Genomic DNA, 143,510 nt, shown 5'->3' with positions numbered 1-143,510 from the left:
CCCAGAGAGGAAAGGAATTCCTGGAAGAATGGGGGTGCAGATTCCAGAAGGAAATGGGAATAATGCCAAGCATGGAACCTCAGAATCCTTCTCAACACAGCACTCTAGATCACCACTACCCCGGGGTCATACTTATTACATGAGATAAAACCATTAATCTAAACTTTAGACCCCACATCAATAGAAGATAGGGAGAGATCTTTTAGGTCCATCCTATTCGGAATCCACCAAAATAACCAAAACTTTATAAAGGAACTTGTAGGTCAACGACCAAATGATTTGTGACAAAGATTCCAGGATTTCACCAAGTCCCTGAAGTTTTCCTCCCAGCCCACAGAAATAGCTGGTACCCATCAGATGTCCTCTGTCGATAGCTAGTTAATGATCACTTAACACATTAGATGGTTGCCATCCCTAACGATGGCAGTTGAGCCCCACCATGCAGTCTGAGTATTTTTATTTTGCTCTGTTCCTAACTAAGACTGGCACTGGGGAATTTGAATGGCTGCTTGATGTGTCGAGACAGTTAAACAAGCAAAGCCATTTGCTCACACACCTATCCTTGGCTGGGCTCTGGCAGAGCCGGAAGGCACCCTGTTCATTTTTCTTAAGAGGCAGAGTACTTCTCTGAATGTCTTTGTTATTATTATTGATCTCCCTAGGTCTCCTTATGGCCAGAAATAAGGAATCCAATTTGATTAGGGGCTGATTTGGCCTCCAAGGCAAGATGTGTCAATACAACAGCTGAGAATCGTGCAGGCACCAATTTGGTTAGAGTTGATCCAGCACATTCAGAGGGGTAGCAAGGCCACCAGTGCCCTTCAGGTGCCTCTTCCAGCTGTCAGCCTCCTCCATCCCTTCTCTGATGACCCCTAACTCAGATGGGGGTTTATAACGTAACAAACGGAAGATGCTGCCAAGGCTTACACATTCCACAGCTCCATATCTGAGCCTCCATCCCCTCAACCTCTCTCGGAAGTGTGAAGAGGTGATTCATGTCAGCTTTGGAGTCAAACCAACTTGGATTCAAGTCCAAGCTCTACGACATACAGTGGGACCTTGGGCAAGTCATTGCTCTGAGCCTCAACTCCCTCATCTGTAAAATGAGTATATTACATTGACATCCCTTTGGGTTGCGATGGCAGAAACGCTCCCTCGTCTTTTGCCTTTCAAACATTCACTCTCTCAATTCAGCCTTAGCAAGCCTCTTGTAGGTCCCTCCAAAGTGCCACCCACATCTCTTGCCAATGGCCTTCCAGCCCAAGGTATTCTCATGGCTGAACTCTCTTTCCTTTATTTTTCACTTTTCAGGTCTCAGTGTAGGAGTCGCTTCCTCCAGGAAGCTTTCTCTTGCCCTCCGTCCCTTCCCCCAGCTGTGTCAAGGGCCCTGGATCTGCTCCCCACTGTCCCTCATCTCTACACCCAGGAGCTGTCTGCCTCCCCATCAGCCCAGGAGCCCTGGGAGGGCTGGGACGGGGTGTCTCCTGTGTCTCTGCCTCCTCAGTATCAGGCCCAAGGCAGGCACCCAGTGGCTGAATCAAGCCTGTGACGATGAGTTACTGTCCTGGTTACATTGCTGTGCAACAAATTACCCCAAAACGTATTGGTACAACCGTTTATGAGGCTCACAGATTCTGTGGGTCAGGACTCCAAACAGGGCATGGAGGGCATGGCTTTTCTTCGCTCCATGATGTCCGTGGCCTCTGCCTGCAAGATGGGAGGCTGGGAACTGGAGGTGTCACCAGCCACACCTCTGGAGGTTATCTTAGCCGCTAGACGAACCTCTAGCTGAAACTTTCAACTGGAACACTTCCCAGTAGCCTGTCCCCATGGCCTGGGCTTCCTTGCGGCCTAGTGATCTTGGGGTAATTGAGCTGCCGTTCAGAACTCCAATGCAAGCATTCCGGTGAGCAAAGTGGAAGAAGCCGTGTTGCCTTTTTTTTTTTTTTTTTTAAGATTTTATTTATTCATTTGAGACAAAGAGACACAGAGAGAGACAGAGAGAGAGACAGAGAGAGAGACAGAGAGAGAGACAGAGAGAGAACATGAGCAGGGAGAAAGGGAGAGGGAGAAGCAAGCTCCCCGCTGAGCCAGGAGCCCGATGTGGGGCTTGATCCCAGGACCCCGGGATCATGACGTGGGCCGAAGACAGACGCTTAACCATCTGAGCCACCCAGGCGCCCCGCCGTGTTGCCTTTTAAGACACAGCCTCGGGGTACCTGAGTGGCTCAGTTGCTAAGCATCTGCCTTCAGCTCAGGTCGTGGTCCCAGGGTCCTGGGATCGAGCCCCACATCAGGCTCCCTGCTCAGTGGGAAGCCTGCTTCCCCCTCTCCCACGCCCCCTGCTTGTGTTCCTGCTCTCGCGCTCTCTCTCTCTCTCTCTCTGTCAAATAAATAAATAAAATCTTAAAAAAAAAAAAAAAAGACACAGCCTCAGAAGCTATGCAGAGTTATTCCTGTTGCCTTCAGAGAAGGTATGGACACGTTTAAAACTGTTCAGTTTTCTTCCAGGTTCCTCCTAGGATGTAGAAAGCTGGAAAGAGTATCACTTCCACCTTTGCCACAAGAAAAACCCAGATAATCTGTGACTTTTTAACTTTTCTTGTACCTATCAGAGAGCTGAGATCACAGGGCAAACAACTGGCCTGAAATCTAAAGAGACACAGGCATCACGCCCCGGGATGGTTAAGTGTCCAACTCTTGGATTCGGCTGCGGTCATGATCTCAGGGTGGAGACATAGAGCCCAGCTGGGGCTCCGCGCTCAGCATGGAGTCTGCTTGAGATTCTTTCTCCCTCCCCCTCTGCTCCTCCCCCTGGTCGTGCTCTCTCTGTGTCTCTCTCTCAAATAAATAAACAAGTAAATCTAAAGAGACACAGGCACCTGCAAGGAAGATGGGACAAGAGCCTTTGCTTACTCAGGGCTGATACCAATAAACCGGTAAGAATTGAAATAAATTTTTAAAAAGCTGCCAAGGCTGAGTGTGGGCTGGTATGGGGGTGTGGATCCCCTGAAAGCAGCCAACTAAGGGGAAATTTGTACCCCCAACAGGCTCTTCTCTGTAGACTGCACTGGGTCTGGGGGAGGGAGACTGGGGGTGAGAGAGAAAGCCCACCTTGGGGTGCAGGCCTAGCGGAGGAAACAGCGGCCACTGCTGGAAGGAAGGCCATAGACTCTGGGGAAGGGACAGCAAGACTCCTGGCCCTCAGTGCCCATTGCAGCTGGGGGAAAAGCATAGAAAAATCCCTTTATCAGTGAGAGAGGGCTGGATCCCTAAGTCCCCCGGTCTCAGAGCACCTGCCTAAGACTTTAACAGAACCTTCACAACAGAGAGCAACTCCGACACCTTCTACCCCCAGACTAGCAAATACCCAGGAATAGGTAACAGCTGTCTACTGCTGGAGGAGGGCAGGAGAACACAGGAGGAACCTCTTTATGGTGCAGGATCATAGGCAAAATCTACAGCTTGGGGTGAAACAGGACCACTGGGGAAAATACCCTCCAGCGACCCAGCTCCCACCCTGAACACAAAGCAGTGCTAGAGGAATTTGAAGAGTGTGATGCACTGACAGGAATCCTTGGAACAACAAAACCCAAACCCAGCTCAACTCCTGTCCATATCAATCCAACCCCATGCTAAAGCCTGGCAAAGGAAAAGGCATGACCATTTTCAGGCATAAGTACTATTTACTTCAATCTCTACTGCCCTACACAAGACATCCAGCTTTCAACAAAAAATTAGAAGACACACAAGAAGCAAGAGAAATAACATAGTATCAAGAGACGAATTATAGTGGACTTCTCATCAGAAACTATGCAAAGCAGGGGTGCTGTGTCTGACTCTTGATTTTCGTTTGGGTCATGATCTCAGTGTCATGAGATCGAGCCCCGTGCGGAGCCCCACGTGGGACCCACGTCAGGCCCCATGCTCAGCACAGAGCCTGCTTGAGATTCTCTCCCCTCTCCCTCTGCTCCTCCCCTGCTCACATGCTCACCCACTCTCTCTCTCTAAATAAAATCTTAAAAAAACCAATTATGCAAAGCAGAAGATATCTTTAAAGTGCTGAAAGAGGAGGCACCTGGGTGGCTCAGTCAGTTAAGTGTCTGACTCTTGGTTTCAGCTCGGGTCATGACCTCAGTGTCCTGGGATCAAGCACGCGTCCGGCTTCGCACTCATTGTACAATCTCCTTGTCCTCTCCCTCTACTCCTCCACCTGCTCTCTCGTGCTCTCTCTCTCTCTCATAAATAAATAAAATCTTTGGGCGCCTGGGTGGCTCAGTTGGTTAAGCGACTGCCTTCGGCTCAGGTCATGATCCTGGAGTCCTGGGATCGAGTCCCGCATCGGGCTCCCTGCTCTGCAGGGAGCCTGCTTCTCCCTCTGACCCTCCCCCCTCTCATGTGCTCTCTCTCATTCTCTCTCTCTCAAATAAATAAATAAAATCTTTAAAAATAAATAAATAAAATAAATAAATAAATAAAATCTTTTTAAAAAAATAAAGTGGTGAAAGAAGCTTCCAACTTTAAAGTTTGGAATGGAGTGACATATTTAAAGTGCCAACAGCAACAAACAAACAAACAAACAAAAAAAACCCCACAAAAAAACCCTGTCAATCCAAAGTTGTATGCCCAGAGGAAATGTCTTTCAAAAGTAAGCAATAAATATAAGACCTCTTCAGTTAAACAACATCAGAGAATTAATTACCAGTAGACCTGCACTATAAGATGTATTAAAGGAAGTTCTTCAGGAAGAAGAAATATGATACCACAAAGAAACTTACACTGATGCAAAGAAACAAGAAATGCTAGAAATGGCATAAATGAAGGCAAATGTAAAATTGATTGTTTTAAGTACAGCATGGGGAATATAGTCAATAAGATTGTAGTAAGTTTGAATGGTGACAGATGGTAACTACACTTACCATGATGAACATCTTGTAATGGACGTAATTTGTTGAATCACTGTATTGTACAGCTGGAACTAATATGTCAACTGTACTTCCATTAAAAATAAAAATAAGACAATAAAAAAATTGTCTCATATTTTTAATTACTCTACAAGATATTTTTGACTGTCTAAAGCAAAACAGTAGAAATACATTGTGTGTTTGCAGTACTTGTAAAAATAAAATGCATGGGGGAGCCTGGATGGCTCAGTCGTTAAGCATCTGCCTTCGGCTCAGGTCATGATCCCAGGGTCCTGGGATCGAGCCCTGCATCGGGCTCCCTGCTCCGCGGGAAGCCTGCTTCTCCCTCTCCCACTGCCCCTGCTTGTGTTCCTGCTCTCACTATCTCTCTGTCAAATAAATAAATAAATAAAATCTTTAAAATAAAATAAAATGCATGACAGTATACCACAAAGGATGGCAGGGAAGAGTTCAGAGCACAGTGCTCTTGGGCCCTTATACATGTAAAGAAGTATAACATTAACAGAAGGCAGACTCTGACAAATTGAAGAGGCATAAGGTAAGCTCCCAGACAGCCATGAAAGCCACTGCAGTCACCCTCCCAGCAGGTATTTATTCCGCATCTACCATGTGCCAGATCCCAGGCCAGTCCTGTGGATACAAGACACTCATGGAGCTCACAGGGGGAGGATCCTGGGGGTCTGTAGTGACCCCCAGCAGCACAGAGGACACATCAAGGAATGTGGATTTCTCAGTAGTTTGTCCCACACTCTTAGCCCTTCATCTGGTCTTGGGTCTTCAAGTTATATCGGATGGACAGAGGGACAGATGTCTTGGGTTGTAAAGTGTGAATTTTCCCTGTTGCTTCAGAATCAGCAATGGGACCCAGGACAGAAGATGAATAGGTACCAAACTCCTTTTTCAAGATCCCACCAAGCTAGAGAAGGGGACACCTTTGGATCTACTAAGGGGCAGCCAGACTGGCTCTTTTGCTCCCCAAGTGTCCTTCTCTGAATACACAGGTGAGGGGGGAGTGGTCTTTGGAGTTGGGTGTTTTATCTAAGGAGGAGGGGGCAGATGGTATTATGGCTTTCCCTCCCCTGGAAAAGGAGGGGGACTCCCAGTCCACCAGTTCAAGCCAAATGAAGGGGACTCCAAGAGAAATCTCAGAAGTTGGGGGTGCCACTTAGAAGGACAGACCAGCACCTTATTCTTATTAGATGTCTGCTTAGGCTCACCCATTCCTGGTGACTCTCAGTGGGAGAAGAACTGGGGAGGGATGACCAGGCAGAGAGAGGAGACACGTGGAGCAACCTGCACCCCAGCGTCTGAGTAGCAAGGTTGTGGGAGGTTTCCGGCCCTAGAAGATGTACCTAGAAAATGCTTACACTTACATAAAGAAACTCTGTAAGGAGACACAAGGAACTAAGAAATGTGGTGGGTGATGAGAAGTGAACAGTTGAGAGAAACGTGGAGGTGAGACTGTGTGACTAGTGTTTTTTTTTTCCACTGTGTGACTAGTTTGATTTTTGAAACCAGTGATCATGTGACTCTGGAGGGTTTTGCCCAGTACCACCTAGGAATTCTCCAATCTCAGTGGACACTGAATGGGTGTCTGACAATTTAGCTCAACTCTGACACCACCTGCCTGGAGATAGCATCAGATCCCACAGGTTGAGGGCTCAGTCCCACAAGACTGCTCCCTCTTCAGCTATAATAGGAAGTTTCCACAACTCCTTCCCTGGGTCCAGTGGATTTGCTAGAGCGGCTCAGAGAAACATTTGCTCACATTTACCAGCTTATTGTGAAGGATATTATGAAGGATAGAGATGAAGAGCCTGATGAGGAAATACAAAGAGTGAGGTCCAGAAGGGTCCTGAGTGCAGGAACTTCTGTCCCCATGGAAGTGGGATGTGTCCCCTTTCTGATGGATACGTTCACCAACTTGGAAGCTCATCAAATCGAGTTGTTCAAGAATTTTCATAGAGGGGGCACCTGGGTGGCTCAGTCGTTAAGTGTCTGCCTTTGGCTCAGATCATGATCTCAGGGTCCTGGGATGGAGCCCCACATTGGGCTCCCTGCTTGGAGGGAAGCCTGCTTCTCCCTCTCCCACTCCCCCTGCTTGTGTTCCCTCTCTTGCTGTGTCTCTCTCTGTCAAATAAATAAATAAAATCTTAAAAAAAAAAAAAAGAATTTTCATAGAGCCTAGCTTCCAGCCCCAACCCCTTCCCAGAGGTCGATGTGTGGAACTGAACGTTCTAACCCTCTAATCACTTGGTCTTTCTGGTGGGCAGCCCCATCCTGCAGAACTTTCCAAAGAGTGACCTCATTAATACAATAAACTCAGGTGTTGCTGAAAGGGGTTTGAATAATAGAAGACACCTTTATCCCTCTTATAATTTCAGAAATTCCAAGAGTTTTAGGAGCTCTGTGCCAGCAATGGGATGAGGATCAAATATATATTTCTTATTATAAGTCATAATATCACAATAATCCATTCTAAAAAATTAAATAGCAAACACAGCAAGAGACAGAGGATGAGGAATGGGAGCTAAGGTTGGCAAGGCTGAGTCTGCTATTTATTTTGCAGATAGTAGGGAGCCATAGAAGGATATAAAAGCAGAGGATAGAGACATGTGTGACATGACCAGACTTGTAAGCAGCCAGTGTGGAGCGTGGTTTAGAGGGGGCAAGGCTAGAGCTAGGAGAGCAGCACCAAGGAGGCAGGTGTGGTCGTCCAAGCAGAGCACATGGCCACTGATCCAGGGCCGAGATCTCGGTCGGTTGGGGAGAGTTGGTGGGGTGGAGGGACAGTGAGAGAGGGGTATGTTGAGGAGAGGAAAACCAGAAGGCAGAGCTAAGGAGGCCTCCACTGTGGGGCAGGGAGTTGTCAGCCAGCTCCTTTCCCTTCAGAAGAGATGTGGATGTCAGACCCTGAGCTTCACCTAGCCATGCTGGCCCCTGATAAGCCCCCACTCCCTCTTCAGGGGCCAGTCATTATTCTGCCTGTGTGCAGCCCCCTAACTGCTGAAAGAAGTGATTGAGGCTGCCCTCTTGCAGTGGCTGACAAATGCCTGCCTGAACAAGAGCTGGGGGAGGACAGATGGGGTTCTGTTCAGCTTCCCTGCACCCAGCTCCCCGGGCCCTGCTGCTCCTGTAAGGTTTGGGAACCAACAAAACTCGGTGCTTTAGGAGGCCGCCGGGTCATCCATCATGCAAGGTCAGTGCACTGAGACTGAGACTGAGGGAAAGTCCAGCAGCTGAGATCCGGGCCAGAGTCCCTGAGTCAGAGCAGGGAGATGGTGGTGGGGCTGAGCAGGAAGAACATGGGCTCAGTGTAGTGGAGTCTGTAAATCACCACCCCTCTCTGAGCTATCACTTCTTCCCCTAAACGAGGATAACATTCTGTGTGGCAGATGTTACAAGTTACTAGCTCCAGACCTACTTGCTCTACTACCTTACTAAGAGAACCACAACTGTTGCATGGTGGGAAGGAAAGGTACCACCAAAAAACCCACTCTTCAGCTTTTCTTTGCAGCTTGTGGTCGCCATGTGACCAGGTTCTGGACAAACGACAGAAGCTATGGGGGTATTTCAAAGATGAGATGCCTGCAAGTACAACAAGGAGGGTGAACGCCATACCCTGAGGGTGATGGAGTGGGAAAATCAAAGGTGTCTTAGCCTCTGGCAGCTTCATGGAGCCATCACACCAGCTTGGGGCTGCCATATCTGAACTTCTGGTTGGAAAGAGTTGGGGTTTTAATGCCTCTAGGAGCACAGAAGATGAGGTTCGAGACCCTGTGAGAGACTGGAGCTAGAGCTAGGCTGCCTCCATAAAGAAGAAGTTGGAAATGAGCTATTTCTTCTTTGAATGAAAACTGGATAAAAACTGCCCAATAACTCTGGATGGCAGTGTAGAAGTGAGTCTCCTACCCTGGGCCATGGAAGGAAAAAAGTCATCCAAGATAAACTGAAATTAAAATAAACTCAATAGATGGGTTTGACATAGCTGTTGCCTAGAAGATCTAGATATTCCAAGGCTATCACCTGGAATATAACACGCAGAGAGACAAAGATGTGAAATATAAAACAAAAGTTAAGATGGAGGATGAAATGAGATGATCCATCATACATCTAATAGGAATTCCAATAAAAGACAATAAAGAAAGCATGGGAGGGGCACCTGGGTGGCTTAGACGGTTAAGCATCTGCCTTCGGCTCAGGTCATGATCCCAGGGTCCTGGGATAGAGCCCCACTTCAGGCTCCCTGCTCAGTGGAGAGCCTGCTTTTCTCTCTCCCTCTACCTGCTGCTCTGCCTACTTGTGCTCTCTATCTCTCTGTCAAATAAATAAATAAAATCTTAAAAAAAATAAAAGGAAAGCATGAGAAAGGCAATATATGAAAGTCTAAGAATTTTCCAGAACTGAAGAAAGATCTGAGTCCTCATAGAGTTCAAAGTGGGATAAATACAAACAAATCCACACTTTTGCAGTGAACAACAATAAGAATAAAAACAAAGTCTTTAAAGTTGCGGGGGCGGGGGGGCGGAAATTCCGTTCAAAAAAACAATTAGACAAATAAGCAGACTTCCAATTGGCAACAATAGGAGCCAGAAAAAAAGTGGAATAATATCTCTAAACACAGTGAAACAATACTTGTCAGCCTAGAATTCTTTACTTAACTAAACTGTCATTACAGAGTGAGACCAAAGTAAAGATCCTTCCAGACACCAAGATTACTAGGGCTCAGGGGTGCCTGGCTGGGTCAGTCAGAAGAATGTGTGAATCTTGATCTCTCAAGTGACCTCTCACATCGGGGTCAAGGGTTTGAGCCCCACGTTGCATGTAGAGATTACTAAAAAAATAAACTTAAAAAAAAGATTCATAGAGTTTACTACTCACAGGCTGTCACTGAAAGAACTATTAAAGAGTGCAAATCAACAAGAAAAAAAATGAACTCACAAGGGAGAAATGGAATGCAAGGTGCAGTGGTCATCAAAGCTTTTGGTAAAAAAGGTAAAAAACTAATACTAAGGAGGAACCTCAGGGCGCCTGGGTGGCTCAGTTGGTTGGGCGACTGCCTTCGGCTCAGGTCATGATCCTGGAGTCCCGGGATCGAGTCCTGCATCGGGCTCCCTGCTCTGCAGGGAGTCTGCTCCTCCCTCTGACCCTCCCCCCTCTCATGTGCTCTCTCTCTCATTCTCTCTCTCTCAAATAAATAAATAAAATCTTTAAAAAAAAAAAAAAAAAAAGGAGGAACCTAGCTGACTCAGGCAGAAGAGCATCCGACTTTTGATCTTGGTGTCTTGAGTTCAAGCCGCACGTTGGGTGTAGAGATTACTTAAAAAAAATACTGAAAAAGTCAGGTTTTATAAATAACATGGAACTAAAATCCTAAACAACAATAACAAAAGAGTTGGCAAAAAGGCATTGAGAAGGAAGGCAATGCATTTTGAGATTTTCTTTTTAACAACTTTAGATTTTGTTAGCATCCATGTAGTTAAATACAAGTAGGAAATTCAAGTGCAGCTTCTATGATGTTTAGATTGATCAAAATTAAAGATGGCCACAAATCCTTTGTCACTCGTCCCATCATACCCCTTGGATCTGTTTTTTTTTTTTATCTGAAAAAATGAAATGATGCTGTGTAATATTGAAGGCTGGGCTTTAAGATGCCTACAGCTTATGACTCCAGCTATTGGAACGCTCCTTCTTGAAATCCAGTCGCCACACTATGCAGAGGTTCAAGCAGCCATGTGGAAAGGCTGAAGAGGAGAACCAAGGTCCCCAACCAACAGCTCCAACTAAGCTCCCAGCTAGCGGCCAGCACGAATTGCCAGTTGTATTAAGAAGGCTTTTTTTAGACCCTTTTGCTCTCTCAATGCCCCAGTCACATGAAGTAGAATTGATAAAAAAATTTTTGTTTTAAGCCATTCAGGTGGAATGGTTTGTCATGCTGCAAAAAATACCTGAAACAAAATAAAAATAATATTTATACCTTCCAAACAAATAGATGAAATTAGCTAAAGAAAACCTGATCAGTCCAATAGCACCTGGATGGCTCAGGAAGCTAGCTGTTGGAAGAACATGCTACTCTTGATCTCAGGGTGGTAAGTTCAACCCCACTTTGGGTGTAGAGATTACTAAAAAAAAGAAAAGAAAACTTGATCAATCCAAAAGGAAGCTCTAAAGAAGAAAAATTAATAAGCAAAGAAGAGAAGCTTCTCACAGCCCCATGTTACCTCTCACAAATGGCCTTTCTGGAAAAGCAATGAAGCTTTGGGTTTTACTCTGATTCGAGCAGGACCTTGACCCTCCTGGTCTTCAGAGAGGCAAGGCCTGGCCATGGAGATGGCATGTGAGCAGTGACAATGTTTGTGTCCTTTCTTTGCTACTTTCTGGGCTCCCAGCTGCTGGCAATAGCTCTGACTGAGCCACAAAAACCCTTTGGTCTAATTAAAAAATAAAATCAAAGAAAGAAAGGAAACTTTTTATCACACTATTCTAATGGTGGAAAATAGTTTCAGGCATAAAAAAAGCATTCAGCAGGCTACTTCCCAGGTGTCAAAAATTAACAGCCACTACATTTTATTCTGAGGAATTAATGGAAAATTTTACATGGTGGCGTAAAATGTAGGGAACAAGATGAAGGACACTATTCTTCATTGAAAGCTCACTCCCTCACTTGCAGCAAAGACACAGGGTTGGCCACCTGCTCTGAGCGGGAGCTGTAGGCTCACAGAAGACCAAGTGGGTTATGCAGGGCCTGAAGGGGCAGATGGGGGAAATCAGGTACTTAGTAGCTTCATGGCCTTAGCCAAGTGACCTCTCACATCCCTAGTCTCTACCTCTGTAAAATGGCGCACCCCTCCCAACTTGTCCCATCTTCCCTGGCTCGAGGGGCCTCCCAGGTGCACTCCCAGGGACATGGGCCCAAGCTCTTCCTGTTTTCACAAGAGTTCATTCTAAAGCGCAGCAGTGAGCTAACCCTCCACGGAGGTGGGGAGGACCGGGTTTATATCACTCATTCTACAGCAAACTGAACATCCCGTTTGGAGCAAGCACCAGTCACTGTCTGGGGAGTGGGATGAAGGTGGCAGGGGGAGTACGGGGAGGTGGTTGGTTGTTGTTGTTGTTTTTAATGTAATTTAAGTGGGAAAAAGAGCCCATAATTGACTGCTATATAATGTCCATCCTTTTTTTTTTTTTTAAAGATTTTATTTATTTATTTGACAGAGAGAGAGACACAGCGAGAGAGGGAACACAAGCAGGGCGAGTGGGAGAGGGAGAAGCAGGCTTCCCGCTGAGCAGAGAGCCCGACGTGGGGCTCGATCCCAGGACCCTGGGATCATGACCTGAGCCGAAGGCAGACGCTTAACGACTGAGCCACCCAGGCGCCCCCCGACCTTGTTTTTTATTTGAAATATTTCTGAATCCAAATCTGTGGCCTCTTGAATATCTCCTCTCACGTCCCATCCCCCACTCAGGGAACTCAACATTGGCCACAGCTGCTCCCCACCCCCTGCCCCCAAATCCCAGTCTGGGTGCCGTGCTGGCCTCTCCTCCGATTCCAACATCCAACACCCCTGATCCTACCTCTGGAACCTCCTTCAGGTCTGTCCCCTGTTCTCCACATCTGCTGCCCCTACCCCAGTAGAGGGCCCACCATCACTCACCTCCCCTCTGGTCTTTGCACAACTGAAGTGAGCTTTCCAAACACAATGTGCAATCTGGTCCCTCCCACTGCTCCAAGCCTTCAGGGGCTCCACGGGTTTCAGGACAACATCCACACTCCTCACCTGGCATCAACACCCTCCAGGACCTTTCCAATCTCATCACTCATCACTCCCTACTTGGGAGCTTAGAGCTACACAAGAGCCATGCATCTCCCAGCTAGTGCCTGCCACCGTGCCTTTGCCCATGCTGTGCCCTCTCCCTGGCATGCCCTTCCCTCTCTCCCTTTCTCTACCTTGTGTCCGCATCCCCAACACCCACACCCACTACATCTCCAGATCCTTTGTATATCCCCTCTGTAACACCTTCGAGCCTGGTCCGACCAATCAGCAACTCTGTTCAAAAACATGTGTGCTGGGAACACGGCACTGAGTCAGACTGCGATCCTGCCCTCAGCACCCGATCTGGTGAAAAAGACACAGATACAGATGATTAAATCCTGTTTTGATGACACGGGGATGAAGGACACTTACCGGCTTGCGTTCCAGAAGAAACCCTACCATAGCCAGAGAGGCTGAAGAAGTCTTCCTGGAGAGACAGGCCTAGAAGGGGAGAAGGTACTCAGCAGCAGGGAAGGAAGAGTCAGCAGGACAGAGAGCACAGCATTCGCAAAGGCCGGGGGTGCCCCTTCCAACAGGGGCCCAGCCTAGCCTCAAGAAGTCTCCTCCCGGTGGCTCGTAGGCTGGGAGCATTTCCAGTTCTTAGAGCACTGCCCAGAGGAAATCTCTCCATGAAGACGAAGATTTATTTATTTGGTGGTAAAGTGAAAGCCAGGCTGGAGTTGGGCAGGAAAAGGACAGAAAGGATAATAAAGAGGCAGGGAGAGGACAGGTCCCTCCAGCCCTGGGGTCCCTGAGCCAGCAGCTGCCCTCAACTCAATGCTCCTCCAAAAAGGTGCCTCCCACAAGCACACAGTGAGCGCCTGCTGTTTCCCACTTTGTGCCGGATGCTGTGGCAAAGACGACAAAAGCCTTGCTGGCGCCAGAGACAGACGCACCCTAGACAGGGACAGGCCAGAGGGGCTGGTGCTGCGGTGGTAGGAACCCTGGGGGCCAGGAGAGCCCAGAGGAAGGCCCTGACCCAGCCTGGTTGGTGTGGGGGGCAGGGAAAGGGGGCAGGCAGAGACAGCCTCCAGGGGAAGTGGGCCAGGAAGAGGAAAGTGTGTAAAGATGCTCCCCAGCCATGCCTTGCTCCCCTGGGTGGGTACAGGTCTGCAGTCCTCAGGGGCCCCATCATAGGACAACCTCTGTGGCTCTGCCCCTTCCATCCCTCAGCTCCCACCCCGGCAGCCCACCTCAGACCTCCTGCTGCCTCTGAGTCCTTGTCCTCGCAGACAGCTCTGGCCAGCCTCCTCCTCTGTGCAGCCCCTCCCTGGCCACCCACATCTGGTCCAGGGCGGAGAGGCCAGGTGACTGCATAAGCAGAGCCCCCCAGGTGGCAGAGATGCTCATCTGCCCTTCGGGTGGTCCCCATCTCTGCAAATGCTCCCTTTGGAGGTCCCCCATCCTCCCCCATAGGGAGGAGACAATCACCCCCCACCCCCACCTCCGGGGCTGACAACTGGCAGTCCAGTACCTCTCTCCTCTGTCTCTCATGGTTTTCTGCTTCTGGAGACAGGACAAGGGGATAGGGGCTGGCGGTGGGGCTGGGGGTTACAGTTGGAATAACAGAAATTGCTGGACTGTCTTTTATAAGCCCTGAGGGTGTTTCTGGCCCGAATTCTAACTGAGCTCTTTAGAATGTGGGATACCTGGGGTACCTGGCTGCTTCAGTCAGTGGAGCATGGGTTGTGAGTTCAAGCCCCACGTTGGGAGTAGAACCCTGGAAAGATGTTCCCCAGCCATGCCTTGCACCCCTGGGTGGGTACAGGTCTGCAGTCCTCGGGGGCCCCATCATGGGACAACCTCTGTGGGATTTAAAAAAAAAAGAATGTGGGGTATTTGATGCTTTTGCCTATAGCTTTGGCCTTGGTCATCGTTGCTGGGGCAACAGGAAATTGTTCCATGCGTCCTCTGGTATGTGTGCGAAATGTATAAACTCCAGAAGAGCAGGGACACCATCTGCCTTATTCACTGTTATATCCCCAGTGACTCACGCAGTACCTGACATAGTAGGTGCTCAGGAAACATTCATGGGGAAAAAGGGAGGGACAGAGGGAAAGAAAAGAAGAAAGAAGTAACTTTGAAAGAGTCTTCCAGAATCCCAGAAAGCAAACCTCTCTTCTTCAGCCGGGTAGAGAAGATGCACTTTTGGGGGGCTGTTACTGTTCATTTTTAAAACTTCCATCAAGTGACTCCAAAATTCAATTCCCTCTTGAATGTTTTTCTTTTTTCATTTTCATCATCCCCCCTCTTTTTAACACTCACTGTTGAGTTTCCCGTTTGGCGCGGTTGATTGACTTGTGGCTCTGGGGACTTAGCAACAGTCATTTCAGACACTTAGAGCTCCAATCACGCCGCCGCCACGCCAGCCCCCCTTTAGCGCCAGAGAAACCGTCTCCTATCAGAGCCGATTATATCTTTACAGCCCAGACCGCCACGCTCTAAAACATGGGCTGTAAAAATTCTCCGTAACTAATGTATGTCCAATGAAAATATAAAAATGCCTATTTAACGGGAGAAGGGCTGATTGGAAAGATCCACGTGTTGGTGACGTTCCGTGGCTGACATCATACAGGGCCCGGGGCCTGGAAAAGGCTGGGAGCTCCACCGCCCAAGAAGCCAGACTGTCCATTCCCTCAGGCCTCACGGTGGCTCCGCGGTCCTCCTGCGGCAGGGAGTGGCAGCCTGGGGAGGCAGGCAGAGGGAGGCACGGCAAGAGAGCACCTCGCGTGCCAGGCACTGTGCAAGGTACAGTCCCATGGAATCCGGAGAACGACTTCACGAGGTGAGATTTATTTTCACCCTTTTTGCAGAAGGGGCTTCCTGTGGGATCTCAAAGGATGAAGAGGAGTTAGCTGGGGGAAGAGGGCAGTCCTAGAAAGGAATTACATGAAGAGGGAACAGCATGTGCACAGGCAGGAGGCAATAAATAGAATAAAAGCAGTTTGGTATTGCTGAAGCAGGAAGAGAGGAAGGATGAGGCTGGAAGAGCAAGCAGGAGTCAAGTCACACAGAGTTCAGTGCACTTTGCCGAGTGGGGAAGGGACGGGGAGGCGCTAGCCAGGAGCTGAAGCCTGGAGGGATGTGTCATGGAGACAAAGTGAGCAGGAATGGGTGACTGATTGGATGCCCAGGGAGGCTGAGGGGAGGAGCGGACCCAAGGATGGCACCCAGATTCCAGTCTCCAGGGCTGATGGTGGGGCTGCCTCTGACTCGGGGCTGCACGGGAGGCACAGGTCAATGGAAAGATGCTGCACTTGCACCATGGACCTCTGGGTTCATAGTGCTTACAAGGCGTGAGCCCAGGAGGAGAGGGTCTGCCTCAGAAGTGGCCTGGCCCAACTCAGAGGCACAGCTGCCAGTTGTCAGTTTGGTCCTTAAAGCCACGGAGCACAGGGGCTCACCTAGGACAGTGTGGGTGGGAGGCTGCAAATGGGCAGCCACAGGCTTCATCTGTCCCGCACACAAGTTCAGTTTGGCCTGCACGGTATTTTAAAAAGCTTTGGAGCCAACGTTTAAAAATTATGCTCACTCGGGGCACCTGGGTGGCTCAGTTGGTTAAGCGACTGCCTTCAGCTCAGGTCACGATCCTGGAGTCCCTGGATCGAGTCCCGCATCGGGCTCCCTGCTCGGCAGGGAGTCTGCTTCTCCCTCTGACCCTCCCCCCTCTCATGTGCTTTCTCTCTCTCAAATAAATAAATAAAATCTTAAAAAAAAAAAAAATTATGCTCACTTAGGACGCCTGGGTGGCTTAGTTGGTTAAGCGTCTGCCTTCGGCTCAGGTCATGATCCCAGGGTCCTCGGATCGAGTCCCGCATCGGGCTCCCTGCTCGGTGGGAGGCCTAATCTACTGAGCCACCAGGCACCCCAGGGTTGCTGTTTATCAAGCAAAACAGGAAAGTATATATCTTTGTAGATGCCAAGACTATTTCTTTGCGTTTAATATGCAAAACAAGTCTGTGTCAAAAGCTTAGCCCAGGTCGGGCCTCTCCTCTCATTCACAAGACCTACTGGCAGTCCCTGATCTAGAGAGACATAGCAGACAGAGAAAAAGAGAGAGACATCAGACATGCAGGTGACACAGGATGTGCCAGGGGAGAGACTTTTAAGGAGAGAGTGATCGGCATCATTTAAGTTGGAGCTGAGTCAGCTAAGGCACGAGGCATCTGTGACAGGCAAGTGCATATAAGGCCACACGTGCATCCACACACAAAGGACACACATAGACACACGTGTGCGTACATACGTGCAGGCACACGGACACATGCACTGAGGCACAAAGACGCGTGTGTCCGCACAAAGGCACGCAGGCACCTGTGTGTTCACAGAGCCTCCCGAATCTGTGCACCCTCCCAGGGATCCGTGCTCACACCTAATGAAGCCCTGCCAGTTCCAAACCAGCAACTCATAACTAAATAAATATGATAAACACTTCCCCTCCAGATGGCTCTGCATGCACACCCACTCCTCCCGCTCAGAGGGATGGCACATTCTATGCCAATAAATCCTTCTGTTTGAAAACATTTGCCTTCTTAATTGGCCTGTTTACGGGTAAAATACGTTTCTGGGTAGTGCTTTGCCAGAATGGGACGCTGAGATGCCCACTCGCCCTGGGCTCAGCCCAGAATCAGGACTTAGGGCTGCTGGTGCCAGAGAGGTCCCGCTTCACCCATCCACGGAGACAAGACCCAAAGGGGAAGGGTCTCAGGACTGCCAGGGAGGCTCCCTCAGTGGTTTTTTCCTCCCTGTGCCTCAGTTTTTTTTCTCTGGGTACACACTTCTTGAGCTTAGCACATGCAGCGCTATCTAAGGTCTTTGCAGGAATCCTGCTTCACACTTCCCTTTCTTGGGCAGCAGAAGTGAGGTGTAATAACTATGCTAAACGCCCTAGTGGGTTGAATGGCAGCCCCCCAAAAGATCTGTCCACATCCAAATCCCTGGAACCTTTGAATGGGACCTTATTTCGAAAAAAAGATCTTTGCAGGTGTAATTAAATTAAGAATCTAACATGATATCATTCTGGATTACCCAGGTGGGCCCTAAATCCAATGACAAGTGCCCTTATAAGAAACAGGAGAAGACACACGCAGAGGAGGAGGTAATATGAAGGCAGAGCAGAAATTGGAGGCTACATACCACGGAATGCCAAGGCTTGCTGGCAAACTAGGCCAAGAAGCACTCTCCCCAAGAGGCCCTGCTGACATCTTGAGTTCGGACTTCTGGTCTGAACTGTGAAAAAAATAAATTCTTATTGTCTGAAGTCACTCAATTCGTGGTGATTGCTGCATCAGCCCCAGAAAATTAATATGCCCCCTCTTTTATGTGGGGTATGACAACACAGAGCTGCGACTCAAATTTTCATTTGCTCTTTACTCTGACACTTCAGAGTTTCCAAAGGAGACTCACAGTAGAGATGGGGAAACTGAGGCCCAGAAAGGGACCGGGTGTCATGTGGCGGCAAAGCAAGGACCAGAACCCAGGATGCTGCCCCTCCTCGTGTGGCAGCCCCAGTCGTTTCTTCATCAGGAGCCGAGTGGGCAGATGCACAATGGAGGACAGCCCTGAGGTGAGGTTTACCCTCAGTACGTCCCATTCTGGGACCCACTGAGGAAGGACAGGGAAGAGAGCCCCTGAAGGGTCCCGTTTTCCTCTGCTCTAAGATGAGCCCAGATGAGTAAATCATGAAAATCCCTCATAGCCACTTCCCACCGAGCACTCGAGATATTCCAAGTGTCTTGGCCACCTCTCCTTCCACGTGCCCACCCCCACCTGGGGAGATGGGTGAGGACATCTGTTCCCCCCTTGCTCAGGTGGGAGAGTGAGACCACACACCGGGTCACACGGCTCGTCACCAGTAGAGCTGGGATTTGAATTCAGGTCTGTCTGCTTCAAATGCCACTTGGCCATGTCACTTCACAGGGAAGAGAGCAAGGGCACCTTCCAGGGGCTGGGGAGCGACCAGGCCACCAGAAGCAGAGGGAGGCCCTGAGTCCTCTTTCCTCTCTCACCCATAACGAGCTGGTATATGGCTCAGTGGCCCCAATGTGTCCAGGTCACCCACTGTGTGACCTTAGCCAAGCCACTTCCCGCTCGGAGCCTCCCTTTCCTGTCTGTAAAATGGGGTGCATGATAACAGCTACTCCTAAGGGCTTTTGTGAGGACTGATGGAAGGAAAACCCAAAAAGCCCTTATTAGCATGCTGAGCTTCCAGTAAGTGCTTAATAACTGCTGGCTGGCATTATAGTCAGCTTAGACGCCAGTGAGAGAGAATATATAGCCTCTGGCCACGGAGAGTCACTTGATGACCAAAGTGAGGCCAAGATGTCAGGCTATGGCCCTGCCTCTGTGCTCACCACTAGGGACACATACCCTCTGCTTGTGACTCAGCCCAACTGCCCTTCTGAGTTTGAGAGGTGCCCGAGAGAAATGTGCATGGCCAGGGAAGGGGAGAAAGCAGAGAAGGGGATGCTGGTAGGGCAGGCTGCCCCAACCAACACCAAGCCCACCTTTCCTGGAGGTCTGCAGTAGGAGCTCAGAATAGGCAGCCGCAGTAACATCCTCTCCTCTCTTTTTTTTTTTTTTTAAAGATTTTATTCATTTATTTGAGAGAGAATGAGATAGAGAGAGCATGAGAGGGGGGAGGGTCAGCGGGAGAAGCAGACTCCCTGCCGAGCAGGGAGCCCGATGCGGGACTCGATCCCGGGACTCCAGGATCATGACCTGAGCCGAAGGCAGTCGCTTAACCAACTGAGCCACCCAGGCGCCCATCCTCTCCCCTCTTTACGGGAACATCATCTGGATTTATAACCAGTGTGACAGCTGAGGGTTCAGTCTGGCTAATGGGAACAGAAACTAGATCATTAACATTAGCCAAGAGGGGCTGGCTAAAATTCAATGTAGGAAGAAAAAAGGTGGCAATATTGTCACCAAACCAGGTCCATTGAAGTCTCCCTGTTGTGCGGAGACAATCAATGATCATGTGGGGTCCCATGCAGACCAAACATCTACTCTTTTTTTTTAAGTTCTCTCTACACCCAGTGTGGGGCTTGAACTTACAACCCCAAGATCAAGAGTCACACACTGCACAGACTGAGCCAGCCAGGTGCCCCTAAACTTTTTTTTTTTAAGAATTTATTTATTTAGGGCGCCTGGGTGGCTCAGTTGGTTAAGCGACTGCCTTCGGCTCAGGTCATGATCCTGGAGTCCCAGGATCGAGTCCCGGGATCTAGTCCCGCATCGGGCTCCCTGCTCGGCAGGGAGTCTGCTTCTCCCTCTGACCCTCCTCCCTCTCATGCTCTCTGTCTCTCATTCTCTCTCTCTCAAATAAATAAATAAAATCTTAAAAAAAAAAAAAAGAGGGGCTTCCCCTCTTTCCTATAAAAAAAAGCATTTATTTATTTGAGAGAGAGAGAACACGAATTGTGGGCAGAGGCAGAGGCAGAGGGAGAAGCGGACTCCCCACTGAACAGGGAGCCCGATGCAGGGCTTGATCCTAGGACCCTGAGATCATGACCTGAGCCCAAGGGAGACGCTTAAATAACTGAACCACCCAGGCGCCCCCAAAACTATTTATTTTATCATGTAATGAGCTTCCCTATAAGATCTCATTTGACTAAATGATTGTTACTAAAAAAAATTGAAAACCCCTATCCTGGTCCAACTATCCTTTTCATCAATTAATTCATTTATTCAACCACCAAGTACTGAGCCTACCACGTGCAGGCACACAGTGGTGCTGAGCACAGGACTACAACAGCTGTTGCCCTCCTGGAACTTCAGGTGTGGAGGGAGAGACGGACACTGTACCAGTAAATGTAAAGTCTCTCCAGTGATCAGAGTGAGGCAGGGCAGCGATGAGGATATATAACTGAGGAGCCACGCGTGCAGGAAGCCAGCCAGGCAGAAGGGCTTTGTGCTTGCTCCTAAAGACAACAGGCAAGCAGCGGAGTGAGAATGTCTAACCTAGATATTAAAAGGTCCCCCTGTCTGCTGAGTGGAGAATGGTTTGTACGGAGTCAGGGAGACAGCAGGGAGGCCGATGAGGAGGTTGTGACAAGTGAGTGTTGTTGATGGCCTGGATCAGCGATACAGCAAGCTTCATGGGTGTGTGACCTGTGACTCAGAAGGGCCCCACTTGGTTTAATACCCTGTTGTCACTGTCTTGAAATTCTTAATAATTTTTTAACAAGGGGCCCTGCATTTTCATTTTGCACTGGCCCCCACAAATTACATAGCAGGCCCTGACCAGAACAGAGACAGGATTTTCCTTAAACACTCCAAGTCATAAACAGATCTTTTCCCACTGGAAGCAGCTTGTAACAGTTCCCAAGAGCCAATTGTTCAATTTTGAGGAATTATGTTGTCTTATTGGTATCTGAAATTGGCCATGCTGTATTTACACCATGGAAATCAGCAAATGTCAGGGTCTTTTTTTTCTAAAGATGGTTCTTCGTCTGTCTTTCCCAGAGTGGGTCCACTGCCCGCTTTGGCAGTTAAAAATATAGTTTCTAGGCACCCCTCCCCAGACTTGCTGGGTCACCTGCTGGGTGATTCTGGGAGCCCCATGAGCCTGGAGGGCCAGGGCAGGAAGGCCCTACACAGTGGGCCCTCAAGCTTCACAAAAGGAAAAACCGGTTTGGGGGGATTAGAAGAGGAAACTGGCAGAGGTGTGGGGGTGGCGGGTCGCAAAGAGAGCAGAAGGACAGCCTTTGGGGATCTGTACCCTTGGGGGCCCAGCTCCAGGTCAACAACTGAAGTCCCCAGACTGGGACCCACCCTCACCTTTCCATGTGGGATGCAAACCCAAGGGGGAGATATCACCCACAGTGCTGCCCTCCTTTGTCAGAGTTTGGGGGAAGAGACCTCCCCAGAGGATGAGGGAGGAGCGCACACCCCCAGCACCTCTCCCTTCCGCAGCCCCAAGCAAATAAGGTGCTCAGGAAATAAGGACATTATTACCATTGTTGTCCTAATGGCCCCACCTCAAGCCTGGCTTCTCCCTTCCTCCTGCACCTCTCCTCTCACCCCCCAGGCCCCGGAAGGAGCTGGGACACACCACCCATCCCTCTCCCATCTAGTCAGATGGCCTCCTGCAGCCTCTCATCGAAGGACCCCCTCAAGGCAGGGCGGGGAGGGGATACTAAGCACACACATTCCGCGTCCCCGCCCGGGCTCCCGTTTCCTCTCACCTCTCGCTCCAGGGGTGCAGACCACCCGGGAAGAGCCTATCCGCCCCGGGCGGTTCGAGCGAAGCGCGGGGTCTCACTCCCTGGGAGATGGCGCCACCTATAGGCTCTCAGGAGCGTTGCGGCGTCCGCCCCTCAAATCCGGGAGGAGCGGGCAGAGAGGGTCCCATACTCTTTAGGGGCTTGAGGTGCGCTCCATCACGGGACGACAGCATCACATTGCCTCCCATTGTCCCCGCACCTGGAAGGAGCCCTGGCAGCGTTCCCCAAAATGTTCTGCAGAACCCACACCCTGGTCAAGAAGTTTGGAAAATGTCCCTTGGGGATTCCACAAGCACATTTGCCCCTGATGTCTAACTTAACTCTTCAGTTCCCTCAATGAGCATTGAGGCCATGGGAAAGTTATTCTTTCTAGGCCTTGGTTTCCTCATCTGCAGAATGGAGATGAGGGTGTTGAACTAGAAGAGATGATCTCAAAGGCTAGCTGGGATTCACAGACTTTAATGAGAAAGAGAATCCCGTGGAAGCATGTTTAAAATGCAAGTTCCAGGGCCCCATCTCCCAAGCAATTCTGATTGATGCAGGAATCTGCATGTTGAATCAGTCCCCAGGAAATTCTGATGCAGATGTTCTGCCAACCGCAGGATGAGAACAGGCCTTCAAGGAGGCTGGAAAAGCAGGCAGGGGCCTGCCAGATCCTGCTGGGAGGGTGGAAGCTGTGATTCTGTTTAGAGGGCAGTAGAAGCCACTGAGCTTTTATTTTTTATCTTTTTTTTTTTTAAAGATTTTTTATTTGGGGTGCCTGGATGGCTCAGTGGGTTAAGCATCTGCCCTCAGTCCAGGTCATGATCCCAGGGTCCTGGGATCGAGCCCCACATTGGGCTCCCTGCTCAATGAGGAGCCTTCTACTCCCTCTCCTTCTGTTGCTCCCCCTGCTTGTGCTCTCTTAGTCTGGGTCTCTCATAAATAAATAAATAAATAAATAAATAAATAAATAAATAAATAAATAAATAAATATCTTACTTATTTTGAGAGCACAAGAGAGTACGAGTGGGGCAGGGAGTAGCAAAAGGAAAGGGAGAAGACTCTCTGCTGAGCAGGGATCCTGATGCGGGGCTCGATCCCAGGACTCTGGGATCATGACCTGAGCTGAAGGCAGATGCTTAACCGACTGAGCCACCCAGGCACCCCAAAGCCACTGAGCTTTTAAATGAGAGTGACAGCTCTTTAGAAAGATTACTCTAGCTCTGGCTACTATGAAGGATTGGGGCAGAGAGACCATGGAAGTTACTGCTGAAGTTGCTCAGTTGAGATTTAATGGTGTCCTGGACCAGGTGGTGGCAATGGATGGGAAGGAGAGGGGACAGATTTCAAAGGTAAATCCTTTAACTCCTTTGAAATATAGGAAGACAACACTGAAATTTCTGATTATCTTTATTTCTCATCCCAGCCTTTTAAAACCTCAAGGGGTTGTATATGTACTACATATACAATATATTAGTACAGTACATATATTAGTACATATAATTTATTCATGTATATATTTGTATTATATATAATATATAGAGAAAAGGAAAGATGATAGAGATAGATAGATAGATAGATAGATAGACAGACAGACAGAGATAGATATAACATATACTCAAAAGAATTCTCTGGATGGGGTGGGGTTTGGAGACAAGATGAGTGAATTCAATTCCTGGCACATAGTAAATACTCTGTTAGCTATCATGGCCAATTATATCTTCCAGAGAAAGGCCCAATGATACCTTCTGTCCTCCATGGTCTTTTAGAACTAGCCATGCCCTCATCAAGAAGTGGAATGTAGGAGCGCCCGGCTAGCTCAGTTGGAAGAGCCTGTGACTCTTGATCCCCAGGCTGTGCGTTTGAGCCTCATGTGGGGTGTAGAGATTACTTAAATAAATAAAACTTTAAAAAAAAGAGAGAGAGGGGGGCACCTGGGTGGCTCGGTCGTTAAGCATCTGCCTTCGGCTCAGGTCATGATCCCAGGGTCCTGGGATCAAGCCCCACATCAGGCTCCCTGCTTGGCGGGAAGCCTGTTTCTCCCTTCCCCCCACCTCCACCCCCACCCCACCCCCCCGCTTGTGTTCCCTCTCTTGCTGTCTCTCTCTCTGTCAAAATAAATAAATAAAATCTTTAAAAAATAATAAAAAAATAAAAATTAAAAATTAAAAAAGAGAGAGAGATGGAGTCTGATTCCCCTCCCCTTGAACCTGGGTGGGTCTATAACTCACTCATAACCAGTAAAATGCATTGAAGTGGCTCTGCATGACTTCTAAAGCAAGGTCATAAAAGTAATGCACCTTCCTCACCCTGGCTGGGGCAATCCCTTTTAGAGCCCTAAGCTTGGACTACATTGAGGCTCCCATGCTGTGAGGAAGCCCAAGCCACAAGGAGAGGGCACGTGCTCCTGCTGACAGTCCCAGTGGAAGTCCCAGCCAATAACTAGCATCAACTACCACAAATACTGAAGAACTGAAGAGGCCCCTGGATGATTCCAGCCGTTGAAGTAATCACCAGCCTTCAGGTCTTTGCAGGTGAGGCCCCAGTTATCAGGGAACAGAGACAAGTGGTTCCCACTGGGCCCTTTCCAAATTTCTGACCACAGAATCTGTGAGCATAATGAAATAGTTGCTTTTCACAACTAAGTTTCAGGGTGGTTTATTGTGTAACAATAGATAAGCAGAACTGCCATCCTTACGTACCGTGGTATCTTTGTCCACACTTTCTGTGAGGGAACCGCTTGTCCCCCACATAGCTACCCAAGCTGAGGAGGGAGAGAAGGAAACAGAGGTAGTATCAGTGAGATGGTCTGGGGGGGCGGGGAATAGGTAGGGCCTCAGGGTGGGGAGGGCAAACCCGCCCCAGAGGGGTCCCACCTTCCAAAGCCCCTTGGGGAAGGAGCCTGACTCCACTGCATGGTTCTGACACCACTGCTCCAGTCCAGTCACATTGGATGATTCTAGATCCTGTTGCCTGTGGTCTTTTTGCTCTTAGCAGGAAGATTCCTAAGAGAGTTGGCCTCCTCTTTGGACCGGAGCATTTGGTCACATTCAGAGTTGGTACCTTCTGAGGGAGACAGGGAAGAGACTCTGTGAGCCTGCCCCTCCCCCACCACTGTGGCAAAGAAGGGCTGGGGGGGGCGAAGGTGGGGGTTGGATTCTTGTGGCTTTACTGCTCCCCAGCTCTGTGACCTTGAGCAAGTCACTTTATCCCACTGAGCCTGGGTTTTCTTAGCTGTAAAATAGGGCAATGTGTGGTCCTACCCTGAAATAGTTCTTGGGTGGATAAAGTAAGATGAAGGAGATTAAGTGCTTGTTAGTAAATACCTCAATACTTGCCATTCTTTTTGGCTATTGTTCTTACTGAAAACCAACAAGTCCAGGCAAGTAACATTAGTGGGCAAGAGAACATATTTCTGCTCTAAACAGGGGGACCTTTCCCCTCCGTTTCAGCCCGGGAGTTGCCCTGTGGGAATGTGGGCCCAGTTTAGCTAGAGCCTCACGGGAAGTCCAGCTCACAATCGGTGCAGTCTCGGCTGTGGAACCCAAAGGTCTGTGCTTCTATCCCAGCTCCACCTGACTCCTCTGTTGTCTGACCAAGGCCAGGATGCAGCTTAGCATGGAGGAAGGAAGCTGTTTCTGCAGCACCCAGTACCTGGGGCAGACAGGAAGAGACCTAGATAGGGAGATAGGGGAGTTGAGTTCATGTCTTAGCTCTGCCAGTATTTGCTATGGGACTTGAAGTACCTTGGTGCCTTTGTTTCCCCATCTGTAATTCATTTCATAAATACTTTTTTAAAAGATTTTATTTATTGGGGCACCTGGGTGGCTCAGTTGTTGAGTGTCTGCCTTCCGCTTAGGTCATGATCCCAGGGTCCTGGGATCGAGGCCTGCATCAGGCTCCCTGCTCTGTAGGAGGCCTGCTTCTCCCTCTCCCACTCCCCCTGCTTGTGTTCCTGCTCTCCCTCTCTCTCTGTCAAATAAATAAATAAAATCTTTAAATATTTATTTATTTGAGAGAGAGCGAGCGAGTGTGAGCAGGGGAAGGGACAGAGGGAGAGGGAGATAATCTCAAGCAGACTCTGCTTTAAGTGCAGAGCCCCACATGGGGCTCCATCCCACAACCCTGAGATCATGACCTGAGCTAAAATCAAGAGTCGGATGCTTAACTGACTGAGCCACCCAGGTGCCCCTCATTTCATAAATACATAGCTGAAGGTCTACTGACTCTGTGTCGTTGACCAGCCCAGGCCCACACAGAAGCCCAGGGTGGCCTCCAGGCCTTTGCGCATGCCATTGAAAACTATCCTAACTCCTGTCTTTCACAGTTTCCCTTGCTGATTCCTCAGTACCCCTCTATTTTGGCTAAGACAGTACTTCCTCTCACAAGCCCTCCTGGGGCAGGTACCCTCCCTCTTCTCAAAGGGTTTCACTACATTGACTGCCCAGCCTGTCATGGCAATGATGATGAAGAGGATGATGAACTAATTTTTCCACCAAACCATGAGCTGGCATAAAGACGCCCAAAATACAGATGTTGAATGGCCTTCATAGAATAAGCAATTCCTCTGCTTCTTCTGCCACTTACTAGCAGTGGGACCCAAAGTTTCCCTAAAGCCTCAGTTTTCACATCTAGCAAGTGGGGCTCATAATAGCTGGGCTTCCCACCTCTACCTCACAGCGCTCTCTAAACCTTGCTGTGTGCTTTGCAGGCTGTGACCTCAGAGCTCTATGAGGTAGCACACTGGGTTGACTAGTGTCCCCCCCAATTCATGTCCACCTGGAACCTCACAATGTGACCTTATTTGGAAATAGGGTCTATGCAGATATAATTAAAGTAAGGATCAAGATGAGATCATATTGAATTAGGGTGGGCCCTAACAATGACAAGTGTCCTTATAAGAGACAGGAAAGGACACACAGACACACAGGAAAGCCATGAGAAGGCGAGGCACAGACTGGAATGACAGAGCTACAAGCCAAAGAATGCTACGAGCTACCTGAAACTAGAAAAGGTGAGGAAGGATCCTCCCTAGGGCCTCTGAGGGCAGCATGGCCCTGCTGATTTTGGACTTCAGACCTCTTAAGCTGTGAGAGAATAGATTTCTATTGTGTTAAGGCCCCTGGTTTGTGGTCATTTGTTATGGAGGCACTAGAAAACGAAACAGACAGGTGTTTAGGACCTGCACATTACAGATGAGAAACCAGGCTTAGGCAATGAAGCCACCTCCCGAGGCTCACACAGTCCCTGCACTACAGAGGCAGGATCTGAACCTTACATGCCAGGCTCCAGAGCCTTGTGCTCTTAGCATCTACATCCTGGCCTGCTGTTGCCCACACACCAGCCCATTGTCCAGCCTCCACTTGGAAGATGCAGGAATTTACCCCATGGTACTGCTGCTTCTAAAATTGCCAGCCCTCACTTCACTGAGGGAAATGGGAGGCAACCTAAAAAGCTTCATCTCTACCCCTCCTCTGGCCCCAAAACTATTGCCTGAGCAACTGATTTTCTTTCCTTCTTTCCCCTACCATCCCTGTCTCCCTTCCTTCCCTGCTTCTTTTTTTTTTTTATTCTTATGTTAATCCCCATACATTACAACATTAGTTTTAGATGAAGTGTTCCATGATTCATTGTTTGTGCATAACACCCAGTGCTCCATGCAGAACGTGCCCTCCTCAATACCCACCACCAGGCTAACCCGTCCTCCCACCCCCCTCCCCTCTAGAACCCTGCCTGCCCTTCAGAGTCCATCATCTCTCATGGTTCGTCTACCCCTCCGATTTCCCCCGCTTCATTCTTCCCCTCCCGCTACCTTCTTCTTCTTCTTCTTTTTTTTTTTTCTTAACATATATTGCATTATTTGTTTCAGAGGTACAGATCTGAGATTCAACAGTCTTGCACAATTCACAGCGCTTATCAGAGCACATACCCTCCCCAGTGTCTATCGCCCAGTCCCCCCATCCCTCCACCCCACCCCCCACTCCAACAACACTCAGTTTGTTTCCTGCGATTAAGAATTCCTCATATCAGTGAGATCATATGATACATGTCTTTCTCTTTTTGACTTATTTCACTCAACATAATACCCTCCAGTCCCTGCTTGATTCTTGACTATGTAGACCCCTCAGTCTCATGCTCGAGATCCCAGTCTAGCCCCAACCTACCTTTCCACTTCTACCTCAACCTCTTCTCAAGCAAGCCCGTCCCCCAGTTAAATCCTCCTGAGGCAGCCCTCACCTCCCTGCCTTCTTGTCTCCTCTCACAAGCTTCCCTTGGTCTAGAATGTCCCATTCATCGCAGGCACACATCAAGAATCCACTCCTTCAAGCCCAGGCTCAAATTCCACCTCCTCCTGGCACACCCAATCAACAGCACACTCCCCTCTGACCATATACATGCTTTCACGCAAACATCGTTGAGTAGCTGATCTGTGCTGGGCAGATCTAGGGGGTGAGGAAATGCAGTGATCTGTCTGGGAAGAAAGTAAGGAATCCTAACAAGAGTGTGGGAAGTGGGAAGCAGAGAAGGACGCAGCAAATCCCTGCAGGAATGAGGCAGGCTGTACTCAGGAGAGGAAGGCTAGGGAACTAGAGCCCACGTAACAGCTGGGAGGCAGAGAACACATGTTGTAGGAGACAGGAGATTCTGCATAACAGTATGGGGGAGACAAGGGGAGAGGTTCCAGCTTATGGAGGATTCATGTAAACATTCTGAGGTCTTGATCCTGTCCACCTTAGTGTTCCAAAGTGTAGCCCCAGGACCCCTACATCAGAATCACCCAAGGAGTTTGTTAAAATGCAAATTCTTGGATCCCCACCCAGCTCAGGGGATGGGGCCCAGGACACCGAACTTTTAACAAGCTCCCTGGGTAATTCCAACGCACCTTAGTTTTCCAACCACAGAAGAGGAGAGGGTGGAGGCAGATTGAAGGATTTGAAAGGAATACATCATGGGCTGATCCGTATCTGTCTGTTTCAGTGTCTGCCTCTGTGCCACCTAACTCAGCAACCATCCCCTCTTCTTCCTTCTTAAAAATAGTAATGGGCTCAGAGAAGGGAGGTCCATCCCCAGCTCAAGGGGAGAATCCTGATTGGACCCTTTATTGTACAGTCCCCACTTTCCCAGACTCCTTCACAGCAAGAAATGACCATGCAACAGTTGTGGTCCAAGAGATATAGGGATAGTTTGTGTGGAGCCTCCTGTTAACATGGGCAGAGGTGAAAGAAACTCTGGCTATTCTGATCCTCCTGCTTCTAGATCCTGGATGTGTGATGAAAGGCCATCTAATGACCAAGAGGGACCAAGCCCAATAAGGAAAAGCTAATGTATGGAGAGTGGCAGAGCAGAAGGATGCAAAGATCCTAGTTCTTGAGGACATGGTTGAGCCACTGCCTCAAACCCAGACTCCCCCCATGCCCTCACCACTCCCATTCAACCCTCTACCAACCTAAGATTTCTAGTCCTGAGACTTATTAGAATGTAACACCTCGAGGGCAGGGACTTTGTCTGTTGCATGCACTCACAGTGCCTTGAACAATGCCTGGCACACATTAGGTGCTCAGTAAATATTTGTTGAGTAAGCTTTGAATGGATAAGTCGATGACTTTACTGTTTATACTAGTCAATTGAGTCATCTGTAGCTTGTAGCCAAGGAATCCTGACACAGTAACTTTTCTCTCCAGCCTGAGAACCTCCTAAGAGCAGGAAAGAGACTGAGCATTATTCAACACTGCAACCCACAGCCTGGCACAGGGCCCACATTTAAGAGGAATAAGCAGCTATTTCTCAGAGGAGCCCCAGACACTGCCCTGAACCTGGTTTCAGACCTGCCAGAGCTGGATGGTTGGACCTGTGAGTTACCCTCATTCAGACATTGGGTGAGAAGCCCCTGAGACAACTGATGAGAAGAGCTTAAGAATGTTCACTCTGGGGCGCCTGGGTGGCTCAGTTGGTTAAGCGACTGCCTTCGGCTCAGGTCATGATCCTGGAGTCCCGGGATCGAGTCCCGCATCGGGCTCCCTGCTCGGCAGGGAGTCTGCTTCTCCCTCTGACCCTCCCCCCTTTCATGTACTTGCTCTCTCTCATTCTCTCTCTCTCAAATAAATAAATAAAATCTTTAAAAAAAAAAAAAAAAGAATGTTCACTCTGGATCCCCCACACCAAATGATGCCCAGGGGCTACACCAACTGCTCCAAGAGGGTGGGAAGCTGGCAGCAAGTGTTGCCACTAGATTCTTCTTGAGGTGGAAAGAAAAGAACTTCTGAGAATAGCCAGACCCAACCTCCACACAAGTCATGAATTTCCAAGCCATGGTGCTCAAGTCTAATCCTAAGTGTGGCAGCCAGGGAAGATGAGAAACGAGAAGTGAGGCACAGGGCATCAGCAACTTCACAGACAGGACCTCCGATGATCCGGTCCCACCCCCTTATTTCACAGATGGGAAAATGAGATCCAGGGAAAGTGGGCAACTAGCCCCAAGGTACCCAGTGAGCGATGGCAGTGTTTTAATTGTGAACTCAGGGTCATTTTAATCTTTTTTGGGGGAGGGGGGCAAAGGGAGAATCCCAAGCAGGCTCCACACCCAGTGCGGAGCTAGACATGGGGCTCAATCTCACAACCCTGAGATCATGACTGGAGCCAAAATCCAGAGTCAGAAGCTTAACTGACTGAGCCACCCAGGAGCCCCAAGGTGATTTTAATCTTAAGAGGTTTAGGGATAGGCATTAGAGAAGGGATCCTCTCAAATTCTGCCACCTGGCATGCAGAATTAAGAACACATGTTCATAGATCCACTTTTCTAAAGAAGGTCCCCATATAGTGGTCATCAGATTCTCCAGGGGGGATAAGACTAAAGAAAAGTAGAGAGAGTGGAAGAGCCTGGGCCAAGGTCACATTGTGAGTCACAGCAGACCTGAGACTACCACTTGTGTCCTAGATTCTTAGTCACTGCCCTACACTTTCTCTCCATGAGAAAGGCCATTTTCTTCAGTGCACCAATGTACCAGATTGGTTCACTAAACCAATGCACCAGATGGGCCCAGTCAGTAGGAATACCATGTTTCCAACAGGGGGAGGCTCTGCCCATGGACACTGACAGAGAAAAACGAGGGAAGACCACGGAACTGCACAAGAACCAGTCACTCCTAAACTGTACCCAAGGGTCCCCAAGGAAGATGAAGGCCACAGACCCATGATCTCCAGAACTTAAAAACATTTCTAGTAAGACGCACTCTGTTCTTTGGTACAGACTGTTGATGCAGGTCATGCTCAAGTCTTGTGTAGGTTTCCACAGACTCCACTGGACACCACGCTAGTCGGAAGAGTCAGCTCCCGAAGCAAATGACAGATCGAACACAACAGCAAAGTATGAAAATTAATTGAGATATTTAATAGACAGTGCAAACCATAATTTCATCTGAATATAAATGTATGCACATGTTTCCAATGAGTTATCTATCAGTTATCACAAACAGCAACAAGGACCTTAGAGCTATGTTAGAAAAATGTATAGCTGGGGTTTAACTCTACAATCTCACTTGCTCTCAAGAGAACACCATCCATTTCAAATCAGTGTCACAAACTCCAAAAGACCAGGGGAACAGGAGTGAGGGGTAGGCAGAGTGGTAAACACAGGGGCCAGTACACAGGAGATGGACAGAAATACAGTTCTCAAGGAAACCAAAGTCAGATGCATTATTACAGCTAAGGACAAGGAAAAGCCTATGGCTTTTAAAAAACTTTTCTGCCAGTACCATACAAGTCTTACAAAGAAAGGTGCGACAAGTCAACTGACTTAAAAGGACAGAGGCTACATTTTCAGATCATTTCAACTGCAAACGGTCGACCCTTTCCATTGAGGTTCAGCAGTGGAGTTAGCGTAGTCCAGAAGCTCAATGTTGGATTTGCAAATACAGTTTATTTTACAGAAATTCAACATTATAAACAGCAGGCACCTCCCACCCCACCCGCCAGCCCCCCTCCCCCCTCCCTGTCCCGCTGGGTGCAGACCATGCTATGCAGAGAGTGAGCAGTGATGCGGCCCTAAGGCTTTGGAGGGAGACTCAGGAGCGATGGAACCTGCCTGCACCATGTCCTGCCTGCCCCGCACGCGCACACGCCTGCCCGCTGCACAGGCCACCAGAGTCTGTCTGGGCCCAGCCCGCACTGGACCAGTTACATGGATCCAGCCCAATTCTCCAATTCCTTCATATCATCCTCTTCCTCTTCCTTCTTCTTGGCTGTGTGAAGAGAGAAAAGGCTATTTAGGAGGGCTGGTTACAATGCTCTCAACACATTCTGGCTGGGTGCAAGGGCAGGGCTGTTTTAGAGACATGATGTAGCACAACCCTGGCACCCAGCCTCATCGCCAGGCTATCAGCAGACATTTTCTGTGCCTGAAAGCTGCAACATAAAACTCCAGATAACAGGCACACGTTCCTGGCACCGCCCCCCCCCCTCCACCAGCATTGGGGCCAGGCAAAACAAGGATTCTACACTGAGAGTCCATCAGAATTCATCCCAGAGCATTCAAGAAGGGGGAAATCAGGAAGAACCCCAGAGGAGATCTAATCCTTGCCAGCAATCCCCCTCCACCTCAGGTGGCTTGAACCACCTCTCCACACCCACAGGTGCCCCTTAAACAGTTTGGACCCCCTTTGCCTGAACCCACCACCATGCTGCTGACTCAACTTAAGGGGCCATTTCTTCTGGATACATGGGAGGGTAAGAGGACTATAGCCTCGTTACACTGCTCCCCAGGCTCTCTCCATGCCAAGTCAAACTTCTGTACCTTTTCTAGAAGTCTGATGTGGAATACTTCTACCCACCCAAGGTGAAATAATGGAAGAGGGAGGGGGAAGAAGGAGCAGGCAGAAAGAAATGAAGGTTTTACAGAACCATGTCTCTAAAAGCCAAAGATATTTCCTTCCCACAGTGGCTGCCTCTGAGGCCCCAAGTTTTTGCAGATGTGCACAGCAGAGGATATTAGACAGGAACCAACAGCTGTCCTGGAATTAAACTCTCACACCTTCTCCCAGTGCCTAGAACTTTCTTTTGTTTCGTGACATAGGAAAAATCATTCTGGAAGAGTGGTTCTCAACTGGGGGTGATCCCCCCACACCCTGCAGGGGACATCTGCCAGTATTTGGAGACATTTTTGGTTGTCACAACCTGGCGATGACAGAGCCCAGGGGTGCTGTGTAAACATCTGTAATACATAAAACCCCCCTCCCCCAACTCAAAGAATTACCTGGCTGTGTCAACAGTGCCGAGGTTAAGAAACCCTGTTCTATAGAGAAACTAGGAAAAGACCGGCGATGATGTCTCCGTGGCCATCACAACAGATCTTCTGTGATTCTCAATCCTAGGCAAACTCAGGACCCAAACTGAGGCCAACTAACCTCAAGATTACCCACCACAGGGCACTAGGGGGATGTCATGACTGGGTAAGAAGTACTCACTGGGTTTTGATGGTAAGGTTATAGAGGGAACATTTGGTAGAGGGACTGTTTCGGGTCCACTGATTTCCAGCAAATTCTTGTCTAGTTCCTCCTGTTCTAGTTCTTCTAATTCTGCCATGAGCTCATCCTGGCAAAGGAAACACAACAGTGAGAGAGATGTCCCTGGGACTCCTACCCCCTGCAGCAGTCCCTCTTTCTTGATGACCCAGAGGACACACACCCCTTCTAGGAAGGTCAGAAGGGAGATGATCTCCAGGTCCATACTCTGACTCAAACCTTAAACATGGTTCTACTGGTGAACATAATACCCTATCAAGCAGTTACAGAATCTATATCCAGTGTCCTGCACTAGCTGTCAGCATTTTGAGAGAAGGGACTGCATCTTTTCATTCCTCTTTATCTCAGAACTGGGTACACTCAGTGAATGTTCAGGAATATTTGCTGAATTGAAATTAACTTGACTAGTCCATCAAATTTCAGTCTGAAAACATGAAGACCCTGGTGCTGGGAGTCAAGTCTAAGAGCCACAGGCTGTTTTTTCAGCTATAATGGGAATCAGATAGCACAAAGAATTAGGTTCAGGCGGGAGGACCTGACCTTCAGCAGACTCAAATCTAACACAGAATGAAATCTCTTCAACAGGGCCTGCTGTATTTTTAAATCCTAAGAGACTGAAGATCCCAATTGCTACAGCAGAAACTGGTAGGTGGCCAAGTTCCAGATGGATCCCTCAGGGGTCAGATATAAATGCTCCTTCCTTGGCTTCACCTTTACCTCAAATCAGAGTTGCCCAAGGGAAAATCCTGTAACCTTCTACAAGGAACAGTCATCTCAGCTGCCCCAGCTCTGAACCCAGGGTCCCCCATGAAATGTGCAAGGTAATTACTGAAACCAATTATTGACCTGAAGCCTGCTGAGGGGTCCCTATGAAGGTCCCTTTACTCAACCTAAACTTTTATCCCAAAGAGTGAATTGAAAGCCATTTCTCAAAATCCAGAATTAGGGAGAGTTAATACCATCATCTATTTATGTCCAAGAATCTGGAGGAATGAGAACTGGTGATTTCCAAACCACATACACCATGCTGGAGAGACTTCAACAGCACATCAAAGGGCGGCCTGGGTGACATTTGTGAAGCTTATGTGAACTGCATGAAACCACTCACCTCATCAAACTCTTCTCCAAATCCTACAGGTTTTGAAATAGCTGTTGAAATCTCCTCTGCAAGTTCTTGCTGGTCAGCAATGTCCTGCATTAATTCATCAACTTTATCGATGTCCCTTTAAATGAAATGGACAGATGCCATATTGGACAGTCTTTGTAAAGAGGGTCTATGAGGCAGGAACAGAAACCCCACTGCACACAATCTGCTTCCCATTCTATCCCCTGTAATTATTCCCTTTGAGGAATTACTTGTTTGTCTTTATTATCTTTCTCCCCCTTTTAAAAGAGAATCACAGAATCAAGAGGATGGAAGTGTTCTTAGACATCATCTAGTCCAACACCCTAAAGAAATAAGGCTTAGCAAAGTTAGATGCCACATTCATGATCTCTCATGTAAGCTAGTAATAAACATGTCAAATGAGACTACAGGACTTTAACTCCTGGGCCAATAGCTCTTCTTCAGGTCAAGGACAACTCTGTAACTCTATACAGGGAGAGATAAAATCACAAATCACAAAATACAGCTGTGCCAGTTGATAGGTCCTTCCCTTCTACTCAAATCCACTTATGGCTCCTCCAGTAGGCCCCAAAAGAAAGGCAAACATGCAGTATTACTTTCTATGCACTGTCAATCTTACAAACATACAATTAATCAGTATAATACACACACATATATTTCAAAGCATGCACAGTGGTTTATTGAGATGTGCCCTGTGCTAGGCATCTTGGAGAACACAGAAATGGAGCAGACGTGGACCTAACTTAGGAAGCTCAGCCCAATGAACACCTACCCTCAGGTAATACCTCACTTATTTAAAGGCTACTTTTCCTGCAACCCCACATTTCCAGAGCAGATATCAGCGAACTTTTCCTCTAAAGGACCAAATAGGAAATATCTTAGAAATTGTGGGCCATACAAACTGTCATGAACACTTCACCCTGCTATGTAGCACAAAAGCAGCCATTGACAATATGTAAATTAATGGGCATGACTGTGTATCCATAAAACTTTACTTACTAAATAGGTGGTAGGCCCACAGGCAACATTCTGCCAATCCCTGACATGGCTGAGTACCCCCCAAGGAAGTAAAAAAAGGACTTTATTTATTTATTTATTTTTAAAGATTTTATTTATTTATTTGACAGAGAGATAGACAGAAGAGCACAAGCAGAGGGAGTGGCAGAGGGAGAGGGAGAAGCAGGCTCTGCACTGAGCAGGGAACCCGATGCGGGACTCGATCCCAGGACCCTGAGATCATGACCTGAGCCAAAGGCAGACGCTTAACCATCTGAGCCACCCAGGCGCCCAAAAAAAGGACTTTAAACACTCCCCAAATATATGCGGCCAAGTCCAAGCACTACAACAAATGCAGAATTTGTTCATGGGAGAGGCCCTCATTTGGCACTTAGTGTTACCCTGGCCTTTAATTACAACCATAACAAGTTTGGTTATCTAGTTTCCTAGGCCACTGTACATGAGAAGTAGCCACATAAGGGAAGGATCGCTGAGGTCAGAAACACTGTTTTGAAAGGTTTTTTTTGTTTGTTTGTTTTTTAAGTAATCTACACCCAACTTAGGGCTCAAACTCACAACCCCGAGATCAAGAGTCACATGCTCTACTGATTGAGCCAGCCAGGCACCCCAAGAACATTGTTAATATGACAGCCAAAGACTGAGAGCAAGAGGGGAGCCAGAAAATTCCATCAAAAGCAGATTTAAGAACAGAGAGATCCGAAGCCCTTTCAGGACCCTGACAGCATCAGGAAGAAGACATGAACACTGACTCTAACCCCAGTTCCATCCAAGCTCATCCATAACCCAGAGCAAGTCACCTCTCCTCTTTGGGACACAGCTTCCCCACCCTGATAATCAGAGGCCTGGGTGAAAGAACTTTCTAAGGACCTTTCTAGCTAGAAACTCTGCTCATCACTCAGAAATACTGTTTCATTCCATGAAATCTTCTTTTTTTTTAAGTGATCTGAGATCAAGACCTGAGCTGAGATCAAGACCTGAGCTGAGATCAAGACCTGAGCTGAGATCAAGAGTTGGACGTTTAACCAACGGAGCCACCCAGGCACCCTGAGATCTGTTTCTTTAGGCAATAGGGTATAAAATCCATTCTAAAAGGAGTTCCCAGAGGTGCCTGGGTGGCTCAGTTGTTGGGCGTCTGCCTTCGGCTCAGGTCATGATCCCAAAGTCCTGGGATCGAGCCCCCGCATCGGGCTCCCTGCTCCGCGGGAAGCCTGTTTCTCCCTCTCCCACCAGCCCCCCGCTTGTGTTCTCTCTCTTGCTGTGTCTCTCTCTGTCAAATAAATAAAATATTTTTAAAAAATAAAATAAATAAAAGGAGTTCCAAAAAAGAACGCAAATTAAAACGAACTCAGGTTTTGAATGTCAAAGGGTCGCCCAAGGCCATGTCCTGGGACTGAGGCCCTGCCACACAGGTGCCCCCCCCCCGCCCAGTGGGTATCCACATACATGTTGTCGTGGGCAGCCTTCATGGCCTTAGCAGCATAGCCCATGTTCTTGAGCACCTCAGTGTTGGTATTGGCGTTCTCCAGGGCCTCCCGCTGAAACTCGATGGTTGACAGTGTGCCGTCGATCTGCGCTAACTGTTTTTCATACCTCTTCTTGCGCTTCAGGGCCTGGAGGGCCGCTGCATGGGGGAGAAAACAGTTTCAGAGAGCCTGACACCAGAATATCCTAGAGTTCACTTGAGTCTTCGCCCTAATTGTAATAAATGTACCTCAGTTGTTGCTTCCATTATAACACAGGGTTAATAATCTCTTCTATGCAAAGAACACATTCAATTTTCTAAGAAAACTATACAAAATTCGCATAGTTCAAAGTGCAGCAAAGCACACAAGCTGAAGTTCATACTGTGTAACCACACCCCCACAAATCAAAGCATGGAGAGGCACCGAGACAGAGAATGTGTTTTGAGACCATGCTGCTTTAGGTTCAAATCCCAGCTCACAGATTTAGGTGAGCTACTTAGCTTCCCTGATAGATTCATTGTGAGGAATAAGTGAGAGAATATAAACACCTAACACAACTTAAACATAGTGGACACCAAAAAACAGCACCTCTAATTATTATAAAGCAGCTTTAAAGTATCATTTTATGCCAACTAAATTATAAAAACAATAAATAATAATGATACTAAATACTGGATAAGTTAGGGTTAAAATGCTCTCTCACACATAGCTGACAACTGTAAGTTGATACACTGATTCTGAAAAGCAACATGGCAACACACAGCAACAGCTATAATGATGTCCCTGCCCTATGACCCAGTAATTTCCTTCTGGAAATGTATTCAACAAAAGCAAAAATCCTCATTTCTAAAGATGGTTACTGTAGCATTCTCTATCATAGAAAACACAACACAACTAAAATAAAGACAGAATTCCCTGCCAGGGACAAATCTAGAGTCCGACCATTTGGTCAAGTCAATGTCATCATCCATCTATGCTTCCTGGATCATCTTGTTCTTAGATCCAGTCAGGACAAGCAATTTGACCAAGGTGAATCTGTGGCAGAGCAGGAGCCAAAAGCACATCTCCCTACTCACAACCCAAGGTGCCTTCCCCTTACCATCTCAACTCCCCTCTTTGCACCTGAAGGTATCTTTAGTACACACCTTAGATGGGCATCAAAGCCAGAACGAATGGGCCCCTACCTTGGCCTGGATAGCACTAGTCTTAGCACCCTTCTTAGCAGATGAGGAAACAGGTTCAGAGAGGTTACATAATTCAGGTCATCAGGTGGTAAATGGCAGAAGGGATTAAGCCAAGGGTGGAACCCCAGAGCATGGGCTCTGCCATTAGTAACTGTTATGTCTTCCACTTAATGAAAAAGGCAGGATCCTGCCCTGGAGGGGTCATCCAGTCCAGTGAGGAGTGTCAAGGAGACTGTGGGAACACGGAAGATGGAGTGCAAATCCATGTCATTCCTTTGCTTAAAAACCCTCAACAGCTCCCTGTACCCACACGACACAGCCTCCACGTGGTTTGATATGGCCTGTAAGATCCTGCAAGGGACTGGGGTTGTCCCCACAGGCTGGGTTCTGGGATACCTTTGCCACTGACTATCATGGCAGAGGGAAGTTACCTGGTATATAAGTGCTCAGGGCCTGGCGTTGCTTCCTTGTGCCTTCCTTGGTGCTGTGTTGCCTTTCCACAGAAACGAACTCAGATTTTTTTTTTTTTTTAAAGATTTTATTTGACACAGAGAGAGAGAGCACAAGCAGGCAGAGCAGCAGGCAGAGGGAGAAGCAGGTTCCCCACTGAGCAGGGAGCCCGATGCGGGGCTCGATCCCAGGACCCCGGGATCATGACCTGAGCCGAATGCAGACGCTTAACAACTTAGGCACCCAGGCGCCCCAAACTCGGACATATCCTAATCAACAAATGAGTCTCAAGTTTTCTCAGGCCAATGTCCCACAGATGCCTCTTTCCCAGGTCCACCTCAGCCATCCCCACCACCCATGGCATAGCCCAGCCTATAAAAACTTGTCTGCCATGTTCATGAGTAAAGTGAACAAGGGGTCTTGACTGCCTACTGTGTAGTAAGCAAGCTGTGGCAGTCCCATCCACTTTCTCATTTAATCTTCCTTACCCAGTCGTGGGGCAGAGATCCCAGATCTATTACTAACAAAGAGACTGGTGATCAGAAAGGGGAAGTGGCCCACCCAAGTCATACTGCTGTATGTGGAGAGGGGAGGGCTCAACCACTGGTCTGTGTAAACCCTCAAGTCTCTGCTCTTCCCACACAGGCTCAGAATGATGGCAAGTGACACTGGAACAGTTCTCAAGAATGAACAAGGAGATGACACACCTGCCTTGCTTTTCAGTGTCCTGAGTGTAGCATGAGCTTTGATTTTATATAGTCAGCTACATTCTGATTTTTGTCTTTTTCTTCTTTTTCTTCAAATTTTGTTCTTGGTTTGTTTGTTTTTCCTCCCAAACCCTTGCGTAGAGGGCTGACTTTCAATAAATCACAGAGAGGGAGCTGCTCTGCTTTGTATGAAACCCCAACCCAGAAGCAGGGTGTTCATGAATGGTTTAGCACCAGTTTCCCCATACAATCTGATTTTTTTTTAAAGAGTTTATTTATTTATTTGACAGACACAACCAGAGAAGGAACACAAGCCGGGTAGGGAGTGGGAGAGGGAGAAGCAGGCTCCCCGTGGAGCAGTGAGCCCGATACGGGGCTCGATCCCAGGAGCTTGATCCCAGGACCCTAAGATCATGACCTGAACCGAAGGCAGACGCTTAACGACTGCGCCCCTCCATTCTGATTTTTTTTTTTTTAATTTTTATTTATTTATTTGACAGAGAGAGAGAGACAGTGAGAGCAGGAACACAAGCAGGGGGAGGGGAGAGGGAGAAGCAGGCTTCCCGCCGAGCAGGGAGCCCGATGTGGGACTCGATCCCAGGACCCTGGGATCATGACCTGAGCCCAAGGCAGACGCTTAACGACTGAGCCACCCAGGCACCCCTACATTCTGATTTTTAAAACCAAATTTATTCTTTCCCTATTAACATATTAGATTTAGAACTGCTTTAATTTTTTTCTCTAATACATTTTTTTTAAGGAAACATATCCTTTTTTTTTTTAAGATTTATTTTTGAGAGAGAGCGTGCGCATGTGCACAAGCACACAAGTGGGGGGGAAGGGCAGAGGGAGAAGCGGAGTCCCCACTGAGCAGGGGCTCGACCGAGGTGCCCTCCCTACGTTTTCAATTGGCAATGACTCCTTGTGTGCCAGTCTTACATTTCTCTGATCTCCACATTACTTCTAAAATTCCCCAAGCAGGGGCGCCTGTGTGGCTCAGTCCTTAAGCGTCTGCCTTCGGCTCAGGTCACGATCCCAGAGTACTGGGATCAAGCCCCGCATCGGGCTCCCTGCTCTGTGGGAAGCCTGCTTGCTTCTCCCTCTCCCACTCCCCCTGCTTGTGTTCCTGCTTGCGCTCGCTCGCTCTCTGTCAAATAAATAAATAAAATCTTTTTAAAAAATAAATAAAAATAAAATTCCCCAAGCAATAAATGATCTGGAAGCAAATACCCAAACGTATTAAGAGAAGGAAGCAAGTCCCCCCATGAATGAAATGTTTATATTATTCATGTTTACAGACCAATATCCAGCACAATGGCTGGTACACAATAAGTACTTCATATATATTAAACTGAATCTCTAATTTCATCTGTATTTTAAGTTTTTCATGTATTTTATGCAGGGTTCCTCATGTGTGGTACACCCATATTTTATCTCCTGTGTCCCTGTGACTCAAAGGAGAAATGATAATGTCTCATTGAAACACTAGCTAAAACAATCATTTGATAGGATTCTTTCCCTGCATCCCTCCTGGCCCATAAAACAGCAACTTTTGTAAGCACTTGCCCTTCCCTCAATCCTCACCATAAGGTGTGCTCTTGGAGAGGAAGAAAAGGGCCTGAACAGACAGCCTGGCCCTCTAGGGCTTCCCCTCCTGCCTGCAGGGTTCACAAAGTCTTCCTCTCCATGTAGTGAACTCTCCAGGATGGTACCTGGCAGGGACAGCTGATTTATTTACCCCAATCTAACTCCTGTGTGTATTTCTCAACTAGTTAAGAACTCCAAAGAGAAAGTGTACACTATTCATTTTCTCCCTTCATATGTGGTTCATGAGTGATCTTTTTTTTTCCCCAAAAAAATATTTATTTATTTATTTGGGGGGGGGAGGGGCAAAGGGCAAGGGAGAGAAAGTCTCAAGCAGACTCCTCATGGAGCGTGGGGTCCAAAGCAGGGCTTGATCTCATGACCCCGAGATCAGGACCTGAGCTGAAACCAAGAGTCGGCACTTAACTGTGCCATCCAGGCACCCCTAATATAATATTGAAATTAGGGGCGCCTGGGTGGCTCAGTGGTTAAGCATTTGACTCTTGGCTTTGGCTCAGGTCGGGATCTCAGGGTTGTGGGATTGAGTCCTGTGTCAGGCTCTGCGCTGAGCGTGGAGCCTGCTTGGGATTCTCTCTCTCCCTCTGCCTCTGCCCCTCCTCCTGCTTGTGCACTCACTCTCTTGGAATAAATAAAATCTTAAAAAAAAAAAAATTAGACATGAGATCACCATTTGGGCTCTAAGAGTATGTGTAAACTTAAATATTCATAGTACTTGAACCACTCTATACTTTAGAAACGTGTGGCAGAGCGGTAAAGTATAACTTAGGGCAAACTAAAGGAGTAAAATGCCTCTCTTCCTGCATACTGTTACACTTAAAGTAAAATATCATCCATCCCAACCCTATTTCTGACCACAGGAATCTACTTCTATATGTAGCCAAAGTTTAAAGGGCCAAGCCCAATGTTTTACATAAATATATGCTGGCTCTTAGTGTCTTGCCTTTTACATCTCCAAATTCCAGATGGTTGGGTTTAAAAAAACAAGTACTGGGTTCTTATTATAAGAAAAAAAACCTGTAACTGTGTGAGGTGATAGATGTTAACTAAATTTATCATGGTAATCATTTCACAATACATACATACATCAAATCATTACACTGTATAGCTAAAACTAATACAATGTTATGTCAATTATATCTCAATAAAACTGGGGGGGAAATGAAAAAAATAAAAACAAGTACGGGGTTACAAGGAGTTCATAAACCAAATATTCAAAGAGGTATCCAAAAAAATCCCTTTCCTGTCAAAGAACCTCAGTGTCATTCATAAACACAGTGGCTTTAACAGTTGAAATCTAACTCAGGCCAACAGAAGTTAAAGAGTTTGCTTTTAGATGGAAAAAAATAGTCCTTGGAATCTCCATATTTAATTATGCCTCTGCCGGTTCCAAGAGAGTAATTACAGCAGCAATTACAGAATCTAATAACCAGCTTTATTGGCTCTGAAAGCTGAAGCAAAAACATCTCCAACCATGTTGAAATAAACATTGGTCTCCAGACAGTCGCTTCATTAGACACTCTAAACAGCTATCTGGAGGAAAAATACAAAAGAGATAACCTATGAAAGAGAGACCAGTTGAAAAGACATTCACCCAAGACTAAACTCCTTCTGCAAGGAACCTGTTAGTGACTGTACAGAAACCATTTTCAGAGAACACATCAGTTCAATACAACTAGATAGGATGCTCCTTTCTCTTAGGCAAAGGCAGACTTGACTTCTCTTTGAAGAGTTGCTGAGAGGGGCAAGTTTGCCTGCCCTGGTCTGGGGGCATTCAGTATAGGAGCCACGAACTTAGGGCATCTCAAAAGATGCTAAAAAGTCGTAACTGTACACTCATGACTAGTACAGAGAGATTTTGGCACTGGTGGGAAGGAGGGCTCAGTAATATCCTCTCATTGAATGAATGAATGATGGTGTCCTTTCAAAGACCCAAGATTCTACATCTGAGTTCATCTAGCTGAAGATACAAGGACTAGGAGGGAAGGAGGAGAGTGCCGTTCTTTCCCACTCTCAGCACACAGCAAACACAAACACACTCCAGAGGACACTTACACACAAATGCAACACTAAGTGGGAATTCTGAAGAACCAGCAGCCTGGTCATGGTGGGGACTACTGGGAGGCATGCAGCTGAGTGAAAGTGAGGGAGCCCTGCTTTGCCTGCATCTAGCAATCAATCAGACGTTCCTGTTCATCACGCCCATGAATAAACCTCAGATGTTCAGGGTACCCTCAGAGCCAGGAGAACCACATCTGGCCTTCAAGCCACTAGTCATTGTGCTGGGGTCACCTGTCATCTGTCTCGTGAACATGGGCAAGAAAAGACCCAAAGTCAAAACAACCAAGTTAATCACCAATGTCAAAGAAAGCCATTGTCCTACAGGGACAGTTAGTAAGCATCCCTGCGCAACATGGCATCAAATGTCCTGCCAGATCCTGACTAAATGAGTTACAATTCTGGCATCAAAGGGGGAGGGGTGCACATTTGAGCTATTCTCAGAGAACCTGAAGTCCGACCTGTCTCATTAGGTGACTGAGGAAAAATGATGCCCAGAAAAGGTGACACATCACATAGGGAGTTAGAGAAAGAATCAGTACTAGAACCCAGGTCTACAGCCAGGGCTCTTTCCACCACCTCAACTCTCTTATCTCCAAATTAAGTTGCTACAAATAAATCAGCAGTTCCCCCACCATAAGGAAACTAGTCTCCTAATGCTCTTTCATCCAATTTCCAAACTCTGCCCTTTGCAAACCCCATTTAAAAGCTCATGCTGAGGGCGCCTGGGTGGCTCAATCGTTAAGCGTCTGCCTTCGGTTCGGGTCATGATCCCAGAGTCCTGGGATTGAGCCCCGCATCGGGCTCCCTGCTCAGTGGGAAGCCTGCTTCTCCCTCTCCCACTCCCCCTGCTTGTGTTCCCTCTCTCGCTGTATCTCTGTCAAATAAATAAATAAAATCTTAAAAAAAAAAAAAAATATTAAAAGCTCATGCTGACACATGAAAGAACCCGAAAGCTACAAATATTCTCTCCGAAGTCCCCAGTTAGAAGAAAAAGAAAAAAGAATGGAAAAAAGGTCCAGCATCTGCCTGGTTCCAGAATACTTTCCCTAAATGGGTACTGTTGATCCTGTCCACAGTTTCAGAAGATGGGGTCGGGGCTGGGCTCTCGTTTCTCTACCCTGTATAGAAGTGGCACGGGGCGCCTGGGTGGCTCAGTTAGCTAAGTGTCCGACTCTTGGTTTCAGCTCAGGTCCTGATCCCAGGGTGGTGGGATTGAGCCCTGAGTCAGGCTCTGTACTCAAGTGTGGAGTCTGCCTGAGATTCTCTCTCTTCCTCTGTTCCTCACGCTCATGCTCTCTCTCTCTAAAATAGATAAATAAATCTTAAAAAAAAAAAAAAAACAAAGTGGCAGGAATAGCATGGATCTACAGGAGCTACAGAAAGGTCTCAGAAACCCAAATATGCCTTTAAGCCCAGACAGGGGCTGTTTTGTGTCCATCCTCACTCTGTATCCTGAGGCTCACCTGCAGAAAAGAGGGCCTCATCCTGCAAAAGCCCTGGAACGCTGTATTTATGCCCACACAGCTGAAGAGTGCAGGCGAGAGGTGCAGACGGCATTTTTCAGAGCAGCCTCCTTCTCTGTGATGTATCTCCCTGTTCCCCTAATTTGCTCTCCATGGCCTGGAGCTAATGTGCTCCATTTAGAGATGGTAAAATAAGTACTTGTGTATGACCAGGCAAGTAGGGTCTGAAACCCTGCTGACTTCATCAGCAAACACACAGGGAGTACAGTACTCACTGCAAGGAAAAATTCTAGAGAGAAAGAAAGAAGCCCCTTATCTGTTTAATGGGGACAAATATGAAAGAAATAAGCCTCCCAATTAACAATCTAACATTATATCAAATTGCTCCCAATCATTTAAACAACACATAGAAAGTATGTTCTGCAAAGGTCAGATAAAGGCATGATAAGACACCTTTGAACAACCTTAGGAAATGCTGGGTCATGCCAAGTTAACACAGTCATTTAGGGAGTCCAGCTGTTCAGCTGTGAGTTTCAGTTCCACTATCAAGTAAACCCTGCGAAATTACTGAACCTCACTAATTCTCAGATAATACTACTCATCTCATAGAGTTATTGTGAGGATTAAAATGAGATATGTATGTGAAGCACCTGGCACAGGGCCAGAAAGGTCAAGTGCTCAGTAAATGTTGGTCACTGGTCTTATTATTAACTGCAGGACTTCTGAGAGCCTGTTTTATTTATTTATTTATTTATAAATATTTTATTTATTTATTTATTTATAAATATTTTATTTATTTATTTGACAGAGAGAGAGAGAGAGATAGCAAGGGCAGGAACACAAGCAGGGGGAATGGAGAGGGAGAAGCAGGCTTCCTGAGGAGCAGGGAGCCCGATGCGGGGCTCAATCCCAGGACCCCGGGACCATGACCTCAGCCGAAGGCAGCCGCTTAATAACTGAGCCACCCAGGTGCCCCTCAGAGCCTGTTTTGTTTTGTTTTGTTTTTTTTAAAGATTTTATTTATTTATTTGAGAGAGAGAGACAGAGAGAGAGAGCACATGAGACGGGGGAGGGTCAGAGGGAGAAGCAGACTCCCCGCTGAGCAGGGAGCCCGATGCGGGACTCCATCCCGGGACTCCAGGATCATGACCTGAGCCGAAGGCAGTCGCTTAACCGACTGAGCCACCCAGGCGCCCCAAGAGAGCCTGTTTTAATAGAAAGAGAACCACTACCATTACCACCACCATGCCCTCCTCCCCAAAAAGAGCTTGGGAAAAAAATAATTTAAAACCACCTTGATTACTCAGCCAACATAAGCTTCATCATCCTTTGTCTTGGCTGATGCGTACCAGCACCAGAGGAGAGAGAAAAGAACGTGGAGCTTGGTGTCTGAATCCTGGCTCTGCCTCTGGCCTGGGGTAAGTTATTTCACCTCTTCATCAAATGGAAAAATGGGAGTGATAGTGCTACCCCAAAGATGAATGAGAAAGATAATCTCTCTGAAAATACTCAATAAATGTGAGCTTTCTCTCCATCTTGCCCACTTCTTTAACCTTCTGCCTCTCTCTCCTTGCCTGTGTCTGATACTCTCTCTGGGGATCTCTGTATCTTCTTTTCCCTGTGCTGTTCCTCCCCCTAGCCCCCAGCCCCCTAGCCCAATGTGTCTCTCCAAGAAACAGTATACAGCTGTGGCACAGTGGAGAATATTATCATATAGAACAGCAGCTAACATAAGGAGCTTCTTGGGTAGCAGGCACCACGACTGGTGCTTTACATGTTCATCGGATCCTCCCAATAACCCTATAAAGTAAGTACTGTTATTGCCCCCATTAATAGATATAAAAATTGAGGCTCAAAGAGTTTATCACTTGCCCAAGTCATATGGTTAGACAGTAGGAGGCCTGGGATCAATGCCAAGCTGCCTATCTGCAAAGGGCGTATTCTTACTCCATGGAGGAACATCTACCCTGTACTGAGCAGGCAGCTGGCCCGCTTTTGCCTGAGTCTGGGGATCTGAGAGCCTCCCGTGCCTTCCCCACCCTCCACAAGCTAGCTAGCAGTCTGGCACCAAGGGCATCCATAGGCAGCTCAGTCTGCCCAGAAACACTTGACTGACTGGTAATCCATGAGGGTAGGCAGTAAAAGCCTTTGGCTGAAAACAAATTTTTCTTCCAGTGGATTTTAAATTGGTTAAAAGTGTATGTGATAAAATCCAACCATTTCATTAGCTCCTCTGCATGTAGGTTGACAATTCTACATAGTTGGGGAGACTATAATGAGTTGTTTTCTGTTTTAAAGGATATCTTCTTCCCTCATGCCTGCCCTGTACCTTCCCTAGGTCATAAGCTCCCCAAGAGTGGAATCTACATCTCTGTGCCCCTAATAGCACTGACATAACGAAAAGATTTCGGGGTACTCCATAATGCCCAACTTTGCCCTGTCATTTCTTCTGAGGCCAGTGGGCTCTGCCCTCTGTCCTCTCACCCCATAATGTCCTCTAGATCTTTTCCCAAGACCTAAATAACCTTCCCTCTATATTATAGAAGACCCAGGGACTACAGCTACAAGAACTTGGTTAAAGGTTCTCAAACTTCTGTCACTTGCCTACCTTTTTTTTTTTTCCTGTATTAACTCCTGTCGGGATGCCTAGAACTCTCTCTCTCTCTTTTTTTTTTTTTTTTTTAAGTAATCTCTACACCCAACATGGGGCCCACAACCCAAGATCAAGAGTCGCATGCTTTACCGACTGAGCTAGCCAGATGCCCCACGATGCCTAGAACTTTAAAACCAGAGTCCAGGGGCTTGTTTAAGTGACAGTGAGCCTAGGACCTCCCCTTGTGACAACATCTGAGAGAAAGTAGCACAGACCCAGAGTAAGCAGCAAATTGTTCCAGACCTAGCCAGTGGGAGTGGCCCAGGCCATAAGGAAGAAGAGAAAATGGCCAAGGGAAGTCAGGCCCACCCAGGGGAACAGTGCAAAGGCCTGTGTGGCTGCTTCCTCTTGTTCCTAAAAGGGCAGCTGATGGCTTTCCAGGGCTCTGCTGCAGCTGGGTTCAATTCGGGCAGGATGAAGAGGTGTTTCACTTCCCAGATACAGCAGGCAGCCAGGGAGTAGCTCTTGTGACAAGGGTAACTCAGGGCCAGATGGGGGAACTAGGATCCCAGGAAGGAAGGTCATCTGCCTTTAGTTATTGAGGGCCACAGTCAGACAGCCTGTGCTTTGGGATCCAAGGCCGAGGTTCAGAAGAATTTCATTTAAATAGCTATCAGAAACTAAATCTAAGCACCCATGCAACCCAAAGATATGTCTTAGTTGTTCCATGTCTTAATACATAAATTTGAATGTTACATATTTCACACAAAAAAATCCAGATTTTTGGCTTCCTTTTGATAATGCAAATTTTCTGGCAATAATCCAATGGAACTAAGTAGCAGCCATCCTTTTAGAAGGAGCACATACTCTCTAGTTCACCTCAGTGCCCACCACTGCCCACTCTTATATACATGGCCATGTTACTCATTTACATGTCCTGACCACTCTATAACACTAGACATTAATCTTAGATCTGGAGGAAACTGTTACGAATTATCTGGGACAATCCCTTGCCTTCAGGCAATTAAGGTTATTACCAATTTAAAGACAAGCAACCAAAGGTTCAACAACTTGCTCAAGGTTACAAAGTTAGAGGTAAGGGCCAAAGAAGAATCCAAGCCAGGTGCCCTGTGTCCTGGGACAGTGCTCTTTCCACTACTTTTTTTTTTTTTTAAGATTTTATTTATTTATTTGACAGAGAGACACAGCAAGAGAGGGAACAGAAGCAGGGGGAGTGGGAGAGGGAGAAGCAGGCCCCCTGTGGAGCAGGGAGCCCAATGCAGGGCTCCATCCCAGGACCCTGGGATCATGACCTGAGCCAAAGGCAGACGCTCAGTGACTGAGCCACCCAGGCGCCCCTCTTTCCACTACTCTTGGGGAGACTTGTGTCTAGACAGAAACTGAAACATAGGTCCTGTGATCCTGGATCTAGCTTCTTGATCTAAATCTGTCATGATCAAATTATGCCACTGAGTAAGTCCCTCTTAGGGCTCAGACTCCTCATCAAGGACACAGGAAGGGTAGATTAGATGCTCCCTCTAAGGTGTTCCTCCAGGTCTAATAATATATGAACCTGTATAGTTCTGAAATTTCCAGTAACTGATTAAAACAAACACAAAAGGCTTTTTCTGACTGACCCTGTGTGATCTTGAAAATGTAATTAACAGCAATACTCTCCATTTCCTGAGTATTTCACATAATCAAGTTTTTCCTGTCCAATAAAATTAGCAGTATCTCTTTTAACTGGTTTCACAAATTGTGTTAGAAAAATCATAGACTACTTCTAGCCTCTGCCCTCAGCTGCTCCAGGGGGGCGGAGGAAGTCAGCACTCATGCCCAACACTAGCCACAGATGTCATTCATATATGTCATTCAGGGAGAAGAGGTAATTACAGTTAGAATGTAAAGCTAGATGCCCTCACTCTCCATTTCCCTGTAAGTTCTGGCACTGGTGACCTCCTCTCTCTGAAATCCTCTCTCCTGTTAGTTTTAGAAGATACCCTAGAATCTGGCTCCCACAATCATTTCTTCTTGGGTTTTTCTAGATCCTTTCTCTCTTCTTCTCAATTCCAAGTGGTTGGATGGAGCTCAGCCTTGATCCTGTGTTCTTTTCATACATACTAACCTGAGTTAACACACCTGTTCAGAGTCTTGTATTTTATTCCTTCATTTAATCCTTACAATAAGGAATTAGTCTTATTAGTCCATTTATAGATGAGGAGATTTGAGGCTGGAGAGATTATGTAACTTGCTAACTGCTCAAAGCTTGTGAATAACTGGCAGAGTTAGGATCCAAATCCACATTCCTCCTGCTTCTAGCCAAGATAAAGTGGTAGGGACTGAACTTACCCTCCTACCTAGAAAAATGAAACAATGATTTGCAAGACACTAGACATCAGGTACAAAAAGGTCAGTGATCCCTGAGAAATGGGAAATAAACTAGTTGACAACTGCCCTAGTTTATTGCTTTGAGAGTTTCCTAGGCCTCAGTGCAGGGAGAGAAAACCCAGACAGAGCCTGGCAGGCTTCCCTAGTTGACAAGATAACAGCTGAGAGTCTAGAGAGACCAAAGAGGCTAGAGTTCACAGGAGAAAGAGTACCAGAGAGGACAAAGCTGGAGGAGGTGGTGGGGAGGGAGAGAGAAAGAGAACACACAACACAAACTCCTGGAGACCTGCAGTCCCCTCAAGTATGAAGCAAAATACTCATCAGTACAAGTGTGAAGAAGCTATCTGAGGCCAAGGAAAGAACCTCTCGAAAGGATTAGAGAGCACAGTACCAGGTGCTCACATGGGGCTGGTTATAGTACCTGCTCCTCAGCCATACTGAAAAACCTCATAATTCATGGGGCTTTGGGTGGAGTATTCAGAAGGGTCTTGTCTCGATGGTAGGGAATAAATAGCCCTGCTTTGGGCCCACCTAACAAATTTTATTTTTTTTTAAAGATTTTATTTATTTATTTATTTGATGGAGAGAGAGGCAGGGAGAGAGGGAACACAAGCAGGGGGAGTGGTAGAGGGAGAAGCAGGCTTTCCACCGAGTAGGGAGCCCGATGCGGGGCTCGATCCCAGGACCCTGGGATCATGACCTGAGCCGAAGGCAGCCGCTTAACGACTGAGCCACCCAGTGCCCCCCACCTAACAAATTTTAAAAGCAGGACCCAAAAACACAAATTGTTACCAACAAAATTAACTATGCCAAACAAAGCTTAAGAATACAGGAATACAGGGGCGCCTGGGTGGCTCAGATGGTTGGGTGTCTGCCTTCGGCTCAGGTCATGATCCCAGGGTCCTGGGATCAAGCCCCACATCGGGCTCCTGGCTCAGCGGGGAGCCTGCTTCTCCCTCTCCCTCTGGCTCTCTCCCTGCTCATGCTCTCTCTCTCTGTATCTCTGTGTCTCAAATGAATAAATAAAATCTTTAAAAAAAAAAAAAGAATATAGGAATACAGGGGTACCTGGGTGGCTCAGTTGGTTGGGCATCTGCCTTCGGTTCAGGTCATGATCCCAGGGTCCTGGGATCGAGCCCCACATCAGGCTCCCTGCTCGGGGGGAGCCTGCTTCTCCCTCTCTTCCCCGCTTGTACTCTCTCTCACTATCTCTGTCACTATCTGTCTCTCTCTCTCAAATGAATAAATCTTTAAAAAAAAAAATCAGTCGTTAAAAAAAAAAAGAATATAGGAATATAGAAATATCTAATACCCAATAAGGTAAAATTTCTATATGACATCTGATCAAATTAGGCAGAAGGAAAATGATACCAGATGAAAATATAGCTCTACACAGAAGTATGAGGAGCACCAGAAAGGATAAATACATGGATAAACATGTAAGGCTTTTTAATTATTTAAATCTCTTTAAACAACAACAACAATACTGTAGTGTGGAGTTTATAACATATGCAAAAGTAAAACATGACAACAACAGCACATAAACCAGGGGAAAAGTGAGAATGCACTACTGTAAGGTTCAGATACTGTATGTGAGGTGACAATATCACTTGAAAGTAGAATACATTAACTTAAAGATGTATATTATAAGCTCTACGGTATTAAAAATAACAAAGAATTACAGCTAATAAGCCAACAAAGGAGATAAACGGAATCATAAAAACACTTAATCCAAAATAAGGCAGAAAAAAAGAAAAATGGGGAGCAAAGAACAGATGAGACATATTAAAAAAAGAGCAAGATGACAGATTTATATTTAGCCATATCAATAATCACATAAAATCTAACTTTCTAAATGCCTCAGTTAAAAGGCAGAAGGGGACACCTGGGTGGCTCAGTTGGTTAAGCGTCTGCCTCCAGCTCAGGTCATGATCCCAGAATCCTGGGACTGAGTCCTGCACCGGGCTCCTTCCTCAGTGGGGAGCCTGCTTCTCCCTCTGCCTGCTGCTCCCCCTGCTTGTGCTCTCTGACAAATAATAAAATCTTCGGGGGGGAAAAAAAAGGCAGAAGTTATTGGGGCACCTGTGTGGCTCAGTTGGTTGTGTCCAACTCCTGATTTCGGCTCAGGTCATGATCTCAGGGTCCTGGGATCGAGCCCCACAAAGGGCTCCATGCTCAGCAGGGAGTCTGCTTGAGGATTCTCTCCTCCCTCGCCCTCGGCCCCTCCCCCTGCTCATGCTCTCTCCCTCCTTCTCTCTCTCTCTCAAATAAATAAATAAATCTTCTAATAAACTAAAAATAATAAAAGGTAGATGTTAATTGATTGGATTAAAAATCCAACTAGATGCTGCCCACAAAAACGCACTTCACACATAGACAAATAAGTTAAAAGTAAAAGGATGGAAAAAAGATATACCAAGGTTACATTACTCAAAAGAAAGCTGTAATGGCTATATTAATTAATAAACCAAAATAGATTTCAGAGCAATGAATTACCAGAGACAAAGATCATCTCATAATCCTAGAGAGTTCAATATATCAGGAGGATATAACAATCAGAAACATGTATATACCTAATAATAGAATTTTAAAATATACAAAGCAAAAATGGATAGAACTGCAAGGAGAAACAGGTAAATCCACAATTATAGTCAGATTTCAATACCCTTCTTTGACAACTGATAGAGCAGACAGAAAATCAATAAGGATACAGAAGTCTTGTGCATTGACTGATGAATGGATAAAGAAGATGTGGTGTATATATACACAATGGAATATTACTCAGCCATCAAAAAGAATGAAATCTTGCCATTTGCAACAACATGGATGGAATTAGAGTGTATTATGCTAAGCGAAGTAAGCCAGTCAGAGAAAGACAAATATCATATGATTTCACGCATATGTGGAATTTAAGAAATAAAACAGATGAACATAGGGGAAGGGAAGGAAAAACAAAATAAAATAAAAAAAAAAGGGAGACAAACCATAAGAGACTCTTAACTACAGAGAACAAGGTGAGGGTTGCTGGAGGTGGGGGAGAATAGGGGGATGAGCTAAATGGGTGATGGGCATTAAGGAGGGCACTTGTTGGGGTGAGCACTGGATGTTATAATATGTGATGAATCACTAAATTCTACTCCTGAAACCAATACTACACGGTATGTTAACCAACTTGAATTTAAATAAAAAAGATAATAATAAAATAAAAATTAAAAAAAAAAAGGATACAGAAGTCCTGAATAGCTCAAAATCAATAAACTTGACCCAAGTGACATCTGTAGAAGACTTTACCACCACCAGCAGAATACTCCTTCTGTTCATGTGTACATAGAACAGTTACCAATATAGACCACATTCCAGGCCATAATACAAATCTCAATAAATTTAAAAGGACTCAAGTCATACAAAGTATGGTCTCTAACCACAATAAAATTAAATTAGAAATCATAAACAGAAGATCAATATGTCATATACTTGAAACTAATATATGTCAGTTATATCTCAATAAAAAAGAAAAAATTAAACAGAAATAATAGAAATCAATGAAATAAAATTCTGGCTCTTTGATCAATAAAATAGAACTTCTAGGGGCGCCTGGGTGGCTCAGTTGGTTAAGCAGCTGCCTTCGGCTCAGGTCATGATCCCAGGGTCCTAGGATCGAGCCCCGCATCTGGCTCCCTGCTTATCTCCCTCTCCCTCTGCCTGCCACTCTGCCCACTTGTGCTCTCTATTTCTCTGTCAAATAAATAAATAAAATCCTTTAAAAAAATAAATAAATAAAATAGAACTTCTAGCCAGAATGATCAGGAAAAAAAAATACCAATTACCAAGGCTAAAGGAGTTCACAAACCAGCAAAGAGATGGGCAATGTGATATAATGACAGAGGTAGGCACAGGAGGCTAGGGGAGCCCACAGGTGGGGACCTAACCTTTGGAGTTATCACACGCTTTAAAGGATGGTAAGAGATAGGCAAGAGAGACACATCCCAGACAGAAGGAACAGAAAGGCATGAGAGAATGGGGGAGGGAGCAAGGAAAGATAAAAGCCCAAGAGAGAAACTTAAGAACAAGCTTGTAGGTCCATTAAGGACCTGCTAGACTTTATCCCAGGGTTAGAGGAAAGCCATTGAAGGATTCTAAGCTGGGCAGGCATGTGATCAGATTTGCATTTCAGAAAGATCCCTCTGGCTGCTGTGAGGGGAAAGGACTGGTGACTACAGCAATAATCCAGAATTTGGATTTCAAGGGCCTGAACTAAGGCCACAGCAGAGGGATGAGGGTGAACTTAAGAGATATCAAGAAGGAAGACTCCGTGGGCCTGTATCACCTGTTTGAATGTGTAGGGGAAGGAAATGCAGGGTTAGGAACAACCCCCAAGTTCTGGCTGGGGCAACCAGGTGGCTGAGATGTCATTTCTCAGAGACTAGTGACTCAGGGGAGAGAAGATGGGACAGGAAGAGAGAAACCATTCTCACAAGGTCTTTCTGTGGGGCTGTGTACTTCAAAACTCAATTTTAAATGAACATTCCCTAAATCCATATAATGAAGATGAAGTTCAGGGACTTCTGACTGGGTCCAATCTAAATAATTTCTTACATGCTCTTGTAAAGAGTAAAGGATTCAAAGGTAACTTAATTGCTATAATTTATGCATGTGTGTGTCAGGAGGATATATAGGTATATGCTTGTAATTTGCAGAGACTATCTGTGGGCCTTGTAATTGGTTGCCTCTGGGAGGGGTAAAGAGTGGCTAGGGCAGAGAAAGCACCTTTTTTTTTTTAAAGATTTTATTTATTTATTTGACAGAGAGAGAGAGAGAGAGGGAACACAAGCAGGGGGAGTGAGAGAGCGGAGAAGCAGGCTCCCTAACAAGCAGGGAGCCCCACTCGGGGTTCGATCCCAGGACCCTGGGATCACGACCTGAGCTGAAGGCAGCCACTTAACGACTGAGCCACCCAGGTGCCCCCAGAGAAAGCACTTTTAAAATTATGTACCATTTACATGTCGATCTAATCAAAACAAACAAAAAAGTAACTTACATAATTAAACAGCCAATTTTTGCTCCATCCCCAGACATGAAAAGGCAATTATATATAAAAGAGCAAACATTTGGGGCACTTGGGTGGCTCAGTTGGTTAAGGGTCTGCTTTCAGCTCAGGTTAAGATCCCAGGGTCCTGGGATTGAGCCCTGCTTTAGGCTTCCATGCTCAGCAGGGAGTCTGCTTCTCCCTCTCCCTCTGCCCCACCCCTAACACACACACACTCTCTCTCTCTCAAATAAATAAATAAAACCTTAAAAAAAAAGAAAAAGAGCAAACATTTATTAAGAACAACTATGCCTGGCACTGGAACTGTGGTCTGGTCCCACCTGTGGAGTAAAGGCACGGGGTGCACTCCTTCCCCCACCCACCACATCCCAGGCTGTATGCTCTCAGCCCGGCTCACTTGGGAGTGATCAGGTTCTTGGCTAGGACAGAGAAAAAGCAGAGCCTGCCCTTGGTTTCTGTTCCCAGGCTAGAATGAAATGTTTCTTTTCCAACTGGCTTTTCTTCCCCTGCTTCCAGCTGAATTCATGCCAACAAAAGCCCCCTCTGCCTGAACAAGCACGAAAGCACCCTGGCAACTGAGATGACAACAGAGGTCTGGGGCTGAAGTCGTTTGTGGGGAAGTGGGGAGAGGGGAGAGGGGAATGCCAGCAGAATAACACTAGGAAATGTTTTTCCAAAGCAGGAGGGAAAACCGAACCAGCATTTTCTCTTTTTAGAATCAGACAGACATGATGAGGTGGGTAGAGACAAATCACCCTCCCTGACTGAATGGCGGCTTCCAAGGAATGGAGGGCAAGAGGAGCCACAGTTAGCTGGTGCCTTTCTGGGAAAGAACAGTCTTCCCTGGTCCACAAAAAAATGGAGGCACAGAACCTCAGCATCCTGGAACCCTAATGCATCTCTCTAATTTCACACTGTAAGAATGTGAACTCTGGGAGGAAGGGACTTGTCTTTCCATCTCAGTATTCTCGGTACATAGTACCGAAGTGTTCAGTGAGGGATGGCTGGCTGGACAACACACTTCTGGAGAGTAAATCCAATCTTGTTTGTACAGAGGAGGAAACTAAGACCCAGGGAGGCACAAGCAGGGTGTATGTTCAGTAGACCCCTGGTAGAGGGTGGTCCAAGGACCAGAACCCAGGTCTTTAGTTTTTCCCCACAAGCCCTGCTAGGGCTGGGAAAGAATGGATGAACAGGAGCAGAGAGCTCTACCAGGAAGGAGAAAAGTGCAGGGGCAATTGCTTCCTGAGGATCAACCTCCTCAAACCCCAAGCCTCTACAAACAGACCTTGCCTCCCTGGCCCTAGGGTGGAGTAGGCCTGTGACCCAAGCTGGGCCACAGAACAGCTGCCCGCCCCCATTGCTGTGATTGGTCTAGTCACAAGTACAAGACCCAAGCAGCCAATCAGACTCCTACTCTGGAATTTGCTAGGAGATTCCAGAGGAGAGTGGAGGGAGGTAGTGATACTTTCCCTGCCGGGGTCCAAAGCTGTAAACACAGCAGCCTGCGGCCCTAGCCCAGACTCATGAGGAAGTAAGAATGAGTCAACATGCCGGAAGAGAGACCAGCTCCACCCTGCCCTTTCCCATAGTCATGTGTCAGTAAGTCCTCCCTCCAAAGAGTAAGTGGGCTTACCAGTATGAGTTGGCATTTTGTCACCTGCAACTAAAACCAAACTGGCCAATTCAAGAAACGAAGCAGTAGAGAAAAACAACAGAGAAGCTGCAACAGGATTCTCAACTTGGGGTCCAGGACCCCTACCACAACCTGCAAAATTTCACAAACACTGTACATGTAGTTTTGGGAGAAAACTGTACTGACTAGATTTTGAAAACGGTCTGTGATTCCCGAAATAATTAAAAATGAGGGAGCTTGAGAAAAAGGAGATAGACATTCCCAAAGCCAGGGTCTCCTGATGAGGATCTATCAGGAGTTCTTGATTGGTCCACCAAATTTGGAGGTCTACTTCCTTACTATGCCCGTGGCCTAGCTCTACTGCCCCCAACTTCCTTCATGCCTGCCTTTACTGGTGCAACACCTCTGCACCGATATTCTTGCCTCCAGGAAAATAACAGAACTAAAATTTCTTTTTGCTACTCTCTACTCTCTGCAACTTTTGTGCTGGGCTGTTTACCTCAAGTTCTCAATAGGATGAGCATACATCCTGGTTTTCCTGAGATAGTCCCAGTTGATACCTGCTGACCAGAGAAGTTATTAATGATATCTCCTTTCACTCTCATAAGTGTCCTGGTTTGGATGATCTATATATGGTCACCCTACCCCCCAGGAATTAGGTAAGAACCTCCCTCTTCCTTTTTCTTCCCAGTCACAGATCCTGTCCCATGGTGGAGAGATACACATAGCAAAGATTGAGGATCTCAGGGCAAAAAAAGAGGAGCACAAGGGTATCTCACGAGGACAGGGCCATTTCTTCCTCTACATGCACCTTGCCAGTCCACCTGGGTCAGGGGCATTAGGTGGCAGTTTGGCTAAAGTCCTGTTTACAAACATACATGCACTTCCTCACCTCTGGGGGAACATACCTCTTATGTCTACACTCACCCTCCCTGACTGAGGAGCTGGGTAGTTAACAATTCTACCTTACCTCCCCCAGCGTTTACCACTCCTCCCAATTCTGGTGGACCTGGATCAAGGCTGAAACATGGAAAGCAATTTCAGCCTCTTCTTCCTTAGAGGCTCAAAAAGCCTCTCTGCCCACAAATCTTCAGCCTAAGCCCTAACCCTTAAGCACACCAGGGGAAGGGCCCTCCCTACAACGGAAGCAATCAGGACCCAAGAGCAAGTGGACTATGTCCAGGGTAGAGCCCTATGTTGAGTGTGTTTCTTGGAGGCAAAAGGATTATGTTGCATACTTGCTCATAAGGTTATGGGTTGAGCTCTATGAACTGGGGAAGGGAGTGGGAAGAGTGTGTGTGGATGGGGGTGGGAGTTACCCCCAACTCTACTTGTCACCAGTGGCCTTTCTAAACACAGACTTTAACACACTCCACTCCCCTGCCTAGAAAACCCTGTATGGCTTTCATTCTCTGCAGCCTCCTCAGCCTTCCAGTTCTCCTCAAATGCTCTTCTCGCCCTTCTTCTGGCTAGCTCCCACTGGTCGTGCAGGCCTATGCAGACAGCAGCTTCTCAATCCCGCGCTCTCCCCAGGCCAGGCGAGGACACTTCTGCATGCTCCTGAACCTCCCCTTGCTGAAGGCTGCCTCAAAGCACTAACACTCTACTGTAACTGGCATATCCTCAGAGAGTGCAATGAACCTTCTGGGGACAGCGTCTGGCAGAGATAAGGTGTTCAAGCCCATGTGTCATTTGAATGAATGAGGAAGAAGCAATGTCTATGGTCTAGTCATCCACTTAAAAACTGCCCAAGGACCTGCCATCATTGCTTCTCCACATAAGAGTTTATTTGAACCAAGTCTGACTACTAAAAAAGTTCTTAAACTATCTCAATGGAACAGAAACCCCAACAACAGCCTGAGATCCTCATAACTTTGGGAGAGCTCTAATGAGACTTTTATCCTTGCCAGTCCTCACTGTTTATGAAATCACAAGACACCCACTGGTCTATCTCCCAGCGTCAATGAGAGAACAAATAATTAATCTGTTACTGGCTCCAACCTCCTGGGAATATAACAGTGATGGCAGTCCTCTGTTTCTGTTCTTTGCAAAACTTTTGAGCAGACAAGCTAATAATGGCTGGGAAAACCCCTTCCTTATCGCCCTCCCTTAACATCTTTTATTATTTTGTGATTCAGGTCAAATCTCATTGTTATTAATTTCCTGGGGCTAACCAAATTCTAATGCTGGAATGAAATTCATTTTTACCAACAACTGCCAAAAACAACTGGGCCACAGTCAGGTAATCAATCCTGAGGTACTGTGAGGTAGGAGTCAAGCAGACCTGGGTCCATATCCTGTCTCTACCATCTACAATCTGGGCTATCTTGGGTGAGCCTTGAGCTTTCATTTCCTCATTTATAAAATGGTGATAAGACAATAAAATAATCCTGGTATGAACTATAATGCCTATCACCCAAAAAATGTTCAGCAAAAATTAACTGAATCAGAATCCATATGGAAAAAAAAAAATCCCATTTCAGAAAGTACAATAATAGTCATTCCCAAAAGGCTCTTCCCTAGATTTATTAATTGGGTGATCATGGGCAAGTCACTTAATCATTCTGAGACTCAGTGTCCAAATATATAAAATAAAGATAATAACATCTGTATCTCACTGGACCACTGTGAGGAAACAAACAGCACATGCAAGGCAACTTGTATAGTATAATACCTGATCATAGATGCTCAATAAATCTTCATTCCCTTCTCCTTCAAAAGCAAAAGACTGTAAATGGAAACTTAGAAAGCTAAGTAACTTCCCCCAAGTTGTAGTCAGGGATAGAGCCTGAACGCAAATCCAGTTTGTCTGACTCCAGGTCTTATTATGATTATTACTCCTGTTTTACAGATGAGACCAAATAGTTAATCTTGACGGCAGGCATCAAATTTAAGTACCCTTCTGCTCATGATTAATCTTGGCCAGGGGTGCCTGGGTGGCTCAGTCAGTTAAGTGTCTGCCTCCGGCTTAAGTCATGACTCTGGGGTCCTGGGACTGAGCCCCACATCAGGCTCCCTGCTCAGTGGGGAGCCTGCTTCTCCCTCTACCACTCCTTCTGCTTGTGCTCAACCTGTCAAATAAATAAAATCTTCAAAAAACAAAAAACAAAAAACAAATGACACAAAACTGTACACTTAAAAGTGGTTAAAATATGTGCGCCTGGGTGGCTCAGTTGGTTAAGTAATCTGACTCTTGATCTCAGCTCAGGTCTCAATCTCAGGGTTGTGAGTTCAAGCCCTGCATTGGGCTCCACACTGTGCGTGGGGCCTACATTTAAAAAAGAAAGGTTAGGGGCGGCTGGGTAGCTCAGTCGCTAGGCGTCTGCCTTCGGCGCGGATCATGATCCCAGGGTCCTGGGATCGAGCCCCACATCGGGCTCCCTGCTCGGCGGGAAGTCTGCTTCTCCCTCTCCCACTCCCCCTGCTTGTGTTCCCTCTCTCGCTATCCCTCTCTGTCAAACGGATAAATAAAATCTTAAAAAAAATTTTTTTTAAGTTAAAATGGTAAATTTTATGTTATATATGTATACATGATATATATATATCATGTATATCATGTATATATGTATATATCATGTATACATATAATATATATGTAAATATGTGTGTGTATTATGTATACATATAATTATATAATGTGTGTGTGTGTGTGTGTGTATATCCCAACAGTGATAGATTATTATCTGATTGTTTAGAAAAGAATGTAAAGAAAGGAATGTCAGAAAGCAGGCTTCCTGGGGCGCCTGGGTGGCTCAGTTGGTTAAATGACCGGCTCTTGATTTAGGCTCAGGTCACGATCTCAGGGTCCTGGGATCGGGTCCTGGGATTAAGCCCTACATCCAGCCCCACATTGGCTCCATGCTCAGCAGGGAGGCAGCTTAAGGATCTTTCTCTTCTCCCTCTGCCTGCCCCTGCTCGCTCACATTCTCTCTCAAATAAATTTTTATTTTTATTTTTTTTTTAAGATTTTATTTATTTATTTGAGAGAGAGAGAATGAGAGACAGAGAGCACGAGAGGGAGGAGGGTCAGAGGGAGAAGCAGACTCCCTGCTTAGCAGGGAGCCCGATGCGGGACTCGATCCCGGGACTCCAGGATCATGACCTGAGCCGAAGGCAGTCGCTTAACCAACTGAGCCACCCAGGCGCCCTCTCAAATAAATTTTTAAAAGAAAGGAAGAAGGCAGGCTTCCTACCGAGGAAAGGAACACCTCAAGGGTCCCCAAGTAGTCAAATAGAAAACAAAAAGATAAGGAGGTTAAGTGCCAAAGATTCTCTAGCCAATTAAAGACCTTAATCCTGGCCACAGTAGCCTCCACATCCCCTTGCTATGGGGGTCCCAGGGCACCCCCGTCAGATGACTGACAGCCTCAGAGTCTTCCCTGCCTCCACACTCTTACCTCTCCCACCTCCAGCATTTTGGTTTTCCTGATTCCACTGTTGGGGGGAACCATCCAGTGCTCCTGTCACTCTGTTCACCCTCCACATCTAAAACCACCCTCTCCCAGCCATGCTTCCTTCGAAATCCTGCTGAGCACTCTAACAAAACATCTTTGTACTCCACTAGACATGGACCTGGTTCTGGTTCTAGCCCTTATCAAATCAAAGTCTTGGTTTCCTCATCTGTGGAATGGACCCAAATGATCTAAAGTCTCTTATGATTCCAAGACACAGTAATTCATCAGAACCTGAACAAGGTGCAGCCTAGCTAAGACATTTGCCCTTCTTTCTTTCCTATCTACACATGTACCAAGATAAAGCTCTGCAATGTTTAGATGTCCCAGACTAGTATCTCCTCATGCTAACCCTGTCTTAGGCACTGGTCTTCACTACCTTGGGAGAATCTTTCTTTAAAGAAAGGGATCACCTTGCATCTACTTAGACATGGCCTTCTTCCCTCCTACCAACCACAGAGCCATATGCCTCTATTAGCAATTAAAACAACAACAAAAAACTTGTTTTTCACACATGAAAACAGATCAGAAAAGTCATTCTTGAGTCTGTTTTCACTTAAGACACAGAAAATTCTATGTTTTAAACTATTTGACCAAAGGGGGGCAGAGAAATTCAGGCCAAAATTAACTCAAAAAGATTTGTGGTTTTAAGTCTTAAGACCCGAGAGAGAAGAGAAGTCAGCTCCTTAGAGCCTGGTAGCCACAGTGGGGAGAGGAGCCTTGTTTTTGCTCTCTTCCATATTGTCTAAGTTCTCTCCAGCAGAAAAAGCAAGACGGAGCTAACACCAGAGATGCAGATTTTCAGCTGGGCCTGCACCTCTCCAAAGTACCCAACATGGTCTAAAAATGCAAAGAACTGGCTAAGAAGGGACTAGAAGTCCATAACCTGGCTCCTTTCCTATATTCATGAATAGTGAGAGGACTGGGGAAAATTCTGTGGCTGTAAATATACATACTTGCCTCTCCCAGCCAGAAGCTGCCTCCTTCCTCCAAGCTGCTTCTTAGAGACCTTCTCACTTTCTCCCTGGGGTCCTAGTCGTAATCTCTTACGGGTTGTGAGCCCAAGACAGAGGTCAACAATTACTCATTTCTGAACTCCCTAACACAGCGCCCTATACTACTAGGTGTTTGGGAAACATGTTCAGTGAGTAACAGAAGGATAATATAATACCTCTGAGATTCTTAAGGGGGCCAGAGTAAACAAATACTGTTTTCTTCTCAAGTCCTTAGCTGCTATGAAAACATCAAGACTGCTGAAGTGCTAGAAGTGTTCTATGTCTTGATCAGGGTGGTGATTATATGGGTATATACATTTGTAAAAGAAACACTGAGCTGTACACTTAAGACTTCTCAGCTTTACTATAAATAAAATATACCTCAATAAAAAAGAAAAAAATTAAGAAGCACCAAAATTGCCACTGACGTACCAACTTTTTCTTAGGTCTCTTTATAGACTTCCTAATCCTCCCCAGAGTCCTATACAAGGGGTTAAAAGTAGGAATTATTTTGATCCCTTGCATAGGAGGGATTCCCCCCTAGAAGGCAGGGAAAGACAGTCTGGTTACACAAAGAGTCAGGAAGGTAGCAACAACAGGACCCCGAGGTTTATGATCCTCCACTCAGGCTATGCCATCCTGCCAAACCACCAACAGCCAGTTATAACTCAAAAGAAAACAACCCCCTAAAATAGCAACTGTTTGTTCCATCTCTCCCTCAGCTGGCTTTCTGCATGGCAACTTTATTTCCTGCATGGCGACTAATTTTATTTTCAAAACCATTCTGGGAACATACCACCCCAGAGTCTGTTGAGAAGCACTGAAGCAGCAGAACTCAATGGAATGAGGAGATAAGAGCCATGCGTTCTAGTCCCAGATTTTTGTCTTCATGAGCTGTGTCACTCTTAACAGGTCACTTAACCTTTCTGGGCCTGGGATTTCCCTCTATATGGGCAAGAAGAACTCCAAAGTTGTGTGATTTTTCCAGAGCTGCTTAGGAGACACAGGAAGGTACCATGAAAATTAATAAAAGGGAGAGAATGGTTTTTAATGGGCACTAGCAGGGGCTTGAGGTTTTAAAGGTCTTAATTTAGAACCAGGTGGCTTTATGTCTTCCATATTTCTAAGAGGTTTAGCTGCTGCTCATGGTGGTGCCAGGATTTACACCAAGCACACAAGGCCTTTGCAGAGAAGACCACTGCTCTCCCCCAAGACATCAGTATCATCTTCAGTCGCCATCCTAAAAAGCAGATTTAGATAAGATGACTCAAGTCAGGCCAGCCCTGACCACCTGGTTCCTTTCTCCACTCCCCTCACAAAGGAGACAAATTCTTTGTATCCTGTGGCCCTGAACACGGGTTGGTGAGGAGGTCGAGAACTACTACGAGGAAGCACCCCCCGTATGCTTAACTGGTCACTGCTGGGTTTTCTGTCCAGCAGGGCTTAAGCCTGCTCAGCCCCAGAAGAAATGTGTGCCTCTGTTTTGCCAAAAGGCTGGCAGTCAAGTCAGAGGCAGACTACTGATCCAAAGGGGGCTCAGGCACCAGGAGAGATGCCCTCTGGCATTTGTGCTGCTCACCTGGATGCCGGCTCACGGGAGCAGCTAAAAACCATTATTCAGCTCTGGCCTCCGAACCAGGGACAGCACAATAAAAAGACATCCATCACATTCTACAAAACAGTCTGTGGCTGCCCTCAGCTTTTACAATGAGCAGGGCTGTACCCAAGCTGCTAACAGACAAAATGAACACGAAGCTGCTCCATCTTTTTATGCAGCAAAACTGCTTAGAGCAACACCTGGTCCTCTGGAGAGCTACTGTATGTAATATGGTACTTGTTGACTCAGACAATATTAGAACAGGAAGAATCTCAGCATTCACTTAATCCATCCTTCTCATTTTATTGTTGAAAAAACAAAGGGAGGGCACTTGCCCAAAGAGGCTAGTTGACAGAATCAGAACTAGAACTGGGGGTGGGGGGGATGTCGTCCTAGGGCTCTGCTTGGCCATCCTGGGTGATGGAGGAAGCACCTAGGAAACAGGAAAGCAAACAGGAGGCTGGAAGCTCAGGAAAGAGTGGGTAATAAAAGAGTGAGCTCTCAGATTTTTGTGAGGATAGCAGACAGAGACCAGGCCGACCTTGAAATGTATAGCCTCAGAAACAAAGGTCGTTGTCATCAGCCAAGGGAAGTAATTCTCCCCATCTCCCTCTCTCTTGGATCAAAGATAAACATGAAGGGAAGATTAAATAATCTCAAAGATCACAACTAATTAAGTGAGCCAGCCAGGAGTTGGGAGTGAAATGCACAACATGAAGCAGTCAAGGACCTGATTAATAAATGAGGCTGGGCCAAGCTAGTTTAAGGAAGATCTGCCTGTCTACCTTGAGCATATAACTGAGATAGATACTCTCAAGCAGAAGAAAGTTACTGTTCTGTTTCTACCCAGTTGCCCAGCAGAAGGGGAACCAGGAAGTAGTAATGAGAGAAAGGGTACTGACCCATGAGTCCTCCCTTATAAGGGAACAACCCCTCTACCCACTTCATTCTCTCAAGTAATAATGGGTAGAAAGCCGACCAATGGGTAACTTCACCAGGATGCTGCAGGAAGACGGCTGCTGGTCCCCACAAACTGCTTGAGAGACAGTGTTCATTCAGTACGTGCCTCACTAAATTCAACCTAACACAGAGATTCCTCAGCTTAGGGTCCAGGGCTTCCTCAGGGAGGCTGCAGCCTATCTTTCCAACTGTCACTCTGCCTGAGCCACCCCACCCCTCACCACCTCCCTAATTTCCCCCCTCCCCTCTCACATACATACACAGTACCTTGGCTCCCACAAGCCCCTCAGCCTGGAATGGCCCTACCCGCTTCCTCTGTCCCAAATCCTATTGATCTGTGTCCTACACTGTCCCTTCACATGGAGTCTTTCACGGTGGGCACTCAAAATGTTGGCCAAATTGGGTAGACCGTAATCTAACAACTTTTTTCCTTTTCCCACCATCATCTGCCAGAAACAAACAGCCCCATCCTGGATGCCAACCAGAGCTCCAGTCCTAAACCTGAGAGTAGCTGGTTCTCTTTCAGGGACCGTTTGTGCAGCCTCGCCTCCCTGCCTCTTACCTCTGAAATAAGAGTAATCTTTCTTGTCAGAGAAGCTGAGTGCTTCAAGATGAGAGGCTGTGGAAACACATATTCCTAAGTTCAAGGCCATTATTTTAAACTCCCCTTAGACCCATGCACCATTTACCAACTAATGCTAAGAACTTAAAGCTTGTTTCCAGCCAAATGCCTCTCCTTTTATCACGAATGCCCTAGTGTATAGCTGTTGAGAGAGCTGCACGGAGGACTGTGGGTAGCCTACTGGCTTTTTATTTCCACAGACTGTGGAGATTTCTATCTTGAGTGTAAAGAGAGTTCATGGTTTCAAGAAAAGCCCTGAGTTTCAGGCCTGCCGTTCTCCCAAATCTCATGGTGTAATGCACCAATTGGTTTCCAACCTATGGGTTGTGAGCTCATAGGGTTCATGGTTCCCACTACAGTGCTCGTGAAATGTGCCCACCCAGCACTGCCTGTGCACTAAGTGGTGACTATATCACACAACCACAAAAGCAAGTGCCACTTGACCACCTACTACTGTTCATGTGAAACAGTCCTAGGATGGAGACACAGACAGTGGGTATTCAATAAATACTGACTGAAGATAATTACAGATCTTCCCAATTAACAGGTACTAAAGTACAACTATGCATTATCACATGACCATTCCTGATTTTTTTCTGGCATTAGAAAAGCATCCTCCTGCCTGAAGACTGAAAACCTCCGGGTTGGCGAATGAATCCAGAAAAGCATCCTCCAACCTGAAGACTGAAAAACTCTTTGTTGGTCAAAGAGTCCTGAGTAGTAGGGATTCAGATCTAGGTCCCAGTCCAACCCAGACTCCCAGAAAGCAGAGCTGGAAGGCCCTGAGCTATCTCTAGACCTTGGTGCCCTCAGCAGAACAACAAAAGGGTAGGATTAAAAGTTCTCTAATGGATCCTCTCAGCTCTACTCTTTAAAACAACTGACCCTAGGCCAGTCTCTGGAGCTCTAGAGCTGTACCTGTGCAGCTTGACCAGCCCTATAGCAGTGGTTCTCAACCCTAGGAGCTTGTCCCCCAGAGGACAGTTAGCAGTGTTTGGAGACATTTTTGGTTGTCACAACTGGAGGGGAAATGCTATGGACTTCTAGCAAGTAGAAGTCAAAGATGCTACTAAACATCCTGCAATGCACAGGACAGCCCCCCCAAACAAAGAATCCTCTGGTCCAAAATGTCAACAGTCCCAACGTTGAGAAACACTGGTTTAAAGACCACTGGGAGGGACACCTGGGTGGCTCAGTTGGTTAAGCATCTGCCCAGGGTCCTGGGATCGAGTCCCGCATCAGGCTCCCTGCTCCGTGGGGAGCCTGCTTCTCCCTCTGCCTCTGCCTCTCTCTCTCTCTCATCAATAAATAAATAAAAGTCTTTAAAAAAATAATAATAAAAAAAATAAAGACCACTGGGAAACTGAGTTTATTATGGCAAAAGAAATGGAAACCAGACTGGGAAATGCACAATGCTAAAGCTGTAGCAGACTGTGAATGAATGAATATAGTGAACAAAGGCTCTCAAACCATTCCAGACACACATCAACAGTCTCCTCTTAGCTTTCTCTCTGGCACTAGTCCCACTGTGGATAACACAATCCAGTCAGAGTACCCCCAACCTTGTCCTCCTCAACCTGACCCACACCCATTACTGACACATTGCCTTGCTAAAGCTGGCAAGGGAATCTGAAACTGAGCATTAGGTAACAGGGAGCCAGAACAGTGCATGGTGTAGTAGGAAAGCACTAGACTTGGGTTCTAGCCTTGACTCAGTCCCTAGGGAAACCACTTAATTGCTTTGAGCCCTAGTTTTCTCCTCTGCAAAATGGGGTTAAAATCACAACCTGCCCTACCTATCTTATAAGGCTTCTCTAACTTTCAAAACAAGATCGTGTATGTGAAAGTGTTTTGGAAGCCATAAAATCCTATACAAATGTGAAATATTTCCCTGCAGAATAACTTGCACTGTACTTACACAGTGTAAAGAATAATAAAAAAAAAAAATTTTTTTTTTTATTTCCAATGACAGGATTTTTTCCATTCATAAGTTATGAGCACTGAAGGCTATGGAGTCCTGGCCCTATGGGACACCAAAAATACCCAAACCCATTGTGATGCAGTCCACCTTGGGATCCCCCAAGGCTTCTGGATTGGACCAGTGACTCATGTAATCTGAATGTCAGCTTTCTCATCTCTAATGGGGCTGTGGGGTGTAATACCACTTAATGCATGGGCTGTTGAAAAAAAAAAAAAGAACATGATCAAATTTATAAAATGTATGGTATTTCCCAAACATAGGGGGAATGTTTTCATTTTCTGAAGCTTTTTCTCCTGAAAATATTTTTTATTTTGAAATACAATTTGATGAATGATGAAAAGAACCTAAGAAAAGGTGTTTCTATACTGCTCTGCCCTTTACACCTCCAAAATTACCTCTAAAATCTAAACATGAGAAGGGCTGCCTGCAGCCACCAGTCCTACCGCTGTCTGCTAAAAGCAACATGCTGGATGCCAGGCTGATCCTAGCTCCCCCCTTGGACATGGCCACAGAAGGCTATCAGAGCTCATTACAACTCAACACCCAAATCTTCTAACTCCAGACTTGCTAAGCAATCTGCAACCATTCATTGACCTTGCACAAGATTCTAAAGGGAAAAATGCTCTGGAGAGGTGAAAGCAACTGATCCACTTGATGGAGAATTAAGAAACCAGCAATTATTTTAGTTTTAAATGTCACCCTTGTCAGTCAACGTTTCAAAGTCTAATGAACTCTGGGGACACAGAGCTGATCAAACGCCTCACCCCAATGGGGAGTTTTTCAGATGGCCTCGTTGAGTACCAGCTCCTCTTCAACCTCGGCAGAGAACAGCAGCCAGGCCACACACATGTACAAGTATAATTTTTGCTTTCACAACTGTTTTAAAGATTACAAACAAGAAACTTACAGTTCTTGATTATGCAAACAGTAAAGCATTCCTCAAGTTTATTCCTACTTCCTTTTGTAGGAAGTAAGACAACTGTAAAGCAAATTTGTAATAATTATCAGAATAAGCTGTACTTTAGTATTCTAAAACTATTTCTTGTAGGACTAAACTAAGTTAAACATGTATCCATTCTTATGTCCCCACAACAGATCCTGATCCAAAGTGCTTTTTAAAAGCGTTGCATATATTTCCATGTTCCTGGGTTTTCTTTCTCAAAAAGTTTTTCTATTAACTTAAAGTTTCAAGCACTTACACATTTTGAGTTCCTTCCTCTCTAACAATCTATTACTCTCCAAAATAACTATTTAATAAAATATAGATTCAATCAACACACACACACACACACACACAAAGACTGTTTCAGTTCCTTCCACTGCATATCCTGTATTCTGAATACGGTTCTAGAACAGATCACACGGTACCCTGATTATATCTGATTACTTGTTTGTCACTCTTGCTAGACTGTAAGCATTCAGAGGCAATGACCTGTCTTCATCTGCATTTACCCAATAAACCGGGACAGTATCTGGCACACAGCTCAAGTTAATATATATTTATCAAATGGGTTTGTGAATGAAGCAAAAATTTCTAGCTAACTTTCATCTTTTAAATTAAAATATAACCAAACAATATTAGTTTCATGTGTACAACATAGTGATTTAACATTTGATACACTGTGACATTTACATATATTGCAAACTGATGACCATATAAGTCTAGTTTCCATCTGTCCTAATACAATATTATGACTGTATTCCCTATGCTGTACGTCGTTGTATCCCCATGACTTATTTTATAACTAAAAGTTTGTACCTCTTGATCCCCTAACCCATTTCACTGCTCCCCCAACCCCCTTCTCTCTGGCAACCACCATTCTGTTCTCTGTATTTATGAGTCTGGGGTTTTTATTTTGTTTTTTTGTATCACTTATAAGTAAAATCATGAAATATGTCTTTCTCTGTTTGACTTATTTCACTTAGCATAATACCCTCAATGTTCATCCATGTTGTTATGAACGGTAAGATTTCATCCTTTTTTTGAAATACACACACACGCACATACACACACACAAATACACACCCCACATCTTCTTTAATTCATTCATCTATTGACTAATACTTAGGCTGTTTCCACATCTTGGTTATTATAAATAATGCTGCATTAACATGGGGGTGCATATATCTTTTCAAATTAATGTTTCTGTTTTTATCAGACAGATACTCGAAGTGGAACTACTGGATGTGGCAGTTCTACATTAAATTTTTTTTTTTTTAAGATTTTATTTATTTATTTGAGACAGAGAGAATGAGAGACAGAGAGTATGAGAGGGAGGAGGGTCAGAAGGAGAAGCAGACTCCCTGCCAAGCAGGGAGCCCGATGCAGGACTCGATCCCGGGAGTCCAGGATCATGACCTGAGCCGAAGGCAGTCGCTTAACCAACTGAGCCACCCAGGTGCCCTACATTTAATTTTTTAAAAGATTTATTTATTTACTTGACAGAGAGAGAGAACAAGCAGGGGGAGTGGCAGGCAGAGGGAGAGGGAGAAGCAGGCTCTCCATAGAGCAGGGAGCCGAATGCGGGGCTTGATCCCAGGACCCGGGATCATGACCTGAGCTGAAGGCAGATACTTAACCGCCTAAGCCACCCAGGCGTCCCCTCTATATTTAATTTTTTGAGGAATTTCCATACTGTTTTCCAAAAGTGTTTTTACCAATTTACATTCCCACCAATAGTGCACAGGGCTCCCTTTTCTTCACATCCTTACCAACAATTGTTATTTCTTGTCTTTTTGATAATAGCCATTATGACAGGTGTGAGGTGATATCTCACTGTGGTTTTGATTTGCATTTCACTGATGATCAGTGATGTTGAGCATCTTTTCATGTGCCTATTGCTACCTAGATATCTTCTTTGGAAAAATGTCTATTCAGGTCCTTTGTCCATCTTTTAATCAGATAGGTTTTTTGTTGTTGTTGTTAAGAGTTGTAGGAGTTCTTTAAATACTTTGAATATTAACCCCTTAACAGATACATGATTTGCAAATATCTTCTCCCATTCAGTAGGTTGCCTTTTCGTTTTGTTGATGGCTTCCTTCAGTGTCTTCGAAGAAGTGTTTTAGTTTGATGCAGTCTCATTTGTTTATTTTTGCTTTTGTTCTCCTTGCCTTTGGAGTCTGATCCAAAAAACATCACTAAGACCAATCTCGAGGAGATTACCACCTATGTTCTCTTCCATTTATGGATTCAAATCTCACATTCAAGTCTTTAACCCCTTGAGTTAATTTTTGTATATGGTGTAAATAGTGGTGCAATTTCATTCTTTTGTATATAGCTGTTCAGTTTTCCCAACAGTCCTTTCTCCATTATATACTCTTGCCTCTTCTGTCATAAATTAATTGACCACAGGGGCGCCTTGGTGGCTCAGTCGTTAAGCATCTGCCTTCGGCTCAGGTCATGATCCCAGGATCCTGGGACTGAGGCCCACACTGGCCTCCCTGCTTGGCGGGAAGCCTGCTTCTCCCTCTCCCACTCCCTCTGCTTGTATTCCCTCTCTCGCTGTCTCTCTCTCTCTATCAAATAAATAAAATCTTAAAAAAAAAATCAGTTGGCCATATATGGCCAATTTGTGGGTTTATTTCTGGGCTCTCTATTCTAGTCCATTGATCTATGTGTCTGTTTTTATGCCAATACCACAATGTTTTCATCACTACAGCTTTGTAGTATAGTTTGAAATCAGGAAGTGTGATGCCTCTGGCTTTGTTCTTTCTCAAGATTGCTCTGGTTATTCAAGTCTTTTGTGGTTCCAAATAATTCTATATTTGTTCTAGTTCTGTGGGAAAAAAAAAAAAGGAAGAAAGAAAAATGCCATTGCATTGAACCTGTAGATTGTTTGGGGTAATATGGACATTTACACAATATTAATTCTTCCAATCCATAGGCAGAAATATCTTCCTATTTATTTGTGTCTTCTTCAATGTCCTTCATCAATGTCTTACAGTTTTCAGTGTACAGTTCTTTCACCTTTTTTTTTTCTTTTAAAGATTTTACTTATTTATTTGAGAGAGAGAGAATGAGAGACAGAGAGCACGAGAGGGAAGAGGATCAGAGGGAGAAGCAGACCACGCCGCTGAGTGGGGAGCCCGATGTGGGACTCGATCCCGGGACTCCAGGATCATGACCTGAGCTGAAGGCAGTCGCTTAACCAACTGAGCCACCCAGGTGCCCAGTTCTTTCACCTTCTTAGCTAAATTTTTTCCTAGGTATTTTATTCTTTTTTTTTTTTTTTTTAAGATTTATTTATTTATTTTAGGGGCGCCTGGGTGGCTCAGTCGTTAGGTGTCTGCCTTCGGCTCAGGTCATGATCCCAGGGTTCCCGGATCAAGCCCTGCATCGGGCTCCCTGCTCCATGGGAAGCCTGCTTCTCCTTCTCCCACTCCCCCTGCTTGTGTTCCCTCTCTCGCTGTGTCTCTGTCAAATAAATAAATAAAATCTTAAAAAAAAAAAAGATTTATTTATTTATTTTAAAGGGAGGGGGAGCAGGAGAAGGCAGAGAAGGAGGAGAGAATCTCAAGCAGACTCCTCATTGAGCACTGAGTGTAGAGCCCAATGTGGGGCTTGATCTCAGGACCCCGAGATCATGACCTGAGCTGAAACCAAGAGTCAGACACTCAACTGAGCCACCCACGTGCCCCTGGCTCTTTTCAGTTTATTGCACAAAGGAGTTACACTAGTCCAAGTTAAAAGCGGACCCCAAATAGTTACCTTATATAAGCTATGAGGTTTTTAAACTTGTGGTAAGGGACAGAAGGGAAATTCTACTCATCGCATGGAAATCCTCACTTAAGCTTCAGTGAGCCAAAAGCACTTAAAACTCATGAACCTTCAGCTGGTCATGTTTAGCCAGTCCAATCTCTACAAAGAAGGAACTGGTATATATTCTTACACTGGTCACCCTGTAGGTGAATTACTTCTCCATATTCTGGATGCTCAATAACAGTACCATTGCAGGCAAATTTCTTCTTAAACACCTTCACTAGTTTTTATTGTACTCATCAGCAATCCCTTGGACAAGAGTAAGGGTCTTCCTGCCATTTCTCTGTTGAATTCTTTTTTTTTTTTTAAGATTTATTTATTTGAGTGAGAGAGAGAGAGCATGAGAGAGTGCACTAGAGCAGGGGGGAGGGGCAGAGAGAGAGGGAAAAGGAGACTCCCCGCTGAGCAAGGAGCCCAGATGCAGGGCTCAATCCCAGGACCTGAGATCATGACCTGAGATGAAGGCAGATGCTTAACTGACTGAGCCACCAAGGCGCCCCTCTCTGTTGAATTCTTATATATATAATCCTCAGTGTCAGCAGGAAACAGAACATCACCCTTACTTGCATCAGCAAAGGAGTCACAAGAGTGGAGGTTCTGGAGAGTGGAAATTTGACATGATTCCTTTCTTTGGTGGAAAAGGCCTGCAGGAGGAGGAGTGGGGAAAAGCTGGGGGGATGGGTACGGGGACGGAGAATTGGGAAACAGGAGGGCTCAAGAGGGATGCCGCTGAGTCAGTAGTGGCTCAATGACTGGGGCTATTTTATTCTTTTTGTTGCAATTGTAAGTGGGACTGTTTTCTTGTTTTCCCTTTCTGATAGTTCCTTATTAGTGATAGAAATGCAACAGATTTTTGCATGCTAATTTTGTAGTCCACAACTTTACTAAATTCATTTATTAGCTCTGAGAGTTTTTTGGTGGAGTCTTTAATGTTTTCAAAGTAGAGTATCATGTCATCTGCAAATAGTGATGGTTTTACTCCTTCCTTTCCAATTTGGGTAACTTCTAGCTACCTTCTTTTAAAATGGACCATCTGAGCATGGAGCCTGCTTAGGATTCTCTCTCTCCTCTCCTCCTGCCCCTACTCTACCCCCAACCCTACACGCTCCTCTCTCTCTAAAAAAAATAATAATAAAGGGCACCTGGGTGGCTCAGTTGGTTAAGCGACTGCCTTCAGCTCAGGTCATGATCCTGGAGTCCCGGGATCGAGTCCTGCATCAGGCTCCCTGCTCAGCAAGGAGTCTGCTTCTCCCTCTGACCCTCCCCCCTCTCATGCTCTATCTCATTCTCTCTCTTAAATAAATAAAATCTTTAAAAAATAATAATAATAATAAATTAAGTAAGAAAAAATGGACCATCTGAAGTGAAATGCCAATGTCTACCTATGCAGCACTATGACAAAAAAGATTTGGGATTTCAACATCAAGGTCCCTAAACAGTACAAAATATCCAAATCCATTTCAAAAGCCTTAGTTTCCTTTTCGCAAATATACTACTCTATACTCAACACAGCTAGATGGAACAGAGGTTCTTTTGCAGTTTCCAGTTGTAACTCTAGACCTGAGGTGGTGTCATATACCAAACAGGAGTATCTACGTTCAACCCCCACCCCACTCTACCCACCCCACTCCACCCTCTAGCTGCCTACTCCTTTAAGGACTAACACAAAAGGGGGCGCCTGGGTGGCTCAGTCATTAAGCGTCTGCCTACGGCTCAGGTCATGATCCCAGGGTCCTGGGATCGAGCCCCACATCGGGCTCCCTGCTCAGCGGGAAGCCTGCTTCTCCCTCTCCCGCTCCCCCTGCTTGTGTTCCCTCTTTCACTGTCTCTGTCAAATAAATAAATAAAATCTTGGGGTGCCTGGGTGGCTCAGTTGGTTGGGCGACTGCCTTCAGCTCAGGTCATGATCCTGGAGTCCCTGGATCGAGTCCCGCATCGGGCTCCCTGCTCGGCAGGGAGCCTGCTTCTCCCTCTGACCCTCCCCCCTCTCATGAGCTCTCTCTCTCTCTCATTCTGTCTCAAATAAATAAATAAAATCTTTAAAATAAATAAATAAATAAATAAATAAAATATTTTTAAAAAAAAGGACTAACACAAAAGATCACATTGTCATCTCTCTGTTGAGAACCCTAAACTGGAGAACTGCTCCCTTCTTCAAATCTCCACTACGCTCCATTTAGGGTGCTCCTGTGGGTGGCACTTACAGCCAATTTTGCACTGTAATTATCCCTGTCCTAAGTTTACCCCCCCCCCCAAGAGTATGGGCCTCCTGAGAGCAGGATCATTTGACAAGCCCCACACTTGAGCAGGAAACACTAGGTGAATGTCTCAACTTTTACTTTGGGACTTTAGTCTCCAGCTCTGAGCAAACTCAACTGCCCCGATTGTTCAGTGGGAGGAAACTTTCCTCAGCAGGTTGTGCCAAGTCCCAGACCTACCACCCCGAGAAGTGTGGTGCTTGATTCACTATCACCCCCAATCCAGAAAAATGTCATTTTATAGAATCAAACAGGGCAAGTTGATGATGGAATTCCCTGCACTGATCCTCTGCCATCATCCATACTTCATCATCCCATATAACTCCCTTTCTCCTGGCTGAGAAGCTCCTTGAACTTTCTACTTTATCCATAAGTTTTACTTTATCCGTAAGTTCCTGAAAGGAACACTTAGGATGGTAGTAAGACTCCAATGAAAAAAAATGTATGGGCTATGTAGCTGTGATAACTTTTTCTCTGAAAGAGCCTCAGATCTGTTAAACTGTAGGATCCACTGGGCCAGGCTGTGTCTTTTTCACTGCCTGGAAATTCACATGGCATCTCAGATTGCTCCTAACACACCAAGCTCTCAGAGAACATCTGTCCCTCCTGATGCAGAAAACTGGTGGATTAGAACACTACCAATGCCATATAAACAGAACAGGAAACAGCCACAAAGCCACTGAACCAAGAAATCAGAACTCACTGAAAAATCATTTAAGGTAAAAAAAAAAAAAAAAGTAAGACTTCAAAAAATTCATTTTCTAGCCACCCTCCAGCCCCCAGGTGGAGTTAATCCCTCCTTGGGGTTCTTACGGCACTCTACACAAGCCTTCCTGGGTAGAAATGCTTTCTTTACCAACTGGTCCCCCAACTAGGCAGCAGTGCTTACTAAGGATGGGAACTGCCCCTAACTTATCACAGGGTTGCCGGTGGGTCCTTGTGACCGACAGCTTGACTGAATACGTGTCAATTACCCAGATGACGGACGTCTTTCATGGAGAAGGCCATTACCCCATCAGCAGAACAAGTGCTTCAAGTTTTTCAAAGGGAGGGGAGGCAGATTCTACTGAACCATCACACTCTGTGACCTCACCGGCTTTAGAGGTAGCTGAAGGTATGTGAAAAAAGATTGAGCTGGATAAGAGTTCAATCTCTGAGCAGCCAAAGAAGTGAGCAAACTGACCAAGGAGACAGCATCCCTGAGTGTCTCCTTGTGAGGAATGAATATTGACTGGCATGGGCACATGAAAATGCCCACTATTCTCATTTAATCTCCACAATAACTACAGAGAGATGTCTCTCAAACTTTAATGTGCATACAAACTACCTAAGGATCTCATAAATATGGAGGTTCTGCTTCTGTAGGGCTGGTAGGGCCTGATAATCTGTATTTCTAACACTTTCCCAAATGTTTCCATAGACTGCACGCTGAGTAGCAAAGTTATAAAGTAAATACTATGTACTGTTTTTGCAGCTGAAGAAGCTGATGCTCAGAGATATAAGGAGATTTGCTGCAGATCACAAAGCTAGCAAGCAGCAGAGGTGGAATATGAGTGCAGGTCTTCTGATCCTAAGCCCATCACCTTTTCCAATATACCATACAATTAACCTTTTGAGCCATGACCACAAAGATGTATAGTTTTCCTGCATTCCTCAAATAACCCTCCAGCCAGCTTTGGCCTGTATGGAAGAGGGAGGAGGTAGAACTAGAAATATCAGCTAAGGGAGAATCAAGCCAGCTTTTATTAAGAACTTAAATCATTCAATCCTTCAGCTAAGGCTCCTTAAAGGCCAAACTTTCACTAGTTACTAGATGCTCATTCCTTTATTAACGAAAGGGCACTGGAAAGCAAAATCTGCTTAAAAAACAAAACAAACAAAACACCAAGTCTCAGTGATACGGGAATTATCAGGGCCATTCAGTACATAGAACCAAATTAATTCCTAGACAAATGGCTAGCCCTGTATAGTCCGGGTTATGTTGCTCAGACCTTGGCTGGAATATTCAGAGATTCAGCTTTGCCCACTCCACAACTTAAAAGCAACACTGATAAAAAGGAGCACATTCGGGGCGCCTGGGTGGCTCAGTCATTAAGCGTCTGCCTTCGGCTCAGGTCATGATCCCAGGGTCCTGGGATCGAGCCCCGCATCTGGCTCCCTGCTCAGCAGGAAGCCTGCTTCTCCCCTTCCCACTCCCCCTGCTTGTGTTCCCTCTCTCGCTGTGTCTCTCTCTGTCAAATAAATAAATAAAATCTTTAAAAAAAAAAAAAAAGGAGCACATTCAGAGGAGGGTAACAAGGAAAGAGAAATGCCTGGCAACAAACAGTCAATGGAACAGAGATCTGTCCCAGAGAAGTGCAGGCTTGAAGCTTGAAACATTAAGTACCATCTTCCCCGGTATGTCTTGTTGAAGGAGGATTAGACCTGTTCTCTTTGGCCCCCAAAAGACAGCATTAGCAGTTAGCTTTCCTGATAGAAGAAACACTGTTCATAATCCTCTACTGTCAGAGCAAGGATCTGCCCCAAGCCTTCTAACTCTAGATCCCACATTCTTTCCACTAGCCCAAACTGTTTCCCTACAGAGCTACCACCTCAACCTGTTAGAAGTAGGCACTACAGGAAGAAAGATCATTCCAAAGAAAAAAAGCGGTTTTATAGTCAGAGCTATCCAAAGACAGACGATGCTGTAGTATGGGAGGATAGAACAGCTAATACAAATCCTGTCAGCAAAGAGGTTCAATCAAAGGTTAATCGCTTGGCAGGAATACTGCAAAGGGAATTTGGGCATTGGATGGGTGGCTGGGTGAAATGAACCTGCCAACCCTCAGAGATGAATTAATCTATTCCTGCTGTATTTTCCTCTAATACTTCATTTGTACATTTACCATGATTTGCCTTTTATCAGTTACTTGTACCTGTATGAGTCTTCCTCAGTGAATTGTGAGCCTTTGTAGGAAGAAAGTAATGTCTCATCCATCTTTATATCCCTTATCGTGCCCAACGCTCAGAGATGAATTAATCTATTCCAGCTGTATTTTCCTCTAATACTTCATTTGTACATTTACCATGGTTTGCCTTTTATCAGTTACTTGTAACTGTATGAGTCTTCTTCACTGAATTGTGAGCTCCTGTAGGAAGAAAGTAATGTCTCATCCATCTTTATATCCCTATTGTGCCTAAAACTATACCTGGGAAACCAACGGCACATTTACATCTCTTCTATGTTCAGGCACTCTGCTAGGCACTTTACATATATCAACTTATTCCAGATCCTCCCAAGAACCCTAAGTATTATTTTTCCCTTTTTATAGATGGGAACATTGAGACTCAGAGAGGATAAGTAACTGCCAAGGTACTGCTGGTGAGTGGTGAAGTCAGCATTCAAACTGAGAAATCTTTTGCCTAAACCATCATGCCGCTTTCCTCCTAGAATGAACTCAAAAAACATCTGCTGGTTTGAGCCAAACACCTTAAAACCAGGCCAGATTATATCCAACTAGGTCTGTTCTTATTTCCTGTTGCTAAGTTCAAATTTTCCTTCTAAATATACCATCTATCCTCAAAATGACCAATCTAAAGTTGTTTTTGAATATCCTCTCTCTCACTCTTTTAAAGACGACAGCACAGCACAAAACAATTCTGGGCAAGAGAACCAAGTTTTCATAAACCTTTCCTACCCAAAGGAATTCCTCAAGACCCCGAGAGCTTCCCTTCTCCCAGCAGGCCCTGGCTCCACCTCAGGGCTCTGGACCACTGAAAACAAATCAGGTCCTGGCTTTCTGCCTCAGGGATGTAGGGCTCGCACACATCTTCACAGGCTGTTTTCCAAGACCTTGCTCTTTGCACACAAACCCAACCAGGGACAACACTAAATTTCCCTGAGCAAAACAGTCCAGGCTCAAAGGTCCTCACATTTAGCTCAACTTCCAAACAAAATCTATCTTGAATTTCAAACCATATTATAAACCTACTGGCAGACACTTAAAAATATTTAATCTCCCTGCCAAATGGGGCAAAAAAGATTTTGTCGTTTGAATCAAAGGCACCAGCATGTTTGGAGAGCCAACACACGAGGCCTCTCTGACACTCCATCTGTCTTAAAAAGTAAACCAAACCCAATCTGGTCAACCATTTCTTCAAACAAGAAACTTAAGCATCACTAAGGGAAATTCCCACTGCTTAGTTCCCTGGGTGGGTTTTGGGTTTTCCATCCCAGGGCCTCTGGAAGAGGAGATCCTGCTGACACATGCACCACTACGATACTGTAACTCTTCTTTTTTCTTTTCTTTTAAGATTTTATTTATTTATTTGAGAGAGAGAGAGAGCAGGGGGAGGGGCAGACTCCCTGCTGAGCAGGGTTCGCAGGATCATGACCTGAGCCCAAGGCAAACGCTTAACCAACTGAGCCACCCAGGTGCCCCAACATGCTGTACTTTTCAACCTGATACCTTGAGTCTAGAGAACCAAAAGACCATACTGATTATAAATATAACTTATTAAGATGTCTTCCCACATGCTAACATTTCAAAGCAATTTTATTAAACATGAGAGAGCCACCCTGGCTCCAGCAATGAACAGGACTTAACGAAGATGTATTTCCTGTGAGCACATAGCCTCTCTGCATCCATCAGACATTTTCCGCTGAACCTAAATTAAACTGTAAATGAACTGATTTGCGTCCATAAATCCAACAGAAATGTATTGGTATAGGGTGTTTGAGATACCAGTCTCATACCCATTTCCCAATCTCATACAGTTCTCTTGTTAAACTAAAATATGACCCTTTCTACAAACTGTTTTCATCTTTATTAAACAGGAAAAAAAGGAAATCTGAATCACTTAGGTAGATATTTCATAACTCGTTACAACACCTGAAGAAGAAAAAAATCTTTGATATTTGACCATCTGTCTTAGAGAAAACTAACAGGGCACTGTAGAAAGGTACCAAAAAAGACCTAAGTTTGAGTGATTTTTGTCAATTCACCTAGACTGGTTTCCATCCAGTTCTCAGTGAAAGAACTTTTCCATTTTGACAATCAAACCAAAGAAATTTGAGCAGCAATAACTTTATCAGAAAAGGAAAGAAAAGTATACTTTCATATCCACAATGTGTCACACTTTCATATATTCTCTTAGCTAATCCTCACCATAGTAATGTGAGATAAATATTATTTCTACTTTATAGAAAAGGAAAGTGACAATATTTAAGTCCCTTGAATGGCAGGGACTATGTTTGTTTTCTCTATATTTCCAGCACTGAGCATGGGGCCTGGGACACAGTTCAAGAGCATGCTATATGCTTAAGAATGAATACATGACTAAAGAAAAGGAAAAGGAATCTGGAAAAAATACCCAATCCAAATTTTGCTCCAGGACCCTAACTAAAACGCACTTGCACCCTGCAATAATCTACTTGAGCTTCAGAGGTTTGTTTTAAAGGACAATTTATCATCTTTCCAATGTATACACCACAAGGGCATGGCGTGGCAGGGCAAAAGGGCAGGGCGTGGTCCTATCTCACTTCTTTCCCCCCAACTCAGCACCACACCTTGCACAAGTGAGTGTTTAATGAGATGGGTGATGACAAAGGTAATGATGACGCCTTCAGCCATCATGGGAGTACATAGAACACAAGATGCCCATAGCCACCAGAAGAACTGGTCTCTGAGTCAAGTTACCGCCTCTCTTGAGCCTCATTTTTTTCTCTGTACAATGGGAATAACAAAATATATTCAAAAGATGGTTTCCATTCATTTAATAAATATTTACTGAACCATACCATATGTCAGGCACTATGCTAGGGGACACAGTGATGAACATAACCATCACATCCTGCCTGGAGGAGCTCATAGTTTCAGTGGATGCTCTGAGACTCATGAAAAAAGTTTTACAAACCTCAAAGGACAACACAGTTATGAGGTACTGCTCCTCCTCTGGGTTTCTTAACTTGGTTAATGACATCATCATCCACCCAGTTGTCCAACTTGGGAATTGTCCTCAACTCCTCCCTCCTTCATCCTACCCACAAGTCCCATAAATCACCAAGATTCTTTTGATTCTCCTCCAGAAAAGTCTGACTGTATTACTTCTCATCTAGTTTTCCATGATTCTATTCTAGAACTTGAATAATTACAAGTCTCCTTATAATAATGATAATGGCAAGCATTTATTGATTGCTTACCATATGGCAGGCACTGTGCTAAGAGCTTTGCATACATAACACAATTTAACCCAGTAAGAGATACTAGTACCCCTATTCACGGAGGAGGAATATGAGGTGCAGTAACCAGCCCCAAGGCACCAGCTAGTAAGTGATAAATCTATGGCTCAAATCATGTCTATGAGAGTCTATCCTTATGTCTTAATGGATTCCTGCCTCCAGCCCCTTCCTGATTGGTCTATACTCCTTACTTTAATTCTGTTGCTGGTGTGCTCTTTGGAAATCCAAGCTGATCCGTTTCTTCTGCTTTAAGACAGCCAGTGGCTCCTCAGCATCTCCAGGTTGAGGCCTGAGGCTACAGGACACTCTGCAATATTATTTCTCTGCTGTCTCACCCCACGAACACCCTCACTGCTCCCCAAACTCTTTGCTGACCCTCCCTCCTCTGTAAAGCATCCCTTGCCCTTTCCCTTCCAGACAGGAACCTCCTCCTATGCAGCCTCAGACCCGTGTACATACATTTCAGCACTGACTGGTATGTTCCCCTCCCCCCCTTCCTCCTCCTGCTCCTTTTCCTCCTTCTCTCTCTCACTCTCTCTTTCACACACATACACACAAAAACTACAACAAAAACACACCCACTACCAATCCTGAGTTCCTGGAAGGCAAGCACAGTGTATTTTCATCTGATTCTCCAGTTCCTGCCTCAGTAGCAAGTTAGTAAGTGACTAAATGAATGGCATGTGGTGGTGCTAATACCTCACAGCTCTATCCCAATAAGCAGGTAAGACCTTTCCCCCAGAACATGCTAAAAAGAAGGGCAAGCTTATAGTAGCTCCTGTCCTCTCAGGCAAACTCAAGAAGACACGCTGCTTTCAGCAAAATTATTACAACTAAGATTGGTCCTCCACTATCTACTGGTACCCTCTCTCCAAGCCTCTTGAAAGCAAATCCAATCACCTCTAAAACTGCAAAAACTAAACCAGCTCCAGACCAAAAGACCTCAGAAGAACTGCCCTCTCAGATGAGAGATGAGGTAAAGTGATACCTTCCTCCCCCACCACCCTGCAATGGGCAAAGCATTCCAAAATGCAGACTGGTAAAAACAATGACTCTAATGAACAATAGAGGATCCTGACCCAGGGAGAGTCATCAAAGAAAAAAAGCTAGAGGCAGCAAAATCTAACCCTACTCTCTACCTCCAGGGCTATCTATAACTGGAGTCCAGGCCACAAATGGATGACAGCAACTACCTCATGTCTCCTTGCTCCCACTCTCATCCCACACCTGTCTACTTTCCAAAGAGCAGCCAGATGGTGTTTTTAAACTCTATCAATGATAAGGACACACTCCTGGATAACACCCTCCAACATCTTTCTACCCACTTGAAATAAAATCCAAACTCTACCAGGAAGTCCAAGGTCCACTCCTCACCCTATTTCTTTCTTTCTTTTTTTTTTTACTTATTTATTTGACAGAGAGACACAGTGAGAGAGGGAACACAAGCAGGGGGAGTGGGAGAGGGGGAAGCAGGCTTCCCGCCGAGAAGGGAGCCCGATGCGGGGCTCGATTCCAGGACCCTGGGATCATGACCTGAGCCGAAGGCAGACGCTTAACGACTGAGCCACCCAGGTGCCCCTCCTCACCCTATTTCATACCATTTTCCCTTTCGATTGCTACGTTCCAGATACAGAGGTCTGTTTCTTAGAACAGGCCAACCTCCAGGCCTTTTTCTATGCTGTCTTCCCTTGCGTGGAAGGCTCCTCCTCTAGCTTTTTACAGAGCTGGTTCCTTCTCAAGGCTCAGTTCAAACTTGACTTTTTAAAAGAGGCCTTTCCTGACCACTCTATCTAAAGTGTCACCCCTTTACCCACTCCATCACTCCCCATCAGGTCTTCTTCTTTTTTTAAGCACCCACCACCACTAGACAATATTATCTTCACTTATTTCCCTGTTTCTATCTTCTCTTGCATAAGGGTGGAAGCTCTCAAAAAAATTTTCCAGAGTATTTGTTGACCATCAGCAAAGGAGCATCCTCAGGATGGACTATTTTGTTCTTCTGTTAGAACGAAAAAAACATCTACTTAGCCTCTACTAGGTGCTGGGCACTGTAAATGCATGATCTTCCTTTTAAAGAGGTAAAATAACCAGTTCAAGGTCACGTGGCTAATGACTAGCAGACTTCTAAATTAAATACTTGTTTGTGCAGCTCCTCAACTCCTCTCACCTTTGCCTCCCTCTCTGGGGGGAGGCACTGTCACTCTATGGTTCACTCTCATACTGTCATAACACCAAAAGGATCAAATACTTCTAAACTGCTTTACAGTTATTAAAGCATTGTCACATTCACCCTAAGAATACAAAGCACTTGCCCAGAAAGCCATACAGCAACAGGAAGTATATTAAGCATGCCTCAAGGTTCACTATCCCCACCCTGACCCCCAGGAGTGGGGACTGGGAAGGAGTCACTGCCAATGGAGGAATGGAGTCCCTATTTCTGGTTCAGAGGGATGGGGAAGCCGTGAGTCACCCGTGAAGGCTTATGCTACCAGAAACTCTGATAAGACCTGGCTATGAGGCAACAAGCCGTGAATCACGAATCTGGAAGGCACTCGCTGATGGACGTGGAAAAGGAGGCCTCAAAGGGAAAGCAACTTGTTAAGTTCGCTCAGCAAGTAAACAGAGACGGAACCAGGGGTCTCCTCTCCCCCAGGCCCCTTTCCTCTCCACCAAGAAGGCTTCTCAAGGAGAATTCTGAGTCAGGAGGATGGGGAGAGGGCAGGGGCAGCTCATGGACTCCACAGAGGAGTCAGGGGAAGGCAGGGGTAGGACAAGGAAGGACACAAGAGTTAGGATGGGGGGCAGAAACGAGCCAATAAGAAAAAGACGGCAGTTTCACGAAGGTGGGTGAGGGCAGGCCTGAGAGAGGAGAAGGCGGAAGAGAACGGACTCCCAGGGAGGGCCGAGGGCAGTGCAGTGAAACCAGGGTCTGAAAGGGCCTGGCAGAGAGGGGAGAGCCTGAGGGGAAAAGGCAGGAATGCGAGTCTGACGGTGGAGGAGTCCAAGGCCCCAAGAGACACTCAAGGGAGCCAGACGGGGAGGTGTCCGGAAAGGCCTGAGGGGAGTCTGACCGGGGAGCGTTCTAGGGTCGGGCAGACCCTGGGGCGTGTCTGATGAAGGTGGAGTCCGGGCCCGGGGAGCCTAAGGAGAGTCTGAGGGGACCGGGCCGACTCACCGCGCTTGTTTTTGGTGCCGTGCTTCTTGGCGGCGGTCAGCTCCTGCTCGATCTTAGTCTCCAGGAATTCCTGCTTCTTACTTAGCATCTCCTCCGTGTCCCGCAGCCGCTGGATGGCATCCTGAGGGGTCGGGCCGCCCTTGCCGGCCTTGCCCCCTCCTGCCCCGAACAGTTTCCCGAACACCGACATGGTGGCTGCTCGCCACGCCGGCCTCCGCCGCCCACTTCGGCTCGGCTCGGCTCCAGCGCCCGCTCCCGGCCCCGCCGCTCCCTGCCTCCGCAGGCCTCTCCGCCGCCTCCGCCCCGCAGCTGGGCCCCGCCGCGCCACCTCCCACAGGCCCCCACGCCCGGCCCGGCCGGCGTCAGAGCAATACGTCGCTGACTACAACTCCCGGTGAGCAACGCGCCGGCCGTGCCTCAAATCTAATGGAAGGAAGCGCACTGCACGCCGGGAGACTATAGTCTTCCGGCTTGAGGCTCTCGTCGGCGCGTCTTTTTGGTCTAGCTAGAGTCAAAGGGCGAGGTGGCATGCTGGGAAATGTAGTCTCCTTGGAACCCGTCCTGTAGGGGTGGAAGGACAGGCAGAGAAATAACAGTATTTTTTAAAACATTAATTAGCGTTATGCACATTCTATGATACAGGTACTGTACAAAGTGCTTTACACGCATTATCCCATTTAATTCTCACAAGACTATGAACCTATAAACCTATGATACTGTTCCTATTTTGTAGGTGAGTAACCAAGTCTCGGAGAAACTGAGTGACTGACTAGCTTGACTAGCCCTGGCTTTCCATATTTTGTACCCTCTACCTAGAATGCCTTTCTACTCTTTATTCGCCTAACAGGTTCTTCGAAACCTAGTAGAAGCTAACAGCCTTGGCACTGGAGTGCAAGGGCTCAAAATGCATCTTTATGACTTACTTGGCCAAGTTACTTCCCCTACTCTGTGTGCCTCCCTGGAGATGATAACAACAAGACCACCTCCAAGCTTATGTGAGACAGGTAATGTAAAATGCTTACTGAGCATGGCCTAGCACTATAGGTGCTCAAAAATTTATTCCTTATCTTGGTCCTCGTTATACACAATAATAATTAAACTAGGAAGAGACCCAAAACTTCCAAAGTAGTAGAAGCATTGAAGAGTTTTTTGCCCCTGCATTTTACAGACTGCTGTAGTTGTGGGGCCACATTTTATTGTTTTCCCTTGTCCTTTGCTGTCAAGAATCACTTCTCCATCCATTAACAGTAAGGCAGTGTCTAGTAGCCAATACTTGGCCCAAGCTACCATTCTAATTTGCTGCTTCCAAACTTTTATTTGGAAGCCTTGTTACTTGTCACTTAGACTTGTATGAAAGCAAAGAGTAAACCAGTTCTGAGTGAGGGTCTGATGTGCTCTCCAATGAAGAAAAACATAGCTTCTCAAAGTCCTTTTTTATTCCTTCCTGGACCTTCCAAATATGTGAAGTTGCTTGGGAACAGTTTCAAATAAATGAGAGCTTGACTGAATTTTTTTTATTATATCACATACAAGTCTTGTCTCCTCAGACTATGATCTACATGTAGATAAAAACATGCCTCAGATGTTGTTGTTCTTGTTGTAATCAATGACAATCCCAGCCTGCATATACAGGGAACAATTCCCAGAGGATGGGAGAGTTTATTTCACCCAACTTTCCAGGTTGGAAGACATTTTTCAAATGTGAGAGACATGCCAGAACTATCAAGATTCACAGCAGCATAAATTGTGAAACATAAGTCACACTTGTGCTTGTTTTGTAATTGAGGTATTGCAATGTTTTTATCAAAATAAAAAATATAAATAAGGAGACTTCAATCAAGCCACCTCACGGGTACAGCAATTCCTCCACATCTAAGCAATCCACCTCCTCCCCTCTTATTTAAGTCATGCTGTAATCAGACATACAGGTAGCAAAAGATTTGCTGGGTTTGAGCCATGACCCAAAGAATATATGAACAGAAGACACTAGAGGCCTTACCACCACCAGTCTTATACTGCTGTGGGATAAACTGAGGATGATAGCAGAATCCCTCATGTCATAACGTTGAGAGCCCAGAAAAACATCTTAGGAATATGATAACAGAACATTTAGATTTAATCTTGAGTATCAACCCCAATTAGTTGGTGTAGGCTACTCAGATTACTGGATTGAGAAGAATTTTGAGGCTGCATCAGGACTCCCTGAAAAATGTGCTGAGATCTATTTATGATGTCTGTCTGGAGTGTGGGATAGGAAGTGGTGATATAAGGGCACGATAGCTGCGATCCTGGCTGAGAATCCAACTGCCTTGGTAGAAATTCATATGGTGGGCTGATTCAACACAGGAGAGCCCTGAATTTCCTTGGACTTCATTTTTCTGGTCTCTTGGGCAAATGCACAGCCTTTTCAAGCCATGACTGACTAGCATTAAAAATTATGTGAAAAGAATGACTAATCATTACATGCAACAACTTGGAAGATTTTTAGATATTCTGCTGAGTGAAAGAAATCAGACACAAGCCTATATAATTCCATTTATACAGAGTTCGAAAACAGGCAAAACGAATCTATGGTGATAGGTGTTAGAATAGTGGTTACTAGGGCACCTGGCTGGCTCAGTTGGAAGAACATGTGACTCTTGATCTCTGGGTTGTGAGTTCAAGCTCCACGCTGGGTGTAGAGATTACTTAAATAAATAAATATTAAAAAAAGAATAGTGGTTATCTTCAGGGGCGGTATAGACCAAGCAGAATGATCTTTATGGGGTGCTGGACAGGTTCTATATCAAGATCTAGTGGTATTTATGTGGGTGTATACAAATTTACCTGTCTTCATAATTAAGACCACTGCCCTTTACATACTTTATATACTTTACTAAATAAATGTTATATTGCAATTTTTAAAACTTCTCTGGTAAAAACAGCAACAGAAGCATACAGTTTTTGTTTGCAAAATACTTTCACAAACAAAATCTCATCTTATCTCCAATCACCAAAGCCCTAAGAAATAAGCATTACTATACAATCTTCATCTTACCGTTGAAGAAATTGAGGCCCAGAGAATAGAAATTGCCCAAGGTCACATGGTTAAAGACTCTCAAACATATATTTATTTGTAACCTTCCTTAAAAATGTCATCAAGAGGGGCGCCTGGGTGGCTCAGCCGTTAAGCGTCTGCCTTCGGCTCAGGTCATGGTCCCAGGGTCCTGGGATCAAGCCCCGCGTCGGGCTCCTCACTCGGAGGGAAGCCTGCTTCTCCCTCTCCCTCTCCCCCTGCTTGTGTTCCCGCTCTCGCTGTGTCTCTCTCTGTCAAATGAATAAATAAAATCTTAATAAATAAATAAATAAATAAAATGTCATCAAGAAAAATTGAGTTGGGGCGCCTGGGTGGCTCAGTCGTTAAGTGTCTGCCTTCGGCTCAGGTCGTGATCCCAGGACCCTGGGATCGAGCCCCACATTGGGCTCCCTGCTCCGCGGGGAAGCCTGCTTCTCCTCTCCTACTCCCCCTGCTGTGTTCCCTCTCTCGCTGTGTCTCTCTCTGTCAAATAAATAAATAAAATTTTTTTAAAAAAGAAAGAAAAGATAGGGGCGCCTGGGTGGCTCAGTCGTTAAGCGTCTGCTTTCGGCTCAGGTCATGATCCCAGGGTCCTGGGATCGAGTCCCACATCGGGCTCCCTGCTTGGCAGGAAGCCTGCTTCTCCCTCTCCCACTCCCCCTGCTTGTGTTCCCTCTCTCGCTGTGTTTCTCTCTGTCAAATAAATAAATAAAATAAAATAAAGTTTAAAAAAAAAAAGAAAGAAAAGATAAATTGAGTTAATAAAACTTATAATAGGTTTCAAATTATGAATAAAAAAATTCTTATGAAACTTGGTCTCATGTAATTATACCAAATCAAATAGCGGATTTGCTGATTTTTAACTGTAAAAAACAAGTACATCCGGGACGCCTGGGTGGCTCAGTCGGTTAGGCGTCTGCCTTTGGCTCAGGTCATGATCCCAGGGTCCTGGGATCGAGTCCCGCATCCCGCTCCTTGCTCCCAGAGGATCCCGCTCCCTGCTCCCTTCTCCCTCTGCCTCTGTCTCTCTCTCTGTCTCTCATGAATAAATAAATAAAATCTTTAAAAAAAAAAAAAACCACAAGTACATCTAATACCCCCTTCCTAATAAAAACACTCAACAAACTAGGAATAGAAAAGAACTGCTCAATCTGATAAAGAACATCTATGAAAAAACCCACAGCTGGGGCACCTGGGTGGCTCAGTCATTGAGCGTCTGCCTTCAGCTCAGGTCATGATCCCAGGGTCCTGGGATCGAGCCCCGTGTCATGCTCTCTGCTCAGCGGAAAGCCTGCTTCTCTCTCTCCCACTCCCCCTGCTTGTGTTCCCTCTCTCGCCGTGTCTCTCTCTGTCAAATAAATAGATAAAATCTTAAAAAAAAAAACAACCCACAACTAACATCACACTTAATGGTGAAAGACTGAGCCTTGCCCCTAAAATCAGGAACAAGCAAGGATGGCTGCTCTCATCACTATTTGACATTGTACTGGAGATTCTAGCCAGGGCAATTAAGTGAAAAAAGAAATAAAAGGCATCCAGATCAAAAAAGAAGTAAAACTATTTCTGTTTGCAGGTGACATGCTCTTCTATATAGAAAACCTAAAAGAGGGTGCCTGGGTGGCTCAGTTGGTTAAGTGTCTGCCTTCGGCTCAGGTCATGATCCCAGAGTCCTGGGATCGAGCCCCACGTCGGGCTCCCTGCTCATTGGAGAGCCTGCTTCTCCCTCCCCCCCTGCCCCTCCTCCTGCTCATTCTCTCTCTCTCTCTCAAAATAAATAAATAAAAATCTTAAAAAAGAAAACCTAAAAGAATTCACAAAAAACTCTTAGAGCTAAAAGCGAATTTGGCAAAGTTGTGGGATACAAGATCAACACACAAAAATCAGTTGTATATTTGGGGCACCAAATGCTCAGGTCATGATCTCAGGGTTGTGAGATCAAGTCCCACATCGGGCTCGGTCTTCTCGCGGGCTTAGGATTCTCTCTCTCTCTCTCCCTCTGCCCACCCTCCCCCCACTTGCACGCTTTCTCTCTCTTTCTCAAAAAAAAAGGGGAGGGACCCCTGGGTGGTGCAGTCGGTTAAGCATAGGAGTCTTATTTTTGGCTCAGGTGCTGATCTCAGGGTGCTGGGATTGAGCCCTGCATCGGCTCCAGAAGTCTGCAAAAGTTTCTTTCTCCCTCTCTCTCTGCCTCCCCCCATGCTCTCTCTCTCTCTCTCAAGTAAATAAATAAATCTTTTAAAAAATCTGTTGTAGGGGCACCTAGGTGGCTCAGATGGTAAGCGTCTGCCTTCGGCTCAGGTCATGATCCCAGGGTCCTGGGATCGAGCCCTGCATTGGGCTCCTGGCTCAGCAGGGAGCCTGCTTCTCCTTCTCCCTCTGCCTCTCCCCCTGCTCATGTTCTCTCTCTCTCTGTATCTGTGTCTCAAATGAATAAAAAAAAAAAAAATCTTAAAAAAAAAAAAAAAATCCGGGCGCCTGGGTGGCTCAGTTGGTTAAGCGACTGCCTTCGGCTCAGGTCATGATCCTGGAGTCCCAGGATCGAGTCCCGCATCGGGCTCCCTGCTCAGCAGGGAGTCTGCTTCTCCCTCTGACCCTCCTCCCTCTCATGCTCTCTGTCTCTCATTCTCTCTCGAAAAAAAAAAAAATCCGTTGTATTTCTATACATTAGCAGAGAATAATCTGAAAATGAGATTAAAAAAAAACATTCCGGGGCGCCTGGGTGGCTCAGTCGTTAGGCGTCTGCCTTCGGCTCAGGTCATGGTCCCAGGGTCCTGGGATCGAGCCCCGCGTCCGGCTCCCTGCTCGGCAGGAAGCCTGCTTCTCCCTCTCCCACTCCCCCTGCTTGTGTTCCCTCTCTCGCTGTGTCTCTCTCTGTCAAATAAATAAATAAAAATCTTTAGGGGCGCCTGGGTGGCTCAGTCCTTAAGCGTCTGCCTTCGGTTCAGGTCATGATCCCAGAGTCCTGGGATCAAGCCCCGCATCGGGCTCCCTGCTCAGCGGGAAGCCTGCTTCTCCCTCTCCCACTCCCCCTGCTTGTGTTCCTGCTCTCACTGTGTCTCTCTCTCTGTCAAATAAATAAATAAGTAAAATCTTAAGAAAAAAATTTAAAAATAAAAAATAAATAAAAATCTTTAAAAAATAAAATTTAAAAAAAAATCCATTTACAATAACATCAAGAAGAATAAAATACTTAGAAATAAATTTAACCAAGGAAATGCAAGTCTTGTACACCGAAAAGTACAATACTTTGTTGAAAGAAATGAAAGAAGACCTAAATAAATGGAAACACATCCCATGTTCATGGATTAGAAGACTTACTACTGTTAAGGTGGCAACACTCCAAATTTATCTAGATGCAATACAATCCCTATCAAAATCTGAACTGCTTTTTTTTGCAGAAAATGGATGAGCTGATTCTAAAATTCACATGGAACTGCAAGGGGTCCTGCATAACCAAAACAAAGTTGGAGGACTCACACTTTCCAATTTCAAAACTTATTATAAAGCAACAGTAATCAAAATACTGTGGTACTGGCATAAGAACAGACATATAAATCAATGGAATAGAATTGAAAGTTCAGGAATAAGCCAATATATCTATGGTTAGTTGATTTTCAATGAGGATGCCAAGACCAGTCAATGGGGAAAGAATAGTCTTTTCAACAAATAGTGCTGGGATAACTGGATATTCAAATGCAAAAGAATGAATGTGTACCCCTACCTCACATCATATATATATAAAAAAATTGACTCAAAATGGATCAAAGATCTAAGTAAGAGCTAGGGGCGCCTGGGTGGCTCGGTCAGTTAAGCATCTGCCTCCACCTTGGGTCATGGTCCCAGGGTCCTGGGATCGAGTCCCTCATCGGGCTCCCTGTTCAACAGGGAGTGTGCTTCTTTCCCTCCCTCTGCCGCTTCCCCTGCTTCTGCTCTCTCTCTCTCTCAAATAAATAAATAAAATCTTAAAAAAAAGAAAAAATAAATTAAGAACTAAAACTATAAAACTCTTAGAAGGAGGGGCGCCTGGGTGGCTCAGATGGTTAAGCATCTGCCTTCGGCTCAGGTCATGATCCCAGGGTCCTGGGATCGAGTCCCGCATCGGGCTCCCTGCTCCTTGGGAGCCTGCTTCTCCCTCTGCCTCTCTCCATCTCTGTCTCTTACGAATAAATAAATAAAATCTTTAAAAAAAAAAAACTCTTAGAAGGAGATGTAGGTATAAACCTTTATGACCTTTAATTAGGCAACAGTTCCCATTTTTTTAAGATTTTATTTATTTATTTAAGAGAGAGAAAGAGAGAGAGTGAGCAAACAAGTAGGGGCAGAGGGAGAGGGAGAAGCAGACTCCCCACTGAGCAGGGAGTCCGATGTGGGACTCGATCCCAGAACCCTGGGAACACAACCCGAGCCAAAGGCAGCCGCTTAACCGACTGAGCCACCCGGGCACTCCTCTTATTTATTTATTTATTCATTCATTCATTCATTTATTCATTCATTTATTTATTTTAAGATTTATTTATTTATTTGTTTGTTTGTTTATTTATTTGACAGAGAGAGAGAGACAGCGAGAGAAGGAACACAGGCAGGGGGAGTGGGAGAGGGAGAAACAGGCTTCCCACTGAGCAGGGAGCCCAACACGGGGCTCGATCCCAGGACCGTGGGATCATGATCTGAGCCGAAGGCAGGTGCTTAACGACTGAGCCACCCAGGCGCCCCCCCCCCCCTTTTTTTAAAAGATTTTATTTATTTGAGAGAGAGAGAGCACAGGCATGCATGAGTCAGACTCCCCATTAAGCAGGGAGTTGGATGCAGGGCTTGATCCCAGGACCCCAGGATCATGACCTGAGCCGAAGTCAGAAGCTTAACCAACTGGGCCATCCAAGGCGCTGCTAGGCAACACTTAAATATGTCACCAAAAGCACAAGCAACAAAAGAAAAATATAGATACATCGAACTTCATCAAAATTAAAAATTTCTGTGCATCAAAGTACACCATCAAGAAAGTGAAAACAACCCATGGAATGGGAGAAAATAATGACAAGTCCTATATCTGACAAAGGGTTAATATTCAGAATATATATATGTATATATATATGTATATTTAAAACCCTCTTCCAACTCAAAAAACAAAAAGACAAACAACCCAATTAAAAAGCACTAAATTGTACACTTCAAAATAGTTAAAATGGTGAGTTTTATTATGTGAATTTTATTTCCCAACAAAAGTGTGTTGAAGTAACGAAAACATGTTTTGGTGCCCACCACACAAACCTAGATTAGAGGTGAGGCTCTGTCATTCAACCATGTGGCAAGGTGCTCCATCTGACTCAGTTTCCCCAACTGTGAGAGACACTATCCTCTTTACCAGGCCATTCTGAGGATTCAATAAGAATATAGGTAAAGGGCCTGGCACAGACTATGCATCCAATAAATATTTATAAAATAAATAAACAATAATAGTTACAAAAAGAACAATCACTGACATCTATGGGCCCTCACTCTGAGTCAGATGGCTTACAAAGACTATTTCATTAATTATCTGACTGTAGCCCGATGAGGTAGGTACAGATTATAGCTAAGCAAACAGAAGTTTAGAGAGGTTGAATGACTTGCCCAAAGTCATCCCATTATAAATGATGTGGCTGGCATTTGAACCCCCAGCAAATGATAGAAAATCTTTATTGAGTACTTTATGCTAAGCAAGACACTGAACTGAGCATTTACATCTATCACCTCATTTAGCCCGCACAACTGCATGAGGTGGGCATTGTTATTGTCCCCATTTTATTTTTTATTTTTTTTAGAAGATTTTATTTATTTATTTGACAGAGAGAGAGAGGGAGAGCACAAGCAGGGGAAGCAGCAGCAGAGGGAGAAGCAAACTCCCAGCTGAGCAGGGAGCCCGACAGGGGGGTCAATCCCAGGACCCTGGGATCATGACCTGAGCCAAAGGCAGACTCTTAACTGACTGAGCCACTCAGGTGCCCCGTCCCCATTTTATGTATTAGGTACTGCAGAAACAGAGAAGTTGAACAGCTTGCCCAAGGTCGCATGCCTTATAGGGGCAAAGTTGAGATTCTCACTGTAGGACAACCTTCTTAACCTCTATGCTACACTGCCTTTATCCAAATGAATGAATCGATAGAGAGATATGCACAAATAAACACAAATAAATGAAGTGTGATGAGCCTGGGAGCAGGTATGACCTCCCTGGGGAATAGGGCAAAGTTAGCAGTAGGGGTAGAAGAGTGGCAAGAGGCGAAATGGAGGGGACTGTGTGTTGGAGGGGCCCCTGAACTTGAGCCAATGGTGGGTTACAGCACCTGCCTATTCCATACCTATTCATCTGAGCACATGTAGGCTATGACCCTCTGTGCCCTAGAGGGTCAAATGTTTCCTTCTTAGTAAGGCTTTTTGGGCCACCCCATATCATGCTGCAACCTGCACCCCCCCCCCACACACACTACTCTCTATTTTTTTCTTTCTTTTTTTTTACAGTACTCATCACCTTCTAACATATTATACTTGCTTATTTGTTGTTTATCTTCTGCTTCTTCCACAGAGGATCTCCACAGATCATTATTTTTCTGATTCACAATGTATCATCAATGCCTTGCATGTAGTATCATCAATGCCCAGCATATAGTAGGCACTTAATAAATATTTGTCAAATGGATAAATGAATGGGCTGAGGTAGCAGTGACTTGGGGGGCAGGAAAACTGGGTTTGGATTTAGCCTTGTTATGTTGGACCTTGGACAAGACCCTTTCCCTCTCTGGGCCTCATTCTCTGTTCTTCTACAAAGGGCCCAAGGCCCTGAAGTTGGGCCTTAGCCCCTGGCCTCAGGATTCTGTGCCTGACCTTACACAAGCCACCCTTGGTGAGCAGGGGTTCACCCCCAACCCGGAGGTGGAATCTGCTCTACCAACCTACAGGACCTGAGAACCCATGGGTCTCATTTGCTGGCTGCCTTGGGGGTTGGGAGCACCTGCAGCTGCCACCTCCACTCTAGCCTCCCCAAAGGAGACAAAACTGGTCCAACTGGTTCTCCTGTGCCACACCAATACCTGCTGCGTCAGCTGAAAGTTCCAAGCCATTGCCTCTGTCATTTGTCCCAGATATTCTCAGCTTCTTAAGACAAGGAAAATGGAGCTTTACAGGGCTTTAGGTTAGCCATTTCTCAGCCTACATGACAGATTCTTCTTGAGGGAAACTTACCCTTGGCCTCCATGGATAGGGAAAAGGGGATGGGTAGAGTGGGTCTTCTTCTCTCAAAGTGCTGTTGTTGGTTCATTCAACAAATGTTGAACAAAACAGAGAAAAGTCTTTGTCCTTGTGGACCTTTTGTTTTTAATAAGGGGAATGGACAGTAAAGAAATGTCTAATATAATGTCAAGGGTGATGAATAAAAATGAAGAGTAAGGGACTAGATTGTGATGAGGCTGGGGTGGGGCTATTTTAGACAAATTGGCCAGGGGAATCCTAAGGAAATAACTATTGGACAAAGGTAAATAGAGGGAGGGGGCCAGACATATGAAAATCTGGGAGAAGAACATTTTAGACAGAGGGAACAGCAAATGCAAAGGCCCTGAGGCAGGAACTAACTAACATGATGGAGGAACAGCAAGAGGACAGGTATGGCTAGAGTAGAATGAGAGAAGAAAAGATGAGGGCCATGTCATGCAGAACCTTGAAATCTACCAGGAAAACTTTAGATTTCATTCTGGGAGAGATTGGAAGCCACTAGAGGGTTTTAAACAGGAAAGTGGCATAATCTAGAAAGATCCCTTGGGATGCTGTCAAGAGAATGGATCATGGTGGAGTAAGAGAGAAATCACAGAAACCAAAGAGAAGACTCATGCAATCATCCATGCAAGAGAGGTTAGCAGTCTGGACAGGGCAGTGATGGCTGAGGAGATGAAAAGTGCTTGGAGCCTTGGAGAAGTGATTAAAACAACAACAACAACAAAACCAAAACCTTGGCCTATCAGAGCTGGTGAGAGCTTTAGTGATCCTAAGACAAGGCAGGAACTTTGGAGTCTGTCAGTCCTGGGTTTGAAGCCCAGCTCCACACATTCTGGCTGAGAATCTTTGGGCAGGTTGCTACACCTCGCTGAGCCTTGGTTTCCCCATTTATAAGCTGGGCTTGATAAGAGAGCTTGCTTCCAAGGGTGTTTTGAGGAGTCAGTGACATGTAAATAAGACGCAGAACACAAGGTTTGGCACTTAATAGAAAGTAAAGTTAGCTATGACTCAATTCCCCGCATTTATTGATAGAGAAACTGAGGCCAGCTAGCTCAGAGGCAAACAGAGGACTGGCAGTGGGAGGGAGAAAAGAAAGCACTATTACAGGGTTCCTCAGGTCATATACCTCAGGTCCAGACAGAAAGATGGTTGAGTAGGCAAGGAACATAAAAATTCATGTGACCCTCTCTGGCCATCTTGTTTTTCTACTCTCAAAAGACATGGTGAAATTAGAAATATTTCTCTAAGATAAATCAACACAAGTATGGTAAGTAGCAACTGACATTCAGCTGCAATGTCAGGGAGACCTTACAGAAAAACAGGGACCATGGCATCTGGAACGCCATGTGCCCATTGAAAGGGGCTGGCTAACTCACCTCCACCTGCCTGCTGTCTCCCTATGCCAGACATCCTTATATGCAACAGAAGTCAGAATCCAGATTTTTATATGAATCTCCCATTTTTTAAAAGATTCTATTTTTGGGGCACCTAGGTGGCTCAGTCGTTAAGTGTCTGCCTTCAGCTCAGGTCATGATCCCAGGCCCTGGGATTGAGCCCCGCATTGGGCTCCCTGTTCCACGGGAACCCTGCTTCTCCCTCTCCCACTCCCCCTGCTTGTGTTCCCTCTCTCACTGTGTCTCTCTCTGTCAAATAAATAAATAAAATCTTAAAAAAAAAATAAATAAATAAAATAAAAGATTCTATTTTTAAGTTATCTCTACACCCAATGTGGGGCTCAAACTTACAACACCAAGATCAAGAGTTGCACGTTCCACCAACTGAGCCAGCCAGGCATCCCAAAATCTCCCAATTTTTTTTTTTTAACTTGCTTTTTTTTTTCTTAAGTAGGCTCCACGTCCAGCATGGAGCCCACTGTAGGACTTGAACTCACGACCCTGAGATCAAGACCTGAGCTGAAATCAAGAGTTGGAAGCTTAACTGACTGAGCCACCCAGGTGCCCCCCAAATCTCCCAATTTTTACTTACATTTTCTTATTGCTTCTGGAGTATAGGAACAGCATTTTTTTTAATTCATAGAACCTAGTAAATTTTTATATATTGATCTGGCTATTTCAGCATTCTTGCCATTATTTTACCCTTTCTGACGCTTATACTCTTTTTTTTTCTCGCCTTATTGCTTTGGCTAGGCCTCCAACATAATATGGGAATCATGATAGCAGGCATCCTTTTTTTGTTCCTGACACAGAGGGAATATATCTCACTTTTCACCATTGCGGTAGGTTTTTAATTTCATTATTTTTAAATGTTGGCTTTTTCTTTTTTTTTCATTGTGAAAGCTAAACGAAGTTTGTCTATAGGCTGCATGCAACCCATGGGCTGCCAATTTGTGATCTCTGCTTTACCTGAATTCTCTGAATTGTGATAACCTTATTGGATAGGTACTATTATTCTCCCTGATTCGACATATGAAGACACTGAAGTTCAGAGAGGTGAAGTGACTTGCCATAGCCACATACCTGGGAAGGGACAGAGCCAGGATTCAAAACTAGCTCTCCTCGATGCCAAAATCTGTGGGACCCTGGAGGCTCAGGACAGCCCCTCTTTACACTTCATCATCTCCAGCAGCTTGCGGAGGGGGGCCTATAGGGGACTCTGGGTTCCTGGAGCAGCTCTGTCAACAACTTTGAGTGACCCTTGACCAAGGGCCTTCCCCTTTCTGAGCCTGTCTTCCCATCTGTCAACCTAGGAGGGATGTAGTTATGGGAACCCCAATATGGTCCCAGCTTCCTTCCCTGCAGTCCAACTATGTATCTATCAAATTTAGGCCTTGACATATCCCTTGTTTTGTGGCCTGGCTCCACCACTTACTGTTGTGTGATTTGGGGCCGCTTAACCTCGCTGTGCCTTTTGCCTCATCTCAGCTGTAAGATGGAATTAAAAGTAGCACCTACCTCAAAGTGCTTAGGACATGCACTTACGCCTAGTAAACACAAGTCCTCATGATTATTGATAAATGTACACGCATGTGTACATAGGCAGAAAGAGACAGAAATATAACTTAAGTAGTTTTATTAGGATGGAGACGTTTTTAACATTTTCTTTAATGTCACAATTTTTAAAAATGTTTAATGACTCCTCCATTTTGTAGAGAATAAAGTCCAAATTCCTTAACCCAACATCCAACGATATCTCTGATTCAACATCAACTTATATTTCAATACAGCAAAGTGGCTAACAGCACACAGACGCAGGCCACCCCAGCCCGAATCCCAGCTCTGTGACTTACTAGCTGTGTGAGCTTTGGGCAAGGAGCTCTGCCTCTCTGCGCCTCTGTTTCCTCATCTGTAAAATAAGGAAATTAACAATTCTCACCTGATGGGGCTGAGGCGCTATGTGCAGTGTCCATCATGTGGAAGCTTGAAACATATTAGCGATTATTATGATCTAACCACTACCCCCAGATCTCTGGTCATCCTGGATCATTCACCAGCCCCAGAACTGTCGTAACTTGAAGGCTTTGCTCATGTTTTGCTCTCCCTGACATGCCTTTCCCTATTTATCCATCCATCAAAACATTCTGTGTCAAGGACCAGCTCAAATGTGACCTCCCGCGAAGAGACTTTCTGTCCTCACCACTCCCTCCTCTGGCCTTGAAGGCTAGGTGCACTTAACAGCTCTCACCGCCTCAGCTGTGTACCACTTCCTCATTGGTCCTTCCTCCTGCATCATACCCTTCCTGAGGGGAAGTTGGGCTTGCTTTGAGCTCCAGCCCAGAGCCCCAGCACAGATATCTGAGGGACGTGCCAGCCTTCAAGGGAACATATCAAACTGAGTCCAACAGATCTGCTGCATCCTGCCCTGTCCCTTCTCGAGCCTCAGTTTCGTCTCCTATCACTGAGACAGTGTGGCTGTGAATAGAAATGAGGAAACACTGGCCAAGGCCCCTTTTCTCTTCCCTGCCTCCTAGTAAGCCTGGTTTGCTTCTCCTCTGGACTAGCTGGGGAGTGGGGACAGAGTGCTGGCGGTGGGAGCAACTACGGATTCTAGAGACCTGCTTGAGATGGACCTCTGGCTCTGATCAGAGTTTCTGATGCCAAAGGGTTTGGGGCAAGGCCCAGGATCCTGCATTTTCAAAAGTGAGTATAAACCCTTTCCATGGCCATGTTCTGAAATATGGGAGCACCAAACCTCTCATGGCTAATGGAGCAGCATAGCTGTGTGCAAGGGGCCATGGGACCTCTCAGTCCCCCCACACTTTGGAGGGAGTGCTGCCACCTAGGGGCAAAGAAGGAAACTGCCAAGGCTCCGGCCTGAGCCATTGGACACACATTTCCATAAAAACATTTATTCAGTACTTTCCAAGTGCCAAGCACTATGCCAAGTCCTTTGCACATTTCGCCATACTGGATCCCCATGACAGCCCTATGAGGTTGAAATGTCGTTTGTCCCATTGTACAGATGAGAAACGTACAGATGAGGGCTCAGAGAAGTAAAGTGACATACCCAAGGTCACACAGCAAGTGAGTAGCAGTGCTTAGATTTGAAGCCAAATCTGACTGACAGCTGCACTCTAGCCGTGACACTTGAGTGCCGCCTAAATGCCTACAGCACAGAGTCATCTGTGGAAACCACGGGGAACTGTATAGGAAAAGGTCCAGCAGATAAGGGCTCTACCCATTTCAGGCCTCCAGAAAAGCAGCTTGACCAGAGGTCACACCAAGACAGCCTGGAGGAGGGGTGGGCAGGACCACCCTGTCTTCTCTCTTAGGTGGGCTGACACCAGCCTGGACCAGCCAGACCCTGGGCTGCTGGCCTGGCCAGCTCTCTTTTCTCCAGTGCCCCTACCTGGAAGCTGTAGGCAGCCCTGCCTCACATTCCAGAATGCGGCAGGGCTAGCCAGCAGAATAGGAGCCACAGCAGGCTGGCCACAGCCAGGGTTCATAGGACACTCCAGAAGGATTTTGGCCAATGGCTCACTTCCATTGGGAAGGACCTCTCGTCGGCCCCTGAGGCCTGGACCCACAGGTGAGCATCAGGCCAGGCTCTGGGAGCAAACACCGTGGGTCCATCACTCTGAGGCCTGGATGTAGACGGGCACAGCGAGCATGGCACATGGGCCCTCGGCCCCTGCCTGCAGTTCTGCCAGTGCCAGGTTGGAGCCCAGGCTCTCTGCATGCCCGGGCACTACCAGCTCCGGTTCGCCCCCCACCGTGCCCCCCACCACGATGGACAGCACTGCATCTGGCTCCGAGAAGGGCGGCTTGCCTGGGGCGGCCTCGGGCACCGGCCCGGCCCCGGTGTCCTTCAGCTCCTCCAGCCCCAGCGGGTCGGGCAGGGGAGTCACCACCTTGCGCCCGCCACCACTGCCACTGCGGGGTGCTGCCCTCCTCCGGGAGGGCCGCCGGGCTTGCAGGTCCTTATCCTTTTGGGGGCCAAGGCGGCAGCGGTGATCCTTGAGGTATTTGTGTCGGGAAAAGCCCTTGGCACAGGCGGCACAGCGGAACTTGTAGTTACCTGTGTGGGCACGCTGGTGCTCCGCGAGGTGGGCACGGCGGCTGAAGGACTTGCTGCACAGCGCGCACTTGTGGAGCTTCATGCCTGGAGCGAGGGGAAGTCCGTGAGAGGCACCCCGACCCCTTACTCTGCAACCGTGCCTCTGCGCTCAGGATCAAACCCAGGCTCTCGGCTTGGCCTCTGACCATGTGTGCAATCTGGGCTCTGCTCCTGCCAGTCTCATCTCCCACCTTCGCCCAGCCACTCACACCCAGCCAGCCACACCTGCTCTCCTCAGGCCACCGAGCTGGCTCCTGCCCCTGGGCCTTTGCACTTGCTGTTTCCCCTCTGCCTAGACTAGCAGGCTCAGCCCCGAAACCTTGGCTAACTTAGCCAGGTCACCATCATCTCTCTCCTCTCTGGTCTGTCTGCCTCACCCTTGCCCCCTCAGACCATCCCTAAAGGGCAGCCAGAGATGGCTTCATGAAATACACAGGAGGATCCTGACATTCTCTGCTCTGAACCCCCCAGCGATTCCCCAAGTTTCCTGCAAAGCCCTGTGCAGTCTGACCACCCCCTTCACTTCTCAGCCCCATTCCCTCCTTCCCCTCACTTGCTCTATGAGCTCCAGCCTCCCACTCACCTTTGTCTTAAACACACCCCAGTCTCTTCCCTGCCTCAAGGCTTTGCACTTGCTCCCTCCTTCTGGAAGCTATTTCCTGGCTCTTCTTATCCCTCAGGTCAGGTCTCATGTTACCTCCTCTAGGAGGCCCCCCTTGATATCTGCCTCATATTTTTCTCTGTCCCATCACTCTGTTTATTCCTGTCTTTGTACTCTGCATACCTCGCAGTAATCTGTTCATTTTCAGTCTCTGCCACTAAATGCTAAGCTTCCCCAGGAAGGCAGGATGGGCTCTGCCCATCTGATTCCCCCATGTCACCCCCAGAGTCTGACATGTGATAGGTTCTCAATAGTCACTCACTGGTGCCTCTGTGTCTACCATGAAGTCAACTCCAGCCCATACTCAGACTGAGCCATGCTCCCCGCACCCTCCCTGGGATGAAGGCTCAGAGAGGGGCAGTGACTTGCACGAGGCAACGCAGCAGGACAGTGGTAGTGCTAAGAATCAAACTCAGGCCCTCTGTCTTCAAGTCCTCAACTCTCTACTCTCCCAGTTTTCAAACTTCCTTTAGCCACTGAATCCTTTCTGTAAACCCGTGGTTTTTAACCAGGGGCAATTTCACCCTCCAGGAGACTTTTGGCTTGTCTTCTGGAGACATCGGTGGTTGTGTCCTAACTGTGGGGAAGATGCCACTGACATCTAGAGGGTAGAGGCCAGAGATATTGTAAAACATCCTACAATGCACAGGGCGGCTCCCATGACAAAGCATCAGCTACTGCAAAATATCAAGAGTTCCAAGAAACTGGGTTCTAGACCAAATGGTATGTGGAAAGCCAGCCAAGCTGCTCTGGGGACAGAGAAGTGCCATAGAGCCCCTGGGAAACTGAGGAGTGGAGTGGAGACCCTTGCTCCATGCACCAGCTGCCCTGCTCTGCTGAGGGTACCAAGGGACCTTCCTGGCTGTGTCCTGGACCCAGCTGGAATCTGATTTCCCTCCATGCCTGATCCACATCTCTATCACACTGGGCACCTCTCTGATTTACAGCTATCTCCTCTCAGGTCGGCTTCCCCCTCAGCCTGAGGGACTGTATCTGACTCACCTCTGTAGGACCGTGAGGACCCTAATGCAGACCTGGCTCATGGCTCACATGAGCAAAAGTCTGTTGGCTGGAATATACCAGGCAGTGATAACAAGCCTCATGGGATGTGTCTGCTCTTTCTAGGCGGTCTGGCCCAGGGATTCAGACCCTCCTGATAGGTCCAGCAGTCACTTACCAGAGTGGGAGAGGATATGAGCCTTCAGCTTGTCTGGCCGGTTGAATTCTTTACTGCAGCCCGTGTGTGTCCTAGAACCCAAAACCACTGGTAAGGGGGAGCTCACCAGACTTGGACTCTCTTGCTGGTCTCTGTGCTAGTCCTGGGCATGAGGGACTCCCTGTCTATCCCAAAGGCCAGGCAAGGAAGCAGGGTGGGGAGTGAGGCAGGCAGGCAAGGCCCACAACAGGATAAAAGGAGAGAGGGCCTTCAGAACCTCAGCCCGGACAATTTTCTGTCCCACTGCTGGGTAAATCTGCCCCTCCCACTCATGCCAGTCTCTACTCACGAGAAGGGGCATTTATATTTCTTGAATGGCTCATGGATCAACATATGTCTCTTCAGTTTGTCTTTACGGTTGAATGCAGACTCGCACACAGAGCATTTGTAGGGCTTCTCACCTGTAGGAGGAGACACAGATGGGGGGCAGGGACCGAGAGTCCCATGAGATGGAGTCTGAATATGGGGTACACTAGAGGATAGCAGCCCCTCTAGGGAAGTGGCCTGGGAGAAAACAGCCTCTCCCATTCCTCAATTTATTTTTCCAAGAAGAGGGGGCTATTTCAGATAGGGCAGTCAGGAAAGGCCTTTCTGATGAGGCAAGAGGGGAGACCTGAGGTGGTTGGGGAAAGAGCCATGATGGAAAGTGGAGTGAGGTACCAGGAAAAAGGAAAAGTGGGGAGTGTGTGGTGAACAGTGAAGAGCAGTGGGGAGGCCAGTGTGGCTGGAACAGAGTGGGGACAGGAGAATGAGGCAGAAGGGGAGGTCAGCGAGACAGCCGGGCCCAACAGGAAGGGCCTGGAAGGCCTAGGTTTTTACTCGGAGCAAGATGAGAAGCCACCAGAGGTGCTGAGTGGAGCAGGGAGAGATCTGACTTAAGAGTTTCACGGGCGCGGGGCGCCTGGGTGGCTCAGTCGTTAAGCGTCTGCCTTTGGCTCAGGTCATGATCCCAGGGTCCTGGGATCGAGCCCCGCATAGGGCTCTCTGCTCTGCCGGGAGCCTGCTTCTCCCTCTCCCACTCCCCCTGCTTGTGTTCCCTCTCTCTCTGTGTCTCTCTCTGTCAAATAAATAAATAAAATCTTTAAAAAAAAAAAAAAAAAGAGTTTCATGGGCGCCTGGGTGGCTCAGTCCTTAAGTGTCTGCCTTCAGCTTAGGTCGTGATCCCAGGGTCCTGGGATCGAGCCCGCATTGGGCTCCCTGCTCCGCGGGAAGCCTGCTTCTCCCTCTCCCACTCCCCTGCTTGTGTTCCCTCTCTCACTGGGTCTCTCTCTGTCAAATAAATAAATAAAATCTTAAAAAAAAAAAGTGTCATGGGCTCCCTCTAGCTGCATGCAGAGAACAGACCGAAGGGGTGGGGGCGGGGGTGGAGGCGCAGGAAGTGGCCAAGTACAGATCATGTTAGGAAAGCGGAATCAGCAGCCTTTGCCAGTGGATTGACTGTGAGGTGTGAGGGGAAGGGAGTCAAGGACGAATCTAAGGAGGGCTGAATGACGGGTGAATGGTTGTGGCATTTACTGAAATGGGGTCCACCACAGGGGAGAGGGGAATTACACCTCATCTAATGGAATTGTTACCACAAACTACGAGGTAAGTACTAGATGAGAAAACTGAAGGTCATGGTCTGCACCTAGTGAGCTAAGATGCCAGCCCAGCAGTGTGACACAGAGTCCACCTGAGTCGCCCCACATCGACTGCAGCAGAGCCTGGTGGGGACCAGGAGCCGGAGAAGAGCAGCTCCCACCTGACAGGGGCCAGGGGTCAGGGGTCACAACCTGCCCTGTGAAAAAGGGCTGTTATTGGGCTGTTTTTTATTTCCTGCCATTATTTCCTCCCTGTTCTCCCTCTGGAATGAATAAAGTACTTTTGAAAAATGCCAACCCAGTGATTAAGGAAATTCTGGTCCTTACAATGGAATGCTCTGCAGTCATTAAAAAGATTAGGGTCCATCTGTGTTTCTTGATCTGGAAAGACGCTCCTGGTCATACTGCTCGTGGGGAAAGAAAACTGTAGAACGGCTTAAGACAGTCCCCCTTTTGTTAGAAAAAACACAATCCTCATATTCCAAAACAGCCCTAGCCATAGGTGGTTGTATACCTTGTATACTCACCCGAGTGGATGTGAGCATGCAGTTTGAGGTAGTGCTCCCGCCGGAAGAACTTCTTGCACACCTGGCACTTGAACCTGCTACCACTGCCGTGCGTGGGCAGATGACGCCGCAGGTAGCGCTCGCAAGGAAACACCTGGCAGAAGAGAGGAGCTGGCTTAGGCCTGACTCACTAGCCCTCACCACCCCCTGAGCTTAAGGGGCCCCTCATTTCCCACACTTGCAGAAACAATTTCCTTTCTGCCCACCAGGGATCAGGGCCCAGCGTCAGGCTCCACCCTTAGAACCTCACAGCTCCCACGACTCACCCATAACGCATGCTCCGAGCTCCTGCCAGGCTGCTTTTTCTACCCAGAAGGCCTTTCTCTCTTAGCCTGACAAATTCCCACTTGGCCGTCAAGACCCAGCTCAGGTGTCCCTGCTTCTGTGAGGCCCTCTCTGACTCTCTAATGCCAAACAAGGCAACACAAACTCTGCCCTTGAATGTTCATATACGTTTTGTTTGTTTATTTATTATTTTTTTAAGTAAACTCTACCCCCAACGTGGGGTTCGAACTCACGACGCCGAGATCAAGAGTCGCATGCTCTCCCACCTGAGCCGGCCAGGTGCCCCTATTCATCTACGTTTTTAAAGTCACCATCTAACCCACTGAATTATATAACCTGTTGCTTATATGAGATCTCTACAAGGGCAGAGGAGCTTTCATTCACCAGCACAGGGCCTGGGTCCAAGGACTTACATGCAAAAGAATGAATGACAAAATGAATACAGAACTGAAGAACTGAATGAAAAGATAACAAAGAGCCAGGAAACACGGAAGCCGAAATCTCCTTCCTCTCTGGCCTTAAGAAAAGCATTCATTCATTTTTTCATTCATTTGTTACAGAGAAGTAGTTAGGGTTACAGACCCAACTACTTAGTAGCTCCACCATGTCCTAGCTGGGTGACCTTGCTGCACCTCAGTTTCCCCATCTGTAAAATGGGAACAGTAAAGGTATGCTTCCTAGAATTAAATGACTCAATTCAGATAAAATGCTGCTAACAGCATCTGGCATGTGGTTCTTGTTCAATTCATGATACCTTTTATTTGGAACACAAATTCCAAAGCCCCGAATTAGGCTATCTACATAATTAGAAACATCTACCATGAGGCTGAAGTGAAACCAGGGCTGTCCTGGAAAATCTGCCATGTAAGGCTGTGAGAAAATGAGTAGAATAAAGAAACCAGTTAATCACACCAAGGGGATGCAATCAGCAAAATCCAGAATTCAGGAAACTCCACCGGACCAATGGCCCAGTTTCTTCAACAAATAAATTAAAAGGGAAAGAAAGAAAAAGGAGCACTGGTGGGAACCTGTTGATGAACAGAAACTTTGGTTGTATAAACCAACTGGAGTGTGTGGACCTGATTCAAACAAACAGCGATGGCTTTCAGATTCATTGAAAAGAAGAACCCATAACAAGAAGGATAACAGCAGGTCAGGAAGCTGGAGGCCACTGTTCAGATGCTGGGCCTGGGCCCAGGAGAGGCCTCACCCCGTATCGGCGCAGCCTGGCCTGGCCTGGCCCAGCAGCAGCCGCAGGATGGACACATGTGCTACCTAGCGGCTCAGATGGCAGGGCTCTTACTCTTCAAAGGTGAAGTGTCGTCTATGGAGACAAGCCCAGGAGAGTGTGAGGTGTTTGCTCTACCATCTCTCACCCCCTATGGTTGCCCCAGCCGGGAAAGGGCAGAGGTACCCACCTTCTGGCAGTGAGGGCAGGGGAAGTTGTGAGTGGCGGTCTGCAGGTGGTGCTCCAGGGCCTCGGGGGTAGAGTATTTGTTGACACATTTGACACACCTATATGGGAAGGAGCAGGAGAGGTGACTGAGCAGTGTGAGGAGGCTGGACTGGCCCAGCCATTCTCCTCCCCCAGGGCCAACACTGCGAGGCAAAATTCTATGTTTAATTCATTCTTTTCCTTTAAAAAAAAATTTTTTTTTAAAGTAGGCTCCACACCCAATGTGGAGATTGAACTCATGACCCTGAGATCAAAAGTCACATGCTCTACTGACTGAGCCAGCCCGGTGCCCCAGAGGGAGTATCTTTGATGAAAAAAAAAAAAAAAAGAAAGAAAAGAAAATCAGACCATGTCACATCCTTGCTTAAAAGCCCCCACCTTGGCCTACAAGGCTCTAGTGGCTTGACCACTCCTACCTCTCAGACTTCATCTTTCTCCACGGCCCTCCCCGCTCTGCTCCAGCCACCTTGGCCTCCTTAATATACCTTGAACACACCAAACTCTCCTATCTCAGGGCCTTTGTACCTGCTGTTCCTGCTACCTGGAACACTCTTCCTCAAGTATTCCCTTGGGCAGCACCTTCTTTTTTTTTTTTTTTTTTAAGATTTTATTTATTTATTTGAGAGAGAGAATGAGAGACAGAGAGCACTAGAGGGAAGAGGGCAGAAGGGGGAAGCAGACCCCCCGCTGAGCAGGGAGCCCGATGCGGGACTCGATCCCGGGACTCCAGGATCATGACCTGAGCCAAAGGCAGTCGCTTAACCGACTGAGCCACCCAGGCGCCCTGGGCAGCACCTTCTTATCCTTCAGGTCTCACCTCAAATGAGGTGAGATGTCTTCCTTGAGCACCCTGTCTCAAGTTGTCCCCTATGGCCCACCCCTGGGCACTCCCTACCACATCACCCAGTTTTGTTTTCTTCTTAGCACTTACTATCTATAATTATTATTTATGTATTTGCTTACTTGATTTGATCTGTCTTTTTCACCAGCAATTGGACTCTGGAGGCAGGGACAATATCTGTCCTGTTCATAACCTGATTTGAGCACCAGCGACAATCTGTTATGTGAAAGAATCAGACAGGCAAGCATCCAGGCCTGGCACCTTCTTGTTTCTGACCCTCAGTTTCCTCACCCACAAAACGGGGTAGGAATCCCAAATGGACATGCCCCTTGTTCATTCTTAAGATTGTCACAAGAGTCAAAGGACACAAGTGTGCCAAACAGCTCATAAATCACAAAGCATTATAGACGGGGTCTCCACTCTTAACATCACTGGCTGACAAGCCTTCAAACAGTAGTTTCAGGTCACAAGCCACTCTGAAGAAAAGATCCCTCCAGTCTCCCAACCATAAAAACATTTGCTAGCAAATGGGCCCATTTATGATGAGGTTCCAGTGAGGAATGCCACAGGTAGGTGGGAATTCAAGCCAAAAATAGAAACATGGGCGCTGACATCTGTACACCACGGCCACCAGGGGAAACGCACAGGCAGCCTGCACCTGTGGTAGGCCCAGCAGAACCCCCTCAGACCACACTCTGAAAACCACAGGCTAAATGCCTCCAGATGACAAGAAAGAAAGAGCAGGTCAGGTGGGAGTGGAGCTAGCGGGGGGACAGAGACCTTGCAAGCTGGTGAGGTAGGAGAGGGCAAGGACTCCACAGGCTTCAGCAGTGAGGAGACACTGATTTCTGTGGGAGGTAGCTTAGCCAGAACCATTAAAATTAAAACTTTCTGCCAGAAATTTCACCCTGTCACCCAAGGTAACATCCTCAGCATGGGGGCAAACCAATGTCATGTGCCTGCCGATATGACGTGCTGAGGACAGAGCGTTACTTTGTGATATTTCCTGCCAAGCATGCCAATCCCGCATCTAACCTGAGGTCAAATCACACAAACCCAAATTGAGGACATTCTACAAAATAACCGGCCTATACTCTTCAAAAACACCATGGTCATGAAAGCCAAAGACCGAATGAGCAGCTGTTCCAGCTTAAAGGGAATAAAGAGACACAATCTAAAGTAACCTGTGATCCTGGCTTGGATCCCAGGCCAGAAAAAACATTTACTTTGTCTATACAGGATGTTACTGAAACAACTGGAAATTTCTGATAAGGTCTGCAGATTAGGAAACAGAACTGTATTGATTTAACTTTCTGATTTTGATAACTACACAGTGCTTCTGTAAGAGGTTGTCCTTATTTCCAGAAACTATACACTAAAGACAAAGGGTGAAAGAGCATCACATCAGCAAATTATCCTCAAATAGCTCAGAATATAATAAAACCAATGTGGTGAAAAGTTAACATTTGGAAAATCTAGGTGAAGGATATATATGGGAATCCTTTGTACTACTCTTATATTTTTTCTGGAAGTCTGAAATTACATCAAAATAAGTTCTTGAAAGTGACTGAGGTATGGGGAAGGGGCTCGGAGTAGGTGGGGAAATCCTTTTCACTCATGCCCTTTTTTAATAATTAAATATTGTACTGTATACACATAATTATTTTTTTTAAAGATTTTATTTATTTATTTGACAGAGAGAGACAGCGAGAGCAGGAACACAAGCAGGGGGAGTGGGAGAGGGAGAAGCAGGCTTCCCGCTGAGCAGGGAGCCCGATGTGGGACTCGATCCCAGGACCCTGGGATCATGACCTGAGCCAAAGGTAGACGCTTAACGACTGAGCCACCCAGGCGCCCCACATAATTATTTTTTGAAGTAGGTAATCAATCTTTTTAAAAGCCCTCTTGAGGGCTCCTGGGTGGCTCAGTTGGTTAAGCGACTGCCTTCGGCTCAGGTCATGACCCCGGAGTCCCAGGATCGAGTCCCGCATCGGGCTCCCTGCTCGGCAGGGAGTCTGCTTCTCCCTCTGACCCTCCTCCCTCTCATGCTCTCTGTCTCTCATTCTCTCTGTCTCAAATGAATAAATAAAATCTTTAATAAATAAATAAAAGCCCTCTTGATTTAAAATTTTTATTATTGCTTTTTTTTTTTTTAGTAATCTCTACACCCAATGTGGGGCTCGAACTCACAACCCTGAGATCAAGAGTTGCACGCTTTTCCGACTGAGCCAGCCAGATGCCCCTCCCGCATTGATCTCTGACCTGCAAAATCACTTCTAGGAACTTATTTATAAGTGAGCAAAGATGTATGTCCAAAGTTGTTCTCTGTAGTGTTGTATGTAATGATGAGAAACTAGAAATAACCTGACTATCCTGCAATCAAGGACCACTTACATAAATGTGGCATGTACAATGGAATGGTAAGCAGCCACTGAAAAGGCTGGGGCAAGTCTGTTTGTACTGAGATGCAAAGATGTCCATATTACAGTTGCAAGTGATAATGCACACCACGTGTACAGAGTGATCCCATTAAGTTTCAGTCAGTTTGTTGGAAGTTGTGGGACATGAAGATGGCGTGATGAATTTTCACCAAAGTCAGTAACTGTGTTTGGGATGTAGCCTGTGGTAGTTATATCTATAAACATGCTTATTACGGACATAGACCAAATAACATGTACCAAGAGGTTAACAGGGATTATTTTTTGTTTGCAGGGTTTTGGTTTTTGTGCGATTTAAAAAAAATTTTTTCTCGGGGCTGCCGCCGGGGTGGCTCAGTCGGTTAAGTGTCTGCCTTCGGCTCAGGTCATGATCCCAGGGTCCTGGGATCGAGCCCCACATTGGGCTCCCTGCTCAGCTGGGAGTCTGTTCCTCCCTCTCCCTCTGCACCCCTCACCAGTCGTGCTCTCTCTCACTCGCTCTATCAAATAAAATCTTTAAAAAATATTTTTTTCTCTGCATTGAACTTAGGAACTTTTGTAATCAGGAAAAAATCAATAAATCTTATTTTTAAAAGGAAAAAGTAAATATATAGCATATATAGAGTGGCATGCATAAAATTCACTTGAAGGGTTTGGGGTTTGGGGAGGCAGCATAGACAGGCCAAGGCAATGTGGTCCAAAGGGAGCAGCGCAGATAGACCAATGGGGCCTGGACACCTGAAAATAGGATGAAGGCCCTATACCTGCTCAAACATTACTGTGAGAGAGAAATAAATTCTCACTCATTTTTTTTTTTTTAAGATTTTATTTATTTATTTGAGAGAGAGAGAATGAGAGAGAGCACATGAGAGTGGGGAGGGTCAGAGGGAGAAGCAGACTCCCTGCCGAGCAGGGAGCCCGATGCGGGACTCGATCCCGGGACTCCAGGATCATGACCTGAGCCGAAGGCAGTCGCTTAACCAACTGAGCCACCCAGGCGCCCAACTCTCACTCATTTATGCCACTATTATTTGGAGCCTCTATTGCTCGCAGCCAAACCTATATCTAAATTGTACAAATAATAATTGCAGCAATAACATTTATTGAGCACCTACGATGTTCCAGGTATCATGTTCAAGAGCCTCATAGTTGTTTTACCTGATCCTCATAAATAATCCAATATGGTAGGCACTATAGTTATCCCCATTTCAAAGATGTGGACACTGAGGCCCAGAGTGGCCAGATACCTTGCCAAGGTCATCTCCTGGGCTTGTAGTCAAGCTGGGATTTGAGCACAGGCAGGTGGCTCCTTATCATTACTCAAGATAGCATTCCACCCTTGGGTCATCCAGATGGTGGCCTGCCTCCTCGGGTCTTACCTTTGGGCCAGGAGATCCAATGGCTACAAAGGGTTACTGGCACTGTAACCCTCACACGAGAACCTAGGAGAAGAGATTGACTGTAGACACAGGGCCATCAGCATTGGGCTCAACCCCTAGCCTACAAATTCCAAGACTAGAGCTGTGAGGCTTCCAAGGTTCCAGACAAGAATTTGAATCTCAGCTCTGTGCTGACACTGTTACTGATGAGGGCACTTCTCCTCTCTGAGCCTCAGTGTCCTCATCTTCAAAATGGGGAGAACGTCAGTGTCATGGACTGAACCGTGTCCCTCCAAACTTCGTATGTTGAAGCACTGACCCTCAATGTGATGGTATTTACAGATTTACAGATGGGACCTTTGGTGGGGGTCTGTGTGTGTATGATTAGGTTTAGATGAAATCATGAGGGTGGGGTCCTCATGATGACAAAGTGCCCTTATAAAAAGAGATCATGGGGCGCCTGGGTGGCTCAGTCATTAGGCGTCTGCCTTCGGCTCAGGTCATGATCCAGGGTCCTGGGATCGAGCCCCACATCGGGCTCCCTGCTCCGCGGGGAGCCTGCTTCTCCTCTCCCACTCCCCCTGCTTGTGTTCCCTCTCTCGCTGTGTCTCTGTCAAATAAATAAATAAAATCTTTAAAAATAAATAAATAAATAAATAAATAAATAAATAAATAAATAAATAAATAAATAAAAAGAGATCATGTGTCTGTGGCATTTTGTTATAGCTGGAGCTGACTAATACAACTACCTACCTCCCAGGATTGCAGGGATCAATGTCCCTGCGTCAGAGCTTGGCACATAGTAGGTGCTCCCTTCCTTTTACTTGGCATCTCACTCCAGAAAGCCACATAGTCTCAGGAACTCACAAATAATCCACAAATCCATAAGGCAAAAGCAAAATAAAATGCCCCCTGACTACAAATGGGAATTATCCATCACTAACCAGAAATTTCCACCCCTTGACTGGCCAAAGTTTTGCCTTGTTTTCCTGCCTCTCTGGCTCCACTTCCCAACCTCCTCCAGGACAAGCTGCCCTACACCCATTTAAGTCCCAGTCCCCCTGCCAATTTCTCAAAGCTTTTGTGATTTCTACAGGCCCTTCTTACCCTTACCCTGAACCTACTTTCTCCTCTAGGCCACATCTAAACATCCTCTCCCACTTCCACTCTACACAGTGATCATTCTAAACCACTTGCTATTTCATTTTATATCTCTACGCTTGCTGTTCCTTCTGCTAGGAATGCACTCTACCCTACCTACTTGGCCAACTCCTATTCATCCTTCAAAACCCAGTTCAGATATCACTGCTTCAAGGACACCTTCCCTGCCCTACGTCCCACTGTGGTACTCGTATACCTTTTATCTACGTATACATTAGCATTTTATCACAATACGTGTAAGCGTATTTACACACTTGTCTCCCTAAGAAGCCTGTGCATTCTAAACTCAGGGTCTGTTGTTACTTATCTCTGAAGCCCAGAAGCGTCACCCAGGAATTACGCCTCATTAACAGAGGTTATTGGAGAAATCCCTACCGACACAAGTTTGTACAGAGAAGCAAAACCATTCCAACACGAAAATACTAAGAACTGGGAGCAGTCCCCTGACAAATACCCTTCCTTGCTTATCACTAATACCTTCCCCACGCACTATATGCTAGCCTTTGTGAGGCGGCTGCTCCAGACGACTTTGGGTGAATGCACAGCAAAATGGCTGCAGGGCAAAAATGTGGGATTTCACAGTTATGAAAGTGATACTGGGCACCTGCAGATAACCCATCGACTAAGAAGGGTATGGAAGGGGGACCAGGAAACAACCAAGTAAGAGAAACTCAATGAGGATCGGTCACGGGACTGATAGCTCAATGAGAACGATTTGAAGACTCAAGGATTAAAAGCCTGTGACAAAACTGAGGGAGCCTTTTTTCATTTCTGCCAAAAGGATGCTCTCTATGACTACAATGGAAGACTAAAGCACTGTAAAGGATTGGCGGAAAAACTACCCCAAAGACAATCTACACTTGGTTCATTCCTTGTTCATTCTAAGGATCAGCCTATAGTTTCAACTTTAACCTGAATTTTATAGATTATAAAACAAATGAATCTTATTTTTATGATTTTTGCTTTCCAGTATGTGCTTGTTCATTCTGTTTTCATTCTAAGAATCGGTGTACCATTCTGACTGTAACCTAAATTTTGTAGATCATCAGACAAAATTATATTTTCATAGCATTTTTAGTTTAGGAAAAAAAAATCTGTTTTCCACTATGAATGAAAAAATATTGGTTTCCCTTTTTTTTTCCAGATTATTTTTTAGGATAAATGTCTACCAAACTGAAGAATGATATAAGGAGGGCCAGCACCTTCTCCCCCAGGTCCTTAGCAGTCAGAACGAGCAAGGCTGCAGAGCCCTGGGGTCCCAGCAGGGAGGGGGAGGGGGCAGGGAGAGGGCACATACTTGTAGACCGCGCTGTCCTTCTTGGGGCTTTGCTGCGGCAGGAGGCTGTGGGAGTACTGGTGCACGCCCAGGTCATAGAGCGAGGGGAAGTCCTTGCCACAGAGATGGCAGCGATAGCTCAACTCCTCCTGGTGGCTCTTGATGTGCTCCAGAAATGTGTCGAGCTTTGGGAACGTCTGCGCACAGCTTTTCACCACACACTTGTAAACCTGGAGGGAAGCCACAGACCAGGTGAGGGGAGGCAGACTGTTCCCCTGCTCCCCTGCTCCTGGAGCTCTGTTTTATTTTGACGAGACAGCCCTCTCTTCTCAGCCAGTCACAAGGCCCCATTACCTTTCCCTCAGGTGCTGGGTGACCTGGGTATATTTAGGAGAATTACCCCAAGCTGGGAAATACAAGGAAAAGATGACATCATGTCCTTCCAGTGCTGTACTTGAGTAGTGGCCCTCCGACTTGAGCATCCACCGCAGTGACAGATTGCTGGGCACCACTCCCAGAGCATCTGATTCAGCAGGCGTGGCAGGATCAATGTCCGTAAGTCAGAGCTTGGAACACAGTAGGTGTACTCCTAACAAGTGCCCAGGTGACAGAAGCCGAAGCTGCTGCTCTGGGGACCTCACTTTGAGAAGTGCTATCTAACGAGCCTGCCTAGGGTCATCCCACTCTCTGGGGGATGGGCCTTGTTTTGATTATTTACTGTTGATTAGGATCCAGACTCTAGAGTTAAATATTAACTTGCGGAAAACAGATCCAATGTAAATTATTTTCGTCAGGTGGAAAAGATACCCTCAAAGGTCTTTTTGGGTAAAGACCCAAAAAGGGTATCTACCCGAACAATCTTATTTCAATGTTCCTTTCTTTCACTGACATAATTATATGTAAGTATAAATAGTAGTATCTTAGATCCTCTTTTGCACCGGCTTTGTCATCCTTCTAGTTCCTTATTAATGAGTTATGTAAAATTCTGGCTCATGTTCACTATGTTATTTGTATGAGAATTAGATTTTTAAATTTTGAAAATTATACTTTGACAAGCATAATCCTGATTGCCTGTACAGTTCCACTTGCTCCTTCTTCCTAACAAAGTGAACGCTGATTTGTTCAGGGTGGCAACATACCCAGTTAAAACACTTGATCTCCCTGGCTCCCTTGTGTCAGCCATGTGGCTCCTTTCTTGTCACTGATATGCACACAGTAGTCTTTAGGGAAGGTATTACTTCCAGAACACAAAGGCAAAAACATCCTAGGAGAAATCCCCTCTGCTTTTCTCATTTGTCCTGACTGGAATACAGATGTGATGGCTGGAGATACAGCAATTATTATGCAATCTTGAGGATGGAAGTCACATGCTAAGGAGGCAGGGCCGCAAACCAGAAGCCTGAGTCTACGATGACATATCTGACCTGCTATACAAGCCCAACATTGCTTACTTATGGACTTCTTGTGACACTAGGGAAATAAAACCCTAACTAGTAAGCTAGTTGTCTATTATTTGCAGAGTAATAATGAATTCCTAAGTGATAGAGCGTATCCACGGGCTCTGACTAATGAGAGATCTACAGAGGGCTTCTAGGAAAGAGACACAGAGAAGACAGCGTGTTTTTGCTGTGTCTGGACTACTGGACTACTGCCTAGAAAGAGTGACTACCATCCCAAGACCACAGGTAAGCCATTAGTATCGAACAACGTCATATCCTGAGGTGGCAGAGACAAGAGCTAGAAGGACACAGGGTCCTTGATATTGGGTTGAGTCAACTCTCTCAGGCCTTGAGCTGCCCAATCTTGGGTTTTCTTTTTATGTGCAATGACAAACCTCTTAATTGTTTAAGCAGCTGGAGTCAAAGTTTTCTGTGATTTTCCCCAAGGGTATCCTAACTTAATTCCATCAACCCCCCTGCTGGGAATCTAGGGTAAGGGAAAGTCAGAGATTTGGATAAAGATTTGATTATAATGATGCTCACCATGGTTTTGCTTACAATAGCAAAACACAGTTCATATCCTACATGTTAAAACAATGGGATTTTTTAAAATGTAGCTTAAAAATTATGTTTTTTATTTAAACAGTGACATGAGAAAATTCTCAGAATATAAAATTAGGTTAAAAAATAGAAAGCACAGGGGCGCCTGGGTGGCTTAGTCGTTAAGCGTCTGCCTTCAGCTCAGGTCATGATCCCGGGGTCCTGGGATCGAGCCCCGCATTGGGCTCCCTGCTCAGCGGGAAGCCTGCTTCTGCCTCTCCCACTCCCCCTGCTTGTGTTCCCTCTCTCACTGTGTCTCTGTCAAATAAATAAATAAAATCTTTAAAAAAAAATAGAAAGCACAAATCTAAGGAGAATTTATGCTTATTAAAAAAACCCAATCTCAAAAGGCCCCATACGGATGATTCCATTTATACAATGTTCTCAAAATGACAAACTTATAAAGAGAGAGAACTGATTAGTGGTTTCCAGAGGCTGAGGATGCTGGGGAAGAGGCGAGCAGGTGTAATAATGAGGGGGGTGGAACAAGGAAGATCTTTGTGGTGATGTTATAGTTCTATACTGTGACTGCAGTACAAACCTACATAGGTGGTAAAATGGCAAAGGACTATACATAGCTTTACACCCATGTCAGTTTCCTGGTGTAGATATCAGGCTGTAGATAGGTAAGATGTAGCCATTGACAGAAACTGACTGAAGGGCATAAGGGATCTCTCCCTATTATCTTTGCAACTTCTTGGGAATCTACAATTCTTCCAAAAGAAAAAGTTTAGGGGCGCCTGGGTGGCTCAGATGGTTAAGCGTCTGCCTTCGGCTCAGGTCATGATCTCAGGGTCCTGGGATCGAGTCCCGCATCGGGCTCCCTGCTCGGCGGGGAGCCTGCTTCTCCCTCTGTCTCTAATGAATAAATAAATAAAATCTTTAAAAAAAAAAAAAAAAAAGGTTTAAAAAATAAGCTATCAGGAAAAAAAAAGTACAATTCAAAATTATATGTATGAACAGATCCCAATTATAATAAAAAAACACAAACTCTACAAAATATGCTGGATTTTGTTGCTGCATTCTGGGGAGGACATACTGCAAAGTGGTTAATGACATGGGGTTTGGCTTTGAGCCCTGACCTAGTCAGTTACTGGTGGTGTGACTCTGGATAGGTCACTTCACCCCTCCGGGCCTTGGTTTCTTCATTTAGATATACTGAAAATGCCTATCCCTAAGGTTGCTATGAAGATTAAATAAAATATTGAATGTAAAGCAATTAGCAGGGTGTCCAGCATCTAATAAATGCATTCTTCAACCTATATATTCTTTAGATTTTTCTGAAATTTTAAAAAAGATTTTATTTATTTATTTATTTATTTATTTACGAGAGAGAAACCTAAGCAGGCTCCAAGCCCAGCGTGGAGCCAGATGCAGGACTCAATCTCACCACCCTGAGATCATGACCTGAAAGCCAAAATGAGCCAAAATGACACTTAACTGACTGAGCCACCCAGGAGCTCCTGAAGTGTACACTTTAAAAAGGGTGAATTTTGGGGCGCCTGGGTGGCTCAGTCGTTAAGTGTCTGCCTTCGGCTCAGGTCATGATCCCAGGGTCCTGGGATCGAGCCCCGCATCGGGCTCCCTGCTCCATGGGAAGCCTGCTTCTCCCTCTCCCATTCCCCCTGCTTGTGTTCCCTCTCTCGCTGTGTCTCTCTCTGTCAAATAAATAAATAAAATCTTAAAAAATATAAAAATAAAAATAAATAAAAAGGGTGAATTTTGTGGGATGCAAATTATATCTTGATTGGAAAAAAAAAAGACTATGGTCAATCCTCCATAGGTAGGTGTTTAGACGTTAGATTTTCTTGGGGCATTGAGAATTTTTCTCATGTCCAGTTTCTATATTATATGACCCATAAGAGGTGGGTTTCCTCCCTTGGCTTAGCACCATAATAGCCCAGTAAGCTGGCCCCACCTAGAGAGGGAAAGCTTGGCCTATCTCGGGTGGTTAGATGGTAGCTCACTGCAACTGAGGCCCACTCCTGTCCCTTTCTAGACAGTGTTCAAGACCCCAGCACCAGCCAAGGCTCACACTCGGGTGGTTGTGGCCTCCCGCTGCCCACCACCCACTTACCTGCTCATTCTTATGCTGGGTCATGTGGGACTTGAGCTGGAAGTAGGTGCTGAACTTGCTGGGGCAGAACTGGCACAGATAGGAGCTGTCAATGAAGACGACCTGCTTGGCCTCCAGCTTGTCCCCTTCATCCTCACCTGCGGCAGGCAAGGCCTGGGGTTGTGGGGCACTTGACAGGGACTGACCCAACCCTGTGGAGAAAACCAGGGAAGAAGTCACTGAGAAGGGCAGAGGAAGAGTCAGGACAGAGGGCCATGACATTCAGGAAGGACCCACAGAGTACCTCCTGTGTGTTGCTGGGTCTACCCAGCCACCTACCACGTGCTTGGTGTTGGACACTGTACTCAAGGCCCTGCACTCACATTCTGCTTTGCGCACGGATATAGCCATTCCAGATGCTCACCTCCTGAATACTTACATCCTGACTGGTAAACAGCTATTGCCTCAAATCTCCCCTCACTGGCCTTTCCCTAGGCCTCTCCACGGTTGTTAAAAATCCTGAACACTACCCCTGGCTGTATTCATCACACCTCCCCAGCTCCCCATTCCAGTTACAACATCTGTTTAGCTGCCCTTCTCTCACTTTCTGAGGACAGGGGCCTCTGACCTCATCTCTACAGAGGCCCCCATAAATATCTGCTATATGGTTGAACCCCTGGTGCTAGGCACTGTAGGAATTTTGAAAAAAATAAGAAACAGATTCTTCCCCAAGGAGCTCAAAAAAATGCACAGGGCACACAGAGACTGACTAAACACACTGTAGGGCTAGTTCCAGTAGGAGGCTCAAATAAAAGTGGCCACAGGCTGCTCATGCAGCAAAACACCCCCTTCATTCACTGGTATGTGGCAGGCTTTGCTCACCCGGGGGACTATACAGGAAGGGCTTAGCTCTGGCCCTACACTGTCCAATACAGTGGCCACGAGCCACATGTGGTGACTGAGAACTAGAAATGTGGCTAGTCCATATCCAGATACGCTATACACATAAATACACCCTGGATTTTGAAAACTTAGCATAAAAAAATATAAAATATTTCATTAATAATTTCCTTATATACTAAGATGATATTAGGTTAAATAAAACATACGATTAAAATTAATTTCACTTTTTTTAAGTATTGTTTTTATGTAGCTACTAGAAGGTTTTAAATTGTATATGTTGGCCATATCACATTTTTGTTAACAGCACTGCTCCAGGCCTAGTGACTCCTCAACCCCCATACAGAACAGGAATTAAACCAATATCAGGGACATGATCACTAGCTCAGGGACAAGCGATGGCTCGGATGGGAATTCTACAAAATGTAAAAGGCTTTGGAAACTTAAGCCCATGGAAGTCAAGTAGGTTTCAATTTCAAGTTAACTGATAGTGACTGCCTGGAGCAATATATCGAAAGTAGATTCTGAGGCAGGATCCAGGCACAGCAAAAGACAGGTGATTGATTAGTGTTGTCTTCCATGGGTACAGTATTAGAGTAAGGCCAGGCATACTGTACATTTGTCATCCCTCCTTTCATGCTATGCCCCATTTTATAGATAAAGTAGACTGAAGCCCAGAGAGGTCAAGGAGGCTGCCCAAGGTCACACAGCTAGGAATAAAACCCATGAAGCTTCAGAGGACAGGTATGGGAACAATGGCATTCCCCACTTCTACCTACCTGTGTTTTCCTCGTCCTCCTGCCTGCTGGGGTTGAGGGCCATGACCTGTACAGTCACAGAGTTGCGGGAGACAGTGCCACCGCTACGCCCCGGAGGCCACACCTTATGAGTCTGCATGTGTTTCTTGACATTAGATTTCTGGGCAAAGGCACGGCCACATGCAATGCACTGGAAGGGCTTCTCACCGGTGTGGCTATGGGAAACAAAGCTTGTCAGCACCCTCATGTGGAACTGGGACGTGACCTCAGCACAGGAGCTCACAACACCCAAGAAGGCCCAGACAGAGCATGCGGATGCTGGTGGCCATCATGGTGACACCATGAGGACAAGCCGGCAGGCCAGAGGCAGAAAGACCCTGAGCTCTCGGTGACATTACTGAGTTGCTGAATCAACCAGCCCCGGAGCTGACCTTCCCTGCGGGCCTTCTCCATACGGTGAGAGAAAACATTTCCTAATTGTTTAAGCCCTCTCAAACAGGGATTTATTCTCTGAAGGAGAAATGGCACAGTCGCAGCACAGAACTTGTACTATTATTTAATATTTCCCTTCAAATAAATCCGCTCTTAAATAATTTAAAAATTAAGCTTTCCTGTTGTTATATGGAAAACCACTTATCATAAATACAAAGTAACCAAAAATGCAATAATTTATAAAATATCATTAAGATCTATAGAGCTGCATTATCCAATAAGGTTGACACAAGACACACGGGGCTACTTAAATTCATTAAAATTAAATTAAAAATTCAGTTTCCTGCCATTTGCAATGATGTGGATGGAACTAGAAGGTATTATGCTAAGCGAAATAAGTCAGTCAGAGAAAGACATGTATCATATGATCTCACTGATATAAGGAATTTGAGAAACAAGGCAGAGGATCATAGGGGAAGAGAGGAAAAAATGAAACCAGACGAAACCAGACAGGGAGACTCTTTTTTTTTTTTTTTTTTTTGCGAGAGAGAGAATGAGAGACAGAGAGCATGAGAGGGAGGAGGGTCAGAGGGAGAAGCAGACCCCCAGCTGAGCAGGGAGCCCGATGCGGGACTCGATCCCGGGACTCCAGGATCATGACCTGAGCCGAAGGCAGTCGCTTAACCAACTGAGCCACCCAGGCGCCCGACAGGGAGACTCTTAATCTCAGGAAACAAACTGAGGGTTGCTGGAGTGGTTGGGCGTGGGAGAGATGGGGTGGCTAGGTGATGGACACTGGGGGTATGTGTTGTGGTGAGTGCTGTGAATTGTGTAAGACTAATGAATCACAGACCTGTACCCCTGAAACAAATAATACATTATGTTAATAAAAAAAAAAATTCAGTTTCTTAGTCAGACGAGCCACATTGCAAGTGTTCAGCAGCCGCATATGGTCAGTGGCTACCCTACTGGACACTGCCAATTTGGGCATTTCCATCCGGAAAGTTCTATTGAGCAGCGCTAGTGTAGACTTGTGAGGTATTTTTTTTTTTTATTTAACTTAAAAATTTTTTAAATTTAAATTCAATTAATTAACATATAATGTATTATTGATTTCAGAGGTACAGGCCTGTTCAGGTCTTGATCTCAGGGTCCTGAGTTCAAGCCCCACACCAGGCTCCACCCTGGGTGTGGAGCCTACTTTACATACATACAGACAGACAGACAGACATAAATAAATAAGAAAATAAAAGTCAATAGTTCCAAGGTTGAGAAACCCTGGTCTAGTGAGAAGCTGTTGCCTGTCATGATTGGAATCTGAGGTGTGCACGTACGCATGCATCCACGTGCTCTCTCCTTCTCTCTCTCTTTGCTATAAAAGATGAGCAAGTATGTGAAAGGTGTTCAACACACACTAGCACCAAACCGAGGTTTTCTCCTTTGACTCGCCGAGGACTGAAAGAATTTGAAAAGAGAGTAATTTTCTACATCTTTCAGAACTTCTCGACACCATAACCACAAACCACCTAAAATCATCTCAGGTACCAATGTAACCCCTTCTGTGACAAACACGGAAAAAGACCCCCCACCCCCACTTCGCAGATGGAAAAGCCGAGGCCCCGAGGGGCTCCCTGCATGTCCTTGGGACAGGACAGGACAGGACGGTTAGTCCTGAGTGAGCAGAACTCGTAGTCATATTCCCACAGCGTGGTATGGCAGCCCTCGAGGTCAGACCTTTCTGCAGAGGTGAGGACTGAGGCACCCCTCACTCCTGCAAAGGCCCTACAGTTCGAGTACATTTCTTCCCCGACCCCGCCTGGCTCGGACCTTCTCCACCATAGTGAGCAGGCCCCACAACTTTCACAGATCCCTCCTCCTGCTCCTGAGACAGAAGAGGGAAAACCGACCTGACTTGGACCGAAGGTCTGAGAACCATGACAGGATGGATGGGGCCTTGGTCACCACCCTGGCAAGGGGACTGAGAAGAGAGCCTTGCTTCTACTGTGGAAGGCCCTCCAGCCAGGGCTGCCGAGGAAGCACCGGCCCCACCACGCCTGGGTACCTTCGGATATGCTGCTGCAGGTCGAAGTTTTTGGTGAATGACTTGTCACAGTATGAGCACTTGAGTTTCTGAGCCTTTGGCTTCCCTGCAGCTGAAAAACAAGGTGGGGCGGGGGGTTGGGAATGGTGAGGCTGGGGGTGTAACTGAAGGCAACAAGAACAGCCTCCTACCACTCTACCCGTTGGATGTGGGGCCAGAAAGCCAGGGGAAGTCTACACCTGCACACAGGCAGGGGAAGCAGCACAGAGCCTCTCACAGCGCCTGGAGGAGGAAAACCCGGGCAATGCTCTGCCTGGAAGAGCAGAACCACCTCTGAAAGGCTCCTCTCTGCCCTCGGATAAAAATCCAACCTCTCTGCTGCGGCCTACAGGGCTATGCATCCTCTGCTTCCTGCCAACCTCATCATTCTCTCCATCCAGCTGCAGTGGACTCCTTGCTAACCTTGAAAGACCTCAAGTGTGGTCCTATTTCAGGACCTGCTATTCTTGCTCGTCCCTCAGATAGCCACAAAGCTGCCTCCTTCTCATCCCTAGATAGAGAGGTAGCATCATTTTCCAGTCTCTCCCCAGTATTCTCAATCATAGTACCCTGTTAACCTCCTTCCTGGAGCAACCCATAAACAGTTAGCCTGTTTTCCCTGTCTGTCTCTCCCATTAACTGCAACAGAGGGTGGAGAAATCACGGACCACAATGCTGGATCCTCAGCACCTGACACTGAGCCTGGCACACAGATGCTCAACATATATCTGTGGAAGGAAGGAGGGATGGAAGTAGTTGACTGGAAAGCCCCTGAAAAATTCTTGATTTCTGTGCCTTCCTCCTCCACCACCACTTTCTAATACTGCCCCGTCCCATCCCTAGCATCTCTGAAGGGGTGACAGACACCACTGCCTGCCTGCCTGATATCCACTGCCCCCCTTCTTTCCTCACAAATCCCCCAAATAATGGGAACATCAATGTTTCTGGCTAAAAGAGACATTTCCCAGGGGCGCCTGGGTGGCTCAGTTGGTTAAGCGATTGCCTTCGGCTCACATCATGATCCTGGAGTCCCAGGATCGAGTCCCGGGATCTAGTCCCGCATCGGGCTCCCTGCTAAGCAGGGAGTCTGCTTCTCCCTCTGACCCTCCCCCCTCTCATGTGCTCTCTCTCTCTCATTCTCTCTCTCAAATAAATAAAATCTTTTAAAAAATAAGAGACATTTCCCAGCTTCCTTTGCAGCTAGATAGGGTCATGTGACTAAATTGTGATCAATGAGATGGAAGTAAAAGCATCATGCAGAACTTCTGGAAGCTGGGAGATGCCCCTTTTATCCTTTTTACTGCCTGGAATATGAAATTGATGACTGGGACTCCAGCAGCCATCTTAGATGACAAGGCACCCTGATAACAGAAGCTATGCCCTAGGGGTAGCAGAGCAGAAAGACAGAAGAAATGACCATACAAGCACACAATTTCCAAATTGCCTGCCACTGGCCTTGTTTTGCACAGGAGAAAAATAAAATTCGATCATTTTAAAGTCACTCCACTACATGCAACTACACTTAATCCTGACCATCATAAAAAGGAAGACCAGAACTAGGCAGCCTTATGGACAGGAGAATGCTGAGGAAAGATGCCCCTGGCAGGCGGCGGGCCCACCTTCTGGGAGTCCACTGGCCCCTTTTGCCCGGCAAGTCTTCAGCGTTGGTGGGGAGTCAAAGGTGGCCACTGTGCCCCCCGTGGCGCTGGTCATGGGGGCAGCTGGGTTTGGTCCTTTCGGTTTGAATCCCTGTTTGCCAGGGCTGTACACCGGAGGGGTGGGGTATACTGGAGCCTCCACACACTGGTTTGGCACCTAGAAGGACAGCACAGTGAGGGAGAGAGGCCTGGGAAGGACAGAAAAGAGCTATACAGCCAGGGGGACCCTCACTGTGGCCCCGGCTAATCTCAGCCAGGATCGCGATCCTAACCCCTCCATCTGGCTCAGACACCCCAGTCACTCCCAAGACCCTATAGAACTTCATGGAGCCAGCAGGCTAGAAGCAGCTTTGAAGCCAGCAGTCTGGGTTCAAATCCTGACTCTGCCACTTATTGTCTAAGTGATCCTAGGCAACTCTTTCAACATTTCCCAGTTTCACATCTGTAAAATGGGGATAATCAGAGTACTCCTCTCCTTGGGTTGTGGTGAGGATTAAATGACTCTCTCTGGGGCGCCTGGGTGGCTCAGCTGGTTAAGCGACTGCCTTCGGCTCAGGTCATGATCCTGGAGTCCCTGGATCAAGTCCCGCATCGGGCTCCCTGCTCGGCAGGGAGTCTGCTTCTCCCTCTGACCCTCCCCCCTCTCAGGTGTTCTCTCTCTCTCATTCTCTCTCTCTCAAATAAATAAATAAAATCTTAAAAAAAAAAATTACTCTCTCTGTCAAATAAATAAATAAAATCTTTACCAAAAAATGAGTTAACATGTAAACAGCTAGAATGGTGCCTGGCATACAGTAAATACTCAATAAACATTAGCTGCTGTTACTGCTTTATTGGGAGTAGTAGTTTGTTAGCACAGAAGAACCAGGAAATCAGAAGGGTCTGTGCCCTCACCAGCAACCCCACTTCCTAACTGGCCCTGCCTGATGCCACACCAGCACGCATGTCTAAACTGAGAACTGACACTGAAGTCACAAGAAATTCATTCACACCAAACGATTTCTGAGCCACTCAAACCTAGCTAACACTAAGCTTACATCATGACACTGGGGCATCGTGAAGAATTCATTAATTCAATGACATACTCGTCATTCGTTGGTTTTTCTAGGCTGGCCTATCCAAAACTTCACTTCCTATCCTTCTCTGCTTTTTTTTTTTCTTTGTGGACTTACCATTATCTAATAAATTATGTGTTTTACGTACTTATCTATTATCTGCCTAGTTCCATGAAGGCAGCGACTTTTGGTCTGTTTTTGTTTACTGCTCTATCCCCAAGCCTGGAGTAATCCTAGGCACAGAGTGGGCATTCAGTAAATATTTGTTGAACCAGTGAATTCATTTATATATTATAATATAATGATACATAAAAAATATATACTTGTTCATTCAGATGACCAAAATATATTTGTCAGATATATTTGGTCTTCATCCACAGTTCCTAGAAATGCTTCAGAGCTGTAAAAGTGAAATGGGTATCTTATTATTTTTTTTTGTTTTATTATTAATGAAAGTGACTTTTGGCCCTGATCCAAGGGCAGGCTGGTTGCAGAGAGGACCAACCATGTGACTGGTGGGTTGGAACATTCAGTCCCATCCCCCAACCTCTGGGGAGCGAGGAAGGGCTGGAGGCTGAATCAGCCACAGCCAACGACTTACTCATGATTATGTAATAAAGCCTCCATAAAAACTCCAAAGGACTGGGTTTGGACAGCTTCCAGGTTGATTAACACAGGGAGATATGGGGTGAGTGGCACACAGAAGCTCCATGCCCTTTTCCCCACTCCTCACCCTATGTATCTCTGCACTGGGCTGTTGATTTGTATCCTTTATTATATCCTTTAATAAACTGGTAAATGTAAATGTTCCCCTGAGTTCTATGAGCTACTCTAGCAAATTAATAGAACCTAAGGAGGAGGTCGCTGGAACCTCCTACCTGTGGTCTGTCCATCAGAAGCATAGGTTGCTTGCAACTGGCTAAAGTAAGGGTGAGGACAATCTTGCAGGACTGAACCCTTAACCTGTGGGATCTGCTGTTATCTCTGGGTAGATAGCATCAGAATTGAGTTGGAATTCTTGGACACTGTGCTGGTGTCTGAGAATTGCTTGGCATTGGCGTGGGGGGGCAGGACCCCACCCAACATTAGAATTGGGTCCAGGAACCAGAAGAGTTGCTATCAGTGGATGCATGTATTGGGCATCTAATATGGCACCACGTGAAATGGTAGATGCTTCTGCTAGATCTCGCCTGTTGGCCTTTGGCGCCATTCCTACACCCTTCCATGCTCTCTCCTGATATACACATTCTCAGACTCCCTTGCCAGCAAGGTTCTGAGCACAAATTAGGTTCTGCTCACGAGAAGCACCTGCATGAGATCTGGAAGGCAGAGGAAGGTAGAAACTGCTTTCCTCTGGGAGAGGTGACGGGAGACAGGAAGGTGTGCAGTCCTAAATTTTGGAGTGGCTGGCTGAACTCTACATCCCCCTCCTGACCACCAGCCTCGAGGATGACAGCACAGCAACAGAATCCTACAGCTTCCCCACCTCTGGGCACAGCAGGAGCGTCCTAGCCCTCTGGGCCAAGCAACAACAGTGAACCTGAAAACCACTGGCACCTGCCAACTCTGCCTTTTTCTCCATCTAGCTCTCCCGAAGCCACCTTTGTAAGCACCTGACCTCCTGCATTAAATCCCTTTGCCAGAAATACCTAGAGTGGTCCCTATTTTCCTGACCAATACAGCACTCAATAAATATGTATCACATGGATGAATTCACCCATCATGCAAGACATTCCTGAGTAATTACGTGACTGCCACTGGGTTTGCTCTCTTTATCCTCAACAGCGCTACAAGGGGAGTTCCCATTGCAGAGGAGAGGAGACTGAGGTCAGAGAGCCCTATTTCAGACACCTACTATAGGTGTGCCACAGGCCAGGGACTCTGCTAGGGGCTAAGGATGCCAAATCAAAGAAGACTCAGGTTCTGCCCTCAAAGAGCACCCTCGTCCACATGGAAAATAAACAACAGCAGCTCCCTCTGCTCTGGCCCCCTCTGCCTACCAGGCCACAATCATCCTCTCAGCATCTCACTGACTTATTTGCTTTTTTTTAACTCAACACAGGGAAGCTTGCTCTATTCCCTCGGGCTAGGATAAATCCCCTGCAGGCTCTCATAACATCACATGGCTGGTGGTAGATTTCCCCACTGGTCTGGTTCTCTTTAGAGAGAACCATGCTCTCTAAACATGGAATGTCTGTATGGCCAGATTGTAAGGTGAGGGGGGGTTAATGTGACCTCAAGTGCAGGCAGGCTCTTGCTGTCAGAACCGTGCCCCCTAGCACTGGGGTTGGGGCAAGTTCTGAACTCTGAGCACCTTGAGCTTGTAGCAGGGAATGAGTGTGGCACATAGGGTACACAGACTGCTTCGTGGCTTCGATTCTCTACCCCCTCCCAGTACCTGTGCCCATTCGCAGCGTGGTTCTGCAGATTTCCCCATCAAGATGTGGCATCGGTTTCCCGACTCCTTAAATCTAAGCTGGCCTTGGGACATACTTTGACCAACGGAAGAGAGCCGGTCACAAGCCTAAGCTCCACGAGGCCAGGAGCATTTCTGCTTGCGTGACTGCACCTCTAGCACTGCTGTGAGCACATGGCTGGCGAGCCCGCCGGACGATGAGAGATGGCCGGAGCAGAGCTGGGTCACCCAACTCGTCCCACCCAGGCCATCCTATAGCAGCTGATAGTTGCCATCTCCAGACACCTGGGAGAGCCCAGCCAAGATCAGCAGAGTTGCCAAGCAAGCCATGTAGATGCGAGAACAATAAACACATTTTGCCATATACCACTGAGGTTCTGGAATATTTCTTACACAGCCATAGCTAACCCATACATCTAGCCTGTTAAAAATGTAAGAGATTGGGGCTCCTGGGTGGCTCAGTCGGTTGGGCATCCGACTGTTGATTTTGGTTTGGGTCATGATCTCAGGGTCGTGGGATCAAGCTTCAGAGCACAGAGTCTGCTTGAGATCCTCTCTCTCTCTCCCTCTGCCCCTCCACCCTGCTCTCTCCCCCTTTCTCTCTCTAAAAAAATAAGTAAATAAAATTTTTTAAAATATAAGAGACATTCACATAGATAATTTTTTGGAAACTTCTCCCTACAACATTGGTGTTCTCTGAATGTTCTGAGCACTCCCTGAGGGTAGCTTGTATTTCTGCTATAACTTCTACTTCGTACCACCTTCTCATGGTTTGCATTTTACCTTTATAGGTATGATGGCTTGATTAAAGTCCTTCTCTCCCAGGGTGTGGCTACCCCCCTGATCTGGGTTTGTCTCCCATGCTACCTCTGGCACAGTGTCTGACACACAGTTGGTGCCTGGGAAAGGTTCAGGTTACCCATGATAACCATAACCAGTTTCTCCCCCTCCAGCCCAAACCCCAACCTCTGCTCACCTCCAGGGGTGGGTAGGGCTGCATTCCCAATGCCTGGATCTCCACCGTGCCGCTCCCAGCCAGGGGCGCCGTGGCACTGTACACCTCCACCACGCCATTTCCGCCAGGGTTGGGACGCCCAGGGGGGCCCAGGCTCTGGGATGGGGGCGGTGGGGGCTGGGGCGGCGGGGGTGGGGGCAGTGGTGGAGGTGGGGGAGGAGGTGGTGGAGGCTGGGTGAGGTAGCTGGGTGCAGAATGCATGTTCAGGCTGCTCTGAAATCAGAAGAGAGAATTAAAGTGTCACACCCTCGGGGCGCCTGGGTGGCTCAGTTGGTTAAGCGACTGCCTTCGGCTCAGGTCATGATCCTGGAGTCACAAGATCGAGTCCCGCATCAGGCTCCCTGCTCAGCAGGGAGTCTGCTTCTCCCTCTGACCCTCCTCCCTCTCATGCTCTCTGTCTCTCATTCTCTCTGTCTCAAATAAATAAATAAAATTTAAAAAAATAAAATAAATAAAGTGTCACACCCTCTTGACACCAGCTGTCTTGTTATTAGCGAGGAAGGACATTTGTCTTAGCCAGCCATGTGGAAAGAAAAGCCCCTCACAAGGCAGCTCAGAGGACAGGGCTGACGGGAGGCATGGCAACAGAGGCATGGAAGAATACAGAGGAAGCATCAGCCAGGTGCCACTACCCCTGTTCTCTAGGAAAGTCGACAAAAAGGCCCAGCTTGGACACAACTGAGTTGATCTAGCAGCCCCACTGTTGTTGTCTTAGGAGGGTTGCTTGTGGGACTGGCTCTTGAATGGCCTCTGAGAACCTACCTTGTGGAAGGTTGCCTATGATCAATAAGGCTGTTTTGATCATCTGGGGGCACTGCCCATTCTGTACTAGGTCACCTAGATTGTACAGACAGTGTGATCTGTGGTGAACACCTCCTTTCCTTCTAAGAGTCTGGAATTTTGGTCACTGTGGCACCTACATGAGCAATCCCCAGGAAAAGCCCTGAGCCTCGAATCTTAGGTATGCTTCCTGGGCAGAAACACGCACATGCGTTGCTGCTCTTCATTGCTGGAGGAAAAAGTGTTTTGTGTGATCTCTCCCCATTACCCCAAGAGGAGGAACAGTAGAAACCGATGCCTGAATTTCTCTAGACTCCAGCTAATGTCTTTTTCCCTTGCTGATCCTGCTGTGCATCCTTTGTCAGGAAGAAACCACAGCCATGAGTACAACTATCCCAAGTCCTAGGAGTATTTCTAGAGAGTCACCGAATTGTGGGGGCTGTGGACCCCTGAAACACAGCCACTGACTTCTAGAAATTTATACCATAGAAATATAATTAAGCAGGTGGGCAAAGATATGCATACATGGATGGTTCTCCAGTAGTTTTTATAGCAGCAAAAAATGGCAATGACCTACATGTCTGTTAACAGAAAGCTGACTATATAGAAGATGTCCCATCCACACGATGGAATCTTTAACAGCTATTAAAATGATAGTGATCAGGGGTGCCTGGGTGGCTCAGCTGGTAGAGCATGCAACTCCTGATCTCTGGGTAGAGTTCAAGGCCCACGTTGGGCAAAAAGCTTACTTAAAAAAAAAATGATGGTGGGGCGCCTGGGTGGCTCAGATGGTTAAGCGTCTGCCTTCGGCTCAGGTCATGATCCCAGGGTCCTGGGATCAAGCCCCACATCGGGCTCCTAGCTCAGCGGGGAGCCTGCTTCTCCCTCTCCCTCTGCCTCTCTCCCTGTTCATGTTCTCTCTCTATCTCTGTGTCTCAAATGAATAAATAAAAAATTTTTTTAAAAATTAAAAAAAAAATGATGGTGATCAGTATTTTATAAAGGATGCACCTCTTTTTTTTTTTTTAAGATTTTATTTATTTATTTGAGAGAGAGACTGAGAGAGAGAGAGCAGGAGATGGGTGAGGGTCGGGAGGGTCAGAGGGAGAAGCAGACTCCCTGCCGAGCAGGGAGCCCGATGCGGGACTCGATCCAGGGACTCCGGGATCATGACCTGAGCCGAAGGCAGTCGCTTAACCAACTGAGCCACCCAGGCGCCCTAAAGGATGCACCTCTTAATTGCCGCTCCTTGGGTTCCACAGTCAAACGTGTTTGGGGAAAAATCTGGGGTGACAAAAATCAAAAGTGTTTTACTGCAGGAAAAAAAAGCCAGGGACAGGGCAAGGAAAGAAGTAGAATGCCTCCACCCTATACTGGTTTGACCAGAGATTCTTTTTGTATGGAACATCCCAAGGAGCCACTCTTCTGAGGAACATTTTAGAAAATACTGATATAGAATTATAGGCATAGATAATGATTTTAAGCAAAAGGCAAAATAAAAAAAAGCAAGTTTCAGAACAGTGCATATTAACATGGTCCATTGATATAGATATGTGTTTTATAAATGTATTTATATAAAAAGCTGTTTCTCAGGACGCCTGGGTGGGTCAGTCAGGTAAGCATTTGCCTTTGGCTCAGGTCATGATCCCAGGGTCCTGGATCGAGTCCCACATGGGGCTCCTTGCTCAGCGGGGAGCCTGCTTCTCCCTCTATCTGCTGCTCTCCCTGCTTGTGCTCTCTCTCTGACAAATAAATAAAATCTTTAAAAAAATAAAATAAAAAGGTGTTTCTTTATTTGCATTTAAAGATCAGGAAAGCCAGACACCAAAATTCTAATAGTGTTTTCTTTGGAGGGAGAGAGTAGGGGTGGTTGATTAACTGATTGACTTCCCAACTTTTATTCTTTTTTTAAAATTTTTTTTAAAGATTTTATTTTTGGGCGCCTGGGTGGCTCAGTTAGTTAAGCGACTGCCTTCGGCTCAGGTCATGATCCTGGAGTCCCTGGATTGAGTCCCGCATCGGGCTCCCTGCTCGGCAGGGAGCCTGCTTCTCCCTCTGACCCTCCCCCCTCTCCTGTGCTCTCTGTCTCTCTCATTCTCTCTGTCTCAGATAAATAAATAAAATCTTTAAAAAAAAAAAAAAGATTTTATTTTTAAGTAATCTCTATACCCAATGTGGGGCTCAAACTCACAGCCCCAAGATCAAGAGTCACATGCTCTACCAACTGAGCCAGCCAGGTGTGCCCCAACTTTTATTCTGAAAAATCTCAAACCTATAGGAAGGTTGCAAAGAGAATACAGTGATCAGGGGCCCATGGCTGGCTCAGTGAATAGAGCATGTGACTCTTGATCTCAGGGTCGTGAATTCAAGCCCCACGCGGGCATAGAGATTACTTAAAAAAAAAAAAAAAAGAACATACTGATCAGTCTTTAAACTTCATCTAATTTACCAGTTGTTAACATTTTGCCACATCTGCAATGTACATATGTGTGTGTGTATATATGTACATACATTCAAGGTTATATTTGTGTTTTAGCAAGCCATTTGATAGTCAGCTGCAGACATCATAACACTCTTTTCCTAAATACTGTATTCAGATGCATCTCCTAAGAAGGGGATATTCTCCTATATAACTGCAATTTGACAATCACACTCAGGAAACTACATGTTAATATAATACTATTATCTAAAATATTCAAATGCTTCCTATTCTCATTTCCCCAAAGTGTCCCAATAATGCCTTTAGACTCTCCACGCCCCCCCCAATCCAGGATCCAACCAAGAATTGCATATTGCCGGGGAAGGGTGGGCAAAATGGGTGAAGAGGAGTGGGAAATACAGGAGAAAAAGAAAAACCAAAAAAAAAAGAATCGCACATTGTAGTCAGTTGCCATGTCTCTCTAGTTTCCAGATTATGAATAATTAAACTTTATTTTTACTTTTCCATTTTGTATTTTCTAATGTTTTCCAATGGACATGGAACACTTTTGTTAAGAAGTTAGGAGGGGGTGTCTGGGTGGCTCAGGTGGTAAGGCATCCGACTCCTGATTTCAGCTCAGGTCATGATCTCAGGTCATGGGATTGACCCTCACATTGAGCTCTGTGCTCAGCAGGGAGTCTGCTTGAGATTCTCTCTCTCCCTCTCCCTCTGCCCCTCCTGCCCCCCGCCCCCGTCCCCCGCATGCATACCTGGGCTCGCTCACGCTCTCAAATAAATAAATCTTATAAAAAAAAAAAAAGAATAAAAATAGGAGTCAAAATAGCCAGACTATGGCCGTGAAACCCCAAAGTCATGTTCTAGGTCCCAAATGAAGTGACCCCTTCCCTACCCACAGCAGGGCAGGCCAAGGGGAGACTGACAGTCTCTCTTCAGCATGAGAGCTGAGGCCATCCACTCTTCTTTCTACAAGGTTCCAAATCCATGGCAGTCAATATACAGGTCTGGAATTAAGATCCTATGAGAAGCCGGCCCCCTCCTTACCTGCACAGGTGGGGGGCCCTGGGGCATGGGCTGGTCCAGGGATGTGAAGGCCGACATGGCAGACATGAGCACATCATCACTCACCAAGATGTTCCCCTGCACCAGGGTCTGGATCAGCGGGGATGGGGGCACTGTAATGTACGTGGAGATCTGGGTAGTGTGAATGAGAGAGAGAGAAGAGAATGGAAGGGAAGGGAAGAGAAGAGAAGAGATATGTCTGAGGCTCTGGAAGGAAACAGGGCATGATGCAAAAGACTCGGGCTCTGGAACCCCACAGACCTGTGTTTCATTTCCACCTCTACTTCTCCCTGCTGTGTGACCCTGGGCAAGTCACTCCACCTTTCAGAACTTCCATTTCCTTATCTATGAAATGAGAATAAATCATAACTCTCTGTAAGAGAAATACCCCATGACCCAGCAATAATACTTTCTGGTATCTCTCCTACAGAAACACTCACACATGTCCACAGGGAGTCCATGAACAAGAGTATTCTATATAGCTTTATTTCAAATAGTGTATAACTGGAAAGAACCTCAGTGTCCATCAAAGGGGAAATGGAGTAAAACAATACAATACAGTCATAGCATAGAATACTACACAACAGATAAAAGGTATTGCATGAAAAATCAAATTATGTAATAACATGCAGATTATATATTCTTACTTCAAAAATTCTAAAACAATAGCACTATAGAATTCCTGTGGGAATCACCATGCTCTGTATTAGGAGAGGTCTGTGGCAGCCTGAGAAGTATCAGCGTACAAGTCCTATGGGTCTGGGGGTGAATGCTTTTATTCTGATGGCAGGAATTATGTCTATACAGTGCATGGAGATAACGTTTTAAAGGAATAAGGAGACAAGAGGAAGCCAGAAGGAAATCTGACCCCTTGACCTGGCATCCTGAGACATGTCCAGCCTCCTTTATGAGGATTCTTTAATCCCTCTAAGAGCCCCTGACCCAGGGTGTCTCTGCTCTCCCCTGACCTCCAGACTTGTAGATTGTCTGCATCTTCACCACCTCCACTTAAAGGTCCAATGGATATCTCAAATCCAGCATGACCAGTTGAACTCCTGACATCCCCCCAGATCTTCTTCTTGCTGTTTCCCCACTTCAGTAAATGGCAACTCCACCTCTGCAGTGGATCCCCTTTGACTCCTCCTGATCTCACACCTCACATCCAGCCTATCCACAAGCTCTTTTGGCTCCACCTTCAAAACATTTCCAAAATCTCATCTCTTCTCTCCACCTCCACTGCCACCATCCGACCAAGCCTCCACCACCTATTGCCTGGATTGGTACAACAGCCCCCTAAAGCCTCCTGGGTTTCTCTCTTGACTCCCACCAAAATGTATTCTCTGTACAGCAGCCAGAGTAATCTAGTTTAAGTGTAAATCAGACTATGTCCCTCTTCTGTTCAAAACCTTCCTAAGGTTCCCATCTGACTCAGACAAAAAGCCCACAAGGCGCACATGCTCGCCAGGATCCCCCTGTTGCCTGTCTGAACTTATCATCTCCCACCCTCCTCCTCACTCACTCAGCTCCAGCCACGCTCACCTCCTTTCTGGTCCTGGAATAAACCCAGCACACACCCACACCAGGGCCTTTGTACTTGCTGATCTCTTCTCCTAAAATACTCTTCCCTACACTAGCAGCATGACTCATTCCCTCATCACCGTAGGCCTCCGTTCCTATGTCACCTCTTCACAGAGCTCTTCCCCAAGCACCATATACAAAATGACAAAACCTCCCATCCCTGTCTTGGCATCCCCATCTCTCTGCACTTAACATCCCCTGAAAAAAGTATATCTCTACATAGATGTTTGGGTACTATCTCACCCGCCATGAGGGCAGTGATGTGGAATATTTGTCCATCACAGTGCCCACACAGTGCCTGACACATAGTGCATGCTCAAAAAAGACTTGAATAGGGGCGCCTGCGTGGCTCAGTTGGTTAAGCGACTGCCTTCGGCTCAGGTCATGATCCTGGAGTCCCAGGATCGAGTCCCGCATCAGGCTCCCTGCTCAGCAGGGAGTCTGCTTCTCCCTCTGACCCTCCCCCTTCTCATGTGCTCTCTCTCATTCTCTCTCTCTCAAATAAATAAAAAAAAATTTTCTCTAAAAAAAAAAAAAGACTTGAATGAATGAATGAACGAACACACAAATGAACGAATGAATACCTGGCGATTAGTAGGAGGTGGGGCCTGCTGGACCGCTGTGGGGGCTGCCGAAGGCGTGTAGATGCTGTTAGTGGCCAATGAGGCGGTGGCCAGGGGCGGGGCATTCCCATGGCACTGTTCCCGCTTGTGGGTCATAAATGCCGGCAGTGAGTTGAACTGCTTCTTACACTTCCCGCAGAGAAAAACATCCTCATCATCTAGGGGTCACACCCACACGGTAGCAGAAGGACAGGAACATTGATAAAAAGCAAGATAAATGAGAGGGCATCACAGTGAGAAACAGGGGAAAACCTAACAGCAATCTGTGACTCAGCGTGTTTGTGTCAAGTGCCAACTCTGTGCTTCCAAAAGGAGATTTCAAAACCACATAGGCAACTGCAGGAATATCCAGCCATGTCTACCCAGGTATCGAAAAATTAGAACTCAGGGGCGCCTGGGTGGCTCAGTCGTTAAGCGTCTGCCTTCGGCTCAGGTCATGATCCCAGGGTTCTGGGATCGAGCCCCACATCAGGTTCCTTGCTCGGCAAGGAGCCTGCTTCTCCCTCTCCCATTCCCCCTACTTGTGTTCCCTCTCTAGCTGTCTCTCTCTCTGTCAAATAAATAAAATCTTTAAAAAAAAGAAAAGAAAAATTAGAACTCAGGAAATAGTGGAGTGGGTACGCTTCAAAGCTGAGAAATTCAGAATCTTTATCCTGCCTGAATTTGTTCATCAGTCCCCAAATGGGCTACATGACCTTCTACGTCTCTGCATCCCCGTTCCCCCTGCAAGCTGCTTCTCTCAGAACAACTTACTCTGCAAGACTCTGCTCAGATGTCACCTCCTTCAGGAAGCCTTCCTAAAGCTAGACGCCACAGTTCCTCCAGCTGGGTGCATTGCTAATCTCACACTCTTCCCAGCACCAGCAAACCATGAGTCCTCCGAAAGGGAGGAAATGAGTCTTACTTATTACCATACCTGCAGTATCTCCTGGGTAACATAGGAGGCCCTCGATGGGTATTTAGTGAATGAGTGAAAAACTCAATGAATGATTAGCCATAGTGGACACCACCCACTGAGGGGTGCCAAGCACTTGACACGTTGTGGCAGAAATGTCTATTTGTCATTCAACATCCACTCTCCCTTCTTAGATAGAAATAGTGGGAAACATGACCGTCTAACTAAAGACTTTATCTCCCAGCCTTCTTTGCAACTAGACATGTCATGAGACTGAATTCTGACCAACAGGACGAGAGCAAAAGTATAGTGTCTATGCAACTTCCTTTTAAAAGGAAGACATAACGTTTCCCCATTAAGTACAATGTAAGTTGTACATTTTGTGTAGATGCCCCTTATTCAATTGAGAAAATCTCCCCCTTCTAGTGCTAGCTGACTGAATGATTTTTATCACAAATGGGTGTTGAATTTGTCAAGCGCTTTAACTACACCTATTTGTGAATGATACGTGTTGTTCTTTTTTACTCTATTAATAAAGAAAATTACATCAAAAAAATAAAAGGGAAGGCATATAGGGACACCTGGGTGGCTCAGTTGGTTAAGCCTCTGCCTTCGGCGTGGGTCATGATCCCGGGGTCCTGGGATGGAGTCCCACATCAGGCTCCCTGCTCAGCAGGGAGTCTGCTTCTCCCTCTGCCCCTCACCCGACTCGTGCTCGCTTGCTCTCTCGCTCTCTCAAGTAAATAAATAAAATCTTAAAAAAAAAAACAAAACAGGAAGGCGTATGACTTCCACTTTGTTCTTTCTTCCCTTCGTGTTGGCTAGAATGTGGAAATGAAAGTGGAAAGCTGGAGCAGCCAACCTGGACTGTAGGTAGAGGGCAATAGAACCATAAGAAAGACAGGGTCTGAGTCTCACCATACCCACCCCCAAATGCACATCAGGACTTCATGTAAGAGAGAAATAAGCAGGGGCGCCTGGGTGGCTCAGATGGTTAAGTGTCTGCCTTCAGCTCAGGTCACGATCCCAGGGTCCTGGGATCAAGTCCCGCATCGGGCTCCCTGCCCCTTGGGGAGCCTGCTTCTCCCTCTGCCTCCCTCTCTCTCTCTCTGTCTCTTATGAATAAATAAATAAAATCTTTAAAATAAATAAATAAATAAATTTAAATTAAAAAAAAGAGAGAGAGAAATAAGCATTCATCTGTACAAACCACAAGAAACTTGCGTTCCTTATTTACAAAACAACTGAAAGTGAGTCCCAAGTATCCTCAAAAGGTTTCTACGAGGTAAGACTATTATCCTTGTTTTACAGATGTAGAAACTGAGGCACAGAGAAGTTAACTTACTTGCCTGAGGTCATACAGCCAGTAACTAACTACGGGAACAAGGATTCAAACCCAGGTGGGTATCTCTCTGTGCCCAGAATGGTTCCCAAGTATTCAAAAATGTTTGTGGAATGAATAAATGAATACACAGACTCACACAGGGCTCTAAAGTTCCTTGCCTTCTCTGTGTCTCAGGGGACTGGCCTGGAAATTGGAGATTCATGTTCAGCCTGTTCTTTCCATAGAGGGGAGGCTGAGAAATAACTTTTGGGTCAAAGGTACAAGCATTACTAAGCTCTTAGCCATTCCCTATGTCATGATCCTCACATTCACTAAGTGACTGAGAAAGTGTGTCCTCGTTGCTAAGCAGAGAAAAACATGAGCCTGAAAACCCAGGCTGGGAGGAAGGGGAGAAGAAGGTTCAGACACCAGATGGTATCCTGGGCACCCCAGTAGGCAATTCACTCCTATACCCCTTCATGAGCCCCACCTGTTTTTCACAGGGAGCTACCCGCCCTTCCCACCAGTGAACTGTGAACCTGAGCAGATACTCACCCAGTGGCTGGATAGCAGGAGGTGCACTGACACTCTGGCCTGTTGGATCAGGGACTGCTCCTTGGCCATCCAACAATGACTGGACCGCCAGGACGGTCTGATTGTCCATTCCTGAAAAAAGAAATGGAGTCTCTGACTTCCCCCTTACGAGCCAGACCCAACACAAGCCCTCTGTGGCAAAGACAGCTGGCTGTGCCCCAATATACATTCTCTCCTACTTCCATTGCAATAGAATCCAAGATTTTTGACTGAAAATGTGGCCCCCCACAATAAAGATTACATTTCCCAGCTGCTCTTGCAACTAAGGAATGTCTAAATTCTGGACAATGGGATTTAAGGAAAGGTGTTCTATGGTGGTATCTGGGAAGTTATCTTAAAACTGCCTGGTATGTGATGCCCTTTTTTGCTCCATCCTCCATCCTGCTTCCTACAACAAGAATATGATACTGGGGAAGTCTAGCCACCATCCCATATCATAAGGAAAAGGGCCATACCCTAGGAATTGCAGGGCAAAAGCTGGAAAGATCCTGGGCCTCTGAGAACCTTGTAGAACACAGCCATCCTTGGAGCTCTGGACCGTCTTCCTCTGGACTCCCATACAGAAATTTCCCATAGAGAAATAAACTTCTAGGGGCACCTGGGTGGCTCAGTTGGTTAAGCGGCTGCCTTCGGCTCAGGTCATGATCCCAGAGTCCTGGGATTGAGCCCCACGTCCAGCTCCCTGCTCAGTGGGGAGCCTGCTTCTCCCTCTCCCTCTGCCTCCTACTCTGCCTACTTAAATGCTCTCTCTCTCTCTGTCAGATAAATAAATAAAATCTTTAAAAAAGAGAGAGAGAGAGAAATAAACCTCTACCCTGTTTAAACCACTGCTAGACTGGACTTCTCTCTTCCTCAGGGAACAGTATGGTCCTAAATCATAAGCCCCTCCACAAATCATGTTACCGAGTCTTCCCATCCTACCCTACAAATCCCACAAATCTGTTTGCACTTGGGCGTCTTTGCTTCCCTTGTTTTCCAACGTTGTATTGCTCTTTTCAGTTCCTCAGTAAACAGTGTAATCTGAATTTACGGTCAGGGCACCCGTGAGAGGCTGAGTACTTCCGTGTTTTCCAATCAGTTGTCACTGCTGCTGAGGTTCACAGTAGTACACTGTCTAGCCATGTCACCAGCTGGAGGACAGGTCTCCTCACATCTAAGTGGGCACCAAAGCACACTGCCTCCCTCCCAAAAAACCCAGAGGATGCCTCCTTCTCTCTGTCCCCACAGCCAATGCTCTGCTTCCAACCTCTCAGCTTTTACCTGGACACCTGCTCCAGCTTCTAAAGGCAACGGAAATTAGAACCATTAGTTGCTGCAGCCGAAGTGAATTTGTATTTTCTCTTCTCACAATGCATACTGTGTCTCTCCTGAGGCCAGCTCTTCCCTCCAACCCCTCCTGCTCCCTCAGAAACCACTCTCCACCAACTGGTCCCTTTCTTCACAGTATGCCTGCAACCTCTCCTTCCCATCAACAGCTACACATGCTCAGGTCTCTTTAGAATGCCCGCTCTTAAACCCGTGTTCCTATCTCTTCTCCCTTCAACATGAATCATCCTTCTATCTCCTCTATGATCTCCCAATCATCCTCTACTCACCTCATGGGGCTTAAGCCCCCAGCATTCCACCAAAATCACCAAAGAATGCCTGGCAGCATCGGACATTCCTTCCTGAGACATTCCTTCTCTGACTCTAGGATACCTCCCTCCTGGGTCTTCTCCCACCTCTCTGCTCACTCCTTCACAGACTGCTCTGCTCTCTTCTGTCCATCCCCTAAATGTTTGTTTTGAAAGGTTCCTTCAGTCTGGATTCTCTCTCTTCTCCCTGGGCAGACTCATTCACCTCCCGTCTAGTTCTCCCCAAAATCTAGAGTCCCAAACCTGGGGTTTGCTCCCCTGGATGAGCTTCAGTAAATCTTCTCCTATTTTAGGCAAAACTGTGAGTAGATTAGCATTTGTATGCAAATCTGTACATGAGTATTCACAGCAGTTTTATTCATAATAGTAAAAAACTGGAAACAACTCAGATGTTCTTCAATGGGTGAATAGTTAAACTGTGATACATCCATACCATGGACTACAACTCAGTAATAAAAAGGAACGAACTACTGATATGCACAATAACTTGGGTGAAACCCCAGGGAATTATGATAAGTGGAAAAAAGCCAATTTCAAAAGTCATAAACTATACGATTCCATTTACATGACATTCTTGAAATGACAAAATTTTAGAACCAGAGAACAGATTAGTGGTTGACAGACATCAGGGATGACAGGGAGAGGGGAAGGAGGTGGGTATGGCTACCAAAATGCAGCCTTTTATAGCGATGGAACTGTTCTGTATGTTGTGGTATAAAATAGTCTTGCACAATGTTACATTGAGGGAAACTAGGTAAAGGGCATATATGAATATACAGAAAAAAACACAATGATCTCAAAATAAAAAATTTGATTCAAGGGGTGCCTGGGTGGCTCAGGTGGTTAAGTGTCTGCCTTCGGCTCAGGTCATGATCCCAGGGGTCCTGGGATTGAGCCCCATGTCGGGCTCTCTGTTTAGCGGGGAGCCTGCTTCTCCCTCTTCCTCTGCCTGTCACTCCCCCTACTTGTGCACGCTCTCTCGCTCGCTCTCTCTGTGTCAAATAAATAAAATCTTAAATTTTTTTTTAAATTTTGATTAAAAAAATACTGTCTGTCAAAACTATAGAGACAATCAGAAGATCAGTGATTCCCGGGGGTTTTGGGAGAGAGCTGAACAGACAGAACACAGAGGATTTTTAGAGCAGTGAAAATACTCTGTGATGATATTGTAATGATGGATATATGTCATTGTACATTTGTCCAATAGAATGTGCAACACCCAGAGTGAACATTAAGAAAAACCATTGACTTTGGATGACTATGATTTGTCAATGTAGATTCATCCTTGGTAGCAAATGTACCATTCTGGCGAATTATGTTGATAATGGGGGAGGCTAATCATGTGTGAGGTCAGAGGCTATTCAGGAAATCTCTGTACCTTCCTTTCAACTTTGTTGTGAACCTAAAGCTGCTAAAAGTAAAAAATAGTCTTTTTAAAAATGCTGCCTGTCTAAAATTGAGATCAAGCTAAGTGTGTCACCCTCAACCCTCAGTTTAACCTCTTTCAGTAATCCTCATCAACAAGAATAAGCACTAATGTCCACCCAGCCACAGCCCCTGGGGCACCCCTTTATTCTTTCCCCAACCTGTTTCCCTGCCCCCTCCTCACTTCTAGTCCTTCAGCAAGTCTAGCCTATTCTGCCTCCACTGCCTCTCTCAGATCCACTTTCTTCCATCCCGCAGGTGTCCCCCTGGCTCAGGCCACCATCAGTTCTCAGCAGGACAACTGCAGCTACTTCACTCACCTCCCTGCTGCCACTCCGGCCCCCTCCAGTGTGTCCTCAGAGCAGCCTGAGTGAACTTTATAAAACATACATCAGATTGTGCTGCTCCCCTGCTGAAAACCCTTTCTCAGCTCCACAGTGATTCCAAGATAAAGTTCACAAGTCTCATCTCTAGCTCCTCACTCACATGAACTTCTGTGAATCCTCGAAGACCTCTCTTCCCCCAGGGCTTTGTAAATGCAGTTCCTACTGCCTGGGTCATCTCTGGGTCCCCACAGTTCTGCTGTCCTTGTTCTAGCCCAGCATGCATCACACTGTCCTAGGAACTGATTTTTCTTTTAATTTCTTCATCCCTCAATACATGAACACATTCTTATAGTAAAAATTCAAACATGGAGGACGTCCATAGAACCTAAAGAGAAAGTAGGCCTCACCCTATTCTATTGGTCTCCCGAAGGGAACCACACTGACCCTGGTCCCCCACGTCCATCACCCATAATAGCACCAAATGCCAGCTAAGGTAATCTTTTATGGTTTACTTTCTATAATTCTGTAATTTCAATAGTTGCTTGTTCTATAATTTCTGTATGCTTCCCTCCCCTCACATGCCCCCTGCCCCGACTGTGGGGCAGGAATTGTGTCTGGCTCAGTGAGTAGTCCTGAGATTGAAATTCTCCAGATGGCTGTAGGGTTTACCCCCATTTTATTGTGAGAACTCTGATCCTCTAAGAAGTGAAGGGACATGGCTGAGATGTCCTACAGGACTAAGTCTCAGCTACATACTACTAGCCTGGCCAACTTTCAGTCTTCACCCTAATTATGTGTACATTGATCTTATCACACCCCTCTAAGAGCATCTCGGGTCTGTATCCGCCTACATCTACCCTGTGCCACGGTCCTAAAGTCACGGACTCCTCCCCACCCATGTCCCGCAGGTGCAGAGGGAGGCCTTCAGTGTCTGTTGTCTCCAAAGCCCAGATTCCCTGCGCCTGTGGTCCACTTCCATGCTAGGAACCTCCAAAGCACAGGACAATCAGTTGGCGCCCAGTGTTTATAGGTTTCCGTCTGAGCGTACTGTGTCCCAGCCAAGCACACCGTTGACACCCATCGTTTCTTGGTCTGAGTGCATAAAACTCTGCACCCCAGCACGGTACACAAAATAGGCGCCTAGTGTTTGTTGGTTTGGGTCTGTGAGCACCGAGTCCTGGCCTTGCACACAGGTAGCACCTATCCTTTCCTGATCTATTTTGAGAGACTACCTCAAGGCATGAGGCTCAGCTGACGCTCGATACAAGTTCTTCGTGGTTAGGCTGCTTCAGCCGCCAAGCCTCTCCCGCCCCCGCACCACCGTCCCCCTCAGCGCAGCCCTGGCGGGGTCCCGGCTTCCACGCGGCGGCCTCCCCGGCTGTTCCCTCCAGAAAGCCCTCCCGCGCCGGCCCGAGGCCCTCGCGGTTGACGCTGTTCCTGTCCAAGGCCTTCCCCCGCCTCCGCCCCGGCCATGCCTCCCTGGCTGTTCTGCCCCAGTGCTCCCCCGCCCCCCACCCCGGGCTTTCTCTCCTCGCTGTTCCTGTCCCGTTGTCCCGCTTCAGCCGACCCTCGGCTCCCGCGGCTGTTCTGGCCCCATGCCCCCGCCCTCCGCCATTGAGCCTTATCTCCGCCGCTGTTCCCGTCCCGGTGCCCACCCCCTCGCCGGGCCTCGTCTCCCGCGGCTGTTCCCGCCCGTGCCCCTCCCGCCCCGCGGCTGTTCCGGCCCCGGCGCCCTCCGCCCCGCGGCCGCCGCGCGCCCTGAGCCCGGCGCTGCGAGGGCGCGGCGGGAGGGGGCGCAACGCGGAACAGCCGACTCCCCAGGCCTCGCCGCCGCTCACCCTCCAGGGCCTCGAAAATCGTCTGCGCCATCTTGGAGCTGCCGCCGTCTCGGGAGCCGATGCGGGGCTACGTGAGCATTGTGGGAACCGCCGCGGGGCCAGGGCCGCCAGGGGGCGCTCGGGAGCTGCCGCCGAGCCCCCCCCGTCCGGGAAATAAAGCCGTGGCTCCCCCGGATAACCCAGTTACCGGCATGTGGACCCCCATCCCTGTCTCACTTGAATCCCCAGTTCTGCACACTGGCCTCATCCCAGCCGCACACAGCGGACCTCCCAATTGGGTGTTGGACCCCTAATATTATCTGGGCCTGCCACCCCCGCCTCTGCACGTGAGACCCCCAGTTATGCAACATGGAACTTATTTCCACCGCACACAGTATCCCCCGCCTAACCCGGACCACCCAACTCTGTGACAAGGACTTTCACCTAACCCGAGACCCCTGCCTTAGCTGTGCAACACTGATTCTCACTCCTTACCATACACTTATTGTCCCCAACTACAGTGAGCCCCATCCATCACACCTACTGGGAGTCACCTGTCTCCTGAAGTGCCTCCCATCTCAACCCGGTCTTAATCCCCCATCATCTCAGACATTCACCCATGGCTGTTGCTTAACCCCCCATTTCCACCTTTTGGGGACCTCCATTTCTTCTTCATCCAGACCTCCATCCCTGCCTCCTGGGGAATTCTGTCAAATAAAACCTCGATCCCGCCTTAGCAACCTTCAGCCCAGCCTTACCGAAAGCCTATCCAGGTCTCCCAGGTATTTCCCCCCACTCAGTCCTCATTGGGACACCCCCCCCAATCCAACACCACTCTCTCTTCATAGTTCATGCTCCATTAGCCACTAATTGAGAGTTTACTATGCACCAAGTCCTATAATAGCTCCAGGATCCAGTGCTCCTTTCCCTTGGAGTTAGGGGTGGGGGAAGCAGACAGACATTAAATCTTAAAAATTAATTACCAGGTGTGACAGTGGTTCCAAATTGGCCATTGGATTTGACTCTAAATGTTCTCATTGTTTTTTCTTAAATACCTATTTTAGGGGCACCTGGGTGGCTCAGTCGTTAAGCGTCTGCCTTCAGCTCAGGTCATGATCCTGGAGTTCTAGGATTGAGCCCCGCATCAGGCTCCCTGCTCTGCGGGAAGCCTGCTTCTCCCTCTGGCACTTCCCCTGCTTGTGTTCCCTCTCTCACTGTGTCTCTCTGTCAAATAAATAAATAAAAATTTAAAAATAAATAAATAAATACCTATTTTAGTCTCATCCAACGTAATAACCATAAGAATCACAATTTTCATTTTCTCATATTCACTAAATAAATATGTAACTCCTAAGAGTAAAAAAAAAAATTTTTTTTTGTTCAAAGGTCCTTTGCCCTTATGGAACATTACCAGCCACTGTTCCTGATAAGTTGCCTCACAGACCGTCCACCTACACACCCCCTCAAGGCCCATTTCTACTGGTGAACTCCCCATCTTGACCCAAATACCACCCCTGTCTTCCCCAGCACTACACACCTTCCCCTTCCTATTCACCCTTGCACAGCAAGCCCTGAGCAAATGTCCCGCACAGAGAACCTACCATTTTCCCAGGTTGTATGCCTCACCCTCTTTCCCCGGGAACTTTGGAGACCCAGGGCCTTCCTCAAGGCCTAAACCCCCCTTTCCATTGCCTCTCTGACAGGAGTCAGGCCAGGGTTCCCACCTCCTTGTCTTTCCTTTAACATCCTCATTGATCAAATGGCCTCAGATTCTTGTCATCTCTCCCCTTCAAGAGCTTCTCAATATAACTGTTCTTTTTAAAAATTATTCAAGTAATATATTAATACATTCACACTCATTTGGTTAGAATTGACCCTTGAACAACATGGGGGTTGGGGCACCAAACTTGCACAGTTGAAAATCCTGTGTACAACTTTTGACTCCTCAAAAATGTAGCTACTAATAGCCTACCGTGACCAATAGCATAAAGTCAGTTAACAAATATTTTGTATATGTATTATATACTGTATTCTTATAATAAAGCTAGAAAAAAGAAAATGTTATTAAGAAAATCATAAGGAAGAGGAGCATCTGGCTTGCTCAATTGGTAGAGCATGTGACTCTTGATCTCGGGGTTGTGAGTTTGAGCACCACATGGGGTGTAGAGATTACTTAAAAATAAAATCTTTAGAAAATGGAGGGGGCACCTGGGTGGCTCAGTAGGTTAAGCTTCTGACTCTTGGTTTTAGTTAGGTCACTGTCTCAGGGTTGTGAGATTGAGCCCTGAATCAGGCTTGGTACTCAGCGGGGAGTCTGCTTGGGGTTATCTCTCTCCCTCCCCCTCTACCCTTCTCCCCACTTGGGTCTCGCTCTCTCTCTCTCAAATAAATAAAGTAAATCTTTAAAAAAAAGAAGAGAAAATACATTTATAGCACTGTACTATAAAAAATTCACCTGCACAGTTCAAACCCATGTTCTTCAAGGGTTAACTGTAATTTAAAATATTTATTACAGCGGTGGCTGGGTGGCTCAGTTGATTAAGCCTCTGCCTTTGGCTCAGGTCATGATCCCAAGGTCCTGAGATCAAGCCTCACATCAGGCTCCCAGCTCAGTGGGGAGCCTGCTTCTCCCTCTCCCTCTGTCCCTCTCTCCACTCATTCTCTCTCTCTCTCTCCCCCAAATAAATAAAATCTTTAAAAAAAATATTTATTATATACATATTGTGTTAGACATTGTT

General features: G+C 46.5%; 2 protein-coding genes and 2 long non-coding RNA genes across 14 annotated transcripts; 1 reads left to right on the top strand and 3 right to left on the bottom strand.

Moving 5' to 3' along the window:
- Positions 1–2,428: 2,428 nt before the first annotated feature.
- On the bottom strand, positions 2,429–27,614 carry LOC135361801 (uncharacterized). The gene is made up of 5 exons (XR_010405817.1): positions 25,467–27,614; positions 24,825–25,014; positions 24,651–24,712; positions 17,876–17,968; positions 2,429–15,571 (listed from the first exon to the last, which is right to left on the bottom strand). It is a non-coding gene; the product is annotated as an uncharacterized LOC135361801 (long non-coding RNA).
- A 3,701-nt stretch (positions 27,615–31,315) lies between these two features.
- On the bottom strand, positions 31,316–83,554 carry CHMP4B (charged multivesicular body protein 4B). The gene is made up of 5 exons (XM_045885619.3): positions 83,220–83,554; positions 37,051–37,228; positions 34,573–34,687; positions 33,408–33,534; positions 31,316–32,186 (listed from the first exon to the last, which is right to left on the bottom strand). The coding sequence occupies exons 1-5, from the start codon at positions 83,407–83,409 to the stop codon at positions 32,122–32,124; spliced, it is 675 nt and encodes a 224-aa protein (XP_045741575.1). The 5' UTR covers positions 83,410–83,554; the 3' UTR covers positions 31,316–32,121.
- Positions 83,409–140,905, bottom strand: ZNF341 (zinc finger protein 341). Of its 11 annotated transcripts, XM_045885617.3 has the most exons (17): positions 140,794–140,905; positions 135,532–135,642; positions 132,719–132,915; positions 130,539–130,688; positions 126,239–126,490; positions 121,753–121,948; positions 120,116–120,206; positions 117,643–117,836; positions 115,985–116,175; positions 111,890–112,098; positions 104,757–104,853; positions 103,015–103,147; positions 101,197–101,308; positions 100,869–100,939; positions 98,992–99,075; positions 96,764–96,819; positions 83,409–83,780 (listed from the first exon to the last, which is right to left on the bottom strand). In XM_045885617.3, the coding sequence occupies exons 1-17, from the start codon at positions 140,822–140,824 to the stop codon at positions 83,721–83,723; spliced, it is 2,235 nt and encodes a 744-aa protein (XP_045741573.1). In that variant the 5' UTR covers positions 140,825–140,905; the 3' UTR covers positions 83,409–83,720. The 11 variants fall into 11 exon arrangements, with proteins under 11 accessions (XP_045741573.1, XP_045741574.1, XP_064429101.1 ...); XM_045885618.3 differs by lacking the exon at positions 96,764–96,819 and having other exon boundaries at positions 140,794–140,904; XM_064573031.1 differs by lacking the exon at positions 83,409–83,780 and having other exon boundaries at positions 95,745–98,490; positions 98,558–99,075.
- On the top strand, positions 83,499–100,953 carry LOC135361802 (uncharacterized). The gene is made up of 4 exons (XR_010405818.1): positions 83,499–83,613; positions 84,067–84,223; positions 95,664–95,752; positions 100,817–100,953. It is a non-coding gene; the product is annotated as an uncharacterized LOC135361802 (long non-coding RNA).
- Positions 140,906–143,510: the final 2,605 nt, after the last annotated feature.

The sequence above is a fragment of the Mirounga angustirostris genome, unplaced genomic scaffold, assembly GCF_029215605.1.
Source record: "Mirounga angustirostris isolate CCGP_5_RB_7025 unplaced genomic scaffold, mMirAng1.0.hap1 SCAF_10, whole genome shotgun sequence".
Classification (NCBI taxonomy): domain Eukaryota; kingdom Metazoa; phylum Chordata; class Mammalia; order Carnivora; family Phocidae; genus Mirounga; species Mirounga angustirostris.
This window is presented reverse-complemented; position numbering and strand designations above follow the sequence as displayed.

Coding starts and splice junctions, on each gene's coding strand:
- CHMP4B (XM_045885619.3), bottom strand. CDS start 83,409: ATGTCGGTGTTCGGGAAACTGTTCGGGGCAGGAGGGGGCAAGGCCGGC. Junction 37,229..83,219: donor CGGCACCAAAAACAAGCGCG/GTGAGTCGGCCC, acceptor TCCCCCATGCAG/CGGCCCTCCAGGCCCTGAAG. Junction 32,187..33,407: donor AACCTTACCATCAAAACCCA/GTGAGTACTTCT, acceptor CTCTTCACACAG/CCAAGAAGAAGGAAGAGGAA.
- ZNF341 (XM_064573031.1), bottom strand. CDS start 140,824: ATGGCGCAGACGATTTTCGAGGCCCTGGAGG. Junction 104,854..111,889: donor AAGGACAGCGCGGTCTACAA/GTATGTGCCCTC, acceptor CTTCCCATATAG/GTGTGTCAAATGTGTCAACA. Junction 103,148..104,756: donor CCTGCCCTCACTGCCAGAAG/GTGGGTACCTCT, acceptor CTCTTCTGCCAG/GTGTTTCCTTGCGAGCGCTA.